At 46.3% G+C, this 144,179-nt stretch overlaps 1 protein-coding gene across 1 annotated transcript; it reads right to left on the bottom strand.

Moving 5' to 3' along the window:
* Nucleotides 1-30,132: 30,132 nt before the first annotated feature.
* Nucleotides 30,133-108,169, bottom strand: VPS13C (vacuolar protein sorting 13 homolog C). Its single transcript, XM_056865808.1, has 82 exons — nt 108,070-108,169; nt 102,157-102,200; nt 101,916-101,958; nt 101,692-101,787; nt 101,261-101,362; nt 99,941-100,000; nt 98,203-98,268; nt 96,495-96,604; nt 96,104-96,163; nt 93,629-93,688; nt 93,450-93,530; nt 91,175-91,232; nt 90,328-90,455; nt 89,417-89,523; nt 88,215-88,386; nt 87,494-87,556; nt 86,999-87,137; nt 85,988-86,082; nt 84,593-84,735; nt 83,465-83,657; nt 83,257-83,371; nt 82,956-83,092; nt 82,378-82,501; nt 81,672-81,789; nt 79,738-79,867; nt 79,452-79,530; nt 77,708-77,850; nt 76,903-77,059; nt 76,575-76,651; nt 76,370-76,429; nt 75,667-75,829; nt 75,439-75,555; nt 74,719-74,822; nt 73,655-73,822; nt 72,689-72,993; nt 71,649-71,796; nt 70,649-70,757; nt 70,305-70,438; nt 69,614-69,770; nt 69,213-69,292; nt 68,589-68,648; nt 67,601-67,763; nt 66,133-66,249; nt 65,359-65,462; nt 64,135-64,302; nt 63,384-63,688; nt 62,725-62,869; nt 62,306-62,452; nt 61,289-61,390; nt 60,752-60,921; nt 59,466-59,704; nt 58,664-58,893; nt 58,285-58,371; nt 55,713-56,078; nt 55,474-55,563; nt 54,150-54,305; nt 53,386-53,650; nt 52,621-52,781; nt 52,056-52,177; nt 51,647-51,941; nt 49,737-50,126; nt 48,724-48,828; nt 47,800-47,964; nt 46,874-47,002; nt 46,254-46,387; nt 45,982-46,108; nt 45,297-45,532; nt 44,782-44,932; nt 42,561-42,701; nt 42,042-42,123; nt 41,886-41,955; nt 41,030-41,141; nt 39,853-39,966; nt 37,771-37,910; nt 37,031-37,112; nt 36,250-36,363; nt 35,054-35,129; nt 34,668-34,831; nt 32,987-33,032; nt 32,310-32,433; nt 31,354-31,468; nt 30,133-30,174 (listed from the first exon to the last, which is right to left on the bottom strand). The coding sequence occupies exons 1-82, from the start codon at nt 108,167-108,169 to the stop codon at nt 30,160-30,162; spliced, it is 10,869 nt and encodes a 3,622-aa protein (XP_056721786.1). The 3' UTR covers nt 30,133-30,159.
* Between the last annotated feature and the right edge of the window lie 36,010 nt (nt 108,170-144,179).

Raw genomic sequence — 144,179 nt, 5'->3', positions numbered from 1 at the left:
GAAGTTGGAGTGAGCGTGGCAGCGGCCTCCTGTGCTCTGCGGCTTTATTGTATTCTATTTTATTTTTTTGCCCGTGAAAACTTTTGTCTTCTCCTTCAGCTGTTGGGCAAAATGGCACCCGTTTGGCTTTTGTTCTGACATAAGATAAATGAGAGCAGGGCCTTCGGTGATTTACTCCGGCTGCCAAGGGGTTCCAAAATAGCAAACTATTTTTCACGACCACAATGTGATACGGAGTTAAGTTGCAGGCAGGTGCGCCGGCTGAGACAATCGCTGTCTGTGGAGTCGGGGATTCATTAGGTCGCCTGGTTTTGTGCGTGAGTGGGGAAACCGTCACCTTTCACAGTCGGCCGGCAGTTGTCTTCTCTGGACTCCACTGTGGGTTCTCTGCAAGAATAGGTCCATGCAAGCACTCCTTTGAGCACAGAAGCAATAATTGGCACATTTAAATTGGCTGGTTTAGGATTAAAACTGGGCCATTGGAGAGAGACTAATCTTTCATTTTCCAGCTCAGTGTCATTCTGCTTTATTATTTTTTTTAAAAAATCAGGGTTGCTATTTCATGATATCTTAATTCTGTTTCTTGCACCATTATGCTGCCTATTCACGCATTACGGAGTACACACGTTGGGTCTGGGGACCTCAACATGGGTCAGACGTAAGGTGGGGGAAAGCTTGAACATTAAGGGACACCTAGGGTTGCCAACCTCCAGGTAGTAGCTGGAGATCTCCTGCTATTATAACTGATCTCCAGCCAAAAGAGATCAGTTCACGTGGAGAAAATGGATGCTTCAGCAATTGGACTCTATGGCATTGAAGTCCCTCTCCACCCCAAACCCCGCCCTCCTCAGGCTCCACCCCAAAAACCTCCCGCCAGTGGCAAAGAGAGACCTAGCAACACTAGGGACACCTCTGTAACTTTCCTGCATAAGGCAATGGCCATCTCCCTGAGAACAGTTTTAAAAAGCTTTAAGTGGGGACACAGGGACAGGAAAGGGACCACCCATCAATCCCGAGTGGGGCAGACCTTGCAAAGATTTGCAATGGCCACCTGTCCACAAGAAGGGAAGATGTACCACCATACTCCTCACAATATGCAAACTCTCCTGGATGTATATTTTCCCTTCGTCATTCATTACAAGGCCAAGAATGTTCTTAACTGATAATAAAGGGTGGTGCATCTGAGCATGGGCAGAGCATTTCCCCATCATCACTGACTCATGCATTCATCCGATTTGGGGAAAGCCAGCGTTGTGTAGTGGTTAAGAGCAGTGGTTTGGAGTGGTGGACTCTGATCTGGGGAACCGGGTTTGATTCCCCACTCCTACAATGAGCGGCGGAGGCTAATCTGGTGAACTGGAATTGTTTCCCCACTCCTACACATGAAGCCAGCTGGGTGACCTTGGGCTAGTCACAGCTCTTTAAGAGCTCTCTCAGCCTCCCCTACCTCACAGGGTGTCTGCTGTGTGGAGGGGAAGGGAAGGTGATTGTAAGCCGGTTTGATTCTGCCTTAAGTGGTAGAGAAAGTCGGCATATAAAAACCAACTCTTCTTCTTTTGCCAGGGAGCTGGGAGCATTCTCTCTCTCTCCCCCATCTGGAAATGAAACACTGCTCTAGAGGATCCACATACCAGAGCATTTACGCAAGAAGTTTTTGTTTTTTTTGTAGTGGTGGGGGAGAATTTAATATCCGACTGTATAGCACGAACAAGAAAAGGTCATCCTGCCATTCCAAATCTCATTTCCCACGCTATCTTGATTTACACTGGAAGCAAATTTGCCACCTGCAACAAAGATTCTCCAAAACGCCAGAGAAGCAGCAATAAAAACCAGGGATAGAAGGGGCCATAAATTAAAATTTACAAATAAAAAAACAATAACAACGCCCGAGTCATAATGCTCTGATAAACATAACAGTAAATCCCAGCCAGAGCCCTCCGAGCATCCGTTTGATATATTCTCAACACACCGAATTGATTTCTGCGCTGTTGTCCTCCATGAAATCAAGGTGAGGACGGCAGGAGCTTTATTTACGGCGGATGAGCAAAATGCATCTTGCCTCCTGGCTCCTGAGCCCCATCAGACTACATCCAGGAAGGCTCGTCTGCCAAACTCCGGATGTGATCCAAAACCAAACAAAAGCTGTTTCTCTCTCTCTGCCTGTGATGGTCCATATGCTCTGTTAGCTTCTCCCTTACCATTTGTGGTTTAGTGGCAGAGCCTCTGCTTGGCATGCAGAAGGTCCCAGGTTCAATCCCCGGCATCTCCAGCTAAAAGGACCAGGCAGGAGGTGATGTGAAAGATCTCAGCCTGAGACCCTGAAAAGCGGCCACCAGTCTAAGTAGACAATACTGACTTTGATGGAGCAAGGGTCTGACTCGGTATAAAACAGTTTGGTGTGTTTTCTACGATTAGACAAATTCATGGAGGAGAGGCCCATCAACAGCTATGAACCGTGATGGTTAAATTATTTATTTATCTAGGATGTGTTTATGCCACCTCTCCAGACGCCTGGGACAAAGAGGACAGGGATTTCCAAGCATGCCCTCCTTCCCAGAGCCATTGTTCAGCCTACAGTTGCCAACCTCGAGATACCAGCTGGAGATCTCCTGCTATTACAACTGATCTCCAGCCGATAGTTCACCTGGAAAAAATGACTGCTTTGGCAATTGGACTCTATGGAATTGAAGTCCCTCCACTCCCTAACCCCGCCTTCCTCAGGCTCCGCCCCAAAAACCTCCCCCCAGTGGTGAAAAGGGACCTGGCAGCCCTAGTTCAGCCTCACACCATCCCATGGTTATAGGATTGCCCAACGTCCAGGTGGGACCTGGAGATTGCCTGGAATTACAACTGATCTCCAGACCACAGAGATCAGTTCCTCTGGAGAAAATGGCTGGAATGGAAGGTGGACTCTGTGGCATTATACTTCACTGAGGTCCTTCCTCTCCCCCAACCCTGCCCTCTCTAGGTTCCACTCCCAAATGCCCAGGAATTCCCTAAAGGTTATGACCTTTCCAGAGGAAAACACATATGCACAATCGCTAGGGTATCTACGGTTTCTGGCCTGTCTCAGTCAGCATCTCAAGAGGTTACCCAGAGCACACACCCAGGGCCAGTATTACAGGTCAGCCTGTTAGGTGGCCAGGGTCCATGGCACCCCCACCCTCGTCTGGGAACACAAGGCCCATCTCCAGTTTTGCAAGGGGGAAAGGGAAGATGCACAGTGCTTATCCTAAGCGGCTTAGAGTCTAAAGGCTCCTGGATCCATAGTACCCTTGGATGTTGCTTTCTTATTTTCCTGAAAAGGCCATTGCTTTCAATAGCTGCGTTGCAGCAGGGGGGAAAAAACAAGTCTAGAAATTCCCATTATTTTTCCTGCTTAAAAACAAAAGGAGGGTAGGGAGGTGAATGAGGGAGAACAAGTCATACATCAAAGAAGTGGGTCGGCTCCTTTCTCATGGCAAGACGGAATTGTTGGGTGCGTCAGCATTTTGCTATCAATGGCGCACCTGGCCAGACTGACACTGTAATATTATACCATACATTTTGGGTAGGCTTGGTTGTTCCTCAAGTTTATTCAGGGACCAAGCATGGGGGAAGGGGGCTTGGGGCTCTCCTGCACTAACTTTCTTACCTTTGGTACTGGTGCAGAGGTGTTTATTTTGGTTGCTTAACCTCCAGGTAGTAGCTAGAGATCTCCTGCTATTGCAACTGATCTCCAGTCGATAGAGATCAGTCCACCTGGAGAAAATGGCCGCTTTGGTAACTGGACCCTATGGTATTGAAGTCTCTCCCCTCCCCAAACCCCACCCTCCTCAGTCTCCATCCTAAAAACCTCCTGCCGGTGGGGAAGAGGGACCTGGCAACCCTAACCCTACGGCATTACACCCCAATGAAATAAGAGACACAACTCACAGTTCCCCTCACTGACTGCTTCCTCTCCTCCCCGCTCCCCCCCCCACACCCCTCTTTAAATAGTCAACTCATGCAAGCTCAAATTTGTATCTCCATATCTGGAGCTCCTGCATGGCATCAAGATTGAAAACCTAATTTTCATTCCTTCTACTTGAATTGAATTGTTGTTATTATCCAGTTTTCCAGATGTGAAGATCTGTCAGGGACTGTCAGGCCCGGCACATCTAAATCTGTATGGCAGCAGAAGGCCTGGCTGGCAGGTCTGGAGCCCTGCTGAGCAGCTAAAAGGGGGAGAGAAATGTAATTTCTTTCTCTCTGACAATCAGCGTCCCATTGTTATGACGGCCTTCTCCTCTTTGGAATGCGCCCCTATTATTTCTTAATAATGTGAGTAATGCATCTAATAGCCCAAGAGGGCTCCAGTCCCACACCTAAATCACAAAACTCTTTCCCAAGATTAAACATTATTTGACGTCTGAGTGCTGGAATTTTTTAGTACAGCAGACTTGAATAATCCAGAGTGAATTATTTCTTCAATAAAGTATCCCTGCTGCAAAAAGGTTGGGGGATCCAACAATTATATAGCAAATAACATAACCGGGAAGGCAGTTGTACTGTTAACAATAAAATCCCTTTTGAGGTTAGTGCTTTGAAGTGGCAACAGTGGTCAGGGGGTGGGGGGATCCAAAGAGAGGAAGGATGGAAATGCAATTTCCTAAGCCAACTATTAAGTTAATTGTGATAATAATTGTGACTAGCAATGAATCGGACCCAAAAATCCCCCAGCAGAAGGAAAAGAGCAGCTAATACTATACCATACTTGTTTGCACAACAAAGTGATCAACTAGGGTTGTCTATAATGGCATAGAGTCTACCTTCCACAGAAGCCAACCTTCAGGTACTAGCTGGAGATCTCCCGCTATTATAACTGATCTCCAGGCAATAGAGATCAGTTCACCTGGAGAAAATGGCATCTTTGGCCATTGAAGTCTATGGCATTGAAGTCCCTCCCCTCCCTCCTCAGGCTCCGCCCCAAAAGCCTCTCGCTGGTGGCAAAGAGGGTCCTGGCAACCCTACCTGGAGACCAGTTTGTTTGTTTGTTTGATTACACTCTTATGCTGCCCTACCTCAGGTCGGGCTCAGAGCAGCTTACAACATGGTTGCACAATTAAAACCAATCCTAATATGCAATTTAGAACTATACTATACATTTATATGCAGTGACACAAGGCTGTAGCGGGAACCAAACAGAGGGAAGTATCAGGAAATAATGATATCCTGACAACTAAATATAAAGACGTATCCAACTATAAAAGGAAAGGAGGGAGGGTAGGGAGGCCAGCAAGATGGAAACCATCGCCGTCTTCAACCATTGCTGTTCTCAACCATCCCAGAGATCTCCAGGCCCCACCTGGAGATTGGTAACTCTAAATGTAGGTGGGTTGAGTTAAGAACATAAGAAAGGCCATGCTGGATCAGACCAAGGTCCATCAAGTCCAGCAGTCTGTTCACACAGCGGCCAACCAGGTACCTCTAGGAAGCCCACAAACAAGACAACTGCAGCAGCATTGTCCTGCCTGTGTTCCACATCACCTAAGATAATAGGCACACCTGGTACTAGAGAGAATAGGTATGCATCATGACTAGTACCCATTTTGACTAGTAGCCATGATTGCCCCTCTCCTCCAAGTTCTCAGGCTTTCCCTCATGCGAGAGAGTGCACAACTGAGAAATCTTTGGATGCAATTTCACCTGGGTGAAAAAAGGCCCCCTCCACAAGTGGGATCCAACCCATTGTTTCATGGGTTTAAATACATAGTGTAGTCATGCTTGCAAGCAGATCCTGAGAAAGGCCAAAAAGGCACACGCAAGGCGGCAGGAAATGAAGCTTCACCACCTCAGCTACAAAGCTATCCAGCGACTGCTCGAGTCAGATGGCGGCAAAGATATGCGAAGCTTGGCTCGTGAGGGATCCCAGCTGTCAAGAAGGGTATGCCAAACGTTGTTTGCCATGAAATTCGCAGCACCCCCCCCCCAGTGCTTTTCCGTGCCCGGTCTCAGATAGATTGGCATGGGCAAGAGATAGGGGGTGGTTCTACACATAGAACCAAAGGGCTGGCCCTTGCCCATCCAAAGAGGGCTGGATTTCGTTGCTGACCCAGCACAGGGGGCTTAGGAGGGTTTACCTAAGACATTAAGCATGCAAGACAAAGAGGCAGCCTGACACCCTTGTGACACTGCAGAAGAAGATCTTGGGGGGCCAGTCCCTCCTGGCCATGTGGCAGGGGATGGGGGAGGTAGGGTGGCCAGATCCAGGCTAGGAAACTCCTGGAGATTTGTGGACGGAGCCCAGAGAGGAGTGGGGTACAGTGCCATAGACTCCACCCTACGAAGCAGCCATTTGCTCCAGGGGAACTGATCTCTGTAACCTAGAGGCTGGCAACCCTAGGAAGAAGAAGGGTAGTACCTGGAGTTTGGCAGGTGGGAAGAGGCCAGAGGAAAAACCCTGGCACAATGAGGGAAGAGACTGGCTATGCCGGCTGGACAAAGCAGGACAGAGCAAACGAAGAAAGCAATCAAGCCAAGTTGGACACTGTTCCCACAATTCCAGCCCTCCTCCCTGGGATTTTACTCCTTCCCTGCAAACCCTTAGGTATGATTGCCTGACTGAGCCTGGAAACTGGCAGCAGGGTTGGTGATGGGTATATTGGGGTGGGTGGGTGTACAACCAGGAAGTGACAATGTGTAGCTCTAGGAATTGCCGGAAACTACAGCGGTGATCAGCAGGAGGCCTGGCAAACCTCCTTAGGAGGAGGCTAAAATCCTGGACCTTCCAGTGAAAAACTTGTCTGGAATTGCTTGTCTTTGAGAACTCCATGATCATGGTCAGCAAGCAACTCAATTGCCAGGCCTGGCCGAGTCAAAGTTTTTGCATGGAGCATGTGCTCCGTATGATTTAGCCACAATAATTCAGTGTTGCTTCAGGGCTTTTGATGCAGCTCGGGGCAAAATGCTGTATTATAAATTATACCACACAAAGCTGAATTTGACCCACCAGCCAAGGCATAATAAACTGAATTAATCTGGAATATTAACTACACGTTGTGGCCTAAAGGAATGCCTCTCCCTGCTTTTTTCCCTTAAGTGTGGTTCTGAATTATACAAGAATCTCTCTGTCTCTCGGGTGAATCCAAAATACAAATTTGCCAGTATTCATACTACACTTACAGAAACGTGCATTCTTGACTCAGAAATGGGGAAAATATATTAATTCCAAATACACTCACCCTCTCATTGTGGGGGAAATTGATTGTAGGTCACGGGTTAATTTTCTTTAAATAGCATCTTCCTGTTTAAAATGAAGTAATATATGAAGACTCTGAATGACTAAAGAATGCTAACCATTTTCAAAATCCTGCTTTCGTGGTTCTTGAGGTCACTCACAGACCTAATTTTTTTTTAAATAAAATGTCACAAAAATAGAAACATAGCTGTATAAAAAGAGCAGCATTAAAATAACCATCAGTAGCAACATGAATTAAAACCCAAGCAACAATCACAGCTGTATCCCACGTTTCCTCCAAGAAACCTGGGGGATGGAGGCCATCACTAAAAAAGGAGGATCTGCTACTCGCTGCCTGATTTCTTTTGGATAAACGGCACCACATCAAGCAGAGCCTCATTTGAAGGGAACAAAAGATAACATCTGGCAGAAGGTTGCCCCTCAGGAATGCAGGAGTCAGGCCATTTGAGGCTTTCAAAGGTTAAAACCAGCACATTGCATTAAGCTCAGAGGGTGATGGATAGCTCTCTACAAACAAGCCAAGACTGCCACACTCACCAAGCGATCAGCTCCATTTGCACTAATGGAAGCTTCCGGAACTGTTCAGGAAAGCTCCGTGTGCAGCGTGCGGCAACAGACTACGGCAAGAGGTTAGAATTGCAAGAACTTGGTGCAAAAGGGAAGTATGTGGCAGAGAGAAGCTCTGCAGCAGGCATCCCAGGTCAGGTGGCCGCTGTACTGATGGTCTCTCCAGCACAGACCGTGATTCCCATCAATCCCTCTTTCATTTATAAAAGTGCACGCAATATTGACTGATGCCAAGACAAAAGTGTTATTTGTGGAAGCCTAAGCTTGCAGCCCACCCTGCCCTGGATGGCCCAGTCTACCCTGATCTTGTTAGATCTCAGAAGCTAAGTATTGGTTGAATTGGTTGTAAGGGTCACTAGGAGGCAGCAGCAGAGAACAATTCTCTTGACCTTTCCTTTCTTCCAGACACTTTCTGGGAGGACGACCTGGTGTCTCCCCAGCTAGGGACGAGCCCTCTGCCGAGCTGTACGTCTCAGCAGCTGTCCTGGCATGCCAAACCCTGTAATACGTATCTGTCAGCCCTCTGGGTGTTTCTTCTCCCCTAAAACGCGAAAGGCGAACCAGTTGCTCCTCAAATGCACGCACCTCCAGGAGCTCCATTCGAGAAAGCCTCAGCCATCCCAGGGCTCTCTCTCCACCAGATTTGGATGAAGGATGATCCTCCACCATCTGGTCCCTGTTTAAATTTTTAACCACCTCTCACTTGGAGAATTTTCCTGTCTTTCTTTATACTCATTCTGTCTTAACAAATTGGCCATAAGCTAAACGGCACCATCTGTGACTCCCGGTAAATACAACTGTTGTTAATGAAATTACCCAACTCCATCATTTTGATTTAAAAAAAAATCTTGCCTGCTTCGCTAGCGACCTTTTAGCTGCTTGCCACTGAATCGCAGGTTTTGCTAATGCAGAGATGCGGCCGTGTAGGTTACGCCCGGGGAAAGGAGTCTCTGTGCCAAGCATGCTTGGCGGGCTGGCAAGAGCTCCACCTCCGGCAGGGAAGTCCTGATGGCAATTGTGTCGTGCCCAGCTTAGAGGCTCTAGTTCGACCTGCGGCAGACTCCGGGGCAGAACCCCTGCCTCGTCACCAAGTGGCCGTTCTGCTTCCCCTTCTCACCCTCAATTTGTTCAGCAAAGAATACGGATGAGTTTTAGATCTCCGTTCCCATCCTTTTGGACTGCGCTCTCAAAATGCTTTCCATCATGGGGCTGATCTGACACACTGGAAGAAGAAAGGCAGGTGCAATGAGGTACAGGATCAGCTGGGGAGTTCTACCTGTCTGCTAGGGCTGCCAGCTTCCAGGCACTGGCTGGAGATCTCCTGCTATGACAACTGATCTCCAGCTGATAGAGATCAGTTTCCCTGGAGAAAACAGCCGCTTTAGCAATTGGACTCCCTCCCCTCCCCAAACCCCACCCTCCTCAGGCTCTGCCTTAAAAATCTCCAGGTATTTTCCAACCCGGAGCTGGCAACCTTACTGCCTGCACAAGATTCACTGACATAGCATTACGCGCCCTTCGGGTACCGTTCCCCCACTACCACAGAGTATGCTCCAGCAATATTTCCATCACATCATTTAACAGGTTACCCAAAATTAATGCCATGTAGCTTTAAAAAATGAATTAGATATACCTGTGGGCCCCCAACGTGGCTGCCACGGCGGCTGCTGACACCTTTTCTGGTTAAGAGCAGTGGTTTGGAGCAGTGGACTCTGATCTAGAGAACCAGGTTTGATTCCCTACTCCTTCACAAGAGCGGCGGAGGCTGATCTGGCGAACTGGATCTGTTTCCCCACTCCTACACACAAAGCCAGCTGGGTGACCTTGGGCTAGTCACAGCTCTCTCAGAGCTCTCTCAGCCCCACCTACCTCACAGGGTGTCTGTTGTGGGGAGGGGAAGGGAAGGTGGTGGTAAGCCGGTTTGAGTCTCCCTTAAGTGGTAGAGAAAGTTGGCATATTAAAAACCATATCTTCTTTTTAGGAGGTGAGTGGGGTCAGGTACGGCTTTTGCTCAGCAAGACTGACTGGCCCACTGACTGTCACCCAGGCTTTGCAAGTAGGGGGAAGCTTTCAAATAAGCAAAGCCTTCTCAGACGTTGAACCAAAATTCTTGCCAAGGTTGAAATTTTTGGCAGTTTCTTTCTGGTATTTTCATCGGAAAGGGAATATTTGGGCTGAAGTTTCACGTACACAGTAAATGTGAACTTTTTTTTTTGCATCGTGAACTTTTGATATTTAGCGTGCAAGATTTAATGAGTAGTGGATGATTTGCTTCCCTTTCTAGACAGCTGTTGAACGCTCTGAGTATTATGTTAGGAACGACTTCTGAAAAATCATCTTAAATCGGCACGTCCACAGAGTTGGACGATTCATTCCCATAAATCTGCCCTCGTCCGCTAAGTTATCGGAGACCGTTTCTCACGAATAAAGTCCCACGTTGAATGAAGGTAAACATTCCTGATTAAGGTTCTAAGGCAAAACTGCTTGGCTCATTTCAGTATGCTGGGAATAAATATTAGATAAATTAGGGGGGGGGGAAGCAGTAGTCAAAACGCACGAAAGTAAACAAACCTCCAGAGCAAGTATCTTCCAGCAAACCATCCCACCCCCCAAACTGAATGCTGCGGACTCGTCTCTCTGCAGTGTGCTCTCAGCGTTTTCAAGTGCCCCTGGCTTAGCCTTGAGCTAAAGACTGTCCACCTACTGACATCTAGCCTACGGATGGCTCAGAATCCATCGACTGCCAAAAGTTTCTTGTGAAGCTCTTAAAATGTGAACTTAGCGAATGAAAGCTGCTGAGAGGCCATGTGGCTAAACTGCTGAGATCGGAACATGCTATGGGTGATAGCGGTGCGAGGGCTTGGTTCGAGTCTTTCTTCCACGATGGAATCATCCAGGAAGTCATTCTTTCTCTGCCCAGGACTGTAGCCATGTGAGCGCACTGCCCCACTGAGAACAAGAGTTGTTGTTTTTTATATGCTGCCACTTCAGGGAGTCTCAAACCGTCTTACAATCACCTTCCCCATCCCTCCCCACAACAGACACCCTGTGAGGTAGGTGGGGCTGAGAGAGTGTGACTATCCCAAGTTCACCTAGCTGGCTTCATGTGCAGAAGTGAGGAAACAAATCCAGTTCTCTAGATAAGCGTCCGCCGCTCCTGTGGAGGAGTGGGGGAATCAAACCCAGTTCTCCAGATCAGAGTCCACCGCTCCAAACCACCGCTCTTAACCACTACACCATGCTGGCTCTCAAGGCGCCCCATGCAAGCATTTCTCAAAAAGCAGGTTGTGACATGCCAGCTTCTGTTTAGAGATGTAGAGTTGGAGAGCTCTCGCTCCCAGTCTGGGTTCAAATACAGCCAGTTGGAGCCGTTTGGCAATTCAGTGTGCCGAGTGGGGGCCATGTTATGGAAAAGGAAGTCTGCGAAGGAATTAAATCACCGCTTCGAGATGGAAGTTTCTCCTCAAACTTGGTTTAACCTTCGCGCCCTCCTCAGGTGCTGCGTGATTGTGTGGCTTGAGGCAGCTTTATCGCCTGTTCTCTTGGAGGACAGAATCTGCTTCATACCCTGAAGGTGCAAAGTCCCCGGGTCAGCAGATGGCCCTGTGGTTATTAGCTCCATCCTAGCTTTCCTGACCGTTCCGACCCAGTATGAGCAGCTGTTCAGCTCGCTTCGGTGTCGCCTGGCCTGATGGGTTATTTTTCTTCTGCCCTTTTCTTTCCACATAACATAAATCTTCCCTGCCTTTATTTTTTTTTTTTTTAATCTGGCCTGCAGTTCCATCCACCTGTGCCCACCTTGAGCAATATATAGCTGCTGCCGGCTTTGCCTTGCTTTTGTGAGCTACAATTGTTCTGGCTGCTCCCCCCACCCCCTCCATGCAACCTGTTGACTGACGAGCCAAACAGGTGGGGCAGCCTTCTGCAGAGGCGACAGAGCCATCTCAACAGATATTTTGATAGCTTGACGGAGGTTTGCTTTAAAAAAGGATGCAGCAGGAAGTGGGGACCACTTTTGACAAAAACCTTTCTGCCCCCCCTTCAGGAAAAGCCTATATATTAGCAGAATGTAGGACTCTAAGTGGGAGAACAAAGTCTCTAAATAGGTTGCAAGCCCTAGCCTTGAAAAACCCCACCCTCTGAAGGGCTCTCTGCTTTAAAAGATGGCCATCGTTTCTTTGCCAGAAACCCTTCCAGCTGTGGAGCCCCTCTGCCATACAAGGTGCTCAGGGCAGGTCTGCATTTGAAAACACGGGTCTGCTCCCAAGGAGGGCAACTTGGTTTCAAATAAACTTGAGTCTACTAGAAAAAGAGGGGACACAAACAGCATGCATACACACACACCCTCCACCGGGTTGCAAAGGAAAGAGGATATGCAGAAGATGCTCCCTGAACGGCCTGAGGGGGGAAACTCCACTGGTCACTGGACACCCAAGAGGGGCAAAAGTATAAAAACAAAAACTTGTAAGGGTTTTAAATAGGTTTTTAAGTACAATTGCAAAACCTTTCCCCATAGAAGATCTCGCCTCCTCCTCTTCAAATCATCTCTCCCAGAATCATCACCTTTTATTATTCCGTTTTATCATTTTGACCTAGCTTTGATTGTTTATCCAGAGCTGATATCGTGTCGAAATAAAACTTGGTTGGTTGAGAAGTACCGCTTCTCCTGTATTGCTACGACGAACTGTTGTCCACCTTGTTGTTTTTCTGGCTGCGGGAGGCGGGATAGAAACCCTATTAAACAAACAAACAAACAAATAAACAAATAAAGCCCCACCAGCAAAGGCCAGAGGCAGCTTTGAGGGGGGACCCCAGTTTGGGCTCTTGGGCCTGAGGCCGAGACCCTCCCGAGCGCCGGGGAGCTGACGGCACTCCCTTCCCTGCCTTTGGGGGTGACCGGCTGGTCCCCCATAGCCTGGCCAGCCACGCCGCCTCAGCCCCCCTAAACAGCCCCACAAAAGCCCCCCCTTAGGATCACAGAGTTGGAAGGGACCACCAGGGTCATCTAGTCCAACCCCCTGCACAAGTCCTGGGGTGGGCGCTCTGGCTTTCTCCCCTGGCACGCCAGGCCCCAAAGGTACCAGGCCCCACAGCTAGGCAGAGGTTTTTTTTTGGGGGGGGAAACCCTCCCAAAATCACCTCAGGCGTCCTCTGAGGGGAAAAAAGTCTGAGGGGTGGGAGACTCGGCCGCCCCATTCCAAACTGGGGGGGGGGAGGACTCCTCGTTTGTTTATTTTTTAAGCATTTTTTTAAATTAAATTTATTGTTAACAAAATTACAACAAACAAAATAAAGAAAAAGGGGAATTAAAAAAACAAACAAAACCCACAGGCGTCAAGATACACTTCCGTTTTGGTTTGTATAAATCTGTTTGATTTGTTTGAGTGTTTTGTTTGAGGTATTTGTTTGGGTATAAACCTCATGAAGAAATTCCAACCTGTCCTCTAGCTACCTCTACAAAACCATTTTTAAAATCATTTTTAAACGCTCGCCCGTATAAAAACACTTGCCAAACCATTTCGAGAAGCGCGCCAGAGAGAAAGGGCGCCAACGTGTTGCGCTGGCAGGGAATTATTACTGGGAGGGGAAGCTTTTGAACAACGGAGCTCCCCCCCCCCTGTCTGAAATGGTGCGGCCCATTCCGGGGGGGGCCCCTCAGGCCTGTGAGAGTTCACCTGTTGTCCCAGGTGGGCTCGCCCAGGAGACTAGGGATGGACGTTAAAGCGGCGGACCGGGCTGTACCACTGCAGTCGTGCGGGGTCCCGGCTTCCAGGGACCACCAGGGTCATCTAGTCCAACTGAAGTGCCTATAAACTTCATTATATAGGGAAATATATTCTTTTATATATATATATATATATATATATATATATATATATATATATATATATATATATATATATATATATATACACACACACACACACACACACACACTCACATAATATATAAGGTGCTATGCTCAGGTATAAGGGCTAGCAATCGGGCACAAATATATTCTTATGCACACATATGTAAAGACAATGCCTGCTATTACAACTGATGCCTGCTATTACAACTGATCTCCAGGGGACAGAGATCAGTTCACCGGGAGAAAGTCGCCGCTTTGGCAATTGGAGTCTATGGCATTGAGGTCCCTCCCCAAACCCCCGCCCTCCTCAGGCTCCGCCCTAAAAACTTCCAGGTATTTCCCAACTCGGAGCTGGCAACCCTAACATACGTGCATGGGACACTCAAACCCATTTGCTTTAAAAAAAAAAAATTTAGACACCCAAACTGTTGTGCATATTGCATGACTGTCACCACAAATGCTTTTACAACCCATTTCTTAAACAGTTTATAATAGGGAACGTTTCCTGGACTTTTCCTTTGAATTGCCCCCCCAAAAAAAACCCTTTAATGGAATGGCCATGGTCCTTCTTGAGAAAGGAGTCCTCCGGGCTCCCAGTCCCCCACTGCCAGAGGACGTTCTTGTGGTCAGGGAACCCAGGGATCTCCAGAACTCTCGTCTGCAAAGCACCGCGGTGTGGCTAAATCCCTTTGCTGCCTTTTACTGATGGAATCACCGGCTCATTAAGCCGCCTGCATGCCACAGAGTGTCGCGAGCCTTATTTAAAGCTGAGTTAGCTTCCCCACCCCCATTTGCCACTTCTGTTTCTCTCAGCAGATCTCCCACAGAAGGCAAAGATGCTACTTGCATTACTTTCTCCACACCTGCCTGCAGTCTGAGGTGCAAACAAGGGCAGGCAGCCGGCTCTCTTCCCACCGGGCCCCGAAAAGCCTAGCACCAGAACTGCTCTTTCCTCCATTCTGCACTCTAGCAAACAGGGCATGGGAGTAGGGTTGCCAACATCCCGGTATTAGCTGGAGGTCTCCTGCTATTACAACTAATCTCCAGCCGATAGAGATCAGTTCACCTGGAGAAAACGGCCGCCTTGGGCAATTGGACTCTATGGCACTGAAGCCCTCCCCAAACCTGCCCTCCTCAGGCTCCACCCAAAAAAACCCTCCCACCGGTGATGAGGAGGGACCAGGCCACCCTTGCATGGTTTTTTTTTTTTACCGTTAAGCTCCATGGAGTTATTTTTTTGAGGGTCCCATCTTCTTCCACATGTCCTAAAAACCAAACCAACAGAGTCCAGAGTAGGGTTTATTTGACACACACACACACACACACACGTTTTCTTTTGTTGGCTTTGCTACTCTTCATACACACTTTGATTGGTGGGAGAAACAATGGCCGGTGCCAGCTGCCATTGATCACCTGGCTGCAGATCTTTAATCACTGTCTCCCTGGGAAGAATGTGAAAATTGAGATGGATACCCAGGTGTCACGGGTAGAGAGACAATTGCAACACGTTCATTAAAACTTTAGCCCTTGAGTCGACCACAGGCCGCTGCTCCCCCCCTCCTTTTCACATATTTCCCAGCCGTGAGAAAGGCCCAGAACCCCCCCCCCAAAAAAAACGTTTGAAGAGCTGCAACTTGAGCTACGAGGTTTCCTTTCTGAGCACAGTAAAGTGGAGACAACTTGCAAAAGGCCAGCTAACTTCAGCAGAGATTGGCTCATGTGCTTCCTTTCATAAAGCCAGCTGGGAAGCTGAAATGCGGGACACACAATATTGTCCCACGGCATCGAGCGACCCCACCGAAGGGCTGAGCTGTGCCTGGGGAGACCCAGGTTCCATCTCTGTTCATCATTACACTCACTGGGTAATCTTGAGACAGTCATCCTGAGAGCGAGCGTGGTGTGGTGGTTACGAGCGGTGGTTTGGAGCGGTGGAATCTGATCTGGAGAACCGGGATTGATTCCCCACTCCTCCTCCACATGAGCGGGTGGAGGCTAATCTGGTGAACTGGATTTGTTTCCCTACTCCTACACACGAAGCCAGCTGGGTGACCTTGGGCTAGTCACAGCTCTCTCCGAGCTCTCTCAGCTCCACCTACCTCACAGGGTGTCTGTTGTGGGAAGGGAAAGGTGATTGTAAGCTGGTTTGAGTCTCCTTTAAGTGGTAGAGAAAATCGGCATATAAAAACCAGCTCTTCTTCATTCTCTCTCATCAGGGGAGCCATGAGACCAGATGAGATGCTACCTGCCTGGGACAGGAAGTAATCCAACCAGAGCAGTCCTCATACTTTTCTAATGTCAACATTTTCCAGTGGAGTCAGGTTACTTCCTATCTGTCTACCAGCCATGGCTTCAGATTACACAACTTTTGTACAACTCCTGTTGGTTTCAGGGCAACTGATCACTAGGCCTCGTGTTTGTTAGCAGGAGGCAACTCAGATTGTGCAGGCTCTGCTGTAGAGAGTTCACACGCATGGACCACTCTTGGTTTTGCCAACATCCCTTGCAGACAAACATTCCCCCCATAAGAATATTCAAATTCCTGAGCTCTCGCAGAATCCTGGATCTGCAATGAAAAACCGACACAGCCTTCATTACGAAAGACTCTTTGCGCCCAGCCTCAGACCCCCCACTCTCCTTTCAGATGAAAAAGCACTGACCTGGAAGACTTTACTTCCAAGAGCTGCCTCACCTGTAAGAGAGGGTGCTTAGAGGTACAGCATGCATAATGAATTATGGCACCACTTAGCTCTGACCACCAGTTGGATATCTGAGAACGGCACACTCTCTCTTTCTCCCCCCACCCCTGCAACGAGACCCAGCCTTAACGCTCAACAGCGGGCATAATTCTTTCGCTGGAGTATTAAAATTTCTCCTCTAATTTTCCTTTCCCCCCTTTTCATGTTGCTCTGATCACATGGCTGTAACATGTAAAGAAGAACTGTGACAAATGCATCTTAAAATTTAAAAAAAAGCTGTAGCTGCAACACATCCTGGAGCCGTCGCTCTGTAGCATTTTGCATTTCATATTAAGTGAAATCTATTTCTGGACCTGCTGAAAATGCAGGGAAGGTCTCCCCCGGCTGCTGCACTAAGAGTTCAGACTCCTCGTCTTCAAGACACACGCAGCGGGTCTCACGCCGCTTCCCCTGAATATGCATGAACTTCAGATGTTAAGAGGTCTTCTTGAGCAGTTCCTTGGAAACTACAGCTAGTTCGGAGACCAGGGTTCTTGCAAAGCATCCAGATGAACTTCCAACATTGTTAAGATGGCTGCTTGGGGCTTGCTTGGGGGTTGTCCTGATGCTTTAAATACTCCTGGATTCCCGCTGAGCACAAAATCAAAGGAAGCAGATCTTCTGGTAAACAGAATGTGATGGTGGAAGCCCATATTCACTAACAGGGTGGCTTTATTGACTCAAGACCAAAATCCAGAATTCCATCTCCAGCCACCTTTGGACATCAGACAGAAACCCATCTGTCTCATAACTCCATCATTTACTATCCAAAGCTATACAGTTTAGCTGTTGTTTCTATCAGTTGCCCTTATCTGTTCTCAATTTGCCTAACTTGTTTTTTTTAAAAAGGTTCTCCAGTGTAATGAATTCCAGAAGTTAATACACTCCGTGAAGAATGGCTTTCTTCTGGCAAGCCTGAAGAGGCAGTTTCCTGTTCCGTAAGTGATGTCGAACTAAGGCAGCCCAGTCCTTCATGACCATCCTCCTCACCTCTGAAGATTTATTTAAAACATTTACTAGTAGTCCTCTTTCTTCTTTACGGAGCTCAAGGTGGCTTACAATCTAGATAAAATACATAAAATACAACCCATAAAAAACCCTAAAATTTAAAACCACAGCTAGTAAATTAATCAAATGCAGTCCTAAATAAAACTGCTTTCAACTGCCTCCTAACCATCAAAAGTGAGGGGGGCCAGGTGCACCTCCCTGGGGAGGTTGTTCCACAGTCCTGGGGCTGCCATCGAAAAGGTCCTGTCTTATGTACCCACCAAAGATGATTTTTTGACTGATGGGACAGTCAAGAGGGTCTCTCCCTGTTATCTAAATTCCCTGGGGAATCATATGGGAGAAGATGGCCCTTCAGATGCCCTAGTCCCAAGCCATGTAAGGAACACGAAATAGGGCTTGTGATGATAAACGTGGTGCCCAGTCAGGACTACATGGAAGCCGGCAGTCCTTAAGTACTCTGGTCCCAGGCTGTTAATGGCTTTATAGGTCAACACCAGCACCCTGGATCGGGACCAGAAACAAACAACGCAGTCAGTAAAGTTCTTTCGCCCAAGAGAGTTTTACATACACATTACACGCAGTGTGCCATTTTGTTCTATCAAGAATTCTAGCTGTTTTTTAAGAATATCGTCAGATGACAGGAGCTGAGGAATGCACTGTTCTAACCAAACTAAAACAAAAAAAAAACTTAGGGCTGGGTTTTCACCTTGTCATCCTGCTCTTCACAACGTTCCTTTCGCAGCTGATTTTTACCAGTAATTGGAACAACCATGTTCACCTGTTCCAGCAACACTACCCAAATGCTGAGGCAGCAACAGCAAGAGTTTGCCGATACTGCCACCTTGTGGGAAGCAGTTAAAGAGCAAATTATTAGAAAAGGTTGTGGTAGAGCAGTTCCCCTTAACACATGAAGCTGCCTTATACTGAATCAGACCTCCCCCTTGGTCCATCAAAGTCAGTATTGTCTACTCAGACCGGCAGCGGCTCTCCGGGGTCTCAGGCAGGGGTCTTTCACATCACCTACTTGCCCGGTCCCTTTAACTGGAGATGCCGGGGATTGAACCCAGGACCTTCTGAAAGCCAAGCAGAGACTCTGCCACTGAGCCACAGCCCCTCTCCTTGATGCCTGCGTTGCACCCCAGGGTGAGAACCTCCATCCGACCACCCTAGTTACACACAACTGAGCTACGGTTTTAACGTGTCTCTCAGCTATCAAGTAACTCAAAAGAGCTCTTTCAATTCATCTTCACTTTGTAAAGTTCTGTGTCCAAATTTCTTTTTACTGAATAAATTTTTTTTGCTTAAAAAAGAGCCATTAAAAAAAAAAAGTCTGGGAGATTTTTCTGCTCCGTATTGTTTCCAAATCTCATCAACTACTAGACACGAATGCCACAAATAAATTGCATATAAAATCATTTATTTGGCAATGTTATACACATAGTGATGGAAGGAAAGAAAACACACATAGTACATTGTGCTTATCCAGGGAGGGTAACTGAGTCGGAGATGGGGGTACGCGCGCGAAACCTTCCGCCTGCTAACAAATCGGCCAGACGCAACGGCTTGTCGCATCTTTGACTTGTCAAGTTAAGAGTATAACGTGATGCAGAAAGGCACGCTAAAAAAACATCACAACAAAAAACCCTCTTTCTTTTTTTAAAAAAATCAGTATTTGGCAGTACAATTCTCAAACCCTGGAACTGGCTTGTGCCAAGGTACACGAAACTCTTGATTCGATACAGACTCACAATACAGCCCAAGATCCACAATTGGGCTGCTTCACACTATTGGTTATTAGACTTTTTTCTTTGGGAATTAAGGCTGAACAACACTGAAAAGAATCAACTCATTCAATGTAGTTAGCAGTTTTGGAATATGCCGATGCCAAGTCGATTGCTGAACTACTAGAAGTGAAACACGCATATTAAAAAACACACACACAAAACAAAAAAAATTGCAAAGGCAAACAAGCCTTGTAATATCACCAAGGGACATAGAAATACTTCAGCAAAACACTGAATTTTCAATAAAGATCATTTCATTTGTAAAGCAAAAAATCCAGCAGCAGGACTACTTGATCTGATATTAAAAGAAGACCAGCTTTATAATACTCCCACTACTGTCAAAGTGCAAAAACCGGTTGTAAACAGAGCCATGAGTTATGCATAGATTCCCCGTCAGCAAATGTGCCTTGGTGAAGAGCAGCCTAACATGCAGACCAAGGATTCACAGGCGCTTCTGCCGTGAAAAGGATCGTACCCACTGAAGTTTCGTTTACATGGCAGTCAGCCTAATCTGCGTGATCAACGAACATATGTTCTTCAGAGCGATACACACCGTTGTATCCCTGAGCCAGGTTTACTCACACGCTACAGAGTCGGTACGCCTGTTGAAAGCATTGGGCCAGTAGCCTTCCAGCCAATGATATTTTAAAACCGAGCATTTCTCTAAAAATATACTTCTATGCTATATATAGTAGAGGTATGTAATATCAGCATGTTTTAAAGCCTGTTTATTGACCGACGTGAACAGGGTACCATGGCTAGTGCAGATAAGCAGATTTGGGCCTCTGCTTTCCATTGTGCAAACAGCACACCCTGATTAAATGATTTTTTCCCCTCAAAAAGAGAAATCACATCCTTCTTAAGCCTACGAAGCAAGAGAAAGCACCACAGCACATTCCTAGGGCAATGTTTTCATTTCTAGAGTAGCTGGAGTCCGTATAAGTTTGGAAGAAAAACATTTTAAACAGAAAATATATTTTCAAAGTGCATTGTCTTCTAATGAAAGATAAAAAGGGAGGGAGACCAAAAAACTCCATATACTCTAAGAATTTCCAACATTATAGGACACACTAAATAGATATTTAGAGGACAGTTTTGTCTGAGTACTTAATATGCTCATTTAACATTTATTGCCAACTGTAACAAAAAATTAAAAAATACTTTTGGTCACTTTAGCGATATAAAAATAAAGCAGGTGTGACTAATTTATCCTTCTCTTATATTTTTGTTGCAGAAAATTATTATACACCAAGATTTTCAATACGGTGTAGCAGTAATTTCTTTGAGCCGCAGGCTGGTCTAGGCAGACCAGACCCCCCTGGTTTCTGGGGAACCCACTCCCCTGGAAGGCCATCTCAGCGAAGAGGTGCAAGTTAAGGAGGCCCCTGCGGCCGGCTCAGCTTGAGAGACGCCTGCTTCACCAACTTCTGCTGCTGCCTGGTCGCTCGAGCTTCATCGATGGCCCGGCAAACCCTCTGAAAAGCAAACAGAAATGCTTTATAAGCAGCCTCTTAGCCTCACAAACGTCTCTGTGGGATGGGGAACCAACATTTCTTGGAGAGGGGGGAACAACTCAAATGTGCATCCGAGAGGCCCGGAGAGAAGCTGAAGGGGCAAACCCCTTTTGAGGCCCCTAGGAGCAGAAAACTGCACTGTCAAGAGCCGGAAACTGCCGACTTAAGAGCATCATCAGCCTGCGGCCCCTCAGCCATTGTTACTCCCTCCCGCCAAGATATCTAGACTTCTCAACATCCCCGGCTCCTCCTGCATTTATTTCTTTGTGTGATGACCTTCCAGGGACACCTCCTGAAGAGTAGGCAGGGATCCTTTTCCATGTGTAACAGGACACCCAGAGTCCTTTGAAAAATCCGTACTGTGATGGGGTGGGATGGCTTGTGGATTAAGAAGGTGATAGCTGTGAGATTTCTGTTTCAATGTAATGCTGCTTCGCAGACGAAGAGCAGGGAAGACTATCTTTACTCTTCTCTGGGAGTGTGCCCAGGGCTATTTACTCCACAAAAGGAGCTCTAGAATGATGGCAGTTTCCCAACAAGACGTAACATTCCATTGCCAAAGAGGAGGAAAGACCACCATTTTTAAGGCCTATTCAGTTAATAATACCTGGCACAGACAGGCAAGAACAACAGGTCAGGTTCTTTGATCGGAAACTGACTGCTTTTGTTGGAAAGCACGCCAGCCCCTTTCGATTGGACCCAAAAACAAACCGGCAGCCAATGAAGAGGGCTTGAGGACTGGTCGCAGTGTGGTCCCAACACGCAGACCTTGATGACCAGTGGGCTGCTGAATTCGGCACCAGCTGAAGTTTCTGAGCCGCCGTCAAGGGCTGCTTCACATAGATGTCAAGTCGCGGTGGGAAACTGTTTTCAAGCGCGACTGGTTACATCAAGGCAAGCATGTTTTAGGACGGTTGGGAAATACACCCCAGAGCCGACTGTAATTATCAATGCTGTAGACAACAGGTACCGATTTCCCAACAGAAACGATCTTGCGCTTAAAATGTTAAAACGGGTGATTTCGGATGACGAAATATATGGCTCCAGGGCCATTACCTTTGCTGACTCTGTGTTGCTGAACTGGATTTTCCTTAGCATCTCTTGTCCTGGGCCCTCTTTTCTGGAGAACTTTAAGAGCCCGTGATCCTGTCAGAAAAAGCAGCAGCGTTTGAAAGGGCTGCAAAAAATTTCTGGCACCGCCACCACTGAAAAGGACTTATTCAAACACTACTTGTCACAGCTTCTCCAAAGTGGGTCATAAACAACGTTAGGTAAAAAGGTTTTCCCCACCCTGTTTTATATATTCAGATTTGTAAAGAAGAAGAGTTGGTTTTTATAGGCCAACTTTCTCTACCACTGAAGGAGACTCAAACCAGCTTACAATCACCTTCCCCTCCCCACAACAGACACCCTGTGAGGGAGGTGGGGCTGAGAGAGCTCGGAGAGAACTGTGACTAGCCCAAGATCACCCAGCTGGCTTCATGTGTAGGAGAGAGGAAACAAACCTGGTTCACCAGATCAGCCTCCGCCGCTCATGTGGAGTGGGGGGATCAAACCCGGTTCTCCAGATCAGAGTCCACCGCTCCAAACCACTGCTCTTAACCACTACATCACGCTGGCACCACGCTAACGTGAGACTACCCATTAACACCCAACAATTCAAAGGAGCCCCACTGCTTATGATTCAAAATGTTTCCTTCAGCTTCTAATTCATTGCTGCGGTTATGGTGCCAGCGGGTAGCCATGCCAGTCTGCAGCGGAAGAGCGAGATTCGAGTCCAGCAGCACCCTAGAGACCACCAAGATTTTCAGGGTAGGCGCTTTCAAGAGTCAAAGGTCCCTTTGTCACATACCTAATGAAGGACTCCGACGAAGGGAGCTTTGACTCTCGAAGGCGTACGCCCCAAAAATCTTGTTGGGCTCTAAGGTGCCACTGGACTTGAACCTGCAACTGAATACCTGGGAATTTTGGGCAAAAGCATCGCGCTTTCTCTACAGCAGATGACATTTCGAGAGCTGCGAAACTGCAGCATCTCTCTGCAGCCAAACCAGCTCTCTCTGGGGGAAGGTAAACAGGATCCAAACTTGGTGCTACAAACACCAAGCCAGATTCTGAGCAATTGTGGAGCACACAAGATGCAAAAAAACAAAACAAAAAGACTTTGGCTTGACTCCTCAGAAGCTTGGTGCAGGGGGCCGTGCCCAGCCGTGCATCAGGAATGAAACTTATGAATATAGCAACCACCGTATTTGTGAGAGCTCTCTGCAGTGCCCTTCGCGTCACTGGATGATTGCTGTTACTCAAGCGAGGGGACCTCAGCGTGGCGTCATTTCTTACTTTAACAAAGATCTGCAGCGTATTTTCAACCACAGCAGGGTGACGAGTGAAGTCTTCGTATAAACAATCCCAGTCCGCCGTTACATGCCCAAGAATCTCCACCTCCTTTATGCACAACAGCCTCCTAGATGAAAACACGACAACATGTTAATACGTTCCGTTTATCAGAAGCAGGGGGTCTTTTGTGTTGTCCCAAAATACGCACATGCTATATATTTATTTCTTCAGGCCATGCATGTGACAGAACAGATCAACGGTATTAACGAACTGCTATTTCAATGGAATATAGGGGAAGTTTGACTGTTGTTCTAACCACAATATTGTTCCTAATGTAACGTCAGAACCACAACAGGCAAATATTTATGCCTTTTTATTCTGATGCATAAAGAGAGAGGGTGATGACAAATATACCAACATCATAAAACTGAAGAAGTCCAAGCCAAAGATCAAGGCATGAGGTGGAGGGCAGTGAAACCAACACATTTGGTTCCTTGACTGAGCTTTCGCTAAAAACTAACAGAAGCGCATCAGCATGTAGAAATGCACACCAAGATCCCAGGAGAGGAAGTGACATTTTCCCTTCCAAGAGATGCAATCAACATCTCATCTGGCCTCTCACAGCATATTCTCAAAAAAGTACAGCAAAGTACTGGTCTAGAGTGTGTGTGTGTGTGGGGGGGGGGTCAGCAAGAGGAGTCCCCAGGGCCAAAACCGGCCTCCAGGTGTCAACCTATGAGCCTCAGAGATTGTGGGGAATGACAAGTGGCATGCCAATATTAATTTCTTCTTCAGGTTCTTGGGAATCACAGAATCATAGAGTGGGAAGGGACTACCAGGGTCATCTAGTCCAACCCCCTGCACAATGCAGGAAATTCACAACTACCTCCCCACCCCACCCCCCACACACACCCAGTGACCCCTACTCCGTGCCCAGAAGATGGTCAAGATGCCCTCCCTCTCATCATCTGCCCAAGGTCATAGAATCAGCATTGCTGACAGATGGCCATCTAGCCTTTTCTTAAAAACCTCCACGAAAGGAGAGCCCACCACCTCCCGAGGAAGCCTGTTTCACTGAGGAACCGCTCAGACTGTTAGAAAATTCTTCCTAATGTCTAGACGGAAACTCTTTGGATTTAATTTCAACCCTTCCACTGAGATTTGCTCCTCGGCTGAGCTTCATGCAAAAACCAGAAGGATGTTTTCCACAGAGCCCTGCGTTAACACCCTGGTTCAAAACAACGGCACGGCACCCGCATTTTACTGTTTGACCAGCTGCAATACAAGCGGCAGAGAATCTCTCACACTGCCCCCAGTGAGCTGTTAAAAAAAAAAATCTGAATCCTACCTATTGGTTATTACGAGTTGCACCTTCTTGCTTCCTGGGAAAGGGTAGTGGGATCGGAAGTTCTCTCCTTCCAGCTTCTTGATATGAGAATTCTAGGGTCAGAGTTAAGAAAAAGATTTAGAACAAAACGATTCATTTTCTAATCGTAACTGGAACTTTCATCCAGACACGAGAGGTTCCACTTACAAGGCTCTGGCTGAATTCTAGAGAAGGGAACTCTCCCGGGAGACACTCCCTGTGGAGCACGCCCACCGTTTTGTTCCAGACAGAGCGCTTTAGTGTTTTGGAGCTGTTCGGATTTACAGGGTGGTTTGGAGGCCCAGAAATAAACCCCGCTGTGATGCTAACTTTAAAGAATTAAATCTTTGGAATCCAAGCTATGGCTCGTTTGACAAACTGCAGGCCTGTCCCTCTGATTTAGCCACATATTGCAACACAGAAGTGAGAAGAAGGAGGAGGAGGAGGACAAGAGTTGGTTTATATATGGTGACTTTCTCCACCACTTAAGGAAGACTCAAACCGGCTTACAATCACCTTCCCTTACCCCCACAACAGACACCCGGTGAGGTAGGTGAGGCTGAGAGAGAGTGACTAGCCCAAGGTCACCCAGCTGGCTCCACGTGTAGGAGTGGGGGAATCAAACCCAGTTCTCCAGATCAGAGTCCACCGCTCCAAACCACAGCTCTTAACCACTACACAACACTGGCTAAATAAAATCCTGAAGGGGCGGGGAGAGAAGCAAAGGACAAAATGGACAGATTAAATGCCCTTCCGTGACAGGGATTGCTTTGCGGGGGGGGGGGGGGCGCTCAATGGGGCCACACCACTGCTTTCAGAGGAAGAACACACTTAATTCCACCATCTGCCATAGCTGCAATTCAGACAAGTTAGACCATCTTTATTCCCCAAGTCAGCTTTATTTTTATAAGTCTGAAGTACATTTTCCAAATATATATAAAAATAATATAACACCATATACAAAACCTTTTTTTCCCCCAGTTGCAACAACTGAGGATGGGTTCACACAACCGCACTTATAATTCGTCGGCAATGGCATCTATGAATGGTCATGCATTATGCGAATGAGCCAGCTCCATCCACCCATCCCACCCTACCCAGAACGTCATCTCCCAAGCTATACTTTTTAATGGCGACGGTTCACACATTCACGGACACTAATCCAGTGTTTGGCGTTCACGGCATGCGCGAATCAACGCTCTTCTCCGAAGAATGTGCAACAGACAGGTCAGGTCCCCCCCACCCCGCGCTGGGAACAGAGCTAAAGATCCGACAACGATCCGGACAAAATTCATTCTAAGTGCATCACAAATGATGAGCGCATGATCCCTTCTTTATGTTTCTGTTCCCACCACAAACATCTGCACTCTGCGGAGACAAAACAGCCTCACTGCCCAAAGTGTGAACGGCAGCGGCAGAACAGCAAGATTTGATGGATCGGGCCCAGAAGGGGCCTACATTTTTGCCTTATTTTGAAGATATTGTATTTGACCCGGCCTAATGGACTTCTGATGTTTTATGCAGTTCAAGAAGCCAAAGGTGGATGGGATCTGGCCAAGATGGCAACCAGCAACGCTGCTGAGTCATGTTCTCCTGCCAAAATTTTAGAGATTTAGGATTTATTTTATCTCATTTTAGTTTAATTTTAATTGGAGAGGTTGCTGTTTATTTCTAGCGGTCGCAGGTATTAATTTCCTGTACTCCAGCTGGACTTATCTTTCCTGTAGTTGTAAACAATGAGCCCGCGTCTGAGACGGAAAAGAAAACGGAGGAGGGACTCAGGCCAGCTTTCTCCAATGAAGTCTCCAAAACAACTGAAAATTGATGATTTTATTCCTTCTAAAGACGATGTAAGTGGCTTATCAGCTTTTTACTCTTCAAATAGATACGAGGAACTTGAAGCCAAAGGTGAAACCAGATACCAGATCATTCAGCGTAACGGTACAAACGAATGCAAGTAACCTGGAATGTACATAACGGCAGGGAATACATTTGACTGAAGAGCTAGCATTTATACTGTAGAGCGGGATCTTCTATTGTTCAAGCAACAAAGCAAAACCCTAAACCGCTCCTGCCTATAGATTTCATGTGCGCCTTCCTTCGCTTGCGGCAACATAAAAAAGTTTCCCCGACACTGGGTTTGTCAACAATGGTCCTCGTTCTTTTCATCTGCTGCGGATAAATTAAGGGTCCTCTCAAGTCACTGTCAATAATATAGCTACAGGTATTTGTTCGGACTTGGATTTTGCCTTGCCCTTTAGAAAGATTATATTTGTTATCTATAGGTTTACGTTAAAAGCAGAATGAAAGCGGAAGGAGAGAAGCACATTTTTGTCTCTGGAGGGCTCACAACAATCTCCTTTTATCTAGGTACTGTACAATTTTATCCTGCCTTTCTTCCCAGGAGTGCAGGGAGGCACAGACAGTTCTCCGTTCCCTGTTTTATCATCACAGCAACCCTGTGAGGCAGGTGAGGCTGAGAGAGGCAGGGCCCAAGCCACTTTGTGAGTTTCAAGGTGGAGTAGGGATTTGAACCTAGGTCCTCCAGATCCCAGCCTGACGCTAACTGCTACACCACACTCTCACAGAGGCTACAACCATGTAATATATGCTGACTACTGAGTGACAGAAGGCAAGTTCTGTAGGGGAGGGGCTGTGGCTCAGTGGTAGAGCATCTCCTTGGCATGCAGAAGGTACCAGGTTCAATCCCCGGCATCTCCAGTTAAAGGGACTAGGCAAGTAGGTGATGGGAAAAACCTCTGCCTGAGACCCTGGAGAGCCGCTGCCTGTCTGAGTAGACAGTATTGACTTTGATGGACCAAGGGCCTGATTCAGTATAAGGCAGCGTCATGTGTTTATGTGTCATCACATGAGGCTGGGTCTGGTATAGTGCATGAAAAACCTCTCACCTTCCCAACTAGCCTTCAGTCACCCAAGGGAAAATCTTGCCCAGCACTGCACTGATCTGTGAAACCCATTCAAAATTTAAGGCTTGTAATGCAATGGTCAAGGGAAGCTGATAATATTTGGTTTTAAGAATGAAGAGCTTAAGGAGCGCGAGAACTTCAAGGTGAGCTAGAAACCGCTACCCGGTGATTCAGGGAAGACACGGGAAACGGATCGCTCACAAGAACAGAAATGGCAAGAGGAGGGAACTGCTCTAGGGAGGGAACAGTGAACCTAAGAATGGGGAAAAGCTGAGAACGACTAAACAAGGGGTGCCATCCTTACTCTAAGCTCCATCCTTAAACAAAGAAGAAATAAAAGTAGCCTCCCACACCCATTAACAAATTGCACTTTCTTAAAAGGCTCAAATAAATTAAAGCCATTTTTAAAAAAAAAACGTATGCATGGCATTGCATCTGTGCCTGGCTTCTGCAACATCTGAAATCGCTGCACCCCTTGAAAGAGATAAGCCACATTTATTAGCTTTGCTGTTTTCAAAAGAGGGAGAGGAATGCGTTTTCCAGGAGAGATGAACTCTCTCTCTCTCCAGCCAATTTCTTAGCAAGAGCAACTCAGGAGCACAAAAACAGACAGGTACGGTAATCCTTTCTTGACAGGAGCTGTGTAAGATTATTTCTGTATTCGCTGGCAAAGCCCACTGAGCATTTCTCACACTTGGCAAATTCTAACGGGGACGCTGTACAAAGCGATGGCAGGTCTATTTCTGTTGTCCCCCTGTCCCACTCTATACTACAAAAAGCTTCCACAATGAGTTCAATACAATAAAGATACATGGTCTCTGAACACATGTTTTCATCTCTAATCAATAAACTACGATATAATCCCTGGCCCAAAAAAAAAAATGCTTTTGAGCATCAAGGCATTAGGGCTACTTTTCGGAAGGAATAAACCTACCCACCAAGGAGATTTTCCTTTAAATAAAAATAAGATTTTCCTTTAAAATCTAAAGAAATCATTCTTGGCGTTGGTGGTGTAAAGTGCCGTCAAGTTGCTGCCGGCTTACCTATGGCGACCCTGTGTGTTTTTCAAGGCAACAGATGTATTTCGTTGATGAACAGAGGTGGTTAGCCACTGCCTGCCTCTGCATGGCAACCCTGGATTTCCTTGGAGGTCTCCCATCCAAGTACTAACCAAGGCCAACCCTGCTTAGCTCCCGAGATGGGGCTAGCCTGGGCCATCCAGGTCAGGGTATTACCTGGATTCTTGGTATTACAGTATCCTAAAACAAGCAATTGTATTAATCATAACTTTAGAAAACATGTATAAATATACTATTGGTCTTGAATGAGGCAGCTAGATTATTGTCAAGGGCTGGATACAGAGAGTATCTGCCAGTGTTGAAAGATGTCCATTGGATGCCCACGTGTTTCCCTTTAGGCACAAGGCCAAAACATTTCTCTTTACCCAGGCTTCAACTGCAGGGGTTCCATCTTTTATGGCTGTTTTGCAGCATGCGCCTAGCCTACAGACTGTTTGATCAGCATCGCTTTAGGCAGCTCTGCTTGTTTTGTGTGCTTTTACACCCTAGCTTATTTGCTTTATGGATCTTTTTTATTGCCATGATATTGCTGACTTGTTTTTTTATTGTCTTGGTCGCTTTCGTTTTCTTTTTTAGTTGGCAAGCTGTCTCAAGCAAGCGTCCGGAGAAGCAGCAAACAAAAGTTCTAAACATAAATATTATCTACTGAAGACAAAATACATGTTAACAATCCACCAAGGGAATGTGTCCAACAGGCAGTCTGGTGCTAGCCGGATTTGACTACCATCATCACAGAAGTGCTTAAGATCAAAACTGATTTTAATTAGTATACTTTGTATTATCACAATCCATATGGAATATTACTGTATCTTCCCAATCTGCAGGGGTTTTTATCTTCTGTTTGGACTTTTGTCTAAAGCACTGTAATTATGCCAATAAAGGTATGTGTATGTGTGACTACCATCAGTACTTCTGAATGTGTCCCACGTTCAGGAGGAGATTACTGGGGAAGTTTACTGGGGGAGATTTCAGGAGGAGATTACTGGGAACATGTGAGCAGCCCCCTCAGGTACACACTGCCAAAAGAAGGGGCCAAACCCCCAATCTCCCCCTCTGTGCTTCGGTTGAGCCCCTCCCTACACATTCTCTTCTACCACCCTCTTCCAGCCCCCTCCATTTGTGCTCATGAGCCTCTGCAGGAAGGCAGAGAGGGCCACAAATCAGACCCACAAGATCACAACCCGCTTCCCCTAACAGCGAAGGGAAGAACAGAAGGGAAAACACAAAGCCTCGGGCTCAAAACCCTACATGGATACCAGCATCTTTGATCTACATGGAGCCTGGAGAAGTCCCAGCCACAGGCATGGAACTGTGGCATTAAACTGTGCTTGTCAAAAGGTGGATCTCTGCTATCTTCCTTATAGTCATACAATAAAAGTGTTATCTTGTTTTATTTATTCAAATTACACCCCATGGGGGGGTGTCCCCCACCCTGCCTCACCAAGCCTTTTAACTGCTGCCACTAATATTTCTTTGGTCTGAAGCGTACAAGCATTGGCACCTTAACACAGAGTAAAACGATGCTCTCTACCCCATGCAACACAGTTCTCTTCTTGTGCTGCTAACCTGATGGGTAGAAGAAATTCCCCCCAGTTATTTGAAATAGGCAATTTCAAACTCTGTATCAGTGGCAGCTAAAGCCTCTGTGGGAAGACACTGAATGAAATGGGCTCATGAAACAATGCCCTTAATTTTAAGGGGTTGGGGAAGAGAAACCATAGCAGATAAAGATGCTGAAACACAACTGGGGGGAAAGGGAGAGAAACCGTAGACTCCTATTCCAGTTCTTGCTTCGAAGGCATGGCAGGAGAGAGGGAGAGAGAGAGAGAAAAAAAACACAAATTAGAAACTGAAGATGGGTTGAAGAATACAGACAGGAAGGCAGCAGGCAGGAAAAACACAGATAAGTATACCCTACCAACTGAATTATTTTGTTTGTTTCTTTTGCTTATAGGGGTTTATCAAATGTTTAGGCACTACGCTTCTGTGGTTTTCCTTATTCAGGCATATGCTGTCTGCCAAAATATTACAGACGAACATGACAATGTGGCATTCAAGTCACTGTTTTAAAAAGAAGAATCTTGGAACTAACCAAAAAAGAACATAACCCCCCAAAATGACAGATATATGAAACGTTCTTAACCATCATATCTGCCACCCACCTTTTTCTTCTCATCTCCGGGAGGCCCACGCTGGGTCACGGCATGCACGGCAGCTAAGCCGACAGTGCGCGCGCGCTTGGGATCAAGGCCACCCAAAGAGACTCATGTCTGAGCAGTGAACTGAACCCAAACCGTCCTGGTTCCAGTCCAACACAGCTATTTACTACCCCACGCTGGTTCTTGAAATCATTTTTAAAACCCTCTTTGGTTGGCAGTAGGGTCGGTTCTTCTGTGTAAACGGACGGTGTACCGATACAGAAGCAGTTTCAATTTGGCTCAGGACTCATCCTGGCACACAGATGAGCCGGTGTTGAACCAATACAGACTGCAAGAAAACTCCCTAGCCTGAGACAAGAACAAAAAAGCTCTTCTCCCTCGCTGCCACTTGGATACCCTAGTGCAGAAAGAGAGAGCCAAACTCTGCATTCTTGGGGAAGGGGAATTGCATTGGACTACTGGAGTGTGCTCTGCTTGGGGCTGCCCTCGAAGTGTTCTGCCACACAATGGGGTCCTCCCCTCCCGGGATCCTGCACCGCCATTAGGGAGAGCACAACTGTTGCTGGGTCCAGACCAGACATTACATAGGAGACCAAAAGGGGTGTAATAAAATATCCTTCTCAAAAGAACTTTTGAAAAAGAAATTCCATACAGCTGAAATTGTGGGCAAAGCACCCGTCGCACCTTGATTCAAATTTGCTCTTGCCACCAGAAACCTAGCAATGCCCCTTCTGAAAGTATCTGGATACTATTAATGAATTATGTTTTTTCTACCAGGGGTGGGTGGGGGAGGAATACATCTGAACATACCTCAAATAAATCATATCCCTCGGCTTCACTTCTGTCATAGGGCCGAATGATTCCGTCTTCCCGAATGAGGCGAGGGGGCCGGAGCGTTTCCACTTCTTCGGTAGATTCTGCCACCCTGTCAAGCAACATTGTGAAGTGCTCAGACGCCCATTGTCTACACCCTGGACTTAAATTTGCGGTAACCTAACCACTCCACCTGTGTAATGTTTTCTATGCGTGCTCTCAACATATGAACACTGGTTCAAGCTCTGAGATCAGTGGGAAGACTGGGAAACAGCCTGCAACCTTAAATCATAGAGTTGGAAGGGACCACCAGGGTCATCTAGTCCAACCCCCTGCACAGTGCAGGAAATCCACAACTACCTCCCCACCCCACACATCCCCAGTGACCCCTACTCCATGCCCAGAAGATGGCCAAGATGGCCTCCCTCCTTCTCACGATTTGCCTGTCATAGAATCAGCATTGCTGACAGATGGCCATCTAGCCTCTGCTTCAAAACCTCCAGGGAAGGAGAGCTCACCACCTCCCGAGGAAGTCTGTTCCACTGAAGAACCCCTCTGTTAGAAAGTTCTTCCTAACGTCTAGACGGAAACTCTTTTGGTTTAATCTCAACCCGTTGGTTCTGGTCCGACCTTCTGGGGCAACAGAAAACTCGGCACCCTCCTCCATATGGCAGCCCTTCAAGTACTTGAAGATGGTGATCATATCCCCTCTTAGTCTTCTCCTCTTGAAGTGCCAGTAGCAGAGTTTTTGATCTCTGGTGGCAAATCTGGCGATTAACTAGGTTGTTGCAACCCACCCAAGCGGGCGGGCGGACCTGGGGACAGCTGACTTCTCTCCGCTTCTCTCCAGTCCACGGCTCAGATTAAAAAGGGGCTGGCTGAAGATGTGTGGGTCATTCAGCAACTTCCCTCTTGGCAAAGACAGAAGCCCAGAGAACCCCGGTTGCTTTTACCTCTGGATTCCTTGGAACGTACTGCTAGCCATGTCGATGATGCTTCCCGTGGGGCGGGCCACAGCGCCCACCAGCCCCTTCCCGATGCCTTTGAAGAAGCCGGCCGCCCCTTCCTTTTGGGCACCTTCGAGCAACAGAAACACGGGGTCAGGATGGCCCCTTCCTCTGCAAAGCCAGACTCCCCAAATCGAAGCACGCATCCGAGGCAAGCGACTCGTCGGCAAGCAGATTCTCCACCCCACTCTTGATATTCCACCTAAATGCATCACTGGATTCTAGGGCCACATCAGAGCTACCAGAGTTTCAGCTCAGATATTGTACAGGTGCAATAAAAGATTAAAGATTAGAGACTACATGAACACATGAAGCTGCCTTATACTGCATCAGACCCTTAGTCCATCAAAGCCAGTATTGTCTACTCAGACCGGCAGCGGCTCTCCGGGGTCTCAAGCGGAGGTCTTTCACATCCCCTACTTGCCTAGTTTCTTTAACTGGAGATGCCGGGGATTGAACCTGGGACCTTCTGCATGCCAAGCAGAGGCTCTGCCACTGAGCCACAGCCCCCTCCCCATCTGGGTGAAAGCATTTAAACGTCCCATTAGAAGTTCTGAGTGGTTCTGCAACCCTCCCTTCAAGATCTGCAACGAGGTCACTGGAGCAATAATCCTTCCGCTTACCTTCCACAGGTTTCATGACTATCCCGGTCACTCCTCCAAAAACCCCCTTCAAAGAGAGAGAGAGAGAGAAAGGAAGCGCAGGTCAGCACTGAAAAGGTTTTCATCCGCAAAGGGTGCCATTTTTCCAGATCCACAAACTAACTCGGCCTGGCGGCCTAGTGGAAGAGAGGGACCAGAACACCCCCCACTCCTCCCCCAATGTAAAGGAACGTATTCTATACTGTGTGCCTTTTAGACAAAAAACTGCCCTTAATACCGAGAGCGCCACGCTGCCACAGAAGTGTGGTGGGTGACCCTCTCAATGCAACCTACCTGCCTGGGTTGTTGTGAGAAGAGAGAACCTTCAGAGGAAGGGTGGGATAAAAATGTCACAAGGTAGACAGACAGTGAGCAGGGAAACAGCGTGCTTAGCCTGGGCAAGACAGTAAAGAGGAAATCCCTCTACACCTGCCCCCCCCCCGACACGCTGCAGAGGATAATAATAATCTGCTGGAACAAGAAGGAGGCGCGACCCACCTTCCAGATGCCTTCCTCCACTGACGCAGGAGCAGAGTGGGTCCTGCCCTTTCCCCCGTTCTTCCTCGTAAGCCCTTATTGAACAAGACGAGGGTTCTCATCACAACACATGCTGTGCTCCCCTTGCCCCTCTGGCCAACGCACCCACGCAAAGGCACCACCTCATGCGCTGCGTTCAACAAGACGTTTCAAGGAAGACTGGGAAAGAGACACCGGGGGGGGGGGGACTGCACTCTCGCTTTCACAGGGGTCCCCAAGCTTTTTCAGCCTGCGGGCACCTTTGGAGTTCTGACGCAGGGTGGTGGGCAAAACCACAAAGCGGCTGCCGTGGGAGAGGGAGCCACAGACACAGGGGAAACCCAAGCACAGGGGAGAAGAGAGGTAATTACAAAGAATACACTGGGAAAGAGGGGTGAGAGGTGATACAACAAATACTGTGGTGGCAGCCGCCAACGAAAAGCCAGATCTTCGTGGGCAAATCAGAAGCCCTGCTGAGCAACAGCCCCACCTGGCCCCACCCACTTCCTAAAAACCTGGAGGTTTGTAAGCAGAGGCTAGATGGCCACCTGTCAGAAATGCTGATTCTATGACCTTAGGCAGATGATGAGAGGGAGGGCATCTTGGGCATCTTCTGGGCATGGAGTAGGGGTCACTGGGGTTGTGTAGGGTGGGGAGGTAGTTTGGAATTTCCTGCATCGTGCAGGGAGTTGGACTAGATGACCCTGGTGGTCCCTTCCAACTCTATGATTCTATGAACACTTGGTAGGCACCAAGAAAGGTCTCAGCAGCCACCATGGCATCTGCGGGCACCAAGATGGGGGCCCAAGTTGGACCTTCGTCCTCTCTCATGCACCCAAACTGTGGCACATTCCCATCGCTAAAGGCATCCATGAGAAGCCAGGCTAAAGAGCTTCGTGTATCTGAAACGGAGATACAAACTTAAGTGTGACTAGGCACAAACCAGGGTTATTTTGCTTGCTGCTGGCCTGGCAGGCTGCAGGGGCAAACAAGAGCACAAAGAAACCCAACACAAAAAAGGCTTGCAACCCACACTGAAGCACTACCCGGAGTAATTCGACAAAGCAGAAGTAGAAAGGCCTTCAAGTTCAGTGAACCCAAGTTCTTAGTCTTTCACTGAAGCCCAGAAAAGATCAAAATATCCTACTCTCAGTAAGCCTTTCCCTCCTTTGGCGAGGCTGTCCCCAAAGTCTTTCGGCTGGCGGCCCATCTCCTCTCGCCTCTTCTGCTGGTACTCCTTGTCCATGGTGATAGCAGCCAGCCCTTTCCCAACAGAGCCCGTGATCCGTGAGACCACCCCTGCCGCTCCGCCTGCGGGTCAAAAAGAGGAAGATCGTGAGGCTCCGTCACTGCCTGAGAAAAGCGTGAAATCGTCATCCTCAGGGAAGCACAAACAGGCCTGCGATCCACACTGAAGAGTTCCAACTGAGACAGGAGCTGAATCCTCAAATTAAACCTAGAAGCCACGTGACGCAGTGGCTCCACATACCCCGAAAATGTGACAAGGGTGAATCGGTGAGGTGCTCAACATACCCACGGTGTGACCGAGCAGACTTCTGACGCCGATTACAAAGCCCTCGGCAAACTCCTCGGGTCCCTGGACGGCTCCCTAGAGAGGAATTATAAATCCTTAATTCATTTTAAGAAGCAAATGGGTGCACACCCTACCTCTGTTCATTGAAATACTGGACCCCCTTCTTTCCTCTTCCATCGCCCGTAGCATCACGCAGTCCTAGCAGGATCTTATGGCTACCACCCAGTTTTTGAAAAGGTCATTTTAACACCAAAACTGTGTGGCTTCGGTGCTTTATTGCAGTGCATTGGGGGGGCATGTATGTATGCACAAGTTGATTTCTGCATTCATGCCCTAGCAATGAGAGCCAGTGTGTTGTGGTGGTTAACAGCAGCAGACTCTAATCTGATTCCCCACTCCTCCCCATGAAGCCTTGCTGGGTGACCCTGGGCCCGTCACAGATCTCTCAGAAATCTCTCAATCCCACCTAACTCACAAGGTGCCTGTTGTGGTGGGGGGAAGGGAAGGCAATTGTAAGCCACTTTAAGACTCCTTAAGGTAGAGAAAAGCAGAGTATAAAAAGTGTGGTGTGGTGGTTAAGAGCGGTGGTTTGGAGCAGTGGAGTCTCATCTGAAGAACCGGGTTTGATTCCCCACTCCTCCACATACGCGGTGGAGGATAATCTAGTGAACTGGGTTGGTTTCCCCACTCCTCCACAGGAAGCCAGCTGGGTAACCTTGAGCTAGTCACAGCTCTCTCCGAGCTCTCTCAGCCCCACCTACCTCACAGGGTGTCTGTTGTGGGGAGGGGAAGGGAAGGTGATTGTAAGGCGGTTTGAGTCTCCCTTAAGTGGTAGAGAAAGTCAGCATATAAAAACCAACTCTTCTTCAATATGGTATACTAGCAAGGGCCATGTGCTGGGTTTTCTCCCACACCCACCCTCTAAAGAGCTCTTTAGACAATCTTTCACAGAGCTCTTTAGAAAATCTGGCCCTTGCTCTCTTCTCCTTCTGGCCGAATGGGAGCAAGAGGCTGGATTTATTTCTCCCCTTGCCAAACAAATGATCTGACCACACCATTTTTTAAATGCAACAGTAAAAGTCAGGACCGATATTCAGTTTGTGAATCCTGTGTCATTCATCAAGATGTCAGATCTGACCAGACTTAAGCAGCCGTTCTGTGAACAGGAGACTCCAGAGGCACCGTGATGTCCTACCTGGAAAGGCTCATAGAAAAAAGCTTCCACGCCCTCCGACAAGCCCCTGAGTAGGCCGAAGGGATTCCCCAGGACGTCGAGGCCCAGCACCAGGACATACATCTGCTTCAAGAACTGCAGTGAAGAAGCATAATGTGAGGAGGTCGGCAAGGTGGGAAAAGTACCGCACAGGGGGACAAAGCCAGTGGTTTGGAGACCCTGCCCTAGCAGGAAAGAACTGGGAATCTCTACACTACAGAAGAGACACTTGGGAGGTGGTCTGACCACTGCAAGCTACTGCAATGGAGGTTTTGCCTAAATCTGAGGAAGAAATTTCCAACAGTGAGGTGTGTCTGACACCAGAACCGACTCCTTTGTGAAGTGGTGGATTCATTGTCATTGGAAGTTTTTGAGTATTGATTGGCTCCCTACTTGTCTGGCACATTATAGCTGCAGTTCCTATGTTGGCAGTGGGTTGGACTAGATGACCCTGGCAGTCCCTTCCAACTCTGAGATAAAATAAATAAAATCAGTGAATAGAAAAGCAACTGACTGGATATGGGCTGTTCTTCGTGGCAGAAGAAACGGTCCCTTGACAGCAGCGTTATGCCTGGCCTACAAAGCAGCAGACTGGGATCTGCCGGTTCTCACTTCCCAGGGCAGAGCCTCCTACTGAGTGGAGGCATCTATGCTTCGGGATTTAGGGATGCACTGGAAAACATCATGCTGTACTCTTCAAGACACACGAGGAAGCTTCTTTAGAAGGACAGAGGAGGGCAATGATCAAAGGGAGGCAGCTTACTTGATCACTATAATGTGAAATAACTTTCCACATCAGCTGGTCTCTTCTGTAAAACTGGTACTTGATTTCAAAGAAGGCCAGCCTGAAAAGGACAGAGGAGAAGAAGACTGCATCTCACAGGCTCAGCACATCTAATACTACTTGAACTCTACTAGTTCTCAAAGAGCTTCATGGTAATCCAAATGACAACCCTGTAAAGTAGGCCAGCGCTAAATCCAGGTTACTGTAGCAGTGTGTGGGATTAAAGCCTGAGTTTGAGAGATCTGAACTGAGGTGGAGGGTGCCCTTAATTCACACCCTTGACTTACCGTTAGCCTGTATCTATTCTCTCTCTATGCAGCTAAAAACACTCATAGGCTATGAATTGGCCTGCGCACCTTTTACCTGACTACTCCTACAGAGTTTCCAGAACCACATGAAGACATGAAGCTGCCTTATACTGAATCAGACCCTTGGTCTATCAAAGTCAGTCTTGTCTATTCAGACCGGCAGCGGCTCTCCAGGGTCTCAGGCAGAGGTCTTTCACATCACCTACTTGCCTAGTCCCTTTAACTGGAAATGCCGGGGATTGAACCTGGGACCTTCTGCATGCTAAGCGGATGCTCTACCACTGAGCCACAGCCCCTCCCCAAACCATCAACCTTTTAGCTACGGAACTATAACAGACTGAGATGGCAATTATTTTGTCTCTGTGCCCTAACAGGAGTCTAGATATACAGAGAGGTGCCTCATCCACTCACTTGAATATAAGGTCGTCCACGTCCGTCAGAGTGGCCCCGATGCTCTTCAGCAGCAGGTTAACAGAATGGATGGCGATCATCTCCTCTTTGCCTTTATCAGATTCTTCTCCACCAGCGCCCAAAGAAAGACTCAAATGCAGCTGATGAGAAAGAACACACAGCGGTTGAATACAAGCGTCGGTGGTTACTCAGCATCTTCCTAGAAGGAGATTTGTGAAAAACTCAAGGATGAAATCTAGACAGTATATGGATGGGAGGGTATGCAGTGGGAGGGGCCATGGCTCAGTGGGAGAGCATCTGCTTGGCATGCAGAAGGTCCCAGGTTCAATCCCCAGCATCTCCAGTTCAAGGGACCAGGCAAGTAGGTGACATGAAAGGCCTCCGCCTGAGACCCTGGAGAGCCGCTGCCGGTCTGAGTAGACAATACTGACTTTGATGGAACAAGGGGGATCTGATTCAGTATAAAGCAGCTTCATGTGTTCAATGTGGTATCCTACACTTAACCCTGAGTAGCTTGTTTGTCACAACATTTCAAAGAGCTTGGCTGTAGTAATAACCACCGGGCCGTTTGTGTTCCCTTTCAGAACACGATATTCATATTTACATGGTATGCCAGGAAGATTTGCATTAAATTCAATAGCTCTCCCACAGACCTCCTTCTGCCAGCTAATTAAAAAAAATCCATTTCCCCTCCTGCGGTGTCAACAGGACTGCCAACAAAAGCCCCGGAAGAGCTTGTTAACCGAGTGCCTCAAAACTTTGTCTTATATAAGTTGGATGTGCTCTTATTTTAACACGCATACTATATGTGTCGCATCTCTAACGTGGGAGTGGTTACAATTATTTTATTTGCTGCTCTTTTTCATGGCACCTTTCCAAGGACAGAAGGATGCAAATCTTGTGTGCGTGTTTAAGGGGGATGAAATAATTAAGGTGGCATCTAGGTAGAAGAAGGGAGTGGCAAAAAAATTACCCCTTTCCTGCAGTAAGCAAAGCCAGTAAGATGGAATTAGATGATGAATGAAAAATTCCTGTGTATTTCAAACATTTTCCTGAGGGTTTTTTTTTTTAAGCCGCACACTGCTACGACAGAGGACCTGTATCTGTGGGAAAGTCTCCTCTATATGTGTGCACATTCAAACAATCTCTTGAAGAAGGATTTTCAAAACCAAGATCTAACTATACTTTCTTGGATTTGCCTGCTGGCCCTTCCTTGGTTTTTAGAATAGTTCCACTTACTCTTGACTTTGTTTTCAAGATCAGCTGACTATATTTTCACCTTGTATTTGTTCACAGCTGCAGAGACGGCCCTTAACAAATTAAAGTCCAGAAACACCAAAGAATTCTGCCAAAGTAACTGATTGATTTGCACTTCTTTATCAGCACCGAACTGCCTAATGCAAGGTATTTATTTGAAGGACAAATCAGTATCTTTTACCCATGAAGGACAAAAGCAGAAAAATGACTGGGGGACCTCCTTGTATCTATTGGCTTTCATACAAATTATAGAAAAATCAGCTTGTGGGAGGAATGTGTAACTAAAATACAGCCCCTACTCTAGGCTCAGAGAATTGAATTCCTACCCAAATTCTCTCACCACTTAAGACGGGTTCCAGAAATTACTTTGAAGGAACCCAGGAGAGAGATTTCCTTCCATCTAGTTAGCCAGCTAATGGGGAGAGAACTTAATTTGCCACAGAGGGAAGCGGAACAAGAATGCAACCAAGACACATGTGGCACTGTCTTCTCCCCACCAGGCAAGCTGTGAGGGGGTAAACAAGGGATACAAGAATGAAAGCATGAAGCGCAAGCTCAGGCTGTGCCCAGTGGAGAGAATGATGGGGTTTTCGTCAGTATTACCGAAGCTAAGAAAGGCATCAGCAATTGTACACATAACAAAGAACATCTAGAATAAATACGGAGGCATCTTGGCTTCAGTGAGGCTGCTTATAAAGGAACTATTCTGCTGCTGCAGTACATGAATACAATTTTATTCTGAATCTAATACCAAAACGTCACGTAGCCCAACACGGCAAGCCTGGTTTTTGCACCTCCACCACAATGCAGCATTTTCAAACTCACCTTCACAGGAGAAATGTGGAAGTGCTCAAAGAAGCTAAGTGCGGACACATCCGTCATGGATGACTCCATCAGCTCTGTGTTAAGGGTGTCTAAATCCTTTTGAATCAGCTTTGTCTGTGACAGAAGAAAATGTAGAGACATCCTCAAGTTACGTTCAGGCTTGAACAGCGTGAACCGCTGAAGACCGATGGAAGGTTTCGCACAAATGATTCCCTTGACAAAAGATGATTGAAGGGAGCTGTTGAAGAGGATTTTACCCAACGTGTACAAAATTATGGTTCCAGTTCTCCCAATTAACATCAAGTGTCAGAGGATCAGAACCAAGGGCTGGCCTGAAAATGCCCGGCTGTATTCTAAGTACCTCAAGCAGAGGTGCACTAAAGTTGGGAACAGAGTTTTCCCTACCTCACTGCTGCAACGTATGGACTACCTTGAAATTCAATCCAAGGTGCTCACAAGGACTCCCGAGAGGAAAAGACAACTCCACAGTAGTAGACATCCTCATGGCTCATTGTCAAGAGGACATCATTGCATTCAACGGTCATACAGCTCACGTGCCCCGGCCCCTGCTTCCACCTGCTCACTCAGACTGAAGTCTTCCTGGTTTGGACCCAACTAAAATTTTCAGGACATCTGAAGCAGGCACCTTAACAGACAGTATCTTGTCTAGGAAGCCAGGAACTAGAGCCTCAATCCCGCATTTCCATTCCGCTAACAGCACCCCCTTCCCCAGTCTCAAGGAGCCTGCTCTCTGACACAAAAGGCTCTGAAGAACCTCCTCCTCTGCCAGGGGAAGGCTCCTGGTCCTGAGGAAACCTGCCCTCAGGGGATCCACCAGATCCAACCCCAGGATTAGACGGCTTACAATCCTGGTCTACAGGCCCAGGAACAACCAGCAAGTTATTAAAGCACCCCACTCAGGTATCACAACCAATCACGATCAGAAAGTCTTAAATCTTGGCTCAGCACACAAGGGGAGGGAGGCAGCAGGTGAGCCCACGGCCATCTGGGCTGGCTTTCACCGTGATCAAGCCGTGGCTGGCTTGCGATACCTGAATGAAGCCTCTACAGTTCTCTCTTCTTCTGTGCCCAACATTGGCACAGTGCGCTTTAAAACTAGCACGTTTTAAAAAGCAGCCCACCCAATGAACATGCACACAAACGAACTAGACGTTACCCTTTGTCTTTCAATTTCTGGGTCGGTGGATGGAGTGGCAAATCCAATGACAGCTCCCAGAAATCCTTGGTCTATTTTCAGTGCCATCTCTTGGATGAGAACCATGAAATATCTAAGAAAGAAAAAGGGGAAATCGCCTGACTGGCAGTGTGGCTTTTAGGAGGACAGTGGCGTAACCCCAAACCCTGAACATTATTCGCTTATACATCTACATGTAAGGTGCCTACTGCGCCAGAGCTTTCTGAAGAAAAAAACAGTATGGATGTGAAGGGGCCATGGTTCAGTGGCAGAGCATCTGCTTGGCATGCAGAAGGTCACAGGTTCAATCCCCGGCATCTCCAGTTAAAGGAACCAGGCGAGTAGGTGATGTGAAAGGCCTCTCTCTGCCTGAGACCCTGGAGAGCCGCTGCCGGTCTGAGTAGACAATACTGACTTTGATGGACCAAGGGTCTGATTCAGTATAAGGCAGCTTCATGTGTTCATGTGAAGTTATTTGCCACAAGGCTCCTGAAAACCCATCTCTTCTCAACAGGCAGCCCAGGTCGTAAAACTCCTGAGACCAACGTGCTTTTCAGTGGAACTGCTTCAGTATTACCGACGCTCTGGGTTCTCAGCAGGGAGAAAGGCGGGGTCCAAATGAATTAAATAAGGTCAGTTTGGCCAAAACAGTTTTAATTCAACAATTCCAGTTGAACTGTTTCATGGGCTAAAAAGAATCAAATGCCTCTGCTACAGACTGGGTCCATCTTAGCTAACATCACAGGCTGAGATTTCTCCTCCGCCAGCAGAAACTGCGCATGCAGGAGAAACTTTTGAAATTTCAAATATATCCCAATTAATTAATTATTTTACTTACTTGAACTGCAACACTTTACTGTACTCGTTGAATCTGGTGATGATGCTAACATCAATGAACGGTCTCGGTTCTAAGAACAAATAAGAAAGGGATCGGCATTGAGGGGTATATTGCTTGCTGACAAAATGTGTAGATAGAACTCTTTAACAAGGTTACCTGAATCCAAGGCTATGGATTTGGGAGGAGCAACAGGATGAAACGCAACTGGAAACATGGAACCGGGTAACTGGTTATCAACCTTTTAAGAGAATAATGAAACATCGTGTGACCTTTTTGGTGTTGAAAACTCTTTAGCAGCATCTCAGAAGTTTAAACTATTTTAGCTTGATTGCCCCGACTAAAAGCCATGTCAGTATCAAAACAGCAAAGCAGTTCTAGGAACAATCAACTGTAAATGTTTTGAAACAGATTAAGAGCTTTATAACAACACACAAATTTTAAAAAACCTGATGCTGCAACATTTTTACAACTCTTGAGTAGTTAAAAAAAAACTTCCTTCCCAAACCCTTCCAATCAAATCTCTAAAATGCCTAACACAGGCAAATTCAGCACCAGATTGCTGTTACACAGCCCACAATGAGGATCTTTAAAAAATTCTAGCTTCCTAGTGGAGAGGAAGATTTGCTAGGCATCTTTTGCATCAAACAAACAAATGGTATATTACAAAACTTATACCTGCAGCCAGTATAACTGGGCCCGTAAGCTCCGTTGGTGAGGGGATTGTTTGAACTCAATATGGATGCCCGATAAGAAATCTCGCTTGATGTTGCATTTGGTTGGAAGGCGCATTTCCATTGGCGTCTTGTTGAAGTTTACCTGGAAAAGGTGCACGCCTGTTTAACTTTTGCTAAAGCTTGGAACCTGCCATTTCCATTTCACCATGTAGAAGTGTATTGACAGCAGCAGTTTAACATTTGTTTTATTTAGAAAATGTCTTTGCCAGGGGTGGGAAACCTTTTTTCCACCAAGGGCCATTTGGATATTTATAACATCATTCGCAGACCACACAAAATTATCAACTTAAAAATTAGCCGACCAAGGCCCAAGTGGGCAGCTGCCCCAGATGACCCCCACCCCCACACAGGCAAGCAGGCAGGCATCCAACTGGTGGCGCACTCGCCCACCTGGTGGCACAGGATGGTCTGTGTAACCAGCCGGGCATAGCAGTCCAGCCGCATGCCTGAGTTGCTCCTGCTCTGCATGGTTGGAGCCGGATTCTACAGCCGGCTCCTGCTACTTCCGCCTGCAGGAATGAAATGAGGACACACTGGCTAAGAACTCCCCCCCCCCCCCGGTGAATTCTGGCCCTGCCCCCTTTAATCCCTCCATTGTTGCCACTTCCTCCCCCAGCCCTCTTGTAGTACAGAGGGAATATGTTTCTCCATGGCCCTGGGGGGAAAGGGTCAACACAGTTTCCTGGGCAGTCCTAGCAGCTCCATAGCTAACGACTCTTCTGCAAGGAGGAAAAAAGGTTCCTTTTCTCGGCCAAACAAACTCACATCCGCCTTGAGTAGAGGCTATTGCTGTCCGCGGGAGGAGGCAGATCACCAGCCTTAGATTCTTCTGAGCTAGAGAGCTGCCAGGACCCAAATGATTTCGTGGGCCTTAAATGGCCCCCGGGACTGACATTCCCCACCCCTGGTCTAGGCCCCCTCTCCAGAGAACCCGTAAGATACCACAACATTTGATGAACTATTAAAATCCCAGCCACAGCACAAAAGCAGTATAAAACATTCAACAGCTTAAAACATTTTTCTAAAATTTAATTTATTTTCTTCCTTTATACCAGGGGTGGGGAACGTCAGGTTCGGGGGCCATTAAAGGCCTGCAAAATCATTTGGTCTGGGCCTTCGTGGGTCCTGGCAGCTCTCTAGCTCAGAAGAATCTAAGGCTGGTGATCTGCCTCCTCCCGCGGACAGGAATAGCCTCTACTCAAGGCGGATGTGAGTTTGTTTTGCTGAGAAAAGGAACCTTTTTCCCCCCTTGCAGAAGAGTCATTAGCTATGGAGCTGCTAGGACCGCCCAAGAAACTGTGTTAGCCCTTTCCCACCAGGGCCATGGAGAAACGTATTCCCTCTGTACTACAAGAGGGTTGGGGGAGGAAATGGCGACAATGGAAGGGTTAAAGGGGGCAGGGCCTGAATGTGTGTGGGGGGTGAGTTCTTAGCCAGTGTGTCCTCATCTCATCCCTGCAGGCAGAAATAGCAGGAGCCGGCTGTAGACTCCGACTCCAACCATGTAGAGCAGGAGCAACTCCGGTGTGCAGCAGGACAGCTATGCCCGGCTGGTGCAACACACCATCCTGTGCCACCAGGTGGGCGAGTGCGCCACCAGTTGGATGCCTGCCTGCCTGTGCTGAGTGCGGGGATCATCTGGGGCAGCTGCCCGCTTGGGGCTTGGGAGCCAATTTTTAAGTTGATAATTTTGTATGGCCCGCGAATGAAGTTATAAATATCCAAATGGCCCTTGGTGGAAAAAAGGTTCCCCACCCCTGCTTTATATACCTTCAAGCCTTTGTTCCCCAATGGAGACCCAAAGCAGCTTACTTCAGTTCTTAGGCTAGAAGCAGACTAGAAAACGATGTTCAAAGATCAAGCACTTAATTAAAAGCCCGGGTAAAAATAACTTGTTTGGCTTGGTGCCCCAAAGAGACTAACAGAGCATTCCCTTCAATGGGCTTAGACTGGAGTAACTGTTTAGGAATGCATTGTAAGAGTAGCTGCCAGGGGAGACATTCCATATGGGTGAGGTGCCACTGTTGAAAAGGCCCTGCTGACCACAGAACTACAACCCCTCACAATGTGGTGAAATCGTCCATAATGTTCCCACAGGCTCACCCGAAGTCTGCCATCAAAAGGCGGCAGTGCTCTTCATAATTTGAAAGATTGCAACATACCTCCAGGTTATTGTCCACTCGAACCCAACTAGAAGACTCTGCGTGTGCTCCAGAAATATGTTTTTCATAAGCGTGCTCCAAGAGGCGTATGTGTTTCTGATTAAACGGCTTCCACCTCTGCTTTGGTTTATATTCCCAGACCACTCCGGAGCTGCAGAAGAACGTTCCCATAACAAAATGAAACGTTAAAAAATGCACTATATTTCTGTGTTTTTAACTGAAGACACACATTTCCGATTCATAACTTTGAAATGCTTTAACTCCAAATAACTGCACTTCTGGTTTTTAGCCATATAGGATATAGTCAGCTAATGAACAGAGAGAAAACTGTAGAACAACAAAGGAAAAGGTTTCTAAAGATAGTTTAATTCTAGGAGGCCTTTTAAATATATGCCAAAGATGCAGTTAGAGGAATTTGGAGAAAACAGTCATGTAAAAACAAACATAAGAATGGATTGTGTTTTGATTCAAAAAGTTTTGATAAATGACTAAGCCCCACTGTTTTCGCCCAGTACCTGGTAATCCCTATGTAAGAAATTTCTTGCTTGTTTTCGTTGTTGACCAGGGAAAGCCCAAGGCTATGAAGAGACACGTTTATTTCTTGATCAGGCTGCTCCATCTCCTCGGCTTGCCGCGCTTTGGAAACTATCGCCACATCGTCTGTGAAAAGCAGCACCCTTTGGCGCCCATCCAAGAAAGAGACCCAGTGGATCTGGGTGTTGGAGTTGTAAGGAAACTGACCACACTGGTCCTGGGTTAGAAAGGACAAAAACTGGCTCGGTGAATGGCAAAAAGCGACGGGCCATAACACACACACACACGCACACTCGGGAGGCCGAAGACAGTTGTACATTTGACACACAACTCCATTCTAACTTGGGAAATATTACTCATGTCTGTGCAAATAGTTTCTCAAGAAGAAGAGTTGGTTTTTATATGCCGACTTTCTCTATAACTTAAGGAGGAATCAAACTGGCTTACAATCACCTTCCCTTCCCCTCCCCACAACAGACACCCTGTGAGGTAGGTGGGGCTGAGAGAGCTCTAACAGAACTGTGACTAGCCAAAGGTCACCCAGCTGGCTTCACGTGCAGGAGTGGGGAATCAAACCTGGTTCTCCAGATCAGAGTCCACTGCTCCAAACCACTACACCATGCTGGCTTTAAAAAAAATAAAAAAGGTTTCCTTTTAGCACAATACCTTAAGAAGGTCGTCTTCACCAACGTTGTGAGCATATTTCCAGGTTAGTTTTCTAGTCCCAGTGGGATCGGCCCAGGCAAAAAGCTTCACTTCCCGTGGCCTGAGTTGCATCTCTTCCTCTAACCCACTGCACGGGGGTGGGGTGGGGGGGAAACCCGCAAACTCCAGTGAATACTGGGGCACAGAGCCACAGGGCCAGCGAGGCATGCGCTAAGCCGAGTGCAACAGCAAAGCCCCTTTCCCCCTTGGGTGAAAAGCAGACTCTCACGTACCTTTGCTTGTAGGTGAGGGTTACCCAGGGCGTGTGGTTGATGATCAGAGCCGGAGCATCTCCCTCGTGGTAGTCGGAGAAGTTAATAACTATCGAATGATCTGCCACGTTCACATTGACCAGAAGGCCGGTGTTCTGTTGGGAAGAAGAGAAATGTAGAAGAAGAGAGATGTCCCGGAAGCTTATTCCAGCTTTGTTGTGCCACCAATCGGCCAATTGGTGGGCACCATGGTACCCGCAGGCACCACAATGGGGACCCCTGGTTTAAACGAGGGGGGTTGGTTTTAAATTGTGATGTTATTATGTACGTTTTAATTTGACAGCTGCCTTGGTGGCCCTTGTGGGGACAGAAAGGCAGGATATATAAATTTTGTAAATAACCCCACAAACAGTTGCAGCCCTTGAGGAGAGCAGCTCACAACCAGAATGAGCCACTAGAAGCTGCTGCTGGTCAAAAAGCCAAGCTCGGTTCTTTCAGTGGGGCCTGTGCTGGAGGTTCACTGGAGCAAATAGAAGGAGTACTAGCGCAGAAGCAAATACAGCAGACATGCAGAGGACCTGCGATATCCCCTTGAGTACTTTTTTCCCCTTTACAGCTAATAATAAGCAGCAATGCCTCACCAGTTCTTCCAGGCTCAGCAAAGTCCCGTTGTCCTGCCTGTTGTAGAAGAAGGGCTTGGAAACACACTGGCAGCCGATCACCCTGACGCACAGCTTGCCAGACAAGTTTTCTGGCCAAAATGGAAGACACTAGCAGGCAAGAAGAACAGTTTCCACTTGAATTGGATAAGATAAGAACATAAGAAAAGCCCTGCTGGATCAGAACGAGGCCCATTAAGTCCAGCAGTCTGTTCACACAGTGGCCAACCAGGTACCGCTAGGAAGCCCCCAAACAAGACGACTTCAGCAGCACCACCCTGCCTGTGTTCCACAGCACCTAATGGAATAGGCATGCTCCTCTGATCCTAGAGAGAATAGGTAGGCATCATGACTAGTAGCCATGAATACCCCTCTCCTCCATGAACATGTCCACTCCCCTCTTAAAGCCTTCCAAGTTGGCAGCCATCACCACATTTTGGGGCAGGGAGTTCCACAATTTAACTATGTGTTGTGTGAAAAAATACTTCCTTTTATCTGTTTTGAATCTCTCACCCTCCAGCTTCAGTAGATGACCCCGTGTTCTAGTATTATGGGAGGTGTGCGTCATACTGCCATTTCTTATTTAAAACATTTTCTTAAGGAATCAATATTTGTGTAGTTTTCACGCAAGTATCCATGCTACCCTGGGACTTCACAACTCACACTATGGTTCACAAACACATTGGGGGCAGGAATTATTTAGCGTCTGCATGTAACATCAGAGAGCACCAGATGAGACGGAACAGAAAATGGACAGAAAATGGACAGGTACTATCTATCAATTTACCGATATGCTGCAATTTTCCTTGGTCCCCACGCACATTAAAAGTCTAAAGGCTTTTGCTTATGGATTAAAAACGAAATGCTTAAGAACGGACAAAAACAGCTTTGAAAAGAAAAAAGGTCACCTCTGAAGTTGAGAAATACGTCCATTTATTCGTAGGCAGCGATCCATCGGCAGACACTTCTCCTACTTCCAGTTCGAAGGAAGACTTGTTGGCGACGGTGAAGAAGGGAGTCAAAGTCACTATCCTGGTCAGGTTGAAACTGCTCATTTTGATGCTAACGCCGACCTGCGGAAGTAAAGGCGACACAGTCAAAAGCCCATTCCTCCAACACACCTTTGTCTGCGGGATGACTACTGCCCTGCATTTCTGATTCCAGAGGGGTGGGAGAAACAAGCATGACTCTGTTTTCCAAAGACGGAATAATCCATTCCACTCGATCATTCAAACGAGAACACCAGCACTGGAACCTGCTCACATGCTTTGCTACTAACTCAGAGAGCCAGCGTGGTGTAGTGGTTAAGAGCGGTGGTTTGGAGCGGTGGACTCTGATCTGGAGAACTGGGTTTGATTCCCCACTCTTTCACATGAGCAGCGGACTCTGATCTGGAGAACAGGGCTGGTTTCCCCGCTCCTCCACATGAAGCCAGCTGGGTGACCTTAGGCTAGTCACAGCTCTCTTCGAGCTCTCTCAGCCCCACCTACCTCACAGGGTGTCTGTGAGAGGATGGGAAGGGAAGGTGATTGTAAGCCCGTTTGAGTCTTCCTTAAGTGGTCGAGAAAGTCGACATATAAAAAACCAACTCTTCTTCTACTGCACACCCTGGGCATGTACACTCACTTAAGCGCGCACGCGCACACACACACACACAGTCAGTGTAGTGGTGTGCTAAACTGAAACACAGAGCTCAAGGATTTCAGAACTGAAAAGGGCAAAGGCCAACCCTCCACAGCAAAATGGAGAAACGTTTGGTGGTTTTTGTGGCTGCTGGTGTTTTGCAAATGGCAGAAGCTAGTGCAAGCAGAAAGCATAAATACAGAGATTACCAGAAAATCCATAGCGTTGGCGGGGCACTTCACGCAGCCATAACTTCCCACTGTATCTAGAGAGAACCCACTGGACCACGTGCTGGTGGAGATGCTTAACTGGATCTACAGCATGAAGGGGGGAAGAAAAAACAGAGAGAGAACAAACTTCATGCATTGATGATAAAGGTTTACTTCACATCACTTTACAGGCACTGTGATGCTTACGCACCACTGTCCAACCCCTAGTGAAAGCAGGGATGTTTTTGTGCTTCTCCAGGAAAGCCCCCTCCCCTTTTCAGGAAGCCTGTTCCACAGAGCCGGAGCCACGGTGGAGAAGGCTCTGCCTCTGGTCGATGCCAGAAGGGCAACCCTAAGTGGTGGGGAAGCCAACAGATGGCTGCCTGAGGACTGCAGGTGGTGCACAGGTTTCCCTCAACAATGACACATGGCCAAGTTGCACAAAACACTTCCAAGCAAACATAACCATCTTCAAGTACTGGAAGGGCTGTCATATAGAGGGGGGTGCCGAGTTGTTTTCTGTTGCCCCGGAAGGTCGGACCAGAACCAACGGGTTGAAATTAAATCAAAAGAGTTTCCATCTAGACATTAGGAAGAACTTCCTGAGAATTAGATCAGTTCCTCAGTGGAACAGGCTTCCTCGGGAGGTAGTGAGCTCTCCTTCCCTGGAGGTTTTTCAGCAGATGTTAGATGGCCATCTGCAGCAGTGCTGATTCTATGACCTTGGGCAGATAATGAGAGGGACAGCATCTTGGCCATCTTCTGTCCATGGAGTAGGGGTTGCTGGGTGTGTGTGTGGGGGGAGGTAGTTGTGAATTTCCTGCATTGTGCAGGGGGTTGGACTAGATTACCCTGGTAGTCCCTTCCAACTCTATGATTCTACAATTCTATGACCTCTTCCCTTCAAAGCTTCTTGTGCAACCTGAATGTGTTTTCCTTGGCGATGCTAACTGTGAAAGGGGTCGCGCAATTCATTCCTACAGGTCAGTTCATGTGAATGGGGAGAGCCATACCTTATTTTTACTGAAAATGTTTTTCTTCTTGAAGGAGAACAAGATGATGTCCCTGTACTCTGCCGGGTGCTTCACGTGGACGTCTTCGGCCCGATACTGGAGGACGCGGGACGTTTTGTTGATGATCCAGTAAGGGCTGAACAAGGACAGGACCACTCGGCAGCCCACTTTCCTGATGTGGACGTGGACGTCCACCGTGGCTGCGTCCGCAGAGTTCGGAGTGAAGCACACGGGAAAGAACTCCGGCAGCCCTTCCTTGAGCCGGAGATGGCCGTTCCAGTCTTTGCCCTGGTATTTCACCAGGACCAGCTCCAGTATTTCGCCACTGAATCGTGAGTGAAGAATGTCAGCTGTGCTCCCTTCGGGCAGCTCGCGGGCCTCCGCTGTCCTCTAGAACCAACCACGGAAAAGGTGGAGGAAGCTTAAATATTGAAAACTAATTCGAGGAAGGACTGAATACTGAAAACTGGCCAAAAGGAAAAAAGCACAAGCCCTGCAACTGAACCAAACTTGCCGCAGATTAAATCATAACATTTGCCAAACTCATAAGAACATAAGAAAGGTCCTGCTGGATCAGACCAAGGCCCATCAAGTCCAGCAGTCTGTTCACACAGTGGCCAACCAGGTGCCTCTAGGAAGCCCACAAACAAGACGACTGCAGCAACACCATCCTGCCTGTGTTCCACCGCACCCAAAATAGGCATGCTCCTCTGATACTAGAGAGAATAGGTATGCAGCATGACTAGTATCCATTCTAACTAATAGCCACGAATACCCCTCTCCTCCATGAATATGTCCACTCCCCTCTTAAAGCCCTCCAACACCACATCCTGGGGCAGGGAGTTCCAAAATTTAACTATGCGTTGTGTGAAAAAATACTTCCTTTTATATGCTTTGAATCTCTCGCCCTCCAGCTTCAGCAGATGACCCCGTTTTCTAGTATTATGGGAGAGGGAGAAAAACTTCTCCCTGTCCACTCTCTCCAAACCATGAATAATTTTATAGATGTCTATCATGTCTCCTCAGCCGCCTTCTTTCCAAGCTAAACAGCCCTAAGTGTCCTAACCGCTCCCCACAGGACAGTTTAGAACTCAGTTTAGAACGCTAGGCACACAATCCCAGAAATGTGCCGGTTAAGTGCAGAACCATCTCAGCAGTACAATAAATGGCCTTAGCCGATGTTTTATGTCCTCGTGTGTCTATTCTGCGTTCCTAATGCCTTGTAGCCACTCTACTCCCCACGAGCCACCCTGTTAACTGCAGCGGGGCCAGCTTCACCCTTGGTGGTGCAGGAAAAGAAACTTTTAAAAGCATGCTAGTAATCTCACCAAGTTATCATAAGAACATAAGAAAAGCCCTGCTGGATCAGACCCAGGCCCATCAAGTCCAGCCGTCTGTTCACACAGTGGCCAGCCAGGTGACTCTGGGAAGCCCACAAACAAGACTTTGACTGCAGCAGCATTTATCCTGCCTGCGTTCCACAGAACCTAATATAATAGGCATGCTCCTCTGAACTAGAGAGAATAGGTGTGCGTCATAATTAGTATCCATTTTTACTAGTAGCCATAGATAGCCCTCTCCTCCATGAACATTTCCACTCCCCCCTTAAAGCCTTCCAAGTCGGCAGCCATCACCACATCCTGGGACAGGGAGTTCCACCATTTAACTATCAACAGCGTAAGATATCCAACTAATGAGTGGAAGCGATACGGCCGTTCATGCTACACGCATAACAGACTTGATGAAAATTTTAAACCGCTAAGATGGGAAGCCGAAATTAGGACTACAGCTTCCAACATAAAACAGCTAGATGCAAAGTTTTATAGAAACAGGGGCAAACTCGAAATGTAGGCGAGAACGAGAATCCTTCACGGCCTCCAAAAGCTACAGCCAGTCGTTCAGCACCGTACCTCGAGCAGATAGCATATCGAGTAGGGGAGAAGATTCCGAATGGTGACTGTTGGATACAGATGGATGATGTAGGCCGGATCCCACTTCTCCCCGTGGGTCGCGATGAAGGTCAGCTCATCGGGCACGGCAGCCGTGTTCAGGATTAAAGGCAGGAAGCTGCTTTCGGTCGATGGGCACTGCAGCGTGCATTTGACCTCGCTGCTCCTGTGGAGTTCTTCTCTCCACGCTATGTAGGTGGTGGATGGCGTATACTGGCCTTTTAAGATCCCAGCTGGCTGTACGAACAGATGACACCTGAATCCAAGGACAGGAAAGGGAAGGTACCCCTTAGGCTTTCACAGATTTAAAAAGGGATTTTTTTTACCAAAAAAAAACCTACTTAGAAATCAGAACAAATGCTGGTTTTACCTGTATGAATCTAATGGGACATGGAATTCCTCATCTGGCTTGGATACACCAATGGGTTCCAACTGCTTAACGTTCTGAACCAATTTGTAAATGATAAATGGGACACAGAAATGGTTCTTAATCTGAAAGTGGGGGAGGGGAATAAAATACCCACAATGAATTTTAACATGAAAAAGCAACAAGCAATACACAGCGTGTGTATGTGTTCATAGAGGCATATGGTTGCCAAACGTGGCCCATGGAATCAAACAGTGGCGTACACGCATGTGTGAATGGTTCACCACCCACAGAACTTCCATTTCACCCAGTGTCTGCTCATGCACGCTGACTGCACACAAAGCAGTGTGAGCACAACTCTGCTAGTTCAACACGGCTCTCCCCCTTCCTGTCCTCGGCGGCCCTGGAAACGTTACCCCTGACAGCTCCTGTCCCCTGGTAACTGAGTGGGATGTGGCACTGGGGGCTGCAGGTGGAGGAGGGTCTCCCTGCGAGTCAATACGTGCTTTGGGACAATCTCATGTCTTAGGTGCACATATACACACACACGAGAAAGGCAGCAGTGTACCTGCAGAGGGGAGCGTATCGTCACAACTTTGTTTCCTTCCGCTGCGTCTATCTGTACCAGCACAGAGTTGGAATGGTCGAGGAAAGGGTTTCTGACGTTGTGCAGCCTTCGCCCTGGTTTTGTGACGGGGATATTTGCCACCTCTGTGTATCCCTGGGGTACTGCTCAACAACAAAAACAAGTTACAAAATCAGTCCCCATCTTCCTCACTTTTTAAAGGAAGGGCATGCTTGCAGTCAGGCTTGCCTTGAAAACCCCACCAGGGGTCACCAGAAGTCAGCTACAACTTGACAGCAAAAAGAAAAAGCATCACCCTTGTAGGAGGACTGGACTCTGCTTGTTCTTAACGCCCGTATCAGCTCCAATTTAAAAGGGAGGAAGCGATAATTTTTTTCCAAAAAATCAATTCCTTCTTTATAATTAGCATTATTAGCATTGGGGGGGGGGAATCTGCAGGAACTCAAAGGTTCCGTTAAAATGTATTTAGTGCTTCGCCGGCAGGTCCAAATGAAAACAGCATAAGTATTTTATTCATATTAGCTTAGGAATCATCTGGGCGGAACGGCGGTCACAACAGCAATGCAAATTAATCTATGGAGATTCACAACTGAAACTGAATTATGTTGAGCATGGGAATTTCTGGAAATGTGAACAGCAGAGAAAACACACAGCTGAGGAATACTCCTCATTCCACTGGGTATGCTTTGGTTCCTCTCCAACGCACACCCAGCTTTCCCTCACAATTGTGGCTCCCTAGTGTCTTACAGAGGGCCAAAGTGAACGTGGAGCTCTCCTGGCGAGAGAAGACCGACAGTTTCCCCCTGTGCTGGGGCTCCAGGGCAGCGTATTCCAATTCCAACTTCTGACCGACTCCGACATCATAAATATCTTTGCTCGAAGCTGATCCGACAACCTGGAGATTTCTGTTTGTGTGGACTTGGAGGGGGATGCCCAAGGCGTTTTTCAAGGTGAAAGGCGCCCTGTCTTTTAAAGAGTAGTCGTACGTGGAAGCCGTTCCTTCCGAAAACCCCTAGAACAAAGCAAAGAACATTCTCATTAGGCGTATGCCATTGCAGTGGGCGTACAAATGTTTTGAGGTTACTTGAAAGTCTTATCAGGGCTGTCAGCAGATAAAGCCTTTTTTAGTTTCAAAGCACTCTGGCTTTTGAAGATTCTGAAGGGAAGAGGAGGAGCTTCTTAAATGAGGACAGGAGCTTAGTGGCAGACAACCTGCTTGGCAGGCAGACGTTGGCAGATTTAATCGCTGGCATCTCCACGCAAAGGGATCCTGGATAGCAGGTGCTGGGGAACCTCTTCTCTGCCTGGGAACCCGGAGAGCCACTGCCAGGCCCAGCATTGAGACTTGCCAACTTCCTACATTCAGCTCATAACACAAAATAATCAGTGGTTGTTACAGAAACACTTTCAACTCCTCATCTGCTCCCTGGGTTGATGGAAAAGCCACATGAAAAGGATCCGTCACAAGGGAGATTTGTTGTTTGGGGGGGGTTGGTTTTTTCTCCACTTACCTTGGCTAGATTGTTCAAGACAGCCAGGCAGCACTTGGACAAAGTGATGTCCATAATGTCCTTGGAAGAGATGCTGATGGAAGTCTGTGGTTCTGGAATAACAATAAAGTCGTCCCCTGGCAACAGACTCTTATCTTGTGCTGGGTTCGTCTTCATCTGAAAGGAAGAGCAACAGGCTGTTAAAGCACGGTGGGGGGTTGTTATGCTCTTCGTTCGACTTCTCGGCCCTCTTCAGATCCCAGCTCCGGTTATGAGCATCCAGGCTTAAGTTTTTTTGTTTTTTTTAACTTTAGATGAAAGGTTTCCACAGCCCAGGATTCCGCAGCAGGAATGAATCCTGCCTGAGAATCCCTGTTTGCTGGTGTGGTGCCCTCTGGGGGCAGGGGGATGTTAGACCTGGAGTCCAGGGGGGTCTTGAGATTATGAGCCCAGTCACTGTTTCCCCCTGCAGGTTGCTTTATTGATCGATCCAGACCCCTGAAGGGGTGGTTCACTTCACCCACCTCAGGGTTACCCTGCATTACATAGGAGAAGAGCCACGATGCTGCCGCCCTCCTCCTCCTTCTCCTGCCAGCTTCCTCCCATTTCCCCTTCCTCACCTTTTATAGCCCCAGCTTCACACCTGGCCCTTTGGTTAAGCTTTGCCCCTTCTCTGCCCTGGCTCAAAACACCTGGGCACAGAGAGCCCTTGCTCTGCCCCCCAGGCTCGCCGGCTGCCTCCACACCCTCTGAGCTTCCCTGGGCCAAACAGCAAAGGCTGCCCTGGGCCAGAGGCGATCCTGCCTGCCCCTTTCTGCCCCCTGGTCCCACCCTGCTCCACCAGGGGAGTCTTGCTGCTGGGTCCTGCCAGGCAGCTGGTTCCTGGGCAGCTGGCCTCAGTTGGTGAGAAGCAAAACCACAGTTTGTTGGAGTGCCTCCATTTGGACTTCACAGCAAAAACTTTCCAAGCCTTTTAATCTCGGCTCCGTGTGCACGAAAGAGAGGGTGCAAGTACCCAAGACTCTCTTGCTCATCTGAACAGAGCCTGTATGGTTACAAAGGGATACCTGCTATAAGCAACTACTGTCATTCGTAGAAACAGGGGCCAGGAGCTCAATGGCAGAACATCTGCTTTGCAGGCAGACGGTCCCAGGTTCAATCCCCGGCATTATTGTTTTAGTAGGTGATGTGAAAGACCTCCCTCTGCCTGAGACCCTGGAGAGCTTCTGCCAGTCAGAGTAGACAATACTGGCCCTGGACAGATCCCAGGTTTGGTGCTTCTCCTCTGCTGGTGACAAAACTGTAGTGGTCGGATGGGTGCACCCGTTACGTAATATCGGCTTACTTTTAACTTTAAGTTCCATTGTCGGCTTCCCCTTTCGACCCGCTCGATAAGGGGCTCCCAAACAGCGTACGTTTCATTGTAGTAGTGGACCTGGGATGCAATATTAAAATGCAGGAGTTGGAATCCATAGAGATTAAGAGTGATTTTCGAGCCATCACCCCTGACCCAAGAACTGTGCAACCCAGAGCTGACAAAGATTTGCCCGCAACCCTTTTGGGTGAGTTCTCTTGCGTACGCACCTCCAACGTCACGTCAGCTCGGGCGGTCATAACGGAAGACCAGTTCCTCGCCCTTCCTGCCACAGAGGACTCCACTAACAGCAGTGGAATGGTACGATGCCCCAAGCCACACTCCAAGGTGACCTGGACGGACTTCACCTGAAAGTCAAAGTTCTCTGCTTTCACAACCTGCTCGCTTCCTCGGTATGATTCGGTCGCTTCAGTGGCTACGTCAACGCCGAGAAACCACGAGTGGCATTGGTCGATAGACCTCGTGTCCCAAAGGTTTGCTGCGCTGCAAGCCGCCCCTCTGGATTCCTCCTCCTTCGGCTTTGGTTTCATGGCAGTCATGATGGTTATGACGGTATTGAGAATGATTGGTGAAACCTTCAAGAGAAACCAAACTGGGATTAGCTCCTGTGTAAATGCAAAACACAATTCCACAGTTTATAGCTCGCTGTTACAGATTTTGACATATTAGGACATATGAACTGCTGTATTAGTGTTGTACATGTGCAGAATTATTCAATGAAAACCCCAGCTTCTCATAAAAACCCTGCAGAGGCTTGACTTTCATTTTAAAAGTGAACAAGCCTGGATATTCTTTGCCAAGGACTTATGTGTCAGAGTTACTGTTGCACTCTCATGACAGAATTACTTTTTGCACTCTCGGTCCCTGAATGATTCAACTGTCAGAAGTACTTTTTCCCTTGACCTGTACTCTGGGGATTTTCTCTGGCCTCTCCTTGTACTTTGGCAGTAATTTTGCTAACTGCTGACTAATGATATTATTTTGGGTTTTAAGGTTTAAATATGAAAAAAGGATAGTAGGAAGTTATGAATAGGTTCATTTTTATCGTGTTCTTCAGATGAGAATGCCGGTAAAATTAGTTATAACAGAGATATAACAAGACCCAAAACTGACTGTTTAAGAAATAGCATGTTCAGCAAAATAGTCTGCTAAGAGGAGGAAGTCCTTATATGGTAGTCTATAGGGAAGCTACAGAGCATGCGCAGCAAAATAAGTTCTGCACCAGTGCAAGGTGAGTTCATCAGAGAAAATAGTCCCAAGCCCACTGAAGGTGATTTGGATAGTATAAATATGGGCAGGAAAAGGCTAGAACTTGAGACCTCTTTAAGTCTTTGGACTGAGAGTCTCAGAAGATTGTCTTTGGGTATGTATGGATTTCTATTATTCTAGATAGTGTGAATCAGATATTCTTTTAACTAAATCAGACTTCTTTAACTGTTATATTATAAGTATTGGATTTTAAAACTGAATAGTATGTAGAACTTGCTTGCTTTATTGTATGCATTGTTACTGCTTTTAAGACTTTTGTAATACCTGCATATACACATATATTACATTGGAGCTATTCAATAAAAAGACTTACTTTTTGTGAGTAAATAAGTTGAGTCCTGCTTAGTAGGTGACTAACTGAATAAGATAACATACCACTTCTCAGGAAGGGGTCAATTCTAAGAGCATAGTCAACTGAAACGCACTGACCCGCTTTATGACATGACAATTACATGGCTTTATTACATGACAATCAGTGGCTAATCAAGTTATCTACCGACTGGCCTGGTACTTGAAAAGTTTATTTATTTGAAACATTTTAATGCCGCCTTTCCATCCAACCAGGGTCCTCCATGCAGTGCACATAAAACATTGGTACAATTAAAAAATGTTAAAATTATAAAAGAATTCAATAAAAAAAACACATAAACATACAACACCAGAACCAGGGATGAGGGCTAATAACTCTTATTGGGTGCATGGCAAATGAAACAAAAAAAAAATCTTCACCCGTTGGCAGACTACACCAATAAGAGGAACACAGGTGAATCTCCCTGGGCAGGGAGTTCTAACGTTTTGACGGCTCCCCGTCCATTACTCTTGCATTAGTAGTGGCTTCTGTCTTATGTATGACAGATATTCCCTCCCAGCCCAAACAGGGAATATCTCCTTCCCAGAGCCTATTCCCTTCCAGTGACCTGAGAAAGGGCCCTTTTCTTCCCAATTTCTGCCTGTCACTCCTCAGGATTTGTTTTACACCAGCTTAGGCAAATCTGAACCCTCAGAGTCAAACACAACTACTGAACATGCAGGTGACCAATAACAGGATCAAACCTATTCTTCAGAACAGACAGAGTGAGCTCCTTAGCCCTGCCCACTCCCTTTCTCTGAGCTTCTCTCAAAGATCAACTCTTTGTTCATCAAAGCTCACCCCACTGATGGGCATCAATCGCTTCACAAAAATATTTACCTAGAGGGACCGAGACAGAGCTCAGTGGGGGCTGGGAAGCAGAAGGGGCCGTGCTGCCCCCCAGGAGTAACCATCTCAAGTGAGTCGAGGCGGGTTCTATGACTACCAAGGTATGCCAATGCTTTGGCAAAAGGGCATGTCTTAAAGCAGCTGACCAACCAGCCACATGGTCTGGAAGTTTAATACACTTTAAAAAAAAATTGAATTTATAAAACGCTACTCTACAACAAGATTATTTGAAATCAACGTGACAGAATTTTCTGGAAATACAGGAGGGGGAAAATGAAACCTTATAGTATTATGCTTCAAAAACGTTTACTGACCTTGACGATAAATTCATCTATCATCACAGACACTTTCTGTGTTTTGGACGTATGTACTGTGGCTTTCAGGGAACATGGCTGCAGGACCTTAGAAAACAGAAGGAAAAAAAGTGTAAAAATACCCCTTCTTTAAATAAAGAGTGTTGTCGTCATACTGCTGAATGATGTAAAAAAACTAATGCTTTGTTCAAGAAAGTGAAGATGATTTCGACTAGAGCAGGGGTTCCCAAACTTTTTGAGCCTGTGGGCACCTTTGGAACTCTCACAGGGGGTGGTGACAGCCCCTACTAAATGGCTGCTGCAGTGAATCACACCCTCCAGCTCTAGAGTACTTGTAAACTACTTGTAAACATTGGTAAAGTTGCGCCAAAGAGCTTACGGTTGTCACATTCTTCTCTCCCGTCTTTCGGAGGAAAGGGCAAGCCAGGACTTTGAGGGCCCTCACTTCAGCAGACATGTCTTGAGTCTGAGGGCCGGCAGACAAAAAGAAGCTACACTGGAAGGACGCTGCTAAGGCAGGAGCGTCGGCTTTGGTCAAGCTGGCAACGAACACGATTTCTGGGTCTGTGATACACGCTCGTATCTTCATGCCGGACCACAGAGTTCCACCTGTAAAAAGTTAACGCTCTTGCTCGTCAGCCATTCCCCACAAAAAATAAAACTACACATCAGCTGGAACAGCACAAAATAACGTTTTCACAAACAGCACTGATTTAGCATGCTTTAGGGACCAGATGCGCAAAATAACAGTCTTGCAGGAGATGCCACGGTCTTTGCTACCACTTCCAAAGCTGAAATTGCCCCAATAATAGAGACAGACCATTTTTTGCCTGAAAAGGGCAGTTTGAATCTAGAATGGCATGGTGCAACAAATCATGGGGCACCGCTGCATGGGAGAGACCGAATCAGCCCCCTCCCTCCATATTACAAACTGCTTTCTAAACTTTCCCCCCGGATTTTGTTTACAGTCTCACTGTACTCTCCCAAGCGTGCTAATATTCCAGATTACATCTAGCACATCCTGGCCGTGGTCCCAACGCAGGCTTAAACCGAAATGAACAGGATTATGATTAACTCTGCACTGGGCAGTGACCAATCTTATGGTTCCTATTATCTAAGCCTTGGGATTACATCGGGCCAGTTTAGGGAGGGCTTGTGATGCAGGGCACCTCCCTGCTGACCTTTTTCTGGCTGGGGCTTTCCGGGGGCTGTGTGCTTTAACTGGATCTGGGCAGACCCTTCCGAGGAGGCCACCGGCATTGACTTGAGGAAGAATTCTGCTACGGTCAGTAGGAACTCCACGCTGGCACACAGGTACAGCTTGTCCAGGATGGCCACGATGCTGCTCCCGCTTTTATCTTGCTTGTAGCTGATTTCAATCATAACGTTACCGCTTTGGTCATCTTTCTTATCTATCATCCTGGTGGGGGAGTGTGAAGGCAGGAAAAGCCATTTAGTGTCAACTTTTGCTTAGCATCACTATTTTCCATTTTGAATGCTTAGAAAACCGTTGTTATAATTGTAGAGGCCTAGCAGAGACCATGAGAAACAAGGTGCACCTGCAGCCTGTTGCCAAGCAGATAAGGCTGTGCAAGGCCGAACCAGCATACCAGCCTAATTGGGAGATGGTTTTCATCTGTGAGAAATTGGGAGGGGGGAATGACTTCACTCTTCACTCCTGAACCCAATCCAGCTTGAACCGGCCAGAACCATCTAGAGGTTTCAGAGAATTACTGTTCCTGATTGGAAGTCAGGGGTCATCTGACTGGGATTCAGATTGCCATAAGTTTAGCCATGCTTATGCTATTCTAACTACTACTATCATCATCACCTGAACTGCTTTGGCACATTACTCTGCTCAGATACAGCAATGCCGCAATGCAAGAAACTAAGGCCTGAACCAGCTTAGCTTAAGAGTAAGGAACTTCAGCTATGTAGTAGAGTTGTAAGTATAACCAGCAAGACTTTGTTATTTTCTTTGCCAGTGTGTCTTTAAGATTACTGTACTCACATTTTAATCATTTTCTTTAAATTTTTAATAAACCTTTTTCATTTAGAAGGTGGTTTTGAGTTATTTGACCTGACTCGGTTACGTTACAACACAACTGGAGCTCTGGAGAGGGCTGTCAGTCGTGACAGGGAGGGGGGAAGAGAACACACGGTAAGCTACACAAAACAGGTCAAGGTTAAGATCAGCTGACGGGATCTATAAATAGGCTCAGATTTCAGATTTAATTGCAAGACTGGCGATATTTCTAAAGAAGTGGTCGGCAAAATGTGCAATCCGCAGGTACCTCTGTGATGTCAGTCCAAAGAAAATGGGAACACTTGCCGCTGTTCAAATTATTTTGTTACAAAAGGCAAAGACCAGCTGGCAATAGACCCGCAACGCTGCCAGCGTTTAAAATTTTAGCATCTGAAATAGTTTTTAAGTGCACGTTTTTAATTTCACAGGAAAACAGCTAACCTGGAGGTCGCCTTCTGAATCCCTTCCCGGAGATCATCCAGTGTACACTTTTTCAGCGTCATGTTAACATCCATCGAGCCGTCAGAGAACATTTTTCCTGTTGAGTTCATCAGGTGCAGCCTGAGTTCTCCGAGACGCAAAGCGTTATTGTGGAGCGAAAGGACGGATTTCTGCAAAATATAGGGAAACGGCCATCAGGTGAAGATGATGGCACAGAATCTGGAAGGACGAAAAACATCCACAGCCGATCTGGTTAAGCAGACAGGAAGCAAAGACAACTCTTTGCATGACCACAGTTAAAACTAATCATGATTCATAAAGTCGATGGGTTGTTGCATAACTGGGGAAATTCTCCTAATAGGCAAAGACTTGATAAACTAACAAAAGAGACACCCCAAAACTCCCTGAGGAGGACTGAGCGTGCTTCAGGAGGCCTGAGACGCTGAGAGCTCGGTTGAAGGGATTGCGGCAGAGCAGGGAGAGGGGGAGAGATGGAGAAAAGCCGAACATTTTTTCCCCTCACAAGGCTTCACAGACCTGGTTGTCGTCAATATTGTAGAGAACAACAGAAAGTGATTCAAAGTCAAAATCAAACGTAAGGGCAGCAGTTTCTGTAGGCTGTAATTCACTAAGACTTCTCTGTCCTGCAGCGACGGATGTATCTGAAAATTGAGAATGAAAAGAAACCCTTGAAACTGCGGCAACTGGGCATAAGATGAAAAATGCCCAAAGAAGCCGCATTCAGACGTGATGAATACACCACAATCTGATTGCAATACAATCCTTTGGGCTCACATGCAGGCTCCTTCCCGTTTCTTGCATGGGAAGCCAGGACCACCTGGTTTAGAAAGCTTTCAATCTTTCCCTGTTTCCTGACAAATCTGAATTGGAGCTCCTTAACAAACTGGTGTCCCCCCCCTTTATCCCAGTAACCAGGATTCTGAACCAGGATGAAGCCCCATAAGCTCAAGGATTTGAGGCTTGGTTGCATCAACAAAAACTGTGATTCGTTCATGGTATCTGAACAGAGCCTGCCTTTGAATTGGTAACTTAGCTGTCAAACCTGTTGCCATTAAATAAGTTACCACAAAACCAAAAAACAACTCTGGCTATATCAAACTATACACTAAATTATATTCCAAAGGTTTCCAATACACCTATATTATTCATAATATTCACCATAAAGATTCTTAACAGTTCCCAGTTTAACAACATTCACGACTGAGATTCACATGACACAAAATTACAATACACCATGTATTATTACAATCATTCATTCATAGAAATAATCGCTTTCAATGCATGTAAGTAACATATATTAACACTGTGAGTAGAATTAACAGTATCCTCCACAGTTATCTGTGAAATTCAATGTCCAAGGAAAATGCTCTTTTTAACCACATTTGCTTGTTCTCCCATTCTTTCTTTTGTTCTTTGTTCTTAACAGGTTAAACAAAATACTGTGTCTGAGAGAAAAGCCAAATGTTTTAACAACTATAATGAGATTTAGCTCAACTTTTTTTGGGGGGGGGGGAATAACATACCTTCACAAACATCCTCTTCAGCCTCGACTTTGTCTTTTTTTGACATCTGGCCCACGGGCGTGGTTGCCTGCACAGCACTTGAATGGGCAGCAGCTTCGCCAAGATTTTCCAGCAAAATTTTCATGAGCAGAGTTAGGTCGTCTTGACTGAGAGCTATCTGTAAAGCATCCAAGCCCATTTCCAGAAAGCTCATTTTTTTAAAAAATTCAAAAAAGGAACCACTTTCACCACCTCCCTCAACCAACATGGAAGTTTCCCACGGTTGTTTGCTGCTCTCCTCAAATTGTGAGGGAGCAGGAAACTGAAAGGTAATAGTTTGGAAACTAGGCCCATCATCCATCATGCCCCGAACAACAGTTATGACAGAAAGGCTTTCCTGCACTGTATTTATCTCTTTTGGGAACACAGATCGATAGCAAGATGTGTTACCTGCATACTCTTTAAGTCTCCTTTGATTGCAATCCCTGGAATTTTTGGATACCAAGCAGCCGCGAGATTTCTCTGGACCGACAGCAGCAGATTTACAGGCTGCAACATTTCAACGTCTGGCTGAGAACTACTGGCTATTACTGATCTGCAGAATACAAGTTGAAATATTATAGGATTTAACAGATCCCACTTGGGAGGGAGTCTGATAAAAGGGCTGCCGTGCTGACTCAGAGTTTGGGCCAGTCACACTCCCTCAGCCTGTCCTACCTCACAGGGGTGTTTTGAGGACAAAATGGAGGAGAGGAGAATGCTGTAAGCCACTTTGGGTCCTCATGGGGGAGAAAAACATGGTATAAATGAAGTAAATAAAAGGCGCAGAGTGGTAAGCTGCAGTACTGCAGTCAAAAGCTCTGCTTACGACCTGAGTTCGATCCCAACGGAAGTCGGTTTCAGGTAGCCGGCTCGAGGTCGACTCAGCCTTCCAAGGTCGGTCAAATGAGTACCCAGCTTGCTGGGGGTAAAGGGAAGATGACTGGGGAAGGCAACGGCAAACCACCCCGTAAACACAGTCTGCCTAGTAAACGTCGGGATGTGACATCACCTCACGGGTCAGTAATGACCCGGTGCTTGCACAGGGGACTACTTTTACCTTTACCTACCTTGAGATCTTTAGGTGGGTTAGCTGTACATCCATTTTGTCAATCACTGGGGGGAGAGGAGACCCTCCTCCGGAGACCAGCATAAATCCATTCTTCACTGTGATTAAGCCAAGATCTGCTATCAAGACATCGCGAGAGACAGAAGACTGAGGGATGATAATCACCGGCGCCTTCAGGTTGATGTCCATGGAGAGGCGGAAGCTCTTCTGAGCAAAGTCCTTCATGCTGGACGCGGCCTTTTCTGCTGCTTGGGCCGTGGCTGTACTCAGGGCTTCTTTGGCGGCTTGGAAGTGGTTTAGGAAGTTCTACGGAAAGGCATAATTTGCGCAGGGCAACAGTCAGTGCAGTAAGTTTGCAGTCACTGAAGCAGTGGGGGGGGGGGCAAAGATAAGGGCAGCCATACTAGGTCAGACAGGGAGCCTGCAGCATTCTCCTGCCCATGGGGGCACCCTTGCCTTATTCATTTATATCCCGCCCCTCTTGTATGCCACTCAAGGATAGATACAACAAACTGAACAACTAGCCCCATCTGATCAAGGGTGCCTTAAACTCGTCTCTCCGAAATATCAACACATACCCCGCCCTACAATGCTGAGTGGGAAACTGCTTTTGGAAATCCAAGGGGTTTTCAAAAGAAGTTTGAAGTAGCACGACGAGGGGTTACATTTGGAAAACCAAGCCTTCATCAGGGGACTTTTCCGGTCACATTTTACAGGGAAAAACACACCAGAAAAATAAGACCATCCCTTACCAGTAGCGACATGAAGAAGTTATGCAGGTAAACGATCTGAATGCAGCCCACCTTCAGCGACATGTTACCGTCTACCTTGGACATGTCCATATAAGCTTCTCCCTCGGTAGCGTCAGGATAAAGGGACATAGCAAACCGGAATACTTCGCCTCCCACTATGGAGACCGTCTGCAAAAAACCACATTGATGACTGTCATCTGGGACACCGCAAGAGGGTTTATTTTTCACAAAATTTATTCTGCCTGCTCAGAATAACTGCTATTTTTCAAACACGTATAGTGACTGCCCCGCTCACCACTTTGAGGAGTTTCTAAAAGCACATCATGGAAAATAAAAAGCGGGTCCCGAAACAAGCGGGGCACAATGAGAACCTCACCAGCATCCACAACTAGAACACATCTACAAAGTAGACAAGCAATACAGCATTATCAATGATACAATGCTCAAATGGCCCTCTGCCACACTTTAATTTCTGGAAGAAAGCAGTCAGGAGTATCTCGGGAACGTATCAGCCCACCTACGCCTCGCTTAGTTGATGTCCAGCAAAATCGAGCCAGCTAGGGTAATCTAATACTGAAGTGGACATTTTCCTGATCACAAGTGGAAGATGTCTTGGTTAAAACATGTCTGTTAAGCCTAAATTTAAAGCGCAAAATGGGCTCTCTACGGTTTACTCTACTCCTGTTCTTAGCATCTCTCACTCTTCAGCCCCAGTGTGGTGTAGCAGTTAAGAGCAGTGGTTTGGAGTGGTGGACTCTTGATTCCCCACTCCTCCACATGAGTGGCAGAGGCTAATCTGGTGAACTGGGTTGATTTCCCCACTCCTCCATATGAAGCCAGCTGGGTGACCTTGGGCTAGTCACACACTCTCAGCCCCACCTACCTCACAGGGTGTCTGTTGTGGGAAGGGGAAAGGAAGGTGATTGTAAGCTGGTTTGATTCTTCCTTAAGTGGTGGAGAAAGTCGGCACATAAAAACCAACTCTTCTTCTTCCTTCCCATCTCAACCACCCAGCTTCACCCATGCCACTAAGAGCTTTCTGGCCCCACGGTCCCCACCCCATTCACCCCCACATCTTTTCCACCCTGGTGCAAGACGACCAGGCGTAAAGAAACGAGCGTAGCCGGGTGCCTCACTTCAAATATACATGCCTGCTCTTAGTTCTTAGTTCTATCGATGAGGTGCATGCCCCTCTCCGCTCAGAACTCCCATTCTCATATTCACCTTTTTATGAACGGTCTTTGGATCAACGTTGGTTACAACTATGTCCTGAAGCCTGGCAAAAACGTTTGTCTCCTTCGTCTTGGCGGAAACAGATGCCTCCATACCTGAATTTCAAGAAGAAAGCGGTAGGGATATGAATTAGTGGGACAGAACAGGGTTGTTTTAAGGGTGCACGTTGCATTCCTTTGCTCCTTGAGGCGTTGGTCATTTGGCCCAGCAACTAACCTGGAAACACTTCCTCCTACAACACTGAAGAAGTGAGCTCACGAAAGCTCCTACCCTGCCAGAAATTTTGTTAGTCTTTAAGGCGCTACTGGACTCTTTGCTCTTTTCTGACACTGGTGAAAGGAAGAGGTTTTGCCCGACATCCATGGCTGGCTGGATGCCCACAGGGAGCTCCACAGCAGCTACTCTGCACTTGCCCAGATACCAAGAAAGCAACATCACAGACTGCTTCCACATTACTAGCACAAGCATATGGAACTCAGACAAAAACAACCTACTGGGGATACTATTAATTGGTCTGTCATAACTTAGGAGTTTGTTTTTTTAAACCCCGTTTTTCCAAATCAAGGCAGCTTCCACTTCATAGCAGTTAGCTCCACTTTCCTTGCCAGGTTGCCCCCTGATATCCTGCTAAGCGAAGAGCACAGCCTTCCTCCGCCACAGCAGATGAGCCTCTTCCTCAGGAGGTCGGCTCCCCAGCTGGGAGGAGCGGGGGGGGGGGGATTCCACTGATTGCTCACGCTATTCCAAGCGTCAGAAGGCTCCTACCTTGTATTCGTATGTCAGCGATATCACTCTTCTGATCACAGACCAAAACCTTGAAGGCATTCAGGTGGGCAGTGAGCTTCAAGTCGCAGACGTTGTCGTGGGTGGCAGGAGGAGGAGCTGTCAGGTAGCGAGGCAAGTGAGTCAGTGTCATGAGCATCATGATTCAAACTAATCTTGACCGTTCCAGAGGGGAATGTTAGTTTCTCCTCCCAAGTGGTGAGTTTTGCGTAGCATTTCTTCACTGGTCCTCGAAAGGTGGGGAAGCCATCTGTTACGAATTCTCACCCGCTTGGAACGATTCGTGGGGGAAAGATAATCAATTTTGAGGACGAAAGCGTGACAAAATAGGGACTGCTTTGCAAGGCAGAGGTTCCTTTGCAAAGACACAACATGGCTGGTCCCAATCCAGGGGAGGGGCTGTGGCTCAGTGGTAGAGCCTCTGCTCGGCATGCAGAAGGTCCCAGGTTCAATCCCCGGCATCTCCAGTTAAAGGGACTAGGCAAGTAGGTGATGTGAAAGACCTCCGCCTGAGACCCTGGAGAGCCGCTGCCGGTCTGAGTAGACAATACTGACTTTGATGGACCAAGGGCCTGATGCAGTATAAGGCAGCTTCATGTGTGTTCAATCCCATGACGGCTGCTGACAGCTCAAGCAACCGCAGCAAGAGGAGGGGCCCTGGCAGGGAGGGCAAAGAGGGCAGTGGGCAGAAATGCCCAACTTGCTACCCCACCGGCCACTTTTCACTGGCGATTCCTCCCCACAACTGAAATGCAAACAACCCTCTGAATGCCCAGCTGAGTGAAAGAGATCCAGTTGGCCACTGTGTGAACAGACTGCTGGACTTGATGGACCTTGGTCTGATCCAGCAGGGCCTTTCTTATGTTCAGGGGACAGTCACAGTTAACAGGTGGGGCTGGAAGCGGAGGACTCCCCTCCCACCTGCGGCTTCTCCCCACAAATCCTTCATCTCGCTTCTCCATCTGGGCAACGGCCCGGCCTGCCTTGGCGCTCTCCTTCCCAGGTTGGTCGCTTCGCAACCACATTTCGCTCTCCCGCTGGCCCTCCCCCCTTCTCATATGCATACAGCTGCTCGGCCAGCCAAGTCATTGCCAGAGCCCCCGGGGGCCCCTAGGCAAAGGTCTCCTCTGCCCAACCATCACAACTGAGGCTCCAATCTCAACACGGCACGAAAGCAAACAGGACTTGCCCAGCACTCCAAGCCTTCAAAGCTTTACCCCTCCAGTCTCCCTCCCAGCAGCCAAGTGTGATATAACACTTGTATATGTAGGTGCCTGACGAAGAGAGCCTTGACTCTTAAAAGCTCACACCCTGAAAATCTTGCCGTCTCTAAGTTGCTACTGGACTTGAATCTAGCTGTTCTACTGAAGACCAACACAGCTGCCCTCTGAAACAAACACGTTATCGCTCCATCTTATCAGAAGGCACGAGATTTCCTGCTCCACAATACCTGCTTTTGCAACGGTGGCTGTGGGCTCCTCTGATGGCAGTTTCGCTTCAGCTCCCTTCTCGGCAGCTGTGGGACCACTTGATGCCACGCTGTATGTCATGAAATTCATGATGGAAAGCAAGGCTTCCGTATGCAGGAGGAGATCCAAAGAAGAAAAGGATACCTAAGAAGAAAAAGAACAAACATCAGAGGCGCATCCCAAATGGAAAGAAACTTTTCAAACCTTTCAACTTAAAAACCCCCTGGCATTTAGGTTATGCTCAGTAAAATGCACTTAGTTTGTCTCCATCTTTCCCCCCAAAAAACCTCCCCTTCTTCTTAAGAGCATTTCTCCAGTTACTTGATCTGATCTAAACACTCAACATTTGACCGGGTGAAGAGGGGCTACCCAAAGGCCTCTGGTTTGGGTCAGAATTTCTTGATAAGGGTACATCTGATATACAGTAATTCCATTGCTAAGATTGCAGCAATCCACCACTGTTCAAGGAGTAAAATATCAAAACAGGATTTGGGGGGGCCTGTGTTTGAGGCCCAGCTCCGCCAGGAAGCTTGGTGGGTGACCTTGGGACAGACTTTCTCTTATCCTCACAGGGTTGTCTTGAGGATACAATGGATGAGGGGAAAACCATTTAAATTTGCCCCGACCTCCCTGGAAAAAGGACAGGATAAAAATGCAATGGATAGAAAACTGCAGTGAATGGCTATCTTTTTAGACAGACTATTCTCCAGCAAAAAAAAAAGAAAAGGTAAGAATGTTTATTTATTACTATCCCGACTATTCTACTAATGCACAGAAATATCTACCATGGTTAGAACGAATGAAAATATTCACGAAGCACTGTGAAATCTGTGGAAGTCACAGACCCCCTTCTCTTTTACATTTTGATTTTGGACCAGCGCAGCTGTGACCAACTCTGGCTACAAAAGCGACATCAGCAAGGTACCACATGTGACTACAATTGCTTTTGCAACACGTGTTCATACTTACGTTTAGCGCTTGCTTTGTACTTCTGTAAAGTGATGCAAAGTGTGGCCCCTCTTCGTCGGCCTGCGCAAAGAAAGGATTGTTTCAGATGGTTTCAGCCCACCTAGCTAAACCTAAGCAGAATACATCCCACCACCTCAAGCAGAACATTCTCTGTGCCAACAACCACCACTGGAGGGAAAAGCATCAAACCGTCTTTGTCACAAAGTGCCAGACAGGTGGTTGGGGATTCTATAGATGAGAGAAGGGAGGGATGAAGAAAAGTTGGGGGGGGTGTTGGTTTTTTGCACATTCAGGGCGAAGACCGCAAACTGCTTTCAGAGAAAACCAGATCAAAGTGTGGTCATTTGATGACAAAGACCAATATCCAGTCTGCAAAAGAGGCCAAACGCTCACCCACAAAAACATAAAGGCACCCATGTACAAACAGTCAAAGTCAGTTTCTTCCATTAGTCTTATTGCTGGTAGAAGCTAATGTTTAATTTAATCAAATCACGCGTTTTATTTAATGTCCGTTATTTCATTTTGATTCTACGTAACCAAATACAAAATCTTAGCCTTGTTACTACCAAAATGATTTGGAGACCCCCACCTCACAATGATTTTTAGCAAAGGAAAACATTGAACCTTTATATATTCCATTTTTAGAAGATGTTCGTCAGCTTCAGCTGAAGAATTGATAATATTCAGTGGGTCTCCTTTAGAGTCTGTGGAGAAAAAACAGTGTACTTTTACCTGGCTCCAAGTCACTTGAGCCCCTATATTAATTGGGGTATACAATTGAAAGAGACCATACAACCAGAATGGGCAAAAACAGAGTAGCATGTTAGATTCTCCAAACCCTTGTTTAAGATTTTACCTTATTTAACCTTATTTATCGTAAGTCACCTGAGTACCGACTTTTAAATGTGACACACAGTAAATATTTAGAAAAACTGAATCTATAGACGAATGCTGCCACATGAAGACATCATTTGTATCCTGTCCGTGACACCGTTTCACCAAGTGTTAAATTAAGCATGGCTCACCTGTAAACTCAAGGCACTTCATGGTGATTTTCTTCAGGTATGCCGTGGCAGACAGGGCGTGCGTCTTCATTTTGCCTTCGGTTCCCAGCTGCAACACTGTTAATGTATGCAAAGGGAAGCTCTTCTTTTCCACCTGCTTCATTAATTGCACTACAACCTAAGGAAGTGTATACATACAAACATACTCAAGGTAATTTGTAAGTTACATTAAAATGCATGCTAAGATTTACTGCAACAGATTAGTTATGTACAGTCATATTAGCCTGTATACCTCTACATTTTTATTTTTCCAAGGCAACTACATGCAGTAAACTGGATTCCTCTGGTTTCAATTAGTATGAAAGTCTTTCAAGGGGAAATGATCAAGAAAAGAATGACGAGATACATCTGAATTCCTTAGAAGCATCCAAGAGAACCCTTATTTATTTTAATTTATTTTATTCAATTTATGCCCTGCCTTTTCCCAACCAGGTCAGGCTCAAGGCGGCTTCCAACAGCCATCTAATTCCATACCTAGCATCACAAGCCAAGACAGAAGCCATCTAGTTAATAAATGAGGGTGAGCTCACCCTTCCGGTGGCAACAGCCAACCCATTCAACTTACACTTGCTCGCTTACTGCTCCGGAAAATTTGCATTACCCATCCCCTGAAGGCAGAAAGACCCCAGATTTAGGCTGTTTACAGTCATACCTCTTTGATTTCAAAGTTGAGCAGCAGGCTGGTAATATCTTCCTGTAAGGCTTCTTTTGATGCGCCCAATAATTTGCTTCCCGGTGGGATCTCTTTGTGGATTCCCAGTGATACCTGCGTTTCTTTTAAGCTGCCTGCCAAATCCAGAGATGGGTTAACTCCACTTGAAAAAATAAGTGTTACTATTCTACACACACACACCTTTTGTTTCTATGCTCACGGTCAATCAATTAAAACTGGTCCTCACCCCTCAAGGGGATGGGACAGCCTAAGAACTGCTCACAAGAGGAACTGAACACACACACACACGCTACAACTTGAAGACAGGTAACCATCTTTTTTACCTTCACTTTGTGTCCTCGGTTTCAGCTCTCTTATATTTTGGTTTGCTTCAGCAAGGTTTTCTGTCAGTACTTTAAGCAAAACATTCAAATCCTCTTGACTTAGGATAATCTAAAAAAAAAAGTAGCATATAAATTCATATTGTCCACCTCCATTTCCTCATGCTTTCGTTGAAGTGTTGAAGCCACTAGTGATGCAGCAGAGCAGTTCCATACCAGCGACCCATCTGATGTTGGGCCAGGAAGGGTGGAGGACATAATCGCCTGCATACGCTCCCCCTAGTCACAAGCTTTTCAAAAAGCGCCATAAGCTTTTCTAACTTACTCCAGAACCACAGCAATTCAGCAATTTATATGTCCAAAGCCCAGACAGGCGGCAGTTAAAAGCATGGAGTTAGAGCGGTTCCTCAGTGGTACAGGCTTCCTTGGGAGGTGGTGAGCTCTCCTTCTCTGGAGGTTTCTAAGCAGAGCTGGATGGCCATCTGTCAGCAATGCTGATTCTATGACCTTAAGCAGAAGATGAAAGGGAGGGCATCTTGGCCATCTTCTGGGCATGGAGTAGGGGTCACTGGGGGTTGTGTGGGGGGGGAGGTAGTTGTGAATTTCCTGCATTGTGCAGGGGGGTTGGACTAAATGACCCTGATGGTCCCTCCCAACTCTATGATTTTATGATTCTATGAGACTCAACTAACAAAGTATATGCGCTGATTCTTTGTATACTCATGGAATGAGCTAAAGGCCAGGATCCCCTCATGCACGTGTCTAGTCAAGGACTCTTTCTTTCTCTCTGTTCCCCAAACAGTGGCCCTCAATGCAACAGAACTGAACACTTGGTGGAGGGCTGGTTAAAACCAGTTGGCCAAAGACCACAGCGGAATCCTGCAGGAAAGACTGTGCACATAAATGTTTTCACATGCTTCTCTCCATCACAGCCTTAATTAACATCCTACAAAGAGATCTGCTGTAATAGAAGTGTGTACATCTGAAATCAAAATTCACTTACATTCATCTGATCCAGATGTCCTTTGATTTCCATCATGGGTATGTCGTGATACCACGTTCCAGCCAAGTTGCGGTTCACCGAGAGGTTCAGGTTAATCGGATGCAGAATTTGGATGTCAGGCTGGGAAAAGCCCGGCTGCAAGCATGTCCTAGAAGGGGGGGAGAAAGGAGGTCCTGAAAGTACCGTAAAGCACAGCTCCACGTCTCAGACCCGCAAAAGACATTTTAAACTTTTATTTCATCAGCATTTATTACATTTTTTCTAGTGGTGTAGTGATTAAGAGCAGTGGTTTGGAGCGGCAGAATCTGATCTGGAGAACCAGGTTTGATGCCCCACTCCTCCCCATGAGCGGCGGAGGCTAATCTGGTGAACCGGATTGGTTTCCCCACTCCTACACACAAAGCCAGCTGGGTGACCTTGGGCTAGTCACAGCTCTGTTAGAGCTCTCTCTGCCCCACCTACCTCACGGGGGTGTCTGTTATGGGGAGGGGAAGGGAAGATGACTGTAAGCCGGTTTGAGTCTCCCTTAAGTGGCAGAGAAAGCTGGCATATAAAAACCAACTCTTCTTCTTCTAGTAAAGTTAACACAAGCAAATACAATAAGCACAAACTACGTCTATCAATTTCATCACCAAGTAATTCGTATTAATGCACTCTAGTGCTGTGTGCACCGTTTAAGGTGCATTCACTCCTCATGTTCTGAGGGGAACCTCCAACCCAGTAGGAGTCTCAGGTTCTCACATACTCCTCTAATTGCTACAAGAAGAAAACCACAAGTCAGGCACTGTTACGTTTATCTGAGCAGGCTACGAGCTCGAATCTGTCTCCAGAAAGGCTAAGAGCTGAGTGACCTTTAGGGGAGCACGTCTGGAAGCATTGAATAGATGATTAAATGCAGTCCAGGCTGATTGCCTTCCCTTGTTACGAGGGTGTGAGGCACGCCGAGATCTCCGACTCACCGAGAGCTGAGAACCCACCCTGAACAGCCCCGGAACGGACAAGACGGTCAATATGTCAGTGCCCAAAATGTCCCAACTCACCTGGCCATCTTCAGCTTTGTCAGCTGCACGTTCATTCGATCCATGACCGGTGGGAGCGAGCAGCCCTCAGCCGACACCAAGCTGAACTTGTTCTGGACCCTGATCAAACCCAGGTCAATGACAACGGCGTTGTAAGACACTGAAGACTGCGGGATGAGGATGACGGGGGCCTTCAGGTGGATGTCCATGGACAGGCGGAAACTCCTCTGGGCCAAGTCCCGCACGCTCGTGGCAGCTTTTTCTGCCGCTTGGACGGTAGCCGCGCTCAGCGCCTCTTTGGCCATCTGGAAGTTGTTCAGGAAGTTCTGCAAGGAAAGGAGAAGGGGGCGTGGAGAGCAAGAATGCTTTCTTGAGCCTTCCTCGGAAAAAGGCAAGCCAGGTACCAAGTCTAGATATACAACAGTTTTTGAAAGTTTAGGTCCATCCCAGTAAGAAGAGTTGGTTTTTATACGCTGACTTTCTCTACCACTTGAGAGACTCAAACCGGCTTACAATCACCTTCCCTTCCCCTCCCCACAACAGACACCCTGTGAGGTAGGTGGGGCTGAAAGAGCTCTTAATAGAACTGTAACTTGCCCAAGGTCACCCAGCTGGCTTCGTGTGTAGGAGTGGGGAAACAAATCCAGTTCACCAGATTAGCCTCAGCTGCTCATGTGGAGGAGTGGGGGAATCAAACCCGGTTCTCCAGATCAAAGTCCACCGCTCCAAACCACCGCTCTTAACCACTACACCATTTTGAAAGTTTAGGTCCATCCCAGTAAGTGCAAGGGTTCCCCCCGCCTTTCTTTCTTCACTACAAGGTAAGGAAACACTAGGCTGCCCAGAAAATAGCAAAATGGCTTCCCCAGCTAACATATTTAGCATTACAGTTACTTTCCAAAACACCTTAGTAAAATTCCTGTGATTTTTGCCGGTTACCTATTAAACATGTAGCGACAATTCTATCTGGCACACAGCCAGACTTACCAGAAGCGCCATCAGGAATTTATGCAGATATACAATCTGAATGCAGCCCACTTTAAGAGAGACTGTCCCGTCCACCTTGGACATGTCTGCGTAAGCGTCTCCCTCCGTAGCATTCGGGTACAGGGCCAAGTTGAAGCTGAAGACTTCGTCACCAACTATGGAAACAGCCTGCAAAAAAGGCGGACGGAAGCGAGGCTCTTATTTACATCTGAGCACTGATGTATCAGCCTTTCTAACTCTGCCCTAATGCTCAAGCATATGTGGTGTTAAAACAGATACAATAAACAGACAAGCAGAGCAATTGCACACTTCAGAATCGCTTTAAGAATGCTGTCCTGACAGTAGAAGAAGAGTTGGTTTTTATATGCTGACTTTCTCTATCACTTAAGAGAAACTCAAACCAGTTTACAATCACCTTCCCTTCCCCTCCCCACAACAGAAACTCTGTGAGGTAGGTGGGGATGAGAGCTATAAGCTATAAGGTCACCCAGCTGGCTTCGTGTGTAGGAGTGGGGAAACAAATCCAGTCCACCAGATTAGCCTCCGCCACTCCGTTTCTCCAGATCAGAGTCCACCTCTCCAAACCACAGCTCTTAACCACTACACCACGTTGGCTCTCTGCAGGGGGGCTTTCCCAGAAAGTGGAGGGGGGTTCAAATCTGGAACCAGTACAATCAACCTCTGTGTGTTGCAGTGTGTGCATGCAGCCCTCCCAAACTGAACATTCTATCTATTGTCGAAGGCTTTCACGGTCAGAGTTCAGTGGTTCTTGTAGGTTATCCGGGCTGTGTGACCGTGGTCTTGGTATTTTCTTTCCTGACGTTTCGCCAGCAGCTGTGGCAGGCATCTTCACAAGATGCCTGCCACAGCTGCTGGCGAAAGGTCAGGAAAGAAAATACCAAGACCACGGTCACACAGCCCGGATAACCTACAAGAACCACTGAACATTCTATCCTTTGACAGTGAGATTTCCGAGCACGCGACCCACCCGACCAAGTATCTGAGAAACGAGCAATCTAATTTAGCCAACATAAAAGGTTAACTAACGGACACCTGTTACGTACCTTTTTATGGATTGTCCTTGAATCTACATCTGTGACAATTATATCTTTCAGCCGTGCAAACAGGGTGGTTTGGCTGGACTGAAGAAACAGAGACGAGTCGAGGCCTGGAAAAGAAGAGCTGGACAATGCAGTTTCAAGCTGTGCAGAGTGGTGTGGTGGTGAAGAGTGCTGGACGAGATCAAGGGAGACATGGGTTCAAATCCCTGCACACCATCGCCAGGTAAATCTGGACCAGTCATGATGCATACCTATTCTCTCTAGGATCAGAGGAGCAGGCCTATTCTATGAGGTGCTGTGGACCACAGGCAGGACAATGCTGCTGCAGTTGTCTTGCTTGTGGGCTTCCTAGAGGTACCTGGTTGGCCACTGTGTGAACAGACGGCTGGACTTGATGGGCCTGGGTCTGATCCAGCAGGGCTTTTCTTATGTTCACACTCAGCCTACCCTGCCTCACAAAGTTAAGGCAAGGATAAATAATAAGAGATGGAAAGAACCAAATATTCCCCCTTGAGATCCATAGAGAAAGGGCAGGCTAAAAAAAGATTAAGGGAATAGTTACGTACAATGGTTCTGAGCAATGGTGGTGTTTTTAAAGGCTTAAGAACTGTACGCACTGATCACTAGAGAAATGGCCAAGAAGGGCACAATTACTGCATTCTTCAAATCATCGAGGCAAACATTGAGGTGGGAAAATGCTTCCGAGACCTATTTTCCCATTACCTTGGATTTTTATCTCAGCAATATTGCTCTTCTCGTCGCAGACGTTCACACAGAAGGCGTCCAACTTGGCAAACAGCTTGAAGTCAAACACGTCCTTGTCTTTGCCAGTTTTTGTCACTGTTAGGAAGAGATTTTTTTTTACAGTCATCCTTTCAACAAGCAATTACTTCCCTACGTGATTCATCGGCATAGATTCATTCCAGCGGAGCGGTTTTCTGTCTATCTCACCTTTCTTTGAGCAGGCATCGGTGTGCTGTTTCTCTTCCGGGGCTGGCAGCGGCCCCACATAGGCGGCACCGGAGCCCCTCGAGGGAATAGCGGCTGTGAGAAAGTTGAGAGTGGAGAGAAGGGCCTGCGTGTGCAGCAGGAGGTTTAATGAGGAGAAAGCCACCTGGGGAGGGGGGGGAGAGAAAAGAATCGTGTCGTATCAAGCGGAGGAAAAGTTAAAGTCATGTATACTCGATCTTTCTTACAAACGTTTTAACAAACAAAACACAGCTTATGGGGGGAAACGGGAGCCTCGGATTACACAATGGAATAACATCTTCAGAGTACTTCTTTAAGCCAACCAACTGGAGATGCCTTCAAAACATAGGCATATATTTTCCACAGCAGGGCCGTGAACACTGACCCTGCGCTACAAAGTACTACCGTGATTGAGGCCCACAGAGAGGGAACAAGGCGCTGCGTTCCTTGCGGAAGGATAACTATTTAAGCAACACAGGGAACTGAAAGCCTTCCTGTAGCACTTTCTCTCTCCCCCCCCCCTCATGAAACACGCTGCACCAAAATCAAAACAGAGCAAGGTAGACTCCAACCATTGTTAATATTCAATAGAGAGATGTTTCCACACAGATTCCATCAAATGAACAGAGGTTACGTGAAGACAGATCCAGGCAAGACCTAGAATTTGTTTTGACGTTTTACTTACCTGAACTGTTTGCTCAGTGTTGTCAAAATCTGTGTGAAATTTTGGGCCGTTTTTATTGGCCTAGAGAAAATGTCAGGAAAAAAAGGAGTAAGAGACAGCCCACATGGATAGGACACCATCCATATTCTGCGCTGGCTCTAAATGCAGCCTTCTCTTTAAAGTTCAGAACCGCCCAATTCTTCTTCTTGTTTTTTGAACTACTTACTTTGATATATTCCACTTTCAAGAGATCTAATCCAGGTTTATCCGAAGAGCTAATCAGATGGAGCTGCTGTTTTTTACCTGTTAACATAAAGTAATATGGAACTACATCTAAAACCAATTCACAAATATTAGTACCTACTTTCAACAGGAGGCAGAAGGACATTCTGATACTTTCCTGCAACGGCACGTGCTGCAGACTTATTAAAAAGATCAAGGCCGTCCCTGTACTTTCCTCAAAAGGAACATAACCGCAAGCGCGACAAATCACCTCTCATATAACTTTCACACGAGAGACGCTTCCTCTCTCACCCTTTGTTTAGCCATTCAGCTACCTTGAATTTCGTGATAATCCAGGCTGATTTTCCTCAAATAGGACACGGCGCTCAAGTCGTAGGTTCTGACAGTCGCTTCTGTCCCAAGCTGCTTTACGTTAAACATAACGATGGTTTCCTCTCTCTGTAGTTGCTTGGTAAGTTCCAAAATCACCTAGATAAATAAAATGTCTTACTCCCTTTAATCAACGATTATGCCCATGCAAAACAGAGAAAGTGGAAACAATAGAACATGTTCTGCTGCAATGTCCCTTCTACAAAGACATAAGACCGCAGTACATTCTCCCCGTATTGTCATCCTTTCCTGGGAGATCTGAAGAAGTTAAAGTTTCCCTTCTCTTAGCAGACTCCTCTCAAGAGACAACCACTCACGAAGCCAAATTTTGCCTTCGGTCTTATGGGATTCGTAAACGGCTGATTGAAAACCTTTCCCCATAGAAGATCTTTCCTCTTCTTCTTCAAATCATCCCTCCCAGAACCATGATCTTTTTATTATTTTAACCTGACTTTGATTTTTATTCAGAGCTGATTTTGTATCGAAATAAAATGTGATTGATTGAAGGATTGAATAAAATGCTCAAAATCGGACACTCTCTCATGCACATTCCCACTGCCCTTGCGGTACGGTCTGAACCCCTCTCAGTCCATTCCAAGTAAGCCCAGGCTGTGCATCTTGGAACGCTCTTGGCTTCGGAATTGCGAGCTTGGCTGACTCCGTAAGTGGTGGCATGTTTTTGGAAACCTCCACAGCATCTCACCACGTGGAACATTTATCGCTGCAAAAGAAGGAACTCGCACTTGCCTCCCTGATTTCGAACTTCAGCTGAAGGTCTGTGAGCTCTTCCTGAACAGTCTTGGCTTCGGTCTGCAGCTTTCTTTGCTTGGCGGGACTCTTTTCCGGTGATTTGGAGCCCTCGATGGCATCAAAGTACTCTTCGTCAGATTCTAAAAAGGAGGGGGAAAGCCTTTTTAAAAAACTGGCTACTAAATATACTCTTTACACAGCATAACCTCGTACATTCATGGAATGCGTAATGAGCCTGGACATTTTATTTTTTATCAAGTGGGCTGCCTTCTACACACTTCTGAATACGTCCAGTAAAACACAGCTCAATCAAAACGCATCACCAAAAATGATACTGAAAATCCTGTTTTCAAAGCGCTTCATTATACATTTATTTTTATTTTGTTTATTAAAATATTTCACAGAATCATAGAGTGGGAAGGGACCACCAGGGTCATCTAGTCCAACCCCCTGCACAACGCAGAAATTCACAACTACCTCCCCACCCCCAGTGACCCCTACTCCATGCCCAGAAGATAGAAGGTGCTGAGGACACGAACCTGGGACCACCCAGTTTGCAAAGCACACGCTCCACCGCTGAACCAATGCCCCCTCCCCACAAAGGAAATATCATCAAAATGACCCTAGGGAAGATTCTCCAACATTTTCCTTTAACTGATATTGCTCCTTTGCAAGGAAAACTGGTTTAGGGTGTTGAACCATTTGTTAACTTCAGCGCGAGAATCCGCTGGCACATTGTCCCAATTTAGGTGGCCTGGATGACCACATTAGCGACTCGGTAAAATACTAGGAGACTATTAATTTACTAATACAGTCGACTGACCAATCAAGTGCCAACACATCAAAAATTCCAGACTCAATAGTTTTGCACCACAGAATCACAGACTGCCCGTACATATAAAGGTATAAGATCAATAAAAGCAACCCCTGGTTAAAATTATCATCTTAAAATTGATTAAATTGTAAAACAATCATCCTCTAATGAAGCTCGGCGTATTTAAACAGCAACGGCGCAGAACTTGGCAGTTTGGAGCGTAAGCTGAGGGTCTTCTTCTAATAGGAGCTTCTTTGCTGAAAGCTGAACCGACTCATCAGGGCATTTACCAAGTAGGGGGGAAATAAGCTTTGCTCTAACTTTGTGGTAGAACAGGCAACATATCAGTGCATGTTTGATGGTTTCCATGTCCCTTGTCCCACACGGAGACTAGGAGACTATAAGCCTACTTTTTGTCAGCCGTCACTTCACATCCTACAGACAGTCAACATGGTAACAAAAAAAGCCAATTCATGTCAACAGCCATTTATGCTGCACTGTATTACAAACAGCTTAATACCCTTCACCACTGGTTTGACCACCTTTTGTAAAGAATAAAGAGCTCTGTTGCTATAAAGACCCGTCACGACTGCCTCAGATTAGTACATTCATGTCCTGCCTCCAAATACCTGCCTCTAAATATCTCCTCGCCCTGACCTGGATGGCCCAGGCTAGCCTGATCTCGTCAGATCTCAGAAGCTAAGCAGGGTCAGCCCTGGTTAGTATTTGGGTGGAAGACCACCAAGCAAGTCCAGGGTTGTTATGCAGAGGAAGGCACTGGCAAACCACCTCTGTTAGTCTCTTGCCATGAAAGCCCCGTAAGGGGTCGCCATAAGTCGGCTGAGACTTGAAGGAACTTTACACACAAATATCTCCTCAGCGCAGCCATCGCCCCAGTGACCAATGTACATCTAATTTTCTGTTTACCTGATTCTACTCCTTCCAACAACAACGACGTGCCAATAAATCCATCTATTTTATCAGTAATAGCTGGAATGGCAGGTGCCTGCAGAAAGGTGCAAGACAAAAGGCAGTGAGCGTCGGTTTGAGTTACATTATGTGTTCACGTTTTTCTCTACATTCTTCACAATGCCTTCGGCTGTCATACACATCTGTTGCAAATTCTGAACAAAAATATTGTCAGTAACATTCTCAGCTTGAGCTGCCTTTGTCCTATCTCTCACCCTGTGCTCGATCAGAATTTCATATTTACTTTTGTGCTTGAAGGTGAAACAACCGGCTTCTGTGGAAGAGGGATGCTATCGATGAGTTCAATCACTCCCTTGATCTTCTGGTCAGAAATTCTCAGGTGAACCAAAGGAAGCTCTCCCGATACTTTGAACCTGAGGATAAAAGGAGGAGAGTGTGGAAAAGGTATCAGCCATCACAATACAGAATCGGCAGCTTGGATGCTCAGCCAGAACTGAAGTGAAGTGTACGGTATGGAAGAAGCTGCTGAAAAAATTAAACTATTCATTATGACATTCACTTACTGTAATTGAGCCTCAGATTCACGCACCTTGGTACATATTAAATATAGGCACAATCAGAGGCATGCCTTCTTGCTAGTACAGGAGGTTGGGTTAACACACACACACACACACACACACACATATGGTTGGGTTAACACACACACACAAACCAAGGGGAATTGTGGATATCTCTCACTCTGTGGAATAGCCACCCTGAGAAACTCAAGAGGGCATTCACACTTCCATTGTTTTAAAGAATGAGTAAAACACCATTGTTCAGGACGCTGCTTTTATCAAGGGAACAAATGGAATCAGTCAGGAGGGCGCTTTTATAGAGGGAACAGGGCTGCATTTTATTGCACTGCTCATTGTACATATTACCTTATTTGTACATAATTGTTTTCTGACTTTTGTATATTTCAGACATTGCATTTATTTATCCTTAAAATGTTTTTATGCTGCCTTTCTATTTATTTATTTTATTTTATTTTTCACATTTCTAGCCCTCCCTCCCCTGGCAAAGCCGGGCTCAGGGCGGGTTACAACACAAAAAATTCCAATATAACAGTAAGAATAAAATATATAACTATAAAACCACAAAACAACCCGACTAATTAAAAAGATGACCGCCGTATTTAAGTGCATACTGCAGGAGGTAAGGCCAACCATAGTATATCATCGGTTCGGCGGTCCACCCTCAAGAAGATCAAAAACAGAGGGCGGTGAGTAGGGAGGCCAGCACAGATCTTACTTAATCTCACCTGCGGCCGTCCTCAACCATAGGCCTGGTGGAATAGCTCTGTCTTACAGGCCCTGCAGAACTCCTTCAGGTCCCACAGGGCCCTCATGTTATCCGGCAGAGCTTTCCACCAGGCCAGGGCCAGGACCGAAAAGGCCCTGGCCCTGGTCGAGGACAGCTGCACATTTCTTGGGCCGGGGACCACCAACAGATTTTTATCAATAGAGAGTAATGCTCTTCAGGGGGTGTACCAGGAGAGGCGGTCCCAAAGATACGAAGATTCTACCCAATCAGGGTCCCCGAGGCAGCGCACATAAAAACGTTTCAACAATTTAAAACATTTATAAAATAATTCAATAAAAACACATAAACAACAACACCAGCATCAGGGAGGAGGGCCAATAACCATTACTGGGGGATACGCCAAACGAAGCAAAAAAAGGCTTCACCCACTGGTGGAAGACACTGACAGATGGGGACAGACGAATCTCCCTGGGGAATCATAGAGTTGGAAGGGACTACCGGGTCATCTAGTCCCACTCCCTGCACAATGCAGGAAATTCACTACCACCTTCCCCCCACACCCCCAGTGACCGATACTCCATGCCCAGAAGATGGCCAAGATGTCCTCCCTCTCATGATCTGCCTAGGGTCATAGAATCAGCATTGCTGACAGATGGCCATCAAGCCTCTGCTTAAAAACCTCCAGAGAAGGAGAGCTCACCACCTCCCGAGGAATGCCTGTTCCACTGAGGAACCGCTCTGTTAGAAAACTCTTCCTTTGGAGGGAGTTCCGAAGCTTTACTGCCACAATCATACTGTTTTTCTTCATTGCACTGTTTTTCAAATTATGTAATCTGCCTTAGGAAAGAGAATGGAGGACTACTAAGGACCACTGAGGAAACAAATGCTCCAGCTCAAGCTGTGATACGTTACTTTGCCATCCTGATATCCTTCTCCACCATCGATTTGGCAAGCCGTACATGCAGGTCCAGGGGCTGCAGCACATGCAAAGTCGATGGATGCTCGAACCGAGCCTTCTTCCAATCTTCTCCTGGGGCACAATTAAGAAGGGTACAGGTTTCACGGGCACAGTGCAACAGCAGAACCGTAAACCAATGTGTTTAACACCAGGTATGCACTGCATGAATAAATCCAGAGGTATTGCGGAAGAATCAAGACGCAGAATACGCCCGGCCCTCCCTTTCGGTTGGCGTGCGACGTTCTCGCGCCAGACCAGAAAAGCAGGAGTGCCCCAAACAGCAGGACAACTTTAAAAAAATGTCATGCCTCTGCTGGGGTTGAGGAATAAGCAAATAGCTCCAAGCTCCACCCAGCACTCACTGAAATACTGTTAACTCCTGTCCAAGGATGGCAGGTTACACCTGTCCCAAACAGAGCTTTTGTATACATTTTGCTCAGGTTAGAAGATCTCAGTCAGAGCAGCAAAAAAAATGGAATACAGGAATCCAGCCCTGTACCTGTTCAGGGACTCAGGCTGGATACAAATATCTCAGTTTTTTTTTCCAGATCAGCTTGTTTAAGACTGTCATTATCAAACTGCTGCTTTCAGATATACATGCCAGCTAGCAGCCCCAAAGATTTCTGGAAGTGACCTTTATTTGGTTAGCGCCTTAAATACCTGATCTGCCGAACAGCAGCTGAACGTTCTTGATCTCTATGTCAAACTTGTCGTACGCTTTATCCATGATCTCTTCCAGAGATGTGCCTGAAGTTGGGCAGGCGACTTGACTGACACTGTTCAGCTAGTGAATAATCGTTTGCATTACTGCACAGAACAGACTCGTCGCTTCTGTTTCCACAGACTCGTCTTTCAGTGTAACAAGTTAAATCAGCAGTGGTTCTCAGTTAAGCCAAATTAATTAAACAACCATTTCCCCCACACACACGCAATTAACGTAATACAACTGCAACAAGACCAGAACCATAAGCCTGAACACAGTCAATCACCACACTTCACCAAAAACCGCTCAAAGGAAACGTTGAGTGATTTGTTTAAATGAACAATGTCTTCTTTTGTCTTTGACTCTCAAAAGCTTATGCCCCCAAAATCTTGTTTGTTGGTCTTTTAAGGTGCTAAAGGACTCAAATCTAGCATGCCAGTTGTCTTTAACAACAGCCCTCCACTTTAAGAACACCCATTACATTTGGATCAGTGACAATCTAATTATTTAAAAGAGAGAGAGAGCAGAAAAATACCTGAAAAGTACCGAAGTCCAGAATAAGAAAGTCTGACTTTTCATGGTGGAAGCCGGTCTTCGGAACCACAAGATAAGAAGGTTTAAGATTAATCCTCAGGTCAAGAACTTTCCGAGTTTCAATAATATGTGTAAGCCCTAGGACAGAGGACAAGAGAAAAGAGATTAGCTGGCTTTTCTTCCACCCATCCTGTCTGCGCATGAGAGTGATAGTATGTAGGAATGAACTAATCCTATGATCAAAAGCAACTTGTTGCTTGAAAATGGCAGAATTCTGAGCGACAGCAGCCAAAGCTCTGTACCTGTAGCAGTCCTTTCTTTAATTTCCTCCAGTTTCGACAGCGTGGCTGTGGTTAGGCGTTCGAGATCCATGCCTCTGCTTGTCTGGAAGAATTCGACCATCGAATTGATGGTTTTCTGGAAAAGGAGCATTTGTTTGCATGGGATGCCAGTGAACGCAAGAGAGAAGGAAGGAACGACAATAGTCATTTGTTACCGAACAGCACTTACTGCGTCATATATAATTTCCACAGGCTGCGACTCTACCATGATACTCTGGTCAGCCGCGCAGTCTTCTGGATTCGTTTCGAAGTCTATTTTAAGCAGAGATGATCTGGCGTCCCCAATCGAAGCCACAAGGGAAGGTACGACCCCCTGCTGTCTAAGGCCCGTCACGTACCAGTGCTCAAGCTTTGCTTCTACCCTGTAAAGTTGAAAACAGGCCTTTAAAATGCAGATAACACATTGCTCAATTGCATTTACAACACACGGCATAGCATTCCACATTCAACTTGACTTTATCGAAGTAAAGGAAGAAGGGGAATGTCAAGGCCTCTCTTCCCAGGGACATCAAAAAGGAGGGAGGGGAGTTGGGTCCCCCTGAGAGATAAAGGAAAGGTTTGTTCATATGCACATAATCTGAGCAGTGAGAGCCCCTTGGCAGCATAGTCTCTGCATTTCTATTCTGACACACCATTAGCTTTCCTGGATCAAGCTCAGGAGAAGCAGATACTGTCAAGTAACAGCAGAACTAGACTGTGCACAACACTGATTGGCTAGAAGTGGTGACTTCACTAACCTACTTCTCCTGCCTTCTCCCCAGAGCAGTTTCTCAATATTATTAAAGATTATTGTTGTGTTTTTTAAAAAGAAGAGATTTAAAAAAAAAAAGTACAGGCAATGCCTAAAAAGCAAAAAGCTGGAAGCCTGGTGTAAAGGGGGTACGGTTAGACCAATGACTGAATCTGCGCTTAGACAGCACATGGGCCTCCCCTTTTCACAGCAAAATCGGGGGGAAAGACAAGTTCGCCCCAAGGAAAGAAAAGTCCTGTTTTTAAGGCACATCTGTAATGGAAACACCCCAAAGCCTTGCATTACTAGCTACAGTATCAAGAGAAGCATTCAGGATGATGAGTGGTCTCTAAGACATCAACAGGCAAAAGTGCCTTTTATCACCAGAAGCTAGTTTCGGAGGGTAGCTGAGTTGGTCTGCAATGGAGCACCTAGACTCCAGTCGCACCTTAGAGACCAGCCAAGTGTTTCAGGGTATGAGCTTTTGAGAGTCAAAGGTCCCTTCATTTCTGTCTAGCTTATTTCTGCGCGTGCCCAAAACCGGAAATAAAAATATTTAGCACTTACTTAAGGGCTTGTGCTCCCGGTCTCTGTGATATTTTAGTGCTCAAATCGATAATCTGGATTTTAAGAGTGTCCGGAACATTTTTGTCTTCTTTAATCGTAAAGGAAGTGCTTAACAGCTTCAGGGACACCACGTGGGCAACATACTAGATGGGAAATAAAAGGAAGTCAGCCGCCCCATTCTACTGTGCACGGCGCTCAGCAAGAGACAGAGAACACAGCATATTATACTCAGCACAGTACATTATACACAGCATAAAGGTAAAGGTCCCCTGTGCAAGCACTGGGTCATTCATGACCCATGGAGGTGACATCACATCCCAACGTTTTCTAGGCAGACTTTGTTTATGGGGTGGTTTTGCCAGTGCCTTCCCCAGTCATCTTCCCTTTACCCCCAGCAAGCTGGGTCCTCATTTCACCAACCTCGGAAGGATGGAAGGCTGAGTCAACCTTGAGCCGGCTACCTGAAACCGACTTCCGTCAGGATTGAACTCAGGTCGTGAGCAGAGCTTGGACTGCAGTACTGCAGCTTACCACTCTGCGCCACGGGGCTCACTGTCATACACAGCATAGCAGCGTATAATAAGGGTGCCACTAGTAAGGAAAGGGTTTAAATCAGTGGTTCTCAACCTTTTTTTGCTCCGTTCCCCCCCTTTCACCATTGTTCAGAATATAATTCCTCCCTTCCCAAGATAGTCATAAACTTTAGCGAATGTTGCAGATTAAATTAAAAACAAACTACAATTTTACAGATTGTACATAATCGAAAAGACATCCCCCTTTGCTGAATAGTGGTTCCAATTCCCCCCCCCCCGGAACCCTAAAATCCCCCCCCGGGGGGAATTCCCCTCTTGTTGAGAACCCATGATTTAAATAAAGGGTTTCTTCTGATACAACAGTCTTATTACTACAGCCTTTGTCTGGTCTCCGTGCAGCTGGAGGGGTGGCATTGAGACTGTGATGACTTTTCCCCCACCCACTGCCATGGTAACCTGGATTTCACATTTGCTTAAAGGGTTTCTGCATATAGTGCCCTGAACACCTTGGCCAGAAGAACTCCATGATGGGCCCAGAACAATATGAAGGGGTAAAAAAAATCACTGACAATTTGATAGGCATTGGACTCGAGGTATACGGACGTCCCTGTAAAAGCGAAATCCAACACTTTTGCCAGCCGTACAGCAGACAAATCATAAACCTGTTTTTATGAACTGCTGATAAGAAAAACCAGAAAAACTGTTCTAGTCGCCCTAGAAAGTCAGAGCATTCTATCAATTTCGAATCAACTTTCATTGAGGGGAGGGGGAAGCCCCACAGTACAAACTTAGAAAATATCTCCCTCTTAACATGAATACATTTATCTGATAGTCCTGTTTTTATATTAAAAGGTGCAAATACCTGTTTGGGCAATGCAAGGTTATGAGAACTCTCACTATAACCAATGGCAGTGAAAAGCTTTGTCTTTTCTTCTAGTGTCATGAGGTCGTCGATAGCTAATAAATGCATCAAGAAACTGTTATCAGCCTTTAAATCAATACATAAGAGATTACACGACAGCTAACATTTTAAAAACCCATTTACAGAGTAATAACAATCTCACTGCCAGACACGAATCCCTGCATGTAGCAGTTCTTGTGATTTTCAAAATCATATTTTCCCCCTTGCAATGCTTCACAGAAGTAAGAAATTCCTTTATCCCTTAGAAGCTCCTTGATCTCGAGCAGTGTAATTTTAAATCTAATGTTTGAGGGATATTCAGCAGGAAATTCAGCAGAAGCCAAAAAGTTCAAGAAGCTACCCCAGTACGCTTCTTCTCCCAAGCACCGGATTGGAAAGGAGAGGACCTTGTTTAGGTTTGCGCTGCGGGTTGTTCAGAGTACCGAAAGGATCCTATCGGAGAATGTTTCTGATTAGTTTGGCTCATGTACAAGGACTGGTTTAATAAATGACGTATGGAATGCTTAAAAAAGAAGAAGCAGCTATTCCAGTACGTACTAATTTGCAACTACAGCACAGCCTCGAAAGGTTGTCTAGTATCTAGAGGCATAAGTAGTTACCCGATCGGAGGCATAATTTGCCATAACCAGCCACTGTATGTTAACATTATTCATACATGGTAGAATACTTTGTGGCAACTCGATGCTTTCTGTCCTAGTTTAAAGGTTAGTAGCATCTCAACTTGTGGCGGGAAAAACTCCAGTTTTGCCCAAGGACCTTCATTCGGAAACCATGGCAAACCAGGGTTCGAAGCAAAACTTCCCAGACCAGGAACCTTTCTGTTTCGCTCTATGCACAAGAAGCTGAGCTCACACCCATCACAAGCAAACCTCTGTTTGTCATGACATGTAAATCAGTCCTATGACAGAAAACAAGATTAAATTAAGCAGTAAGCTTTATGTCCAAACCTACTTTCAGGTGCTAACAGCTCTTCTTCGTCTTCTTTCTTCTTAGGCTCTTTCTTACCCCACAGTCCGCTAAACCAGCCGCCTCCTTTTTTCTCTCCGTCAGTGGACTTCTTCCTCAACAACTTTTGCCCTGACCTTATAATCTATAACCAAACACCAATAAGATGAAGACAAAAGGAAGACAAAGTTGCTTCACATCCTCCAATGCTTTAAACACGCACAAAGCTGATGGCCAAGGGATCAGCCCTAAGGAAAATTTAAAGAATATGTTTGGAGTGACAGCACATTGCTTGAGATGGCTTTTGTTTTTTTCTAAAAGACACAGGTCTAAGTACTAGACTATTGTTTACTTAAATTTAAAAGCAAACTGTTTCCAAAGTGATCTGGATATAAGGGGGGGCAGGAAGAAAGAGGGGTGTGACTCACACGCAGACCCCTGCCTGTCTTCTAGCTTCATGTTCAAGAAACAAACGTAGAAAAAGCAAATAGCAGAACGTACCTCAACTTGTGCTTGCTGACGCGCTAAAGTGATATTGAAGACATCTAGAGTTTTTTCTAAATCCTGGGGAACAAACAGACAGATGCAGCTTTAACGCTCTAAAATATATATATTCAGTAAAGCCAGCACCAAGCTTCTTTGCCTTTGAAGGAGAAGAACCTGCTAGGTAAGTCACTGTGGGCCAAATCTATCCTACTGAGCCAAGTTAATGGTTTCAGAATAAACAGGTTTTCTGACAAATCGCACGCTTAGAATTTACTAAGGCATCACTAATCTAATAAGAACAATTTTCAGCCCACCGGCTAACTTTTTTGACAGTCTCTCCACCTCTCTGAAGTGGACTCTCACCGGGTGGTCAAAACTGATCTCTCTACCTTGTCATCCATCTGAAGGACATGCAGAAGGGATTCAAGAGAGCTTTGGGCTAACCTCTGCTTGACCATCGGTTGTTAGTTGGATAACGTTATCTATTGAGTTTTGTAAGCCGTTTTATTTTTAATTGCTTTATTGGAATGTCACGCAAGCTCAGCACAGGCCCCCTTCTTTGGGGCATGGGGAAGGCACATTAAATATTTTAACGCAGAGACGTAAAATAGGATGGCTAACTAATATTTTGGCCTATGTGGAAGTGAATTTCATTCATGGCTGCAGGTTTCCCGCCAGACTAACTTCCACATCTCACCTAGAAATATTTAACCTTTCTGGACGCCCCCTCAAGTACCTGCATTTGTTTCTGTGTTTCTTCGGATACTTTCGCCTGTGTCAGTTTGTTTTTATAAACGTTTTTGTAACTTTTCAGAAGTTGCCTGTGGTGTCTTATGTTACTCCACGACCACATGTGGGAGTATCTCCTGATGTGAACCTCAAGAATACTATTTATTGCATATTTCCACCTGCAAGAAAGAAAAAACACTTCTCATTTTCAGTAAGAGAAAAAATAATGAGAAAATACCTGAATAGAAAAAGATCAACCATTTACCACATCCACTGTATAAAAGGTTAATTGCTCAGTTTTTGCAGTGCCAATTAGGGCAGCTTTGACGTACATTGCAAATTTTTGCATTGCCGTTTTAGCTGCAGATTCCTCCCAAGGTGCTCGAGGGAGCTGAGGGAGGGCCCCCCTCATTAAAACCCATTTTAAAAAAAGAACCAAGCCTTCATAGCCTTCATTGTCCCCACTGACACAACTATGCCTATCCTGAATATGCTATTTCCACAGTTGGTGGGAAATGCCTGTTTTAATATTTTTTAAGCAGCTGATGGTGGGAGAGGGGAGAATGGGAGCTCAGGTTGCTGAACGTCCAACTCTCAGGTGTTATGAGGAAATAACTTTCAAGTTAGTAAACTTGCATGAAAAATAAGTCTGGATGAGGGTGGGTGAGCCTTGGCCGCGACCGTCCGGTCCACGTGAAAAGGAATCAGGCATTGCTGCTCTGTGCAAGGATGGGGAAAACAGGGCTCGCTCTGAGCTGCCGTGCAAAGGTTTTCAAAGGCTCTTCTAAGACAGTTCCTTTGATGTATGCTGGGGGTAGCCTTTGGTTAAACATTACAAACAAAACCAGAGCTGTCTGAGTAGGGCTGGACTATAAGAGCTCTACGAGGCAATGTTCCATTTCTTAAAGCCTGCTTTCCCAAATAATAAGGCAAAAGCAAGCAAATCCACAAACTGTTGCAAGAGGCGGAGAGATCTGGAGAACTGACAGCAATGACCAATCCCATCACACATTTCATTGTACATGAGGTATTTCTCTCAGCACAGACAAGATCCCTACCTGACCATCCACGTGACCCAACCTTAGATTGCTTGTCATCAAGAGAATATGGGAAATTAATAGTCCCTATTCAGCTGTGAGCAGTCACCTTGCACTACAGCAACACCGTTATCCCATTAAAAAAAATTATTCAGAAAAGCTTCCAACTTACCATTTTCTAGCATTCTTAGGCAGCGGTGAGTCAGGTCTGTACTTTCGATAGGGGGCGTTTCGTACCATATAGTCTATGGACTCCAGGAAGTCAATCATACTAAGGTACTAAAACAAACGAGTACATGGAGTCACACAGTTGGAAACGCTAACAGAAGCTGTGTGAGGGTCAGGCCAAAGACCCTCTTGATTCTCTGCTGGGAGGCGTTCTGAAGAGCCACCACAGTGAAGTGGTTTGAGCGTCAGGCTACGATCTGGGAGAATTAGGCTTGACTTCCTCCTCTGCCATGGAAACTCACCGGTGACCTTGGGCCAGTCACACTCTCTCAGCCTGAACCTACCTCCCAGGGTTGTTGTGAGGATAAAGTTGGGGAAAGGAGAATGACGTAAGCTGCATTTGGGTCCCCATCGGGGAGAAGAATTAAAGCAAACTTCCAAGGTCACTTTCCTCAGAAACTCCATTCAAGGTAGCTTTTTCAAACTTTATAAACTACTCAAATCGTTCTACACTGATTGTCCATGTATCTTTTTCAGACACTTTTCCACAAACGTGGAGAACCAGGTTTGATTCCCCCACTCCTCCACATGAGTGGCGGAGATTAATCTGGTGAACCTGGATTTGTTTCCCCACTCCTCCACACTAAGCCAGCTGGGTGACCTTGGGCTAGTCACAGCTTTCTTAGAGCTTTCTCAGCCCTACCTACCTCACAGGGTGTCTGTTGTGGGGAGGGGAAGGTGATTGTAAGCCAGTATGAGTCTCCCTTAAGTGGTAGATAAAGCCGGCATACAAAAACCAACTCCTTCTTCTTCTCCCAGGAGCTCCACACAAGCAAGATACTGGAGCCAGTCCATTGCGAGCGGTCAAAGGCAGCGCCATGGCCCTCAAACCAGATCCCGAAACTGCCATTTTACCTGAGGCTTGGTGAGCTCCACAGCGATGCTCTGCACTTCCATGCTCCAATCAGCCTTTGGCGTTATCAGTTCTGTTTCCGCGTAAGGATTGATGTACAGCTTTGCAGAAGCCGACACTGGCTTAAATACTGGAAGCAAAATATGGGCACGGAAACAAACACAGGACTTACAACTAGCATAAAAACACCAAGAAAATTGTAGGCGGCACGGTGTTGCACATGAACACACGTGAAGTGGCCTTCTACTGAATCAGACCCTGGGCCCATCGAAGTCAGTATTGTCTACTCAGGCTGGCAGCGGCTCATCCAGGGTCTCAGGCAGAAAAAGGTCTTTCACAACACCGACGGTCTGGGCCTTTAACTGGAGATGGCAGAGATCGAAACTGAGGCCTTCTGCATGCAGAGTAGAGGCTCCGCCACTGAGCCATGGCCCCTGCCCCCAAGAATCAGTACTAGAGCCAGGAGCTCAGATTTAAAAGATGCTGCACACAGCCACACATTAGGAGATAAAGGAACCCGGACCCTCCCTCCTACCAAGACATTCCAAGACACCAGGATTGGCACCATCACCCTTCTTGGCCTGCACCCCTCCGCAAAACCCTCCCCCTCTTCACTCCACACCAAAACTCCCCAAGACTCAAGGGTGTCCCTGTGAAAGTTGTGTACACTTGATGCTCCCATTCTCACAAGACTTCCAGAAAGTGTGCCGAACCAGAACTCACTACAGTGCCGTGTGAGAGCACCAAGACTGCTAGGCTGATCTCCGCCCCTCCAGCCCCCCTCCCAGATTCCCCCTAGCAGAGGTAAACCAGGCACCCCACACACACACTCTCATCCCACACACTTACTGTATTGATACTTTGGAGGTTTTCGGCCGACGGAAGGGACTCCTTTTTTCAGTTGCTCCTGCAAAGACCAAATAGCGAAGTGTTAAGTGGCATCGAGCGCATTATTACAGCTGCGTGGAGGAAAAATGGTGGCGGTGAAGTTTCAGTTCTAACATGAATGTTTTACATTGCTGTGAAGTAAACTGCGAAGTATTTGCGTGCTCAGGCCAGGAGGTGAAACTAATTCCAGAAGCGGCTCCAGGGGCTGTAGTTTTTCTCCAAGGTAATGCACGCCTTACAGCTCTGAAATTACATTTGCAGACATTCTAAAGAAGGCTCCTTCAAAAGCGGTAGTAAGTAGCCCTGAAGAAGCACATTTGCATACCTAATGAACACAAAAATATCCCAGATGGACTAAAATGAGATTTCGTGCCTTGGCCTGCAACACCCTGCCTGAAGCAAGCCCCACTGAATAAAATGAGGAGGAGGAGGAGGAGGAGGAGGAGGAGACGAGATGGCTTTTATATGCCAACTTGCTCTACCACTTAAGGGAGACTCAAACCAGCTTACAATCACCTTCCCTTCCCCTCCCCACAACATACACCCTGTGAGGTAGGTGGGGATGAGAGAGCTGTGACTAACCCAAGGTCACCCAGCTGGCTTCGTGTGTAGGAGCGGGGAAACAAATCCAGTTTAGCCTCCACAGCTCATGCGGAGGAGTGGGGAATCAAACCCGGTTCTCCAGATCAGACTCCACTGCTCCAAACCACCACTCTTAACCGCTGCACCACAGCGGCTAGTGCCAGTGCAAGCTGGTTAGGTGCTGGTGCGGTACGCAAGATGTGGTTTCTCCATGCCAGTTCACAATCCAAGGAGAGGCGGAAATGTTAAATAGAAAAAGCATGAGAGGATTTCTGAAGGGGCCTGAGCTCCACAGAAGTAGATTTGGAATCAAAGATATGGAGTAACGCATGATACGATCACTCTAAAATATGCATGTTCTCTAGTTCCCCCCACCCTTTTTTTGCCATCAAATCACAGCTGACTTTATGGCGACGCCATAGGGTTTTTAAGGCAAAAGACATTCAGAGGTGGTTTTGCCACTGCCTGCCTTCCCGTCACAACCCTGGTATTTCTTGGAGGTCTCCCATCCAAATACTAGCCAGGGCTGATCCTGCTTAGCGTCTGAGATCTGACAATATCAGGCTAGCCTGGGGCTGGCCAGGTCAGGGCTTTTTTCCTGTACAACGAAGTAACATATTGTAAAGCTGGTGTATTTGTTCTTGAGGTACAGTGAAATAGTTGGCAGATATGCTTCCTTACTGGGGGGGTGAGGGGGAACATCACAAGAGCCAAATTATTCTTTTAACTGGGAATACAACTTATAAATTGTTACATGTTCACTTCCTTGTTGCCCTTAATGAAGTAGTGCAACAAATTAGAGCGGTTGGATACTTTTATGTTATTTGTATTCCAGTTTATTTCCTTATCTCTTAACTCTATTAATAAAATTCTCTTGGAAATGAGGATATTGGCTATTCGAAAACCAATTTCCCCAGCAAATTCCCACTTGTGTTACCAGGCAGCACGAGGCTTGTTACACAGAAAGGAACAAGATTGCTTGCAGTTCATTAACCGAAGCGATCACATGCCAGACTGATAAAACCAGGAACAGTTCTGCTTCCTGTTTGATAAGGTGTTCCTCCGTCACCCCCAGCCACACGTTCAGGAACAGATTCGGGAGAGCAAAGGGTCATCCTGCAAAGTGCACGGCTTTCAAGTCCGGCAGTTTTATGCCCGTTCGTAGGAAAAGATTCGAAGCGCAGTGACAGCACCCGTGTTCAATTGTTACAGAGGTTCTTGCTGCACATAAGAATGCAAGATCTCTAATTTATTCAGCTGTTAAACATTTCCAGAAACAGTCCTGCTTCAGGTGTGGACTCTTGAAACTTCAGCAATCATTGCGTGGCTGTCTGGAGTTCAGCAGCAGATTTTTAGGCTTGCCTGCCGGAGTTATCTTTCACCAACAACTCTAACAGAGCAGGATGGAAATACCGTAGCTTGATCTATTATAAATTAGTGAACAACACAACTGAAGGGGCCCACCTACCTCTAGTGTCCCCCCTCACTGCCCCCTTGCCGCTTGGTGCCCCCCTAGGTAATCACACACCCCCAGGGGGTGGTACTGCCCACTCTGGGAACCACTGCTTTAAAGGGGGGTGGGAAATCATCTACATCAGTAACAACACAATAGCATGTTTTACCTAAACATGAAGCTCATTTAGTATTAAATTACCAGTATTTGTTCCCGGGAAGAACGATAATACATTTCAGTGTCCACATTCCAGTAGAAACTGAGGGAGTCAAGCCGCAACAGCTGGAAAAAGAGATAGACTTCATTAACTGCTAGCATGTACAATTCAGTACCTCAATTTAAGCAGTAAAGTTAAACCTTGCAGTAGTGACAGACATTACCTTATATATGATTTTTGCAGCCTCGTTGAGAATGCAAGGAGTCCAATTTTCATTAGCAGTCTGGAAATCAAAAACATGCATTTTAAACGATTTTTCATTTGCTCTTTATTTCAAACATTTAATTCACTGCCACAGCCTTCTGAGCACGAAACACTTTTGATAACCATGCTTAGGATGGCATCACACAGTTCATGATTCAAACCAACAACTTCAGGCGACTAAAAGGGGAATCTTGCAACTGCTTTCTCACATTCTGATACCGCGGCAGCTTTGAAGTATTAATTGCTTAAAAAAATTAACCAAGTAATAACCAAGTCTGCCCTGACCTAGATAGCCCCAGGTGAACCCAATCTTGTCTGATCTCTGAAGCTAATAAGGGTTGACCCTGGCAAGTGCTCCTTCCCTGGAGGTTTTTAAGAAGAGGCTAGATAGCCATCTGTCAGCAAGGCTGATTCTATGACCTTAGGCAGTTCATGAGAGGGAGGGCATCTTGGCCGTCTTCTGGGCATGGAATAGGGGTCGCTGGGTGTGTGTGGGGGACAGGTAGTTGTGAATTTCCTGCACTGTGCAGGGGGTTGGACTAGATGACCCTGGTGGTCCCTTCCAACTCCATGATTTTATGATTGTAAGTATTTGGATGGGAGACCTCCAAGGAATACCAGGGCCGTGACGTGGAGGCAGATGATGGCAAATCACCTCTGAACATCGCTTGCCTTGAAAACCCCACCAGGGGTCGTCATAAGTCAGATGTGACTTGACTGCAAAAATAAAAAAAAATGCAGGTTTAGGAAATATTTCCCAATATGCAACTCTCTATATTAAGCAAGCTGAGGGGAGGGCTTTTGGGGGGAAAAGATTACTGAAAGTGAAAGCAGGATGGGCAGGATGCAAGGTGCAGTGTGTGGTTTTCTGCTCAAGCATGAGCGTGGTGTAGTGGTTAAGAGCGGTGGAGTCTGATCTGGAGAACCGGGTTCGATTTCCCTCTCCTCCACATGAGCAGTGGATGCTAATCTGGTGAACCGGGTTTGTTTCCCCACTCCTACACATGAAGCCAGATGGGTGACCTTGGGCAAGTCACACTCTCTCAGCCTCACCTACCTCACAGGGTGTCTGTTGTGGGGAAGGGAAGGTGATTGTAAGCTGGTTTGATTCTGCCTTAAGCGGTAGAGAAAGTCGGCATATAAAAAACCAACTCTTCCTCTTCTTAATGGCAGCTCCCCACCCACCCCAAAGCCTCTTCCCAGTCAGGGGTTTAGCAGAAGGGCACTGATACAAGGAAACATTCCCCCTGCCCAAGGTGGAGGGTGAGTGGCCCCAAAATGCAAGGCCCAGGGCAGCTGTCCCGTTGCCCATTTGCTAAGACTAGTTGCTAAGCATACTTCAAACCACAATCAGAGTTTCTGAACCAATGTCCACACACAAAAAAAGAGGAAGACAGCAACCTCCCGTTTCTACTCTGCTAATTTCCAGTAGGCGAGTTCCCATCTTTCATAAGAACATAAGAAAGGCCCTGCTGGATCAGACCAAGGCCCATCAAGTCCAGCAGTCTGTTCACACAGTGGCCAACCAGGTGCCTCTAGGAAGCCACCAACAAGACGAGTGCAGCAGCACCATCCTGTGCTCCACTGCACCCAAAATAATAGGCATGCTCCTCTGATACTAGAGAGAATAGGTATACAGCATGACTAGTATCCATTCTAACTAACAGCCATGAATACCCCTCTCCTCCATGAACATGTCCACTCCCCTCTTAAAGCCCTCCAAGGTGGCAGCCATCACCACATCCTGGGGCAGGGAGTTCCAAAATTTAACTAAGCATTGTGTGAAAAAATACTTCCTTTTATCTGTTTTGAATCTCTCACCCTCCAGCTTTAGCAGATGACCCCGTGTTCTAGTATTATGGGAGAGGGAGAAAAACTTCTCCCTGTCCACTCTCTCCAAACCATGCATAATTTTATAGACCTCTATCATGTCTCCCCTCAGCCCACCTTTCCTTCTTGCACAGTCAGCCCTGAAAAGGTCACTTTTTTCATCCTTTAGAGCTCAGATTCTCCTAATCAGAAAAATCACAAAACACTGAATGAACTCGCTTGCAACTGCGTCAGTACTCAACATGTAGTTATTTTTCTGTCTCTAGCAGCAGCAAATTTCCTGGAAAAATGTTTGTCAGACAGCCGCGGCCCACCGGTCATTTTCTCTCAGGCTCTCCATTTTGCAGCTGTGTTATTGCCTCAAGGCCTAAGTGGTTTGTCCAGGGTCACAGAGGAACCTTCTTTCTGGCTTGTCCACTTAAATCTGAGCATAAAGCCAGGCCTCTCATACTAATAGTTCCCCTTTCCAATTACGTGCCCATTTTCATGAGTCTGAGGATTACAAGACTCAAGGGCTTTGCTCTTTTCATTAACCGAGAAACACAGGAGGCTGCCCCCATTTCAATAAAACTGCGCGAATTCTTCCCAAAGAGGTCGGCATTACCAGTAAGCTCAGCTCGCCCAGGGTCATTCCGAAAGAAAGGGGCCGGCTGGGATCTGTGATCTACAAAAAACAAAAGTGATATTAGTACCCATAACATTATATAGACTGCTCCACCAGCTTATAGGGGTCACAAAAGGGGGGAAAAACCTATGTGGACAGTCTGAAACAAATACTAACTCACCAACAGCTCAAGGTAAATTGAATAATTTTGGATCTAGAGAAATAGTGTGTGGGAAGATAAAGTTAGTCTTTAAGGTGCTACTGGACTCTTGCTCTTTTCTCTTGCTACAGACAGACTAACACGGCTGCCCATCGGGATTTAACTTTATTGAACTGCTACTAGAGACCTCCATATTGTTTACCTCCGCCAGAAGGAGCTCACAATACTTACGTCATCCTCGTACTTGATATGGATTCCTGTGATTTGGACTTGTACATTTTTGATGACTTGTGTTGCAAGCTTTTCCAGAAAGGTGTCTTTCTTCTCTTCCTTTGGTTTCTCTAAATAAAAAAAGAAGTGTGGCTGGTCAGTTCTCCACCTCAAGGTCATGCTTCCCTCCAAAGGTTACTTAGTGCCATTAAGCTTCAAGGTACCACATCAAATAAGGTGTACTTTCCATCACTTGTCATCTATGGTGCCTTTCCAGCAGCTGCTCTATCCTGTCTATCCTCTTCCTCTAGATCGTTCTACTCCAATTGCCTCATTTAGGAAGCAGGCGAGGTCTTTTTTTATGGTGGAGTCAGAACTTCCGAACAATTTTAAGGCGCTAGTTTAGAAGTTTGGCTGTTAAAACTGTATTTATTCTACTGCTTTTGGTATTTTGCTAAACTGTTTATTGATATTTTAGTATAAAAACGCAGATGTTAAACAGATTGTGCAGAAAGGAACTGCACATTTAGGAACAGCTATCCACCTCCTAGGCCCTGATCAGTTAAAAAAAGCTCAAGCAAGAGCATTTATTTAATTATTTTATTTATTTTGTACTTCTAACCAGCCCTTCCCAGCCAAGGCTGGGCTCAGGGCAAGTAACAACATTAAAATTACAAATATAACAACAAAACGGTAAAAACCATTTATCAGAGTTATTCCTTCTTGCACAGTTCATGCTAACATACAGAGATTTCACCGTTCCTCCTTGCTGCACTTTACCCCATAACCTGTGACACAAACCTATATAAATCATAGACAGACAACTATATCAAGGGTGCTTCAAACAAGGCTAACTTCAACACTCCTTTTTCACACAAAAAGGGGTTGTGAGCAAACAGCTCTGCCGGGAGCAAATGTGACATGCATCTATATTTGAGAAGTGAGAAAAGCAGTCAGAACTTCAAATAAGATCTGGCCATTCTAAGGCGACAGACAAATGCACAGGCAGAAATAAAGTCTCGGACAGCTCTAACTTTTACCATTGTTTGTTGACCTTTGCACAAAATGAGCCACACAGGACACCATAAGAACGTAAGAACATACGATAACACCCATAAGTCAGAGACCATACGAATGGATCATCATTCAGTGAATATTAACTCAGGGGCATCAAACGAAGCTCTGCTTCAGGACGTTACTATAACCCGGTGAGGAGAGAAAGCTCTGAACAGGGCCCCAAAATACGAGAGAGCAAGAGGCATCGAAACAGGAACGGCCTCCCTTCTGCGTTCATATCCACATAAACATGTATGCAAAAAGGAGTTCTTTGGAACGTGAGAGACAAACCGATTTAGCGTAAGATTTCAGGGGCTAGAGCCCGCTTCATCAGCTTCCCACAGCGGGCTCTGGCTCACGAAACCTCATGCCACAATAAATCTGCTCACCTCTAAGGTGACGAAAGACTCATAGTTTTTGCTCCACACAAGACGGACGGACAAACACCCCAACGAAACACAGCAACAAACATTAACTTCTACTACATTAATCAAAGTCAAACAATCACTAGTGGAGTTAGTGGCCGTCACCATGAATAAGGTCACGCATACAGTTGCCACTTTGTCATCTTATTATGGATGATCTGCTGCATTTTTATTTCAAAAAAAATGTTTTAACAATGAAAAAACCACCAAACAAAATGTGCAACACGCTGTGCTGGTTTTTTACCTACCTTTTGAGCGATCGCGACCTTTAAACCGTTTCTTAAAATGCTTTTTAGACTTTTTAGACTTACGTCCTTCTCAATGCAAGCAATTTTACAGAAAAAAAGGATAAATTAAAGTTAGGCAAGTATCACAGAGCAAGCAATGAAAATAAATGAAGACGGGGGGGAAGGGTTGAAGGATAAACATGAAGAAGAAAAATGACTGCATAAATTTAGTTAAGTTATTTCCAGTTGCCTGCAAGATGATCCTTGTTCCTCTTAAGCCAATAGGAACAGAGGAGAATGACTGCATGGCCTTTACAGAGGCTATGTGAACCAACTATCCAATGCTTCCTAGGCAGCTTCAGAAAACACACCTGGTTTCTTTACATGTTCTGGTTCTGCAAAGTACTGAGGTACGGACAAAGGGACGGCTATTTACAGGCGCACAACTGGAGGGAGAAAGTCAAAACGAACATGGGAAATCACCGCGGCAGGGGTACTTCCAGATATATGCTTTGAAACAGAAGGGGGAATGCAAAGCCCCTGAAGCTCTACCAGTAGACTGAGTGGCGAGAGAAGCAAACACCATGCATCACTGCCTGATAAGAAGCTGAAGACCCTTAGAGGCCAGGCCCCTCCTAGAAAGAGAGAGCATTTTGGGGGCTAGTCAGTGCCCCGCTCAGTTGGTCTATTCAAGTCTGCTCAATGGGGCGTACTCCCAGGAAGATGTTTGCAGGGCTGCATGGCCATCTACTTAAGGTAGCCATTTAAATCTGTACAATGAATTAGCAGAAACTTATCTTAGGAAGAACCAAGTATCCACATCTGGGTAGACTAACAAATGCAGCCAATATCATCAACACATTCACCTTTGTTCTATCTCCCATTTAAATCCCAACTGTGGAAAGCTTTACAGTCACATGAGACAGACATTTTATGAAGTAAATGAAAGCTCCACCCTTTCCCCACAAATCACATTTAAGCATCAGGCAACAGACTTGCTGGGTGTAGTCATGCTATTTGCTATGGAACAGGATCAGAAAACTGTTACCGCGGGCATTAATGATTAAACTGCATAATCTCGTCTAACTTCTTTTTAATAGGGTGACTACAGATTTAAAAATTTTTATCCCTCTGTTCTGAGTTCAACCATGTTAACTGAATCAAACATTAGATCACAATCAACCCACATTGTTTTATCCACATTCCCTCTTCCCCCATAAACAATGGTAGCCCCAGCACATAGCACAATGCAATCATAATTTATGTGGGATAAATAAATTTCAAGCAAATTTTGCCTGTTTGGGCTAGCATCTTGAGCCTTACACAGAGGCAGAAACTCTGCTGTCTATCAAACACTTTCCTTCACAGAGTTCAGGGCAGAGTACAAGGTACTCTTCGCCCAATGCAGTTAGTTAAAACCGCATTTTTAAAAAGGCTCCAAAAATTAATATATCTGTCTAAGCACAATAATGTTACTCTCCCCTTCTTTTGAAATACAAGTATTGCAGAATTTATTTGTGAGCAAGCATGAGAGAGAGAGAGAGAGAGAGATTGCATAACAAACTTCTCAGAAACATTATGTGAGGTCTATTCTTAAGTACCTAAACGGGTGTATCAGCTTTTCCCTTCTACCGACCCCACATTACGGGATTTTAACAGTTAATCTAGTTCAGTTTAAGTCAACCCAACTGGACCGGCCATCATTCAACCTCCCTCTCCAAATCTCCTCGGGAGTAAGTAATTAACCATGCATACCCACCGGGCTTGACATCCTCATACACAATGCTCTCCAGTCCATATATGAAATCTGAATGAGCGCCTTCATCCATACGACAGCAATAACCAAAAAAGCATACATTTTTAAACAGCGTAACCTTTTCAATTTGAACCATCAATACTGTTTTTGTTGACACTGAAACCGACAAAACCGGTTTCAAAATATTTAGAAAAAACTATTGCATTTACTGCCACAAACTCTTGTCATTGTAGAATGTAATCTACAACACAAGCTTCATACAATGGAAAGAAAAAGCGTTAGAATTACAGAATCATAGAGTTGGAAGGGACCACCAGGGTCATCTAGTTCAACCCCTTGCACAATGCAGGAAATTCACAACTACCTCCCCCCCACACCCCCAGTGACCCCTACATACCCAGAAGATGGCCAAGGTGCCCTCCCTCTCATCATCTGCCTAAGGTCATAGAATCAGCATTGTTGACAGATGGCCATCTAGCCTCTGCTTAAAAACCTCCAGGGAAGGAGAACCCACCACCTCCCAAGGAAGCCTGTTCCACTGAGGAACCGCTCTAACTGTTAGAAAATTCTTCCTAATGTCTAGACGGAAACTGTTTTGATTAAATTTTAACCCGTTGGTTCTGGTCTGACCTTCTGGGGCAACAGAAACAACTCGGCACCCTCCTCTATATGACAGCCCTTCAAGAACATGAAGTTAGTTTTCCCCTTCATGACAATGATAGCATGAGTACTAGCAGGCATATTGGTACTGTACAATGGCATAAAACAAAAAAGGGTCGAAGGACCAATCCGTTGTTACAGCAGTCACTAAGAGTATCCATTTATTCCAGTTAGACAGTTGGCCAATTGTGCAAAAAACACAGACTTCTTGTTGACTGGCTGCTTTTCGTGCCAGTTTACAAGGCTGTTGAAACATCTACTCCCAGTTGGTCTGATAAGAAATATGCAGGGAGCTTGTATTTTAGATTTTGCAATGAGAGAAAGAGGCTTCCAAAAGCCACAACCTGTATACACAGTAACACAGAAAGTCTGTAAGACTTAGAAGAATTCCAATAATCTGCTTCTAAAAATAGCCAAAGTATAAAAGACAACAGAACACAACCTGGCACTACAGTGTGTTGAGAATCTTCAACTCAGAAATTTCTACCTGTATTTCTCACTTCTGGAGTCATTTTTTTTTCTGAACAGCCAGGCAATTGGGATCTTTTCAGTGCACACTGGCCACCTACTGCAAGACAGTTTTCAGGCCCTGTTTTGTAGAAGCTAGCCTCAGTTCTTCAGAAATGTTACCTCACAATACTGAATTGCAACTGTATACAATACCTTTCTCTGCTGCTTTCTGTAGGGCTTCTTCAATCCTTGACAGCTCCTTTTGCTTGCTAGCCTGCAGATACTTTTCTTCTTTTTCTGCATCGTATTTAATGCCTGCAGGACACAGCAATGCAAAATTCATGACAAAGTCACAAGGTGGAACTGCGGAAGGACGGCACCCTGGAAAGGATCTTCCTCGATACAACCTCCTCCCTTACTATTACATCCCCTTGCCTCCAAAATACCCCTTTATGTATCTTTCTGTTCTTATCTGTCCCCAAACTACTGTTCCTTTGGTGCACCCCAGTTTGGTTTATTCACCACGTTCTTTAATCAAGGACACGCTGCTGGTGTACACACTCACCCCCCCCCCCATCATCCCAAGCTTTGTGGGAAGTTCTCCCCACCCCACCCGTTCATCACCCATTTTACTGGTAACTTACTTGCCCCAGGGACAACCAGAAGATACAGGCCTTCTAGAGTTGCAACTACTGCTTCTCCATATAGATTCTTCCAAGGAATCTTCAAGGTAAGCTTGTCTAGAAATAAAATAACATACGTTAGAGAGACTGCGTGTAAAAACGAGTCTACTAACCGCCATAATGTTTTAATTTTCTAGCTTTTCATAATCATCGACTAAAAATGTGCATTAGAATTATCCACCTACCTATTTGTCCAGCCTTTACTTTGAAAGGTACATCCAGTTCACTCTGATGGGAGGAAAAAAATACATATTTATTATATCAAAACTATCTTACCATTTGTTTCTCTATAATGTCACCAAAATATAACATTATGGTTTCTTTTTTTAATTAGAGAAGAATAGAAAAAGGTACCCATGAGAAATGGATTATATTAGTGGCGATGTGGACCACTAATTTGTTCATTGGATCAAAAGAAGTGCTCACCAGTGCGTTCTCTTTAATCTGTAAGTTATCTAGCGCCACATTTCCTATAAAACAAAGAAAAAGAGTTATCAACATTTCTGTATTGGGTCTGAAATATCCTAATTCATTTTAGAAAGGACCCAGCGTGGTGCAACGGACAGAGTATCAGATTACGATCTGGGAGACCCGAGTTTGAATCCCTGCTCCGCCATGGAAATGTGCCTGGTGACCTTGGGACACACACTCCCGCACACTCTCAGCCTAACCTACCTCACAGGATTGTTGTGAGGATAAAATTAAGAAGAGGAAGAAGACTTGGTTTTTATATGCCGACTTTCACTGCCACTTAAGGGAGACTCAAATCGGCTTACAATCCCCTTCCCTTCCCCTCCCCACAACAGACACCCTGTGAGGTAGGTGGGGATGAGAGAGTGTGACTAGCCCAAGGTCACCCAGCTGGCTTCGTGTGTAGGAGTGGGGAAACAAATCCAGTTCACCAGATTAGCCTCCGCCGCTCAAGTGGAGGAGTGGGGAATCAAACCCGGTTCTCCAGATCAAAATCCACCACTCCAAACCACCGCTCTTAATCATTACACCACGTTGTAAGCTGCTTTTGGCCCCAGTCGTGGAGAAAGGCAGGGTGCAAATGAATGTCACTATGAAGGGGACAACTCCTCAAATGTAAGGCTTTTTTATTGCTTCCTCATCCCTAAAAGTGTACCTCATGTTGACAGAAGCATACATATATTTCTCAATTACCATTTGACAGACTGTCCAAAGAGAAATAAGAACATAAGAATGCCTACACATGAAGCCAGCTGGGTGACCTTGGGCAAGTCATTCTCTCTCAGCCCCACCTACCTCACAGGGTGTCTGTTGTGGGGAGGGGAAGGGAAGGTGATTGTAAGCCGGTTTGAGTCTCCCTTAAGTGGTAGAGAAAGTCAGCATATAAAATGCCAAGGATGTCACTGATTCACACCCAAATCCATTCACACCCAAATCTATTCCTTCACACCTGCTCTTTTCTATGCATCCAGTTTTTACAGAAAACAAGTTAGGCATACCCTGGACAGAACACCCACACTGCATTTTAAGATCTAACTAGATCCCAGCAAGAGCAAAAAGCAGAGCATGTCAACCGCTGAAGTATTTCACTTTCATTTACTGTGATGTTCAGCCCAGTGCCAAGTTCCAGAAACGTACATCATAAACACATTAAGTCCTACCACTTCCATTCGTTTCAGTGGCAACTTTTTAAACATAAAAGCAACTTCGAGCTCCAGCGGTTTAAGGTGAAAGCTGATATCAGGAGGTCTGCTAGATAATGTTTTTATTTATCAAGGGCAATCAAACTTTGCATGGCTGCAGTTGGCAGTTATCTTCCTTGCAATGTTGATTTATGTTGGAAACTGGGCCAAGCTAAAAAGAGGACCTGTATTTTGCAACAACAAAAATCCCAATGTGAAATACTGATCTCCCATATAGCGACTTCCGGGGGGGACTATGAACAGGGAAGAAAATGTTCACAGCACAGCTCCAACCCAGACACCACTCAGATGGAGACAAATGCTCACTCAGAATTGGCTTTGTGACATCATCTAACTGCCTTCAATCATGATCAGAAACAGGTTCCTTTGACAGATGGAAGTAACAAATCCTGACTGGTGCGTGAACCCCAGCTGGTCCACTTCTTGCCAGCACCAGCCTGCTTATTGAAAACAGAATGCTGGATTAAACTGACCTTTCATGAAAAAAGAAACTCTTATGGAACAACGATTAGGACCAGCTCCCTAAGCAGCTCTCTTGGGTGACACAATCCAATGTTACTGGCCACACTGGAAGCAACAACCCAGTCCGTTCGTTCATGCTGGCTTGACTGTGACCAATGGGAAGCACGAGAGCCCATTCTGACATTGCAGAGGGCTCTGAGACATGTGCAAAGATCATGTGCAAATGTCCTCAAATCTAACCCCGACTGGAACGAACAAAAGTAAGGCTTTCAGTCAAATCACTGGTTAATCAATCTGGTACATTCTGATCAACTAAACCTGCAAAGCTAAACAAGAGTCTAGTGGCACCTTAGACCAAAAAGACTTAACCAAGCCAAAGTTTTCATCATGAGTCGGCTCTAGTTTGTGTTATCCACTAGAATAAAGCTTATTTATTTTATTTATTTTGTGATTTATAACCCGCCGTCTTCGGCCGAAGCTGGATCAGAGCGGGTAACATCATATAAAAACATCACTACACCAACAATAAGAATCTAAATCAAAATTTAGAAGCAGGTTACCCCTCCGTTGACATCAACAATATAACAGGAAGGAGGGGCAATAAGGAGGCCTGCAGATGATATTTGCGGCTATCCTCAGCCAAATCAAAACACCACTAAAATTATGTTTGCATGTGAATAAACAATACTGAAGGAAACCCACATCCTCCTCCCTCCATATAACCACTAACCACTAAAATTATGTTTGCATGTGAATAAACAATACTGAAGGAAACCCACATCCTCCTCCCCCCATATAACCACTAACCACTAAAATTATGTTTGCATGTGAATAAATACTGAAGGAAACCCACATCGTCCTCCCCCAGATAATGCCCCCCACACAGCACTGCAGACACTGTTATAGACCAGATACATTTTTTAAGTTCACCTGGATTCCTGTTTGATGAATATAGTGCTTGCCAGCCATACCTGAATTAAAAATGCCACCACTGTTTCAAAATCCACTGCCTAGCAGGAGGAATCTTTTAAAGCAATAAATCCAAATGATCAAGAGTTTTGCATTACTACAAAAAATGTCTTGTGACGGTCTACGTTGACACATATATGCTGCAAAACAAGCCTTTGGTAAGTGACATCCCAAGCTTCAAATGTTTTAAAACTAGCTTTTAAGCATGTGCGCTTTGTGGCACTTTGTAAGTCTACCATCCCACAAGCTAGCCAATCCACAACAGTACATTCATGTGATCTGCAAACCATTCTTTCATCTACCATTTGAACACAGTCCAGGTTCCTCTTAGTCACCACAGATCAGCTGATTTCTTCAAGGCAACACTTGATCCTTTCTAACCTTTTTTCTCCCAAGTTATCTTGCTTCACCCAGCTTTGTGCTTCTGGCTAACCTAGCAAAGTAAACATGTCCTCTTATGTAAAGCTATAGCATGATCTGCAGGAATCACTTTGACAAGGAAGCCTGCTTTGTTGAAATACCTATAATTTCCCAACAAGTATTATCTTACTCAGCAAGGAAAACAGAAGTGAAAGCCAATGAGGATATTTTTTGCATCCCTCTCAAGAAATGGCATGGAACAAAGCTCTCAAAAACATATACTGTCCCTATGCATTCCCCTGTCTTCAACACTTTCCAAACCAGGCACTGTCAAAAGGGCAAAGGATGCCAAGATGGAATAACAACTCAGTACAATAACAAAAGCTGCAGCTGCAAGAATTGGATTCAAACCTCAATTTCAGCCTCAGCATTCTTTTCATAAAAAGGGGGGCTTTTCTTATAAGGCCATCATGAGGAGAGGGAACAAAAGCCACCATTAAAAACCAGGTTAATTCACATTATGGTTAGGTTCTCGTTAAATAACCTGGTGAAATCTCAGTTTTGATACAAGGATATTCAAACATGCATTTGCCTCTTATTCCACTATTCACTGTCATTGAGCTGGACTGCTTTCTTACATAGAGAGCCCCTCCCCCTCAAAAACACCTGCTTTCTGAGGTCAAGCATCATAAATATAGCATATGTTCTATTGTGCCATATTTATTAATATGATCTGATACTGTGGGCTAGGAACCTGCCCATTTTTAACTCCCAAACTAGATACAGGCAAATCAGAGACCTTGAATACAAAGCGACTGATCGTTTCAAAAAAGACGTGGCTCTTTGTGGAAGAAGGGCTGTCGTGTTGAAGGATCTGGGAGCAGACCGTGTCTGTGCCCTGGGGCATTATGGAGTTAGGGAAGTCAAGAGAACAGGTATATTTCATAACTAGGCACATTTCCTCGTAGCACCACACCCCTTCAGGGGCCGCAGATTCAGCAGCTGTCAACACCAATAAAGGGGGGAGCGAAAGCAGGAAGAAATAAAGATAACATACAAAAATTAAGGGTAAACATAGCTATCAGGGACATTTTAAAAGTGCACAAGCAGCATATCCATCTGACCCTGTCCTTCAGACTGTTGCAACAGCTACTGAAGGATGCATCCACCACATCCCAAATGTGGCTTTAAGAACTGTTATTTGGGGTGGGAGGGGCAGTAAGGCCAACAGGAGTAATCAGGATCATCCTCCAGCCCATTTTTGTGGTCTGCTTTCCCTTCCCCCACTCGTTCTCCAAATCATCCCTATGTTGCAGATGGTGCTTGGAATGTAATCCCCCCAATAATCAGCCCTCCCTTCCCGCCATGAAACTGACCAGGTGACCTTGGGACAATCATAGAATCATAGAGTTGGAAGGGACCACCAGGGTCATCTAGTCCAAGCCCCTGCACAATGCAGGAAATTCACAACTACCTCCCCCCCACACACACACCCAGTGACCCCTACTCCATGCCCAGAAGATGACCAAGATGCCTTCCCTCTCATCATCTGCTTAAGGTCATAGAATCAGCATTGCTGACAGGTGGTCATCTAGCCTCTGCTTAAAAACCTCCAGGGAAGGAGAGCTCACCACCTCCTGAGGAAGCCTGTTCCACCGAGGAACCACTCTAACTACTGTTAGAAAATTCTTCCTAATGTCTCCCTGCAACACCAGATTTTGAATGGTAGACTGCCTCTGTGCATGGGAGCTCTATTGCCACACACACTCCTTGAACTCATGATGCACATTTATTCTTCATGATGCATCCCTATCCTCTCCAGGATCAGAGGAGTATGCCTATTTACATCAGGTGCTGTGGGACACAGGCGGGATAATGCTGCTGCAGTCGTCTTGCTTGTGGGCTTCCTAGAGGCCCCTGGTTGGCCTCTGTGTGAACAGACTGCTGGACTTGGTAGGCCCTCTTGGCCTGATCCAGCAGGGCCTTTCTAATGTTCTTCATTGTGGCAATTATGAAACATGGGGGTACTGCATAGTACTCCAAGCATTATGTTTAGTAACTGAAGCGAGGGACAGCCAAATGCTAATCTACAGCTTGTATCTTCCTAGAGGCGCCTGATTGGCCACTGTGTGGACAGACGGCTGGACTTGGTGGGCCTGAGTCTGATCTGGCAGGGCCTTTCTTATGGATGATGGGGCTATTCATGGCTACTAGTCAAAAAGGATACTAGTTATGATGCATACCTACTCTCTCCAGGATCAGAGGAGCAGGCCTATTATATTAGGTGCTGTGGAACACAGGCAGGGCAATGCTGCTGCAGTGGTCATGCTTGCGGGCTTCCTAGAGGCGCTTGGTTGGCCACCTTGGCCTGATCCAGCAGGGCCTTTCTTATGTCAACTTGGAAGGCTTTAAGAGGGGAGTGGACATGTTCGCGGAGGAGAGGGGTATCCATGGATACTAGCCAAAATGGATACTAGCCATGATGCGTGCCTATTTTCTCCAGGATCAGAGGAGCAGGCCTGTTATCTTGGGTTCTGTAAAGAAACCCAGGCAGGATAAATGCTGCTGCAGTCGTCTTGTTTGGGGGCTTCCTAGAGGCCCCTGTGTGGACCGACGGCTGGGCTTGGTGGGCCTTCTTGGCCTGGCCCAGCAGGGCCTTTCTTGTGTTCTTATGTCCTTAGCAGCCACCCACACCTTGTGGCAGTGAGTTCCACAAGCGGGGCGCTGCTTTCGAGCGCAGGCGGGGGGAGCAGATCAAAGTGGGTGGGTGGGGAGTGGGAGGGAGAGCCTCACAGGACCAGGGGGGGCAGGTGGGCTCCCGCCACCCCGAAGCCGCGGCCATCTCCCCCCCACCCCCACCCCCACCCCAACTTACCGCCCCAGATGCCCAGCTTCAGCTGGGACTTGTTCAGGTTCTCCACGTAGTCGCCCAGGAAGCGGTTCAGCAGGTCGGCCACCACCGATTCCAGCACCATGGCGGCGAAGGCGGCGGAGACCCCCCTCCCCTCTGACCGGCCGGCCTCGACCCCCGACCGGCCGCTCCTGACAGCGAACCGAACGCCCTCAGTGCGCAGGCGCGGCTCCGGACCCCCCCCCCCCCTATTCTTCCTTCCTTCCTTCCTCCCCTTCGCTTATTGACCTGTCACTCACCGCCCGCCCCGCCTCTCCCTCGGCGTTATCCTCCTCCCCCCCCCACCAGTCGCGTGACCGAACCGCCGTGGCGCGCGCGCGGCCTGCGATAGGCCGGGGCTCGCGCGACGAGGCCCCGCCCCCAAGCTCCTCCCTCCCCCCTCCTTCTCGCCCCTGGTCTCTCGCCTTCGTGGGTTCTGAGGAGAAAAGAAGCGAGGGTGCGGGGGAGGGGGAGGAAAAAGGCGGGAAAAAAAGGCGGGGGGAAAAGGTGGAGAGCGCGAGGACAGGTTGTCCTTCTGCCCCGCCCCCCTCAGGCGCACCTGAGGCTTTTCTTTGGGCACTATGGCCATTTTAGAGCCTAACAAAAAAAACGTTGTCCCAGGTATGTCTGATCATGTTGCGCCTGGAAACACTATCTAGATGAGGTCAGATCACAGATAGTGCGCTGGAGATCAGGAATTCTCTTCAGACCAGTTTACTAGCCAAAAGCTTCAAAAAGGTTCAACAGGACACGCTGAGAGGAAAAAGTCTCTTCAGCTGTTCGAAAGAACAAAACAAAAACCACAAGACAAAGAATCACTGAGGCTGTCGTATTTTGGTCACGTCATGAGACCACAAGAGTCACTGGAAAAGACCGTCATGATAGGAAAAGTTGAGGGCAGCAGGAAAAGAGGAAGACCCAACAAGAGATGGACTGACTCAATAAAGGAAGCCACAGCCTTCAATTTGCAAGATCTGAGCAAGGCTGTCAAAGATAGGACATTTTGGAGGACTTTCATTCATAGGGTTGCCATGAGTCGGAAGCGACTTGACGGCACTTAACACACACACACACACACACACACAAAGAATCACTACCAGAGTAAATTGAAATGCCTGTAGTATTGTATCAATACCCAACGACAATAAAACAGCAGGAGGTTGAAGATTCAAAGTGGTTTGGGTCACTGGGTGTGTGTGAGGAGGTAGCTGTGACTTTTCTGCATGGCGCAGGGGGTTGGACTAGGTGGCCCTGGTGGTCCCTTCCAGCTCTATGAAGACTGGAGGCAACCAGCAGGTAAAGCAGCATCACAAAGCACAAACAAACCACCTTGAGTCTCAGTGAGAAAGGTGGACTATAAATAAAGTAAATAAATACATCCCGGGGGTGCCGACATTGACGCAGGAATCGCCAGTTACTGGACTTTAATTCATAGGTATGAAACCTTCCAGCGAAAACCAAATTAAAATGAAACAGAAGCATACAGGCCTGATCCTATGCAAAATTAGGAGCAGGCAGCATATGTCTTATATGTATGCCCATCTTTCCTAGGAGCCTCCTGCCACTTACTGGACATTTGCAAATAGTTCAGCTGGCGGCATAAACCAACCATTTTAACCGTCATAGATTCATTACAGAAGGTGGAATTACAACTGGTCTCCAGATGACAGAGATCAGTTCCGCTGGAGAAAACAGAGGCTGGACCAACACTTGTCAGGGATGCTCTAGGGTGATCTTGCATTAAGCAGGGGGTTGGACTAGATGGCCTGTATGGCCCCTTCCAACTCTATGACTCTAAGATGGACTGTGTAGCATTATATCCTGCCGAGGTCTCTCCTCTCTCCAAACCCCAACCTCCCCAGACACCACCCCCAAAATCTCCAGGAATTTTCCAACCCAGAGCTGGCAACCCTATGACGAATTCCCAAAAGTGCTGTTCATTCCAATGCTTCGTCAGTCTTTCAGAGAAGCATAGAAACAGTCTAATCTCTTAAAGTAGAATTCTCCCCTTTCCTATCTGTATTATGCATTCCTAATTTTCTATTTAACTTACTATGGCAGTGCAATTGATAACTCCAGGAATGCAAACAACACGGGCGCTGCTAAACCGGATACCTGACAGAGGATGGCGCTTGCTGAACATTTATTTCAACACCAGCCCTGAGAGACGCAATCAAGAGAAGAGAGCTTGCTCCTGCTTATCAACACCCGTGGGTTTGTTGGAACAGCACGGCTGTTAAAGTGCCCAAAGACTTTGTGTGCCCGTTTCTCTGCACCTCGTCTACAGCGCTGCTCGTAAAATCCACCCCATCGCTTAAGTCAGAGCAAGGTACATGCATTCAAAATTACTTTAAAATACAGTTAGGCAGAAACTCAAGGAATAAGCTCATCATTTAGCACGTTTAACATTTCAGGCAAGTTACATCTTATCTTCTTTCACTGTCCCCCTTTGGCTTGCTTATGTTCTCTTTGTCCCTTGGTTGCCAACTGTCTGCCCACTCTGGAAACCCTTTCCAGCTCAACCAAAATGTGATGTACCCAGTACCTGCCCCAAAAAATTTCATAAGGAAAGTTGCTGATGTTCCAAGACACTGCAGTTTTCCAAACACATCCAAGAACAGGTCTTGCTTGAACGCCCGGGGTTTCAAGCGTGTCATCATAATGAAAGCCAATATACAATCCTTTTTGGGGGCCTCTGATGATATTTCAAACTGACCTTTATAACAAATCAATAGAGATAAAAGCTTTGACTTAGACAACAAAGAAAAGAGGCTGTTTTAGGTGAAAAGAGCGTTTATTTAATCAATATGTTGCTCATGCGAAAAGGGGGAGGAAATGTCATGAGCATTTTTAAGCTGTTTTACTTCAGAGCTTGTTGCGTGTGTAATTACTTGCCTACGATGTTTTTCAGATAGTGGCAATAAAGCTTGCCTGAATCCCAACACCATTGATTAAGCAGTATATGTTTATACTTCACTATTGCTTTGGACTGTTTTGTAGCGAATCCCATCCACAGCAAACCAACCCCTTCTGACACAAAGATTTAGCAATCCTTGGGATGGTGAACCAGTTTAGCAATTGGTATTCAGTCCTAGTAGTTTGGGGGGGGGGGCGGAGATTAGGACAACAATAAGGAAGAGGAAATTGCTGCAAACTCATGGCACAAACTGTTGATATAATTAGCTTTGTTCAGATTTATTTCCTTTATTTATACTCTTCTGCCTTTCTTCCCAAGGTATCTTACTTTATTCTTATCTTTTCCATTTAATCCTCCCAACAACCCTGTGAGGTATGTTAGACTGAGAGGGTGTGACTGGCCCAAGGCCATCCAGAAAGCTTTCATGGCAGAGTGGAGATTCAGCCTTGGGTCTCCCAGATCCTAGACCGACAATCCATTCCAACACTCTAACCGCTGTACCATCCTGGCTCTTATAAGCATTCCTACTGAGTGATAATACAATGGAGAACTCAACAAACTGCAGCAGTTGCCCCATTCAGAATTCTTCCCACCCCACCCCTCCGCCCCATGCATCCCAGACTCCACTTCAAACAATTATTCCAATGGAATTTCTTGAGTTTATTCATCCCATCTGTATTATTCAAGATTAATCATTTATTGGCTTCTATTTGCCAGCCTGATATAAGAAATCATGCGAAAGAAAGAATATCCAGAGGGGTAGCCATATTAGTCCATTGCAACAACAACAAAAATAAGAAAAATTCTAGTGGCACTTAAAAGGCTACAAAGGAAGAAGAAAATCTAGACTCCTGGTTTTGAGAATATTCATTTAGAAACCTTTCATTTTTCATATGCTGAACTTTTGTGGGATGTTTTCCTCACCCCCAACTAAAACTGCAGAACATTCTGTTCATTTTGCTTCCTCCTCAGCTGAATAGGAACTGAGTTACGCTGTGTTATTCATAACTCAGACAATCAGGCTGACTAACATTGCGAGGATGCTAAGCAAGGATAAACAAAGGCCCTGGGTTTAGCTTATCAAAAACTTATAAGAAGAAGAGTGTACTCTTTGAAGAACAGAAGAGGGCAGAACATCATTTTAACGTACACAATTCAAGCCACAAAATTCAGTGGATCACCTTGGCCAAGTCACTCTTTTTTACCCTAACCTCCCTCACAGGGTTGTTGGGAGGACCTGCGCTCCTTAGAGGAAGTCAGGATTAAACTGGATATAAAAATACAACAAACATACCCTGACTGCTCCTATGATATGTTCAGCAGTGCTTCCCTTGTACACTATCACGAGATCATTCTGTTTTTAAAACATTTCAGTCCTGCACCCTATATTTTTGCCTGATTTGCATTTTTCATTTTTTTCCTCTTGTTTCCTCATCTATAAAACCCAAACATCCTGGATGTTTGCATGCTCACAAATCCAAGTTAAAAATAAGCTAATGAAATGTCACAGAGGTTTATCCAACCTCTTAGATGGCATTTCGGGAAGGTTAGGATGACAGGTCTGAATATGAACACCCCATCGACGGTGATGCAAAAGATCACCCTAGATGTCAATAGAATGTCTCTCCATCTGTTCTGTTTTAGATTTGCCTCAATTGCAGGAATTGCTTTAATAGTCAATGTGAGCCATCTGTTTAAACATGCATGTTTTGAAGGGGCTGCCCTGTACGGTAAACAACCCTCTGAAAATCTATTGATGGAAAACATGAAATGCTCTCAGGTTTGCCTCTACAAAGTGGAGGGGGGTTCAAAGCAAAGCCTGGTTGTTTACGAGAAGATATAAACTCCTCACGAGGCCATTTGTAGTTGAAAAAACTAGGAAAAGAGCATCTAACTGCCTCTTGCCAATCCTTAAAAGCCTGTTCATATTAGATGGTTTTACCCAAGTCAAATGCTACTACCTTTAATGCTAAGATAAATAGGTTGTTAAACTTCATTGTTAAATTCAGATATGATCAAATCTTGTCAAATAAGGGGATATTTGAAACATTCATTCATTAAAACTGAAAAAGAAACAATGCTCACCGTAAAACCTAATGTTGTTAGGTTTTAAATGTTGTCAAAAACCTAGCACTGCCTTCTACACTATGATTGTTGTTGTTTTATAGCCAGCAGTGTTATTCTGATATAAATTGTAATACCTCAAGGGGTTATGGGGCAATCTCCACTCTTGGTGGGAGTGGGTTGTCTCTCAGAAGCTGGGAGAGAGCCCCACCTTGCTTATCCCTGCTCATGTCCCTGGTAAGATGGAGTCCTGCCATCAGCTTCCACATATCATACTTCACGATCAATGTTTTGAGCAAGAATAAGTTTTAAATCACAAGCACGCTACACAATCCAGCGTGATAAGAGTTCCCATTACATCTATGGACAAAGAGAGCAGACAGCCTAGTGTATTTCTTTTCCATTCTCCACACTATGTCAGGCTGACTGCATCACTTGAATACTCACCTAGGATAAGCATCTTTTCCCTTCGGTGAGATCAACGGAAGAAGTAAACAAGAAGCTTAGAACACAAGGTACAATTCAGAATTGTGCTCACAGGCCGGCTGTACGGATGAGTTTGTTTTTAAAAAAAATCACGTACCTGTCGTAATACACCCGTCATCATTTTTCATAACCTTCCGAGTTCTGACACTGATCGCGGCCTACTGTTTAAACAACTGAGGTTGCTAAGGGGAGAGGGCACATGAGACAAATATTTGACTGTACAGCCTAGCCTAACCAAAGCCTATTTCTGTACAGGTCAGTAACGAGAGTTGCCAACCTCCAGGAGGGGCTTGCAGTTCTCCCTCAATTACAACTGATCTCCAGGGAGAAAATTGCTTTTTTTTTTTAGGGCAGATGCTGGTATATTATAGATTCTAGGTGAAATCCCACCCCAAACTCCCCCTCTCCACAGATACCACCCCCAAATCTCCACACATATCCCAGGCCGGAGTTTATTTGCTTAATTTATTTACAAAATTTATATCCCACCTTTCACCGTTCACAAGGGCCACCAAAGTGGCCAACAATTTAAAACAATTAAAATCGACCTACCCAAACACACATCATTAAAACATATTAAAAACAGAGTTAAAATACGTACAAAAGGCATAAAAACAGCAGTTAAAACATTGGCAGTAACTCTCTGCCCTCACTTCAGAGAGCTGCAGGTTTCAAAGGCGAGGAGGAATTATCTGAGCCAGTCTGTTTCCCCAGATACCAACATAGGCAGTTGGTCTCATGAGCAGGGAACATTATAATGCAGGTACGTTAAGTGGTCACACAAGCCCTCCTCGTGCACCTTACAGTCTGAGGCTTGAAGCTCACCATCCGGGGCTAGAGCATTTGCAGCATTAGTTGCAGCCCCAGAGCAATCCTCAGGTGTAGAAAGTAATGTGTGCAACCAGCAGGCCACACAAACAGCAGGAACTTGCTATGGGCAAGAGGCCATGGCTCAGTGGTAGAGCATCTCATTGGCATGCAGAAGGTCCCAGGTTCAATCCCTGGCATGTCGAGTTGAAAGGACCCCCTGGGTCCAAAGTGGCTTCAGAATGTTTAGCCATATCCCACCCTTTGAGGTTTAGATTCATTTTTTCTTTATTTATTTATTCAAATTTATAACCCGCCCTCATCCCCAGCGAGCCAGGCTCAGGGCGGATAACAATAATTAGAAACAGATTACATCCAGACTACATCTAAAAATCCTTAAAACCATAATAACTAAAACCATTAAAAACCCTACTCAGATGGCCGTAACTACCCTAGGTGCCACAGCGACAAATATTAGCTGATCAGCCCCCAGATTTCAAAAAGGGGGCAGGATGGGGAGGCCAGTAAAGATGGATCTTCTTCTTGCGGCTGTCCTCAATTATAGGCCCGGCGGAATAGCTCCATTTTACAGGCCCTGCAGAAAGTTGAACTTGGAGACTGTTGTCCTCTTGGAGCAGTGGACTCTATCTGGAGAACCAGGTTTGATTCCCCACTCCTCCACATGAGCGGCGGATGCTAATCTGGTGAACTGGATTTGTTTTCCCCGCTCCTACATGTGAAGCCAGCTGGGTGACCTTGGGCTAGTCACAGCTCTCTTAGAGCTCTCTCAGCCCCACCTTCCTCACAGGGTGTCTGTTGTGGGGAGGGGAAGGTGATTGTAAGCCAGTTTGACTCTTCCTTAAGTGGTAGAGAAAGTCGCCATATAAAAACCAACTCCTTCTTCTTCTGAGGCTGTGCACTCCCCTTTCCTGATTAAAACTGCACATTGTGCAAAGCTGTTTTACTTTTTTTAAATTATTTACGTTATTTATAATCCTCCTGTTCTCACTGAGACTCAAGGCGGATTAAACGATGTAAGTCAGTGCACTCAGTAGAATAAGACAGCTGATAAGTAAAGTGATAGAACTAAGATTACAGAAATCTGAAAACAAAGCATAAGTATTAGATATGTTGTGTTAACAATGCCAAAAGGTGGAATTACATAGGAGATAACATTGCGGTAAGAGCCAGAATACATATGGCAAACAGATAATATAAACTATGCACAGTAGCGTAGCCCACAGTCCTGTTCTCTTTATTAAATCACTTTCTTGAACCATTGGATTATAATGTACCCTATTGCCTTTATAAAAAAGAATCCCCTCCTGAACAATTCTGTTTATGTAGTTTGCACAATGCCAGAAGGGTGGGGGCATTCCTGAACTTGTCAGGCAGGCCCTTCTACAAGGTGGGGGGCCCAACAGAGAAAACATACATGTGGGCAGTTGTTGATCTCACCCCTTTGCCTGCAGAAGGCCCTGCTCAGATGAGAGAAGCTGCCATGATGGGCAATAGGTGAGGTAGAGTCAGTCATATATAAGGTTCCAAGGCCATGAGGGGCTTTGTGTGGGATAGTCAGTACCTTGAACTGAATATTCTGGTTAGCAAGGTTGTCCTTATTGGATTCAAGAAGTGGAGGTACAGTGTTCTGCCAAGACGCCAGTCTTTTTTCCAGAGTGCTGTGCCCTACCCCAGGGGTCCCCAACCTTTTTGAGCCTGTGGACACCTGTGGAATTCTGACACAGGGTGGCGGGCACAGCCACAGAATGCAGAGCTGGGCACAAAATGGCTGCTGCTGCTTACCTTCAGTAACACAGTGAAGATCCTTGTGCTGTCTTGGCAGCTGCTTCTGAAGCAATGGTTTTAAAAACCTCCACAGTCAATCAAATCTCCACTGGCTAATCAGAAGGCTGCTGGGGGAAAGTTACACGTGGCCTCACTGGCCCTACCCACTTTCTAAACACATTTGGTGAGCTTCAAGAAAGGTGTTAGCGGGCCCCTACCCTACCCGTTGGCCATCTAACTCATGAGTAAACATTGCCTCCATCTCCTTTAACTGGCTTTTATTTTTTATTTTTTCTCTAGCAGAAACTCCAACCGGGCATCTCTCAAGGATGTGGTCAAAACGCAAGCATCTGTTCAACGACGATGGACATTGCAAACCTTCTTGGAACACAGAGTTATGCAAACCGCTTGTTATGTTTTGCAACTAGCGACAATCGCCAGGGAATGATATGAAGAGGGAGCCAGGTATTTACCTCCATTTTATGAGCTTTAAATTCTCTCCACGTCCTGTTTGATTGTCACTTAGAGTCATTAACAAGGAGCACGTGTCTCAGTTCCTAAATGCCATGGAGATACAACCAGAGCAGAGCTCTCTGCACCCCTTAGAGGGAGCTTTGGTCTACCATAGAGTAACTGCCTCTAGGAAGCAGAGCAGATGTGAACATTGGGCTGTCTTTCCATGACTTGGCTGAACTTGTAAATCCCTTTTGCACAGAATGTACTGCCATGCACACACATGATATGTGAACAATACAGAAGGAAGGGTGCCCTCCAGAATAACCCTGACAGGGGTTCCTAATCTTGTTTGTTCCCGTTCGAGCAGAACAAAGAAAGGAGAGGGGTATACATTAAACTCCATTAAGTTTTTATTTTATGGATCAAGCCATGCATGGAGCTAGGATTGCCAGCTTGCAGGGAAACAGAAAGGATCCCAACCCAAATATTTATTTCTAGCATTTATTGATCTGGGAGCATAGTAGAGGCACGCTTTCCCCAGGTCAAGCCTGTTTGTTTTTGCTGGTTGATTAGGCAGGTCCTGATAAACCAGACGCCGGCAGACACAGAGCCTGCGGTGCCACTATAAATACAAGGTCAAAAATACTCAAAAACATTAATAGTTGCACAATTATGCTACCTTATGTGACCATCACCAGTCCATCTGCGAACTAGATTATGCCGAATGCTATCCGTAGACGAATCTGCTCGCAGCAAATTAAGCTTCACCTAACCACTGCTGCCATGATTTGTTTATCATCATCATCACCATCATTCCTTTATTGGCATACAGATTTGTTTATCACATGTCACAGTAATGACAAGTCTAACCAGGGCGGTCTTAGCCAATGGGCAGCAGGCAATTCCCTGGTCTTGGGGTGGGGGGCATCCACCCACCTTGTTACATATTACCATAGAAGGTAGCTGCTGTATTTATTTGCAAGCCCATTAGTAATAAAAACCACATGTGTCTATATATGACCCAAGCTATGTGTGCAATTCTACCCTATTAGGTTTCTAGACAACTTCTCCTAGTTTCAGGACCTTGGTCAGCACAATCTCATGATCCCTAATTGATAGGTATGTATCAGATTCCTTTGATGCTCTGGTAGCCTCACTCAAAACCAAGGGTTCCCAATGTGGTACCACGATACCTTTCCTGGCACGTACAAAGTGTTTTGAGAAAGTGGGTGGGGCTATGTGGGTCTTTTGCCCAGCAAGACTTTTAATTGGTCGTTGGAGATTTGATTGACTGCGCAAATTTTAAAAACGTTGCTTTGGCACCAGCTGCCACCAAAGCACAAGGATGTTCACTGTGTGACTGAAGTTAAGCTGCAGCAGCCATTTTATGTCTGGTTCTGCCTCCTGTAGAAGCCGTTTTGTAACAGCAATTTTTTTGTTGTGTCACCACGTTATGTCAAAATATCAAAGGTCCCTGCAGGCTCAAAAAGGATGATACGAAAAGGTTGGGGACACTTGCTTTGGTACACCTTGGTATGCTGCCTTATCAATACAGTGCCTGGCCCAAATAAATCCACCCTAAATCTGCACGTTCTTTTCAAAATTACTGTTTTGGTTGGATATGGTTTTTATTAGCTTTTCTGTAACAGTGTCTTCCAAATCTTCTGCCTTCATGAACACTTTCCACATTGCTGAGGGATTCCCCCCACACACACACACATACCCCTGCACATTTATAGAGAAATTTCAGGAAGGGTGGTTTGAGACTGAACACTCTGAGAGCATGGCCCCTCATCACTGGAATTATATGTACACAGAGGGCACAGCTGGCTGGCTTGGTTCTTGCTGCTCTACAGTGCTGCTAGTGTGGATGGCCAAAGGCCAAACTGCAGTTCTGGGGCCCAACAGAATGAAGAGATCTAAGAAGATCTAAACTGGTCCTGTTCAACAGCTGTCTTTGACCGGGTTGCTCAGTACAGCTTGAACTGCTACAGAGACTAGAACGTGAGAACATCAGAAGAGCCCTGCTGGATCATACCAGTGGTCCATCTAGTCCAGTACCTTGTCTCACACAGTGGCCAACCTGTTCCTCTGGAGAACCAACAACAGGGCATAGAGGCCAAGGCTTTCCCCTGAGGTTGCCTCCTGACACTGGTAATCAGAGGTTTGCTGCTGCCTCTGAATGTGAAGGTTCCCTTTAGTCACCATGGCTAGTAGCCACTGACAGACCTCCCTCCATGGATCTGTCTAATCCCCCTTTAAAGCTATCTATGCCTGTGGAAGTCGCACTTGGAAGCCGTACCTGAACCTTCGGAACTGCCGTGTTCTCATTTGTGTCTTAGAGGCATGGAGGCAGTTAACTGGGGACATAAATGTCTAGATGTTTGCAATTATGATTTATCAGATGAAGCAAGACAGCTGTTGTCAAAGGCTGCCCTTAATTCAAACATCCTGCAGGAAATGTTCAGCTAAGTGCTGGTTTCCTGCCTTTTAACAGCACTTCCAGAATTAGGTCAATTCTGGACCATAGTCCTGTCCAGATTATTTCTTCTTTATGGGGAGAGGGCAATAATTATTTTTCCTTTATGTTTTGTTCGTGTGAGTAAGATAAAGCAATATCCCCAAGAAGTGGAGCAGGGCTTGCTCCTCTGATACTAGAGAGAGTAGGTATGCATCATGGCTAGTATTGATTTTGACTAATATCCATTAATAGCTCTATCCTCCATTAACGTGTCCTCTCCCCTCTTAAAGCCTTCCAATTTGGCAGCCATCACCACATCCTGGGGCAGGGAGCTCCACAATTTAACTATGTGTTTAACTATGTGTTATTCCAGCTTGAGTCTCCGAGATTTGTAGTTCCCAGAATCCCCAGAATCCCTAGTGTAGAACTTGGCCAGTGGGGCCTTTGTATGTTAAACTTTCTTTCCTACAACCTTGAAGGGAGGTAAGGTTATGCCAGCCTGACATTCCCGTCTGCAATCTACAGCATGTTTGCTTTCTGCATTGAACTCTGCTAGACTATCAAGACTATTTTCCATTCCACTTCTACACACCGAATGGACCTCAATGCCCAACACGGAACATGAGCATGATCTTGTTGTGTGTTGTTTTGGAAGCTCACCAACGTCATTCACAGAATTGCACTAGGGTTGCACAAGTCTTCCTGGAAGCATTGCAGGAGGCATCATGTGAGACTAACATGCTCCCGAATCTCCCTCTCTCGTGTCTGAAAGGTGAAAGTGAACCAAATGTAAAAGACATTCAAGATAAAGTACTGCAATGTCAACAGCAGCTTCAAGATACAAGAAGCTTAGAGTTTTATACAAACTACACTCCAATCTACTGATCGCCAACAGAGTTCAATACCTTTTAATCAGGATGCTGGCAAATACTTTAAAAAGAGAAACAAACTGGCACTGAAGGAAGCCCATCTTAAGGTAATATGTATTTACAATATGAACACTATGTGGAAATATAAATAAGAGAGATAAGCTGGAGTCCTGGTGCCTTTAATGCTCTGTTATTAGATTTGCACCTTATCAGCCGCTCTGAGCCTGACCTTCGGGTTGGGGAGAATAGGGTAGAAATGCAATAAAATAAATAAATAATCTGTGGCTGTCTCCAAGTGGTCTCAATTGCAGCTGGTTGCAGCAGAATCGCAGTAATGGTTGGGAGAGAGGAGGAGGAGGAGGAATCATAGAGTTGGAAGGAACCACCAGGGTCATCTAGTCAAAGAAGAAGAAGAGACTCCTGTCAACCCTCTGTCCCCTCCTGAAGGCTGAGCGGGAGCATCTGGAGGTATTTCATCCTAAGGGTCCTCCAGAAGTGTGAATCAGCTATGTAATTTCCCTCCAAAAAAATTAATCTCAAGATACGTAGTATAGCCACACTGTTAGGGAATTATCACATCGCTTCTGAACAATGGAATGAGCAGCATAAATGGAATGATGCTGCAGGATCCGTCCATCCGTGCGTGAGTGTTTTGAAAAAGTCACATGACCATGCCACCCGCACAATCTCTTCTGTGAACAAGACTTCGTGCAAGTTGTGCTAAATATTTCTCTGGCTGTACAATCCCACGGCCATGACAATGCACATCTCAGTTGCCCTGATCTGAATGGCCTAGGCTAGCCCGATCTTGTCAGATCTCAGAAAATAAGCATGGTTGGGCCTGGTTGGTAGTTGTATGGGAGACTGCCGAGGAAGTCCAGGATTGCTACGCAGAGGCAAGCAATGGCAAACCGTTTTCTTTTCATCTCAGGCCTTGAAAACCCTATGAGGTCACCGTTAAGTCAGATGCAACTTGACAGCACTTTACACACATGTAATGACCAGTGTGGGACAAGATTCAAATTCTGTGGATCTGAGCTTTTTGGTCCCTTTCCTGCATGCCCAGCTTGCAATGCATTTCTCACACTCCAATCAAACCAGTATTTTGGACACAGCCATGTTAGTGATGCTATCATGTGTTGTAGCAAGTTTAGGATGTAGGCTCAAGTTAAGGAAAATGGGATACTCATAAATCAGTCCCAGTACTCAGTCTTGCCTTTCAATTCAAGTCAGCGCTTCCCCTGGACTCTTTGATGCCAATATCATGTGTCCCCCACTAATTAAAAAAAACTTGGATATGTAGCCTTTGGTCCAAGAAGGCTACAGTAATTGAATTTCAACAACAGATACATGAGGGATCAGCATAAACTAGCAGCAGCTACCCTTGTCTGCTGACACGAATGCAAAACTCTGTCTTATCTCACCAAACGGCCTGCCGGTCTCTCAGCTCAGCTGAAGCAGCATTGCTGGTTCTAATTGCATTAAGTGGAAACACAAAGAATCAAGTTAGATTAGACTCCGGTTGAACAGTTTGCATACAAATCACTTAAGCAACCAAACGCTTTTTTTCCAACCTGCACCTTATCTGTGGGGTTTTCCATTTATTTAAAATATTTGCTTTATGACTGTTCATTATTGGGGAAATGCAAATGCATACATCTGGACAGCCCCCCCATTGTTATTTTCCTGAAATGTAATAAGGACCAAAAGCAAGCAAGGAGATGGAATTCCCCAGGAAACTGGATAATGGGAACAATCTCTCCTGGTAATGGTCAAAGATGGCAGAAAGTAACTCTTTGATCCTGTCTGGATAAAAGAACAGGCTGTGGCTGTTAAAGACAGCCATGAAAGGAGTGGCTGGCTTTAAATGGTCTGCTTTTATCCGTCCCCTTCTGTTTCCCTCCCCTATCTATGACAGTTTGGGTCAGTGTTCCCAGTGTTTCGGTACCATTATGCCAAATGTTTCACCAGCCGTGTTGCTGGCAGCCAGTGATGAGGAGGGAGGTTGAGGAGGATATGCCCATTGTAATGGCATCAGATATGGTACGTTGAGCTATGGGGCAAGGGACAGCCATTTTTCAATGGCTGTCCAGAGTCCAACTCTGACATTACCCCTCATTTCTAGTCCCCCCTTTTTTGTGTGTGGAGGGTTTTTTACTTAACTTTTAGCAGAGTTTTATCCCCAACCTTTGTACTGCTAGATATGATCCATCAGGTGATAAAGCCAATGAGGTACAGCACAGCCATACACTGAGTCCTCCGGAGTGGAATTTATGGGACATGGGAGCTCACCTCAATGAGATTACCTCATTATGCTATTGTACATACGCATAGACTACTCAGCTGTTCTGACTTGTCTCTGGGTTGCTGTCATTTACCGAAGGAGAAAAAAATTCTACCACTTGTCACCTGAATAGCCTCTTAGTCATGTACTTGAACATGGTCTCCTTCAGTACAGACAAGAAGTGTACAAGTTACAGGAAATAGTCATTACCTCTCAGCATGCTGGGGACATCTTGTTCACCACTTGGCCACCTAGCAGAAAGGCTGAGCTGCCAGGCCAAGCAGGTACACATTTACTCACTTAGAATCTCTAAATAGCATACTTCTCCTGCAAAGAGCTTATAACAAGGTGGCCCTTCACAACCTGGGACTCACATATTTGAAGGTCTCTCTCCTTCCACCAAAGGCCTCTGCAGATTTTTTTGTTAATGAAGTAATAAATACATGCTTCCCAGTTAATGGAAGGGAGGGCTACTTATTAGTACATTAGACTTAAAAAAAATCATTTTAAATTATATTTTGTAAAACTTACATGCCAGCATTTAGGAAAAACAAAATAATATAAGAACAATTCCAAGCAGCAATAAAGAAAAATGTCCAGATGTGCCCTCCACAAAAAAGTAGTGCTATTTACATTGTCTGCTTTTTTGTTTTCAAACTTTGGCAAACACTAATCTAGCGGCTGATATAACATACAAAGAAAATACTCTAAATCAGTTTGGAATAGAGGCTACATAATTCAGCAGAAAAAGTTCAGGAGTGCCTATTAACTGCTGCAGCCCTAACAGAACAGAACATAAAGCAGACACCTTCACGAGTTACCCCATGATGACTTCAATAACAACTTTGTCCCACAAAGTTGCCCCAACGTTTTGCCACAGTTCTGCTTTTCTCAAGCTGAAAACAACAACCAGATAGTAGCCGGAAGTGGCATGGGGCACAAGCGTCCCCCTATGTTTACCTGGAGGCATAGCCCTGTTTGGAACACAGAATTTAGGACACATCAATCTCATGAAGCTCTTCTTTGTCCACGTTCCGATTTGTTACTTCCCGTTCAAAGAAGCGTGAAGCGTCAACACGTTTCCAGGAAGCCTCAAGATTGAGACCATTTGTTTAAACCTTAGCAAACGGAGTGCAGGGAAGTCCACAGACCCACCCGATGTATGGGCCTCACTGCAAAGCCAGGCACGCCTGGCCATAAAAGAATGTACTGCATTGAATCAACATGATAAGCCTAAATCTTGGAGACACTGCGTAGCCTTTGTTTGTCATGCCTTCCAGCATTGTAGTGCTCTCGTGCCGGAACAGCTAAGGAAACTGGGCCTTTATTTTGTTAAGAACATAAGAAAAGCCCTGCTGGATCAGACCCAGGCCCATCAAGTCTAGCAGTCTGTTCACACAGTGGCCAACCAGGTGCTTCTAGGAAGCCCCCAAACAAGACAACTGCAGCTGCACCATCCTGCCTGTGTTCCACAGCACCTAATATATTCAGCATGCTCTTCTAATCCTGGAGAGAATAGGTATGCATCATGACTAGTATCCATTTTAACTACTAGCCATGATTAGCCCTCTTCTCCATGAACATGTCCACTTCCCTCTTAAAGCCTTCCAAGTTGGTAGCCAAAGGGAGCTAAGGGAGCAAAGGCAGCTAAGGGAGAAGCACAATGGGAGTTTATAAAATTATACATAGGATGGGGAAAGTGGATGGAGAGGATTTTCTCTTCCTCTCCTGTAATATTAGAACTCGGCAGCATGCAATGACTTTTTGGGTTCTGGATTCAGCTGTTAGCCACAATGACTAAATGGAGCCTCCATGTTCAGAGGTAGTTGTCTAAATATGGGCTAAGAGGCAGTAACCAGGGAAGGCGTTAGCCTCCATGCCCTGCCAGTAGGCCTTCTGGGACCATTTTGGCTGCCACTGCATGAAACAGTATGCTGAAGTAGACCATGGACTTAGGGTTGCCAACCCTGGGTTGGCAAACTCCTGGAGATTTGGTGGTAGAAGCTGGGGACGGCAGGGTTTGGGGAGGGGACAGATCTCGGCAGAGTGTAATGCAACAGAGTCACCCTCCAATGCAGCCATTTTATGAAGGGAAACTGATCTCTTGGTTTAGAGATCAGTTGTAATTCTGGGAGATCTTTACCTGGAGGTTGGCAACCCAAGCACTCCTGATCGTCTTGATGTGAAAAGGAGGATATTTTTTCCCCTCTCTTATAAATACTTAGCCGCACTTAGCAAAATGAATTGGCAGCACATTCGAAGCAGACAGAAGCGACATTCTGCACTCCGAAAGACCAAATTGTGGTGGCATTCACACATTTTCAGTGGCTTTTTAAAAGGATTAGACAGAACTTTAATGGACTAACCTGGCAATGGGTTCAGTGAAACCTCCACTTCTTGGGAGAGCATACTTTTTTATCACCAGATGCTGGAAAAAAATAAGATTCTGCTTATCTTCGTGAGCTTCTAAAAGCTTTTGGTGAGCTGCTACCCAAAATAGAGCCATGAACACCACAGATTTTTGGCTTGATCCACTTACACAATTTATTTAGTGTATTTGTATCTTGCTTCTCATGGTCAAAGGCAAGGGTGTCATGGGGGAGGGGGCACCCACCCACACAGGATCCTAAATTTATTGGTATAAAGACCGTAAGCAATCACATTATCTGCCGTTACAATGAATAAAACTTGTCCCCTGCTCCTCAATTATTTCTGTGGAGTCCCTTGGTCAAAGACCTTCTCTAAGCAACCGACAAAAAAAAAAAACCAATCTTTGTCCCCTTTGTTCTGAACACCACACCATGGGGGAAATGACTCACACCCCTTCCGCACGTGGCTAAACTAATTCCTGCCCCTTATCATGCGGGATAAGTGAAATGAATATTAAAAGGTTCAACATAAATATGTCCTCTGCGTGACGTTAGCCTGGACTTTTCGCTTTACTCAAACATCCTGCAGCAGAAAGATATCTCTGTAGGTGAGTCACATTTATTGCCTCGGCTACCGTTCCACCAGCCCCTTTTCTTCCTTGCCTGGCCGGCAATTTTGGCGGCAGGCTTTGCTACTTTCCTTTTGTTTTAAACATGCAAGCTAAGGATGTATAAATAAAATTCGGATTCTTTACAGGTAACTTTGAAACTGGGAGGGAAGGCAGCATGGTATAGCCCAATCTCATCAGATCTCAGAAGCTATGGAGGGTTGGTACTTGGAAGGGAGACCACCAAGGAAGACATTGCAGAGGCAGGCAGTGGCGAACCACCTCTGCTTTTCACTTGCCTTGAAAGCCCCTTGCTGGGGTAGCCATAAATTGGCTGCTACTTGAGAGTACTTCACACATACAACTTTGAAGCTATCCCTTTGTCCCACCTAATCTAGCAGTCATCTCGTCATCCTTTGGGCATGAGTTCCACAAAACTAAATTATACATCCTGAGGAAGCAGGGGATCCATGCCAGGATCTGTGTCTGTGCCAAGTCCTGAACCAAGAGCCGGCAGGGATATTCACATGAAGCAAAATAATACATTTCTCAGTACTGGAGTCTGAAAAGAAAGAATACTGGAAAAGGAATACACAGAGTGAATAACTTTATATATTTAAAACACATTGAGCCAAACTAATAAGCCAGAGCAGGTCAGGTGGTTCCCCTGAGCCTAATCCAGGCTTCCAGAGGAGATTTATTCAGGTCTTCCCTGCAAGGGACTCCAATGCGCCCTGTAATGCCCGTTTTCCTCTTGGCAGAAGCCAGGCCTGACAGCCAGCAGCTGAAGGGAGAGACCCAACACCCCTGAATGGTTTGATTCAGGCCACCACTGACCAACTTGTGCCACAGCCAAGGGGATCCTGTTCAGCTCCAAGCCTGGCCAGCCTGCTCTTCCCGCTTCTCTCTTCCTTGCCCATTCCCTCTCTCATGTGCTGCGCAGCGCCTCCAGCCAGAGCCACTCACCTGACGCTTCCTGCGGTCATTAGTAGCCTGGCAACCGTCTGCATTAGCTTCTTTACACAGGAGGGCTTGTTTGTCAAGCTGCCCTTTTCCTGGTTTTCTGGGAAAGGCAGCAGGAACCCAGGTTTTACAAAAGACACGCACGCGAGATTGCAAAATAACCAGAACATTGTCCACTCTTCCGATGCTGCTTGGACCCACTTGGTCCCCAAATCCACCAGGTAGAAAAGACTGCATTGCAAGAAGCAATACAAACTTGTCGTTGTGAACAACAAGCGGTTTCTACAGCAAGTGAAGTTGGCACGTGGAGAGACCCCCCCTCAAAGTGGAGCCCCAGGGGCCTCTCCCTTTTTCCCTGACTTCCCTAGAGCTCAACTGCACCAGGTATTAGTAAAAAGACTTTTGCAGTTGCTTATGTTGCAGAATTTTGGTTTGATTTCTCCCCCTCCTCATTTGCAGGCCTAGCATCAAAAGCACATGGCACACCCTTTGCATCTGCATTTGTGGATTGATTGATTTATATCCCTCATTGCTCCCCATTTGGGACCCAAAATGGCTTTAGAACATCATTCTCCCCTTCTCCATTTTCCCACAACAACACCAACCCTTTGAGATTGGCCAGGCTGAGAGTCTGTGACAGGCTCAAGGTCACCCAGCAAGCTTCCATTTCAGAAGTGGGGTTTCAAACCTGGGTCACCCTATCCACTACACAACACTTACACTACTGTGAGCAGGGAAGACAAATCAGCAGAGACATAATGGATTTCCCAGGTCATGCTGGAAACCGAAATGATGGAAAATGACTCAGCTAGATAAGTCCATACACTCCCACATTTGGCATCCAAACTTCAAAGCCACCTTCCATTGATGGTAAGCAAGTTAGTAGGTGTGACCCCACCACCACCACCACGTTCTTCTATTTTGGGGGCACAATACAGCAGGAAGGTTTCTGCTGCCCCACCAACTTCAATCGTCCCTACCCCCAATCATTATTGTCATAATGATCATCCCCGAAACTCCAGGGCTGCCTGGGACGTTTGTATCCTCTGCGTCTGTTTGCCAATTTGCCCAAACACATCAGATGCATGACGCCATCGATGAAATAAATTAACAGCTTGGTGCTGACGTTTCCAGAAGACCAAGATAAAAACAATTGCCCAGAACAAACACATTCCACTAGCAGCTACACAGCAACGTAGCCAAACAGATGCGAGAATTCACTTTGGGGTCTTGGAAAAAAAAGAGATGGCATAGTAATAGGGACTCTGCTCTTTCAGGCTGATATTAGCGATTGATCGCCAGTCATTGTGCTCCAAGTGCTCAGAGAGTCACTAGCAAAGAGGCAGCAGAGAAGAGGTGTGTTGCCTGCAGTTTGTTGCCTAGATCAGTGTTGTTTTCACCGCCCGTTATATAACTTTAATGTTTCCAAATTGCTGTGATTTGTTTTGGTACACAGTTAGATTGCTCTTGGCTCCTGCTGAACTCTTCAAAGCCTGGTTATCTGCCCAGCAAAAATAGCCATGCGTAGCTGGCACGGCAATGCTGTCGTCTGTTTGCCTGTCTTTTTCATTCAGCGCAACTGGCGCTGACGTAATACACGGGCCATGGGTGGCAAGCTGCCCTCGCCCTAGACACAGAAGGATGCCACAAACCTCCATTCACTGTGGCCCTCAGCTACCAACCTCCACACCTCTGTCCAAGGCAAGCAATGGTGCTGCTCACAGGGGCCCGGGTCAGGACCGGCACCAGCATATCCTCAGGTGGGGTAGCTTGCTGGCTGGTACCCCCTGCCCATTCACTCACTAGCATGGAACTACCCATGCTCCCTGCTGCACCCACTACCCAGTGCCATTGGGGAAAGGGGTGTAGGCAGCAGTGAGCATGGGCAGTGGGTGAGCTTGTAAGCAGAGAAGGACACACAAGCAGGTGGAAGGCATGTTGAGGGGAGGGAGGGAAAGAGGGCATGAGTGATTGATGGTTGGCAAAGGAGAGGAGGGGGGTCCTGGGAACTGTGCCTGAGTCCCCCGAAAACCTGCAACCAGTCCTGGCCCAGGTGCTCAGAGGGAAATGTGGTCCTCCCAAGGATAGAAAAGTCTGCATTATGCCCCTTCGCAGTCCAATGGGCTGTATCATACCACTCAGCACAACTGACGACATGCATTGCCCCAAAGCAAGGAGCTGAGACCCTGTTCCAATGGAGGAATGCTTCCCATGCCAGAGAAACATGCCACTGTTAACTGAGCAGAGTGACTGGATACAGCCCTTTCAGCCCACAGGCCTCTTTGCACATTATGCTTCCAAGTATGTGCCTAAAATACTTTAAGTGTCTGTCTAAAAATGTAAAGGGGCTTCATGTGACAGATGCATCACCTGCTCAAGGAAACCAGGAGTGGCCGGCTGGTTGAGCCGATTGCCTCCAGCTACCTAATGCCTGTATAATGTGAGAGAGAAAAAGATCCTTTCACATGGACCCCCGAATCCTAGTCCTGGCTGCGTTCCACCTGGTGAGGCACAGGTCACAGAGACCTGCCAGAAACAATGCCATTTCGGGCCTTTACATCATGGGCCGTTCTTCAGTTGCTTTACAAAAAGGGCCAGGAGCAAGGTGTCACAAGAGGACTTGGTTTGCTTTGGTGCCAACTTTACTCACATGAAAAGCTGGGGTTATTTCTTTCCACTGAAGAAACATACTTCCTGCCTCCTTCCTGCCAATAGTCTGGCTGACCCAGGATGGCTGCCTCTAGGAAAAACCTCAACATCTGCTCAGAAAGAAGCAGCATTTGGAGTTCGTCCATCCCCGAGGGCAACAAAAATAATGAAGTGAAGATGGATTTAAGGTCTCCACTTGCATTACAGGATGAGAATGATTTGGTGCTGGAAGATTATTTCCTGAGCTTCCTTTTGGCCAGATATGAGTGCCTTGGTGGCATGCATAAGAGGAAACCGAGTGACACACTCCCAAAACTATTTTTGTTCAGTTTAAAATCAGTTTCCACCACTGGTTTAAAGAGTAGAAGTTGTTATACTAAAAACGGGAGAAGGAGGGCTTTCCCACCCCACCTGTCAAATTGTATTGCTAACTGGACCAGAATAGAGGATTCAATTACCTGCAATATCCAATTAGGTCAGGATAGCCTTATCTTGGGTTTTCATCAACTCCCGCAAAGATCTGGCTCTGGTTTCATGCTGCTCAACCACACTCCATGTGCTCTTACCCTTTCAAGCATTTTATGCGCTCGTAACTGCAGGAGAGTTAATAATGCTGTCTGCCTGCTCACAGTTATGCTGTGGCAGCTTTCAAAATATCCTATCGTTCAATCGCATCAAAGTGTCAGAATTGATTTTTAAAAGGGAAAATATAAAAATTGGAGCATGGTAACCATAAAGAAGAAAATAGTACCGGGAGAGAGGAGATTAATTCACAATATAGCAATCATTCAGTTCTCCTCCAAAGCAAAGCTTCAGAAAGTAGCCTGACCAAGCTCTGTGCTCCCACTGCAAAGTATTCCAAGTTGAGCACAAAACACCCGGAGCAAAGAATTTGTCCACTGGTAACAAAAGGAAGTGTGAGGAAGAGCCAAGGGGACACGTTCTGAATCCTCCCACATCAACATAAACAAAAGACACACAGTCGAACATTTGTTATTATATTGTCTATTTTATAAGGACCACCATTCCACGTCTCACTCCTACTCCATCCAGGTTCCCAGGAAGATCTGAAAAATTCCATACATATCTCCTCCTTTTAGACCACTCGAATGAGACCACCTCTAAAGTGGCCAAATTCTGTGCTGAGACTTTGTCCATCAGAAAGCAGATATTCCAGACTTTTAATAAACGTTATGTATAATTAATTACAGCCCAATAAAGCTATATTTGATCTCTGTATATAAATTTTATATTTGTATGTAAACTGTGCTGTTAAATTGCTGTTGGCTGATCTCTTGATCGTAATAAATGTTGATTGATTGCTAAACAAAAGACTGTGGACTTTTTCACATCACAGATATACCCAGACACAATGCAGCTCATTAGCAAAAAGTGGCAGATAAAGTTTAGGTTGAGTGAGAGGTCAGTGTTGCATAGGCTTCTATTTTCTCCCCAAATTCATTTTTATTTGGGGAGGGGGGAGAGAACCGTTTCCTTCTTGCATCAAAATTTAGAGATTTTACGTTTCCAGCTTATACTAGCCTTGACCTGCCCCTCCAAACCCCTGATTGGGACCCTGTTGATCATGAAGGCCAAACTCCCAACCCCTACCCTCCTTACACCAGCCCTTCTGGATTCTTGTTTGGATACTTCAGGTAGCCTGGAGTTCCACTGTTGGCGGCTGAAGCCACATCAAGGAAGAGCTTACCCCAAGTCAAGTTCAATTCGGTTTTTCAATGGGCAGAGAAATTAAAGACTGTGGAACACTGCTAAAGAAAGAGCTTTTTGAGAAACCTCCACGGCAGCTTGCTTGTGACACCAAGAAACATTACTTCCTCTGCTTCTTGCAAATATTAATGTAGCAGTGATGAGGTCCTTTTTAAAGAGAGTCTTCATTTGAAATGGAATGCATGTGCTGAACAGTGGTTTTCCCCATGTAGCCCATGGGAGTGTGGGTATGTTTTGCTTTCTAACAGGGTAACTGAACAGGAAATTGTGGCCAGGCAAGACTTGTGCCATTCCTGCCCTGGCTCCTGGGTTCAAGGCTGGTGAAGCTTCTCCCTGGGAGGATTCTCACGCTGCCACTGACCTCCTTGGGTGCTCTGTGCAAAGTGAAGACAGTTAAGGTCTTGAGGCCTTTGCTCATCTCAGGAGCTCAACCCCAACAACTTTCTGGAACTAAACACAGGCTCTGACAATGCGTGAGACAGATCAGTCTCCCCCCTTCTCTCTGCCAAAGAGATCTCCACTGGATCATCCCTTCCAATAACACATATTCTCAACCTAATCTACTTCACAGGGTTGTGAGGATATATGCCAATTTGGGACCCTGTATAACATAAATAAATAGGGGAGAAATGCAGCGTATAAATGAAGCAATTAAATAAAAATAAAAACTATATATTGTATATTATGGATAGTGTATTTCAACCATATAGAGTTGATATTTAATAACACTAAATAATTCTTTAAACAGGCCCATCAGTGGAAAATTACTAAGGGAAGCTGTTTGACAATTTTAAAAAATCAGATGTCTTGCAGATACCACAAAGGAAACTGGCACACTTAAATAAAACACATTTTATTTAAAAAAAAATAATAGTACAAAAATAAAAACTTTAAATATAAATAAAAGTTCTGTCTGGAATTCAGGGCTTTCAGGCAGCTAAAATATGCATTAAGCTGACTTCACTTTCCCCCAGCACCAGGTCCCTTTTCATGCTGCACCCCTTGTTCACAGCTTTCATCCTGACTGAGAGACTGTCCAAGTCATCTTCAGAGACGCCGACAAAGAAAAAGTCCTCGTTGAAGATGGGGTTCCGGCTCCTCTTGATCACAGTGCTCTTCTGCTTCTGGATCTTCCCCGGCATGAGGGCAAAGGTGACGCAGCAGTTGATGCTCTTGGGCTCCCAAGAGGCCTCGTACAGCCCCTCCACGCTGATCAGGCGGATTCGGAGCCGGTAGTTTTTCGAGCAGTACTCAGAGGACAGCCGGAGCAGCCCCCCCTTGTCCATGGAAACCGTGCTTTCCCGCCCAAGCCTCTCACGGCCGCAGGGAATGTCCAGCGGAAAGATGGGCAGAGGGGACAGGCTGTAGGCCCGGGAGGTCAAAGGGTCAAGCAGGCTCTCTGAAGACCTCCGGGTGGCATTGGGGCTGTTGTCCGTGGAGCTGCCCTCGTCTGTCGACAAGGAGCCCGCCCGGGCCATCCCCGACCTGCCTCTGCCCCTCAGGGCTTTGCCCAACAGCCCGTCCTGGCTGCGGGTCTTGAAAAGTGAGCCAGCCCTGGGAGGGGAGCGGCCCAGGAGTGGGGAACTGAAGGGAGAAGACTCAGCTGAGGAGGCTGTGTCACTGTCCCAGGTGCCCTGCCTGCCGAGGAGCGAGTGCCGGTGACCTGCTGCAGTAATGGTGATGGGGCTGGAGACCAGCTCTTTGCCGCTATAGCTGCTGGCCCGGGATCGGGGCAGGGGGAGGCTCAGAGCCTCACTGTGGAAGATGGACTCCTTCCGGCGGGTGTGGGGGCTCTCCAACAGGGTGCAGAAGCCATATGAGGTCTGGGCTTTAGGGAAGTGCGGCAGAGACAGGGCCGCCTGCGAGCGGGGGTCCGAGTTGGTGCTTTCTTCCTCCAGGTCTGGGATCTCCTCCACGCTCTCCACTTGGATGAGATGTGGCAAGAAGAGGCCAGAGCCCCCGTCGGCCCCAGAGGCAGCCTGCAAGGTGGGCTCAGTGAGGCAGCGGTGGGGCTGGAAGCCCAGTCCGGGGCTTTTTGGAGCAGGGGGGGGCGCCAGTCTCGGGGGGATGCAGAACGCCGGGATCCTGTCCGGGGTCAAGATGTTGGGGAAAGCAGGCGTCGAAACCCCAAGTTTGTTTTTGTCAGCCATGAGCTGGCCAGCGGGTAAGCCCAGAAACGAGGGGCTCAAAGGACTGTTGCTCCCAGGAGAAGCCCGGACCTTCTCCAAGAACCACATAGAGGCCACCTTCTCGAAATTCCACAGAAGAGCCGGGAGATGGTAGAGACGACTGTGAAGAGAAAGAGAACAGAAGGCAACAATGTTAATGGATCAACTCTGCAAGGGATAAAGCAACCCTGAAGGAAGCCAAACCTCAGTGGCACACCAAGGTTACAGTTCTTCATGGACCTGGAGAGGGGTTGTGGTCCAGTGGAAGAGAATCTGCTTGGCATGCAGAAGGTCCCAGGTTCAATCCCTGGCATCTCCAGTTGAAAGGATTTGACAGTAGGTGATGGGAAAGACCTCTGCCAGAGACCTTTGGGAGTCATTGTGAGACTGAGTAGACAATGGTCTGATTCCGTTTAAGGGAGCATCATAAGAACTACTCAACAGTTAATCCTACTGAACTCCCTGGGATCAGATCTCAGAAGCTAAGCAGGGTCAGCCCTGGTAAATATTTGGATGGGAGACCACCAAGGAATACAGAGAGGCAGGCAATGGCAAACAACCACTGTTCGTCTCTTGCCTTGAAAACCCTACGGGGTTGTCATAAATCAGTCGCAACATGATGGCGCTTTCCACCACCACAAACTCAAGGTCAAACCACAAGGCTCTGTCTTAAGGGGGAAGGACGAGAGGACAGAGGTAAACGGTACATAATACTGCACTGTTTTTCCCGTGAAAAAAAAGGGCCACTTGGGGATAGGGGGGAAGGTCCGGAGCAATGAAAATCAATTTAAACCGTTTTTTTTTTTAATCCATGGCAAAAGAGAAGCAAAATCTACCGTGAAAAATGCCCCACAGTGAGTTCTGCGATACCTGGATGGCATCTCGGGGACTGTTTAATATTCCTACTTTCTAACTCTAAAATGAGGGCAGACCCCAACAGCAGAACATCAAAGGACCCCTCACTCCAGAGACAGCATTTGACGAAGCTGTGCCTTTCGCCTTAAGAGCAAGAAAAGGCGTTTTTTCTCGATCGTTCTTGTCAAGAGGGCGAAGCGCTGTCAGAGATGCTCGAGCTTGCAATCGTTGCAACAGCCCTGCCGGGTCAGCCAGTCTTAGCATCTCAAGTTGCTGAGCGAAAGGGGCCAAGAGCAAAAGAGAGCCGAGCCTTACCTGACCAACTCTCAGGAGAGCCTCTCCCGCCGCCTCCAGTGCTCATAAGCCGGCCAAGCCACTCGCTCTGTCCGCCACCGACCGTGGATCCTACCCACCGCGAGTCCGACGCATGCTTTTATCGGCGCTCCTAGCCGCGCCCCAGCCAATCACAGGCCCAGCCGCTCGCCTGCCATGGGCTCAGAGCCCTCCTCCTTGCCCGGGACCGGCTGCGCTTCTGCTGCGCGCTTGGTTAGGCAGCTGGCGCAGCCGCTGCAAAAGAGCAAGGGCAGACCCGCGCCATTCCGCCTCCTGCTCCTCAGATCTGTTGATCGGAGGCCCCTTCTCCAAGCCTCTTTCCAACCAAGAACCCTAAGTGGTGCCTTTCCTTCACCACTGAGCAACTGATGCTTCCTTCCACATTCCTCAGACTAAGGTAGCGCCAGCACCTCTTGGCAAAACCTCTGCGCCGCTCTCCACCAGTTCCCAGAACACTGCTCCAAAAACACAAATATTTCTGCATGGGAGGTTTTGCCTTAGATTTGCTGCTCTCTAGATGTACATTTTCCCCATCTGAATCCTCAAAACTCTGCATGGGGGCTTATTTTTGAGTCCTGAGAATTTGGATGGGGAAAATGTGCATCTAGAGAGTGGCAAATCCAAGGCAAAACCTCCCATGCAGAAATGGAAAATGCTTTGACACTGTGAAAGCGGAGGAAGCTTATGAGGACCTTGTATCCTTGGCAGGCTTAACGTTCTTCCTAGCCTCTCCCTGAAGCTTCTTCTTTAAAAACTCCCTTCCTCCAAGAAGTTTAGGGCAGCACACATCATTCTGTCTTCCCGTTTTCTCCTCAAGACAACCCTGCGAGGTAGGTTGCGCTGACTGAAGGCGACCTGCTGAAGGTCACCAACGAGTGAGATGGGAATTGAACCAGCCTCTTCCAAACCCACTCTGGACTCATCCAGAAAAAGTCATTCATTCAGAGCGGTCTAGAAGAGGCACGTGCAGGGCGGCTTGACTCCATCGCCTCTTAACCCCCACAGCGACACACCCATGGAGAGTTTGCAATGGCCAGGTGCAGAAGAGGAGGATGCAGCCCCCCCCTGAAAAAAACGTGGTTGTGCTAAGCCAGGCTGGATAATCAGTTTTCTGCACAAGGAGTAATCTTATCTGCCTGCCTTTGGTCGCAAGGCAAATGGCATTAGCGGGGCCAGGGAGATGTTTTTTCCATTAGCACCCCCTCAAATACCACTTGCCAATGAACGTGGTACTCCAGAGCTTGGGACAGATGTGGGGTTTGCTAGTGGAAGACTCCACACACCCCCTTCCATCTGCAGGGCGATCCTAATCTCTTTGTTTCTCATTACAAAATCCTAATCTCTTTGTTTCTCATTGCAAAAGAAATCTCCGCAGAAAGGCCCCCCCACCCCATATGAGCTCACAACTCAGGGACTGTTTGAATTGAAAAGACGTCAAGTCAGAAGGGCAGAGCGAGATCCAGCACTCATCCAAATGGCATTCTGGACAGGATACAGGTCTTTTGAACCCTGATGCAGAGTAGATGTTTGACCCTTGTTTTGCGCCGTCTAGGTCAGTCCTAATGAAATGCATTTCACAGCGTTTGCATCTTCAGTTTCTATTCCTCCCCCCCTTCTCATTATTCTCTTATAACCCACCTTGCCCCTTATTAAATTCCATATAACCCACCTGCACAAACATGAAGTGCCTCCCCCTTACAACAGGCATCCAGGGTAAAGGGGGGGAAGTTCTTATCCTGCGACTCATTCGTTGACCACAAGCGCCACCTCTCTGCTGCTGGCTAAAAAACCCTGCTTTCTCTTCACCCTAAAATCACAATCTCCAAGGACTGCCAAGGGTCACCATAAGTAGCTGTGGGTTGACAGCACTTTCCATCACCAAGGAACGATCATAGGCCTAGGGTTGCCAGCTCCCGGTTGTGAAACACCTGTAGATTTGGGTGGTGAAGCCTGAAGAGGGCGGAGTTTGGGGAGTGGTGTATAATGCTACCAGTCCACCTCCCAAAGCAGCCATTTTCTCCAGGTGAATTTATCACTGTCACCTGGAGATCAGTTGTAATCCCAGGAAATCTCCTGCCACCACCAGGAGGCTGGCAACATTAGGCCAGGATGACCCTCCACCTGTGGAAAAGGGTCACTAGAATCCTGACGCTGTCCAGGTGACCTGCCACCAGTCAGGCTCTCTCAGCCTTACCTCCCTCACAGAGTTGTTGTAAGGCCAAAGTGGAAGGAGGGACAGCCTGGTTTGCCACCTTAAGCTCCATGGAGTCCGCACAGGATAACAACGTGCTATGGGGATAAAGGGAAATATGAGGTGAAATAGTGGAGGAATTTCAAAGATGCTTGCCAAGTGAGATGAAACAAGTTGCCCAGGCAGCTCCTCTGCCCCATCTGTAGAAACCAACATGTCAAAGAGAAGAGGGGCAAGAGGCCTTTTCCTCAGTCTGCCAGTTTCCTGTACAGAATGAAGACGATATATCCCATTCAATCATCTACATGCTGGAAAAGCAAATGAGTGGCACTGCTTCATTGGGGCAGAGGTGGTGGCAGAGATTCTGTAACACTATAGATACCAGCAGACTTCTGCACCAAAGCCAGTAATTTCCCACAGGCAGTGATTTGTTGGAACAGAATGTTGTGGTGGCAGCCACCCGTTGGTACCATAAGCACCCTTCTTTTTGTTCAGCATCCTCTATGAACAAGGACAAGATTTTACCTTCTGTGCATGTGTGTATGTGTGTGTGTGTGTGGGGGGGGAACAGTACAAGGGAATCCAAGGGTGAACCCATCTGAGCCAACCATTTGGAATGAACAGGCCACGCTGGAAAGCATTATCATGTGGTATAGTGACCATGAGCCAGTTGCTTTCTAACTAACGACCTTAGAAGGTTGTGGTGAGGATAAAACAGAGGAGGGGTGTCTATGCACACCACCTGAGCTTCTAGGGAGAAGGGTGGGATAAAAGCATTATCGATAACCCCATTGCTAGGTTCCCCTGTCTCTGTCCCTGGTAGTTTTTCCCCCAAGGGAGTATCTTGTCAGTTTAAAAACAGAGGGCAGCGTGTTTGATAGGTATTTTTTGAGACCCTTGCGTAGTAATCCACATTCATGTTAAAAAGCCACCAAATTGTGCCCTTTATCAAAAGCAGCATCTGTTTCTCTTTGTTCAAAGAAAAAAAACCCTGCTGGTATGGTGATACCATTCAAATGCACCTCCTTGTCACCCACGGGGGACAGGACCTGCCTGCCTCTTAGAAGCAGCAAAGGACTGAACAAACCGTGAAGGACACCCAGGCGAGACCCACACCAGCTTCCTGTCTACACTACAAGCTGAAGGGAAAAAGGGCTTCAACAGGAGCCTCTGAGCTGCTCCCAGGAGCGGGCTGGTCCTTCCTCCATCATTTCTCCAGACAAGAAGACGGAAAAGGAGGAGGAAAAAGGGCTTTTCATGTTTCTCCCTGCAAATCCACCAGATTTACCAGATCAAGCTTTTCACATCCCATTGGTCTGTCTCTCTGCCTGGGATGACAGAGGAGAACCAAGGTGGCTGTACTTAGCACCGGTCTGCCCATTTTCCAAGCAGGAATCTTTGCATATTTTGTCAGTTGAAGATTAAAGGGGGGGAACACTTGTGAAAGAGGTTTCCAGATCTTTACATTCATTTCTTTTTTTTAAGTCTGCCTTTTCAGAAGCAGCATCTGTTTCTGTTTATCCTGCAAAGGTAGGATTTCATGTCCCCTTATTGTTCGGATGGGAAGGTGGTCCGAGTCTGCTGAATCTTTCCCTGGTGGAAAAAAAAAACACCTCCCCACATTTCTGCTGGGGAATTCTCTGCTAAGCATCAGCTGTTAGTAGAACCTGCAGCTGCTCCCTCCATCTAATGGGGAGGAAGCTTCTTTCAAGAGCCTTATATCTGCCATTAAAGAACATCCTGGATTCTTCCGCTGTGGTAGAAAATGCCATCAAGTTACAGCTGACTTAAGGCGACACCAAGGGGTTTTCAAGGCAAGAGATGAACACAGAATCATGGAGCTGGAAGGTGCCATATAGGCCTTCTAGTCCAACCCCCTGCTCAATACAGGATCAGCCCAAAGCATCCCTGACAACTGTTCTTCCAGACTGCCAGTGAGAGGGAGCTTACCACCTCCCGAGGCAGCCGATTCCACTGCTGGACTACTCTTAGTTCAACAAATGAGTAATAATAATGCAGGATTTGTGTTTGAGCTTCAATGCAGAACAGCAATATGAATCTTAGCCTCTCCTGTCTAACCACTCAATGGAACCTCCAGAGGCAGTCAACCTCTGAATTCCAGCGTCAGGCCCAGGAGGCAACCTCAGGGGAAGACCTTGTCGTCTCTATGCCCTCTTGTTGAACCTTCAGAGCAATTGGTTGGCCACTGTGTGAGATGGGATGTTGGACTAGATGGACCACCAGTCTTATGTTCATTATCTCACACCACTTGTCTAATTAGTGCCCTGCTGAACGAGGCAGAGAGCATAACTGTCCTACCCTTCCACTGTGCTCTTTTGGGCTGGAGATCACTGAATGTATGAACAGGCACCTAGATTTTCAGCCAAGATCTTGCTGACCACAAGAAAAAGACCGGGAGGCCTGTGCTGCTCTGGTCTCATCTAGCCTTGGACAAAGGCTGCATGTACAGAGCTCAGAGTACCACACTCTTTCCCTGGACATGCCATGCAGGGAAAGAGCACAGAGTTATTTTTATTTTTGTAACATGTTGGAATGGCTTGTGCTAGAGCCAGACTGTACCGTCTGGCCAACAAACTAGGCCAAGGAGGGGAAGAACTGGATAACGCAATTCCTCAAAGTACAAGAAGCTGCCTGCACAGAAAGCCCCCCCACTCACCCTTCAAAGGCTGCTGGTCTCTTACCTCCTGTGTTTGGAGGATATTTAGCAGCCTGGTTCCTATGACCTTTCCTTTCCCCCATTAATTTTTCCTGCAAATGCCCCCAAGTTAATTCTTCCCACTCCAAGTAAGGTTTACTTCTGAATTCAGAGACTCAGTGGGCAAAAACGCAATCTAAAGGGGTATTTTCAGTGGGAGATCAGTGGTGGTGGATGAAGCACCCCCTCTCCAGCTTTTCCCTGCAAACACCTCCCCCCCCACACACACACACTTCACCTGGTTAAGGGGAAACATTTAGATACCATGAGAAGTTTCTTGCTTCTGAGCTTTGAAATGCCATGTAAATGTTGATTCTCCTCATCTAAGAAACCCTCTTTCTTTTTTTAACCTTTTGATATAATCCTCTGCCCAGGATTTTTAGAACAGTCGCCCACCCACATTACTGCTACGGCTATGTTACAAAGACATTTCCTTGCTTCTAAAGGAGCCCATTGACTCTCTTTGTAACAGAATTAATAAGCATCTTTAGTAACCCAGGGAACCGCTGAAGTGCAGCAGTTTGCTATGGTTTTGTAGGTCCAGGCCTTGTTTGGGTTATGGAAACAGCTGGGAGTGTGGAAAGAGGTTCAGGTCAAAAGAAACTCTGCACATGCTCTGCAGTCTGGTTCCCCACAGAGGTGGACTGCGAATTCAAAAACACAGATAGGTGTTTCCTTTCTAAAGGTTTTAAGGTGACACAGGGATTACCATCTGTCTTGGCCCTGAATTGATGTAGGATATAAGGGGGGTTGTGTGTTATGAAAATGTCACTGGTTTGGCATTTTGACCTCCAAGTTGTCTCCTTTGGTTTGACGCCTTTTTGAAATTGATGTGTGTACATGTCACATTTGGACTAGGGAGTAAAAGATCAGAAAAGAACTGGTGATATCAAGAAAACCTTTTGCCATTAAGAAACAAGACACAATTTGCCCAGTGCTAAGTCAGCGCTTGAAGTAGAAGGGGGGACTTATGGAACACTATTTGGCTAATGTTTTAATTTCCCAGAGAGTCTACCTATTTCAAGAGACTGTACAGAGTTCATTACAAAGCCCTGCAGTCTAGGGGAGGGTTCCTAACCTTATTCTTTGGCAAGGGCACCAGAGCAATTCTAGCTGGCTGGCATTCTAATGCAATCTCCATGTTGTCTAACACATTGGTATCTTCCCCATCCCCCAAAACACACACACTTGTACACACTTCGCAAGCTGCAATGATATTGCCATGGGGAGGTGTAGAGAAGAGGACTAATCGGCAGCGGATTGTGGCCCGTTCCCAAGTTGGCACCCCTCCTCAGGCTGTTCAAAAATGCTTTTCAAGCATTGGCTCTACGGTACCATCCTCCAATGCAAAAACGGAAGTGACTTTGTTCTTTATGCTCTTCTGTACTCCACAACCCCTCGGGATAGCAAAACTCCAGCCGTATGAAGCTGCTGAAGAGAAGATGCATGTGTACAAAATGGATTTATTATTGGCATCCGATCAGGGACGTGGAAGAATGTGTGGTCTGGGGTGCCGTCCAAAAAAATCTCAGCTCTGTAACCGTTTGAGGGTTGAAAGAACAATAGGAGAGTCCTGGCCAAGGAAAGAGGATTCCTTGCAGGGGTGGAGGCTGGAGGTGGGGTGGGCCCCCAGACAACTTCATTTGTCAGTTCAGCAACCAGCAGTATTTGCTGGGGGGGGTGGTCACAGCAGGGGCCTATATAAGGCAAGGGGCTTGCTTAACTCATGTCTCATTTCCCTCTCCCCACTGAGAAATAAAAATTTCCTAAACTGCTTCCCAAAACCCTCCCCACAGAGATCGCAAAAGCTGCTCCCGCACCAACTGCCAACATCTGGAATGACCTTCCTACACGTTCATCAGCCACCCTCCACCTGTTCTGAAATGTTATCCAAATATGCAACTTTTGTGCCTCTCCAGCAGATTTCTCGGTTTGAGAAGCTGCCTGGATAATCAACACTTATCAAGTTGGGGCACAATCCACAGGGAGTTTTCCAGAACAAGCCCCATTGGTATTAATAGGAACTACCTTGTGCAGGAGAACCTCCCAATGGATTTTGTTTGCTTGCATACATTACCATACATCCAGGATGAGAATTTCATTGCTTAACTTGTCAAGGCATTGCTGGTTTATATACAGTCTGCTCTGTCCGCTGGAATAGGGTCTCCTTGACCACAGTTCCCCCATTTACTAAGCCCAGAACCCAAAAGCTGAGCTGCCAGCCATTCAGAAAGAAAGCAAAACCTGAAGAATTTTTTTTGCCAAAGACAAATTTCTTGTTCTGCAAGCAACAATACCACATGGAAGATGAAGAAAGAAGGGAGAAAGGATTATATTGTGAAAACAGCATAACAAAATGAGGACGTTTTTATGCTTTTGAGAGTCAAGGATTCCTTCATCAGATACCTGTCTGGTAGACAGTCTTGAGAAATTGGTGGCCATTTCACATCTGGGGAGGATTTCAGCTGCATCCTTTAAGAGGATAGGCCTGATCCAATCTGTGGCTAATTGCAGCGGCCATACAGCTCCCCAGAGGCACACTAGGCTGTCTGCAAGGGTGGGGGGATTATTCTGGCTTGGCAGATTGGCGATGAGGAAACAGACCCTGAAGAGAACACAGCTGATTTGGATTCGCTGCCAAGCCTCCCTTGTCCACTCCATTTCGGCCTCTTGTACGAAGGATGGGCCAAAAGCCATGCAGGATTGTGTTTTCACCTAAGAATCGGTTGTGGTCATGCAGCAAGCCCAACATGGGCCGGATCACAGCAGAAGCTGGCAATAACTCTGCGAGGCCTTAACTAAAGTCAGTTGGCTAAAAAGGAATTTGGGCAGGGCCCAGAGAAGATTTCAAGGTCTGCACTGGGGCCTGGCCCTTGAGGAAAGACACGGCTTGATGGGAGGATCTTCCACCCACTGCTGGACTCACTCACTTCCAACAGACACGATCCAAGACATGAAGGCGCAGTTAGTTACAGCCATACCCCATAGGTCAATCCCCAGAGCAATTATTAGCTTTTGCATAACTGATTAAAAAAAAAAAAAAACATGGGCTTGGCTCATTCCAGTGGCACTTTATGGAGACCATCTTCGAGATGAATGGTGCCCATCTGATGGCACACAGGTCTCTTTCCTGGGCTTTAAAAAAATGTTTTGTTTGGGTTGGTTCTGCACCACAGCAAATGAAATATCTTGGAACACTTAAATGTCATTTTGTCCCTTCCTAGCTGTGCCAAAGTATAAATAAATATTGATTTTAAATGGAATTGAAAGAGTTCGTGCAAAAAAAATATTTTTTTGTAAGAGTCTAAAGTTGAGGCTTCAGCACCAGCCATATTGCCAACAGATGTTCCTAGTTTATCAAACTTACAAATATGACAAGACTTCTAATAATGAATTTTGCTAGCAAAGCCAGTTAGTCTCTGGCTGCCTTCCAGGAGAGGAAACATGCTTTTGAGACTTCCCTTTGGAAGTGTCCAGAGAACTCATGTGGCTGAGTTCCATGGCTGCATTTAGTTGCTTTAAAACACCAAAGGGCAGTGATGCTTTCACTCAAAAGCTGGATCTATGATGCTGGGGGGTGGAATAAAACCACAGGACAAAAGGAAGGCACAGATGTGGGCAGCTCCCAAGAGAAGGAGAGCAGGTCTATAGACGTAGACTTGCGGTCATTTGAACAGCTTCTTTGAAAGCAAGGGGCTAACAATACTGTGGCTGTTGAAGGTTTCTTCCCCCTCTCAAAAAATATCTTGAATGGCTAGGGTTAATCAAATACAATGGCCAACGTTCTGTTTTTATAACAGCAGCAAATATTAAACTCCAGAAAACGTGGGCTGATAGTTTTAACCGTGATCCCCGCTACCTGGACATTCGTACCCTAGAAGTCTGCTAGTTTAATAAATTGTATAATTTCCCAGTGTGTTTATAGCTAGAGTCAAGTCCAGTAGCACCTTAGAGACGAACAAAATTTTCAGGGTATGTGCTTATGTTCTCTTGATTCTGTTCCGCCAGGATATTACGGCTCTTGTTACAGGAGGAGGGTTGTGGCACTGACATTCATGAAGTTTGCAGAGAGTTTTATGAGTAAGAGAGTTTGGCAGATTAATGTCCTTTTAAGGCCCTGAAATGTCTGAGGGTAAAACTCCGGAGCATAAGCCTTCCCATTTCTCCCTTCCACTATCAGATGTCTGATTGCTTGAAATCGGGCCACAAACACCAGTAAGTGCCTCATTTTTCTCTTTGACGTTATCAAGAGATAGAAGGGGAGATTTTCAAAGCTTTTGATGTATCTTGAGTGATCAGCTGACCTTATCAGTGCCTCTTTGGTGCTTGCCACAGGAAAATACAAATATATACATTTGCTTTTCTAGCTATTCCTGCAGGTAATCCCTCATCTCATTCCTGGTCTGCAATAGAATGGCATCACCCTTTTCTCTGACCATTAGTTTATTTGCAAGAATCCTAATTGCAAACAGACACTTGGTGGTCTGCTGGAAATGGATCGACCTGTGGGCAGGAGTCTGCCTTCTGACCACCCTTGCTCTCAGACAGTGGTCTTCAGGGTCACGGAGCCCTGCCTCATAGGTGGAAAGCCCCTGGAGAACTGCCAGAGTTTTGCTGCCTTGTGAAAGGGCCTTCTGCCTCTGTGCGTGACAAGAATTAGGGCCACTCGCCCAGAGCACCTTTTGTTTCTACAGAAACATAAAAGGGAAGGTTGCATGGGAAATATTTGCATTTGGAAACAGGAAGAAAAGATGTTAGGGCAGCTTTTCTGGGTATCTGAGAAACCATCTAGTTATGCAGGTAAGGTACACATGAAGCTGGCTTATACTGAATCAAACCCAGGGTCTATCACGGTCAGCACTGTCTACTCCAATTGTCAGCGGCTCTCCAGGGTCTCAGGCTGGTCTTTCCCATCACCCAAGCCCTGCTCCTTACTGGAGATGCTGGGGATTGAACCGGGGGCCTTCTGCACTGCAGAGGCTCTTCCACTGAGCCACAGCCCTCCCCACCCTTTCTGCAGTGCGCATAGTATAGTCAATAGGCTGTAGGCTTTCTTGCTTGGCTGACAGGGAACCCCCACCATCATCCTCATCACAGTTGTCGCTTATGAGGCGACCCCCAAGCCCTATGTGAAACCTATGCTGAAACTTAACCCTAACCCAAGTCCTGTTTTTCCCCCCGGAGGAAATCAAAGCTGAATGCTCCTTGAGATGGGAACACGGCCAGTTCATCCCCACCTTGCAACGAGGGAATGGCATGATGCTCTAAGCTGAAAATAGTTGGACCAACGAGATTGCTCCTCACAATGGCAAAGGTGCAGGTAATTCAGTCAAAGAAGGCTCTGGGACCCTTTCCTACAATTGGTGGTGGTGGAAAGTGGGGTGAA

Source organism: Euleptes europaea, chromosome 20 (assembly GCF_029931775.1).
Source record: "Euleptes europaea isolate rEulEur1 chromosome 20, rEulEur1.hap1, whole genome shotgun sequence".
In the NCBI taxonomy this organism is placed as follows: domain Eukaryota; kingdom Metazoa; phylum Chordata; class Lepidosauria; order Squamata; family Sphaerodactylidae; genus Euleptes; species Euleptes europaea.
The sequence above is the reverse complement of the archived record's forward strand: the minus strand, read 5'-3'. Positions and strand labels throughout refer to the sequence as shown.

Excerpts from the sequence above, each read along its gene's own strand:
- VPS13C (XM_056865808.1), bottom strand. The coding sequence starts at position 108,169 with ATGGTGCTGGAATCGGTGGTGGCCGACCTGCTGAACCGCTTCCTGGGC. Across the intron at positions 73,823-74,718 it reads CAAGGACAATCCATAAAAAG|GCTGTTTCCATAGTTGGTGA; the intron begins GTACGTAACAGG and ends CCTTTTTTGCAG. Across the intron at positions 47,965-48,723 it reads CCAACGCTATGGATTTTCTG|GTCGGCGTTAGCATCAAAAT; the intron begins GTAATCTCTGTA and ends TTACTTCCGCAG.